Source organism: Hippocampus bargibanti, linkage group LG04, assembly GCF_051943395.1.
Source record: "Hippocampus bargibanti isolate YZ-2025 linkage group LG04, ASM5194339v1, whole genome shotgun sequence".
NCBI classification, from domain to species: domain Eukaryota; kingdom Metazoa; phylum Chordata; class Actinopteri; order Syngnathiformes; family Syngnathidae; genus Hippocampus; species Hippocampus bargibanti.
The window spans coordinates 31,919,538-32,048,542 of NC_142737.1; the positions used below are offsets into that span (position 1 = coordinate 31,919,538).

General features: G+C 42.0%; 5 protein-coding genes and 1 long non-coding RNA gene across 9 annotated transcripts; 1 reads left to right on the forward strand and 5 right to left on the reverse strand.

Annotated features, from left to right (window-relative positions):
* Positions 1–13,005: 13,005 nt before the first annotated feature.
* Positions 13,006–33,589, reverse strand: LOC148899726 (uncharacterized). 2 transcript variants are annotated; one of them, XR_016114793.1, is made up of 4 exons: positions 33,524–33,589; positions 33,078–33,130; positions 16,602–16,670; positions 13,006–16,216 (listed from the first exon to the last, which is right to left on the reverse strand). It is a non-coding gene; the product is annotated as an uncharacterized LOC148899726 (long non-coding RNA). The 2 variants fall into 2 exon arrangements; XR_016114795.1 differs by having other exon boundaries at positions 33,537–33,577.
* A 3,332-nt stretch (positions 33,590–36,921) lies between these two features.
* On the reverse strand, positions 36,922–63,439 carry snx2 (sorting nexin 2). Its single transcript, XM_088995194.1, has 15 exons — positions 63,227–63,439; positions 60,418–60,493; positions 59,182–59,342; positions 57,995–58,070; positions 56,752–56,912; positions 55,137–55,203; positions 54,863–55,069; positions 54,710–54,788; positions 52,623–52,698; positions 44,584–44,697; positions 44,208–44,507; positions 42,879–43,022; positions 39,975–40,055; positions 39,826–39,897; positions 36,922–38,144 (listed from the first exon to the last, which is right to left on the reverse strand). The coding sequence occupies exons 1-15, from the start codon at positions 63,302–63,304 to the stop codon at positions 38,094–38,096; spliced, it is 1,743 nt and encodes a 580-aa protein (XP_088851320.1). The 5' UTR covers positions 63,305–63,439; the 3' UTR covers positions 36,922–38,093.
* A 42-nt stretch (positions 63,440–63,481) lies between these two features.
* On the forward strand, positions 63,482–67,108 carry rnf214 (ring finger protein 214). Its single transcript, XM_088995195.1, has 6 exons — positions 63,482–63,716; positions 64,420–64,667; positions 64,807–64,940; positions 65,923–66,151; positions 66,243–66,440; positions 66,512–67,108. Exons 1-6 carry the CDS (start codon positions 63,656–63,658, stop codon positions 67,049–67,051), a joined length of 1,410 nt encoding a protein of 469 aa, XP_088851321.1. The 5' UTR covers positions 63,482–63,655; the 3' UTR covers positions 67,052–67,108.
* Positions 67,109–71,418: 4,310 nt separating this feature from the next.
* sncaip (synuclein, alpha interacting protein) lies at positions 71,419–87,503 on the reverse strand. The gene is made up of 13 exons (XM_088993721.1): positions 87,373–87,503; positions 85,035–85,114; positions 84,882–84,954; positions 84,538–84,810; positions 81,077–81,321; positions 80,798–80,993; positions 79,212–79,462; positions 76,734–76,913; positions 76,549–76,662; positions 76,354–76,479; positions 76,173–76,271; positions 73,198–73,502; positions 71,419–73,118 (listed from the first exon to the last, which is right to left on the reverse strand). Exons 2-13 carry the CDS (start codon positions 85,089–85,091, stop codon positions 72,383–72,385), a joined length of 2,655 nt encoding a protein of 884 aa, XP_088849847.1. The 5' UTR covers positions 85,092–85,114; positions 87,373–87,503; the 3' UTR covers positions 71,419–72,382.
* A 673-nt stretch (positions 87,504–88,176) lies between these two features.
* Positions 88,177–97,567, reverse strand: lox (lysyl oxidase). The gene is made up of 6 exons (XM_088995574.1): positions 97,088–97,567; positions 93,197–93,305; positions 91,433–91,564; positions 91,209–91,365; positions 91,029–91,124; positions 88,177–88,720 (listed from the first exon to the last, which is right to left on the reverse strand). The coding sequence occupies exons 1-6, from the start codon at positions 97,545–97,547 to the stop codon at positions 88,601–88,603; spliced, it is 1,074 nt and encodes a 357-aa protein (XP_088851700.1). The 5' UTR covers positions 97,548–97,567; the 3' UTR covers positions 88,177–88,600.
* Positions 97,568–103,259: 5,692 nt separating this feature from the next.
* ddr2l (discoidin domain receptor family, member 2, like) lies at positions 103,260–122,316 on the reverse strand. 3 transcript variants are annotated; one of them, XR_016114796.1, is made up of 19 exons: positions 122,079–122,316; positions 118,676–118,759; positions 118,416–118,518; positions 117,917–117,992; positions 116,537–116,686; positions 116,237–116,381; positions 116,062–116,167; positions 115,806–115,995; positions 114,901–115,150; positions 114,777–114,842; positions 114,565–114,707; positions 113,316–113,412; positions 113,057–113,173; positions 111,219–111,633; positions 109,487–109,684; positions 108,466–108,700; positions 108,156–108,305; positions 105,915–108,089; positions 103,260–105,744 (listed from the first exon to the last, which is right to left on the reverse strand). XR_016114796.1 is itself a non-coding variant. In XM_088995193.1 (18 exons), the coding sequence occupies exons 2-18, from the start codon at positions 118,734–118,736 to the stop codon at positions 107,955–107,957; spliced, it is 2,634 nt and encodes an 877-aa protein (XP_088851319.1). In that variant the 5' UTR covers positions 118,737–118,759; positions 122,079–122,316; the 3' UTR covers positions 103,260–107,954. The 3 variants fall into 3 exon arrangements, 2 of the variants coding, with proteins under 2 accessions (XP_088851319.1, XP_088851318.1); XM_088995193.1 differs by having other exon boundaries at positions 103,260–108,089; positions 114,904–115,150; XM_088995192.1 differs by having other exon boundaries at positions 103,260–108,089.
* Positions 122,317–129,005: the final 6,689 nt, after the last annotated feature.

Here is a 129,005-nt window from a genome sequence, read left to right on the forward strand (position 1 = left end):
CCCGTCACCAACTCAAGAATAAGACTTCCTGAATATTCAGAGCGAGTCTTAAAACGTAAAATATAACTATATGCGGTGGAATCTTATTAAAATACGCTCAGTAGAAGTCATTTGAAGCCATTTTACAAATTATGGACAAAACTTGTCCGGAGACGTCGGTTGTCCTTTAAATGCCATTCAGTACGAGGTAAAAACAGAACGTGACGCTAATGGCTAAGAGCTACCATGACAGTCAAACGTCAGTTTTTGAGTGTTTCATCCAATTCGGTTTGCAACCAAAAATTGTGGATTTTTTTTATGCCTCGGTTTACAACCGAAAATGGGTTTTCGAGCGCACTTGACTGCACCACTAAACTCCCATCTGCTTCCTTATACGTCACTTCCTGGTGTCGCATCTCATTGTCACCGAGGCATTATCTTCGTGTAGCCCTCCACTCTGAGTCCACATGTTTTTATTGTTAAATCACGATTAAAAAAAAAAATAATGCGAAATGTTTCCGTTTTCGACCAAATCTGTTTTCAAACAGTTTTCTCGAATGGATTATGGTCGAAAAGCCAGCTTGGACTGTACAAGCAATTTGGACACAACCGTCCGTTCTTACGCAAACTGCGATATCCACTCTGCGTGTAACGTTAGCAGCTACATCAGCAGCGAATGTACGGCATTTGGTAAACTTGCGCTAGCGATGCTAACAGCAACCAACAGAAATACTTTCACCGAGCAATCTTATCAGCGGATTGCAAAAGTCAGTCGCCTGCCAGCAATTACCGCAGTTCGCATCCACGGTGCTACAAACCGCACGTTGATAGCCCACGTCTCTTCGTTAGCAGCTACTTTAGCCGGCGTCGGTTTGCGTTTTTGCAAGCATCGTTTAACGCCGTCTTAACGACATACCATTAGCTTGCTAATTGTCTTTTCTTTTGCTCGGCGGAGGACTAATTTTTCTACATTTTGTGTCATCAGTCGAGCTCTGTTGGGCAACGAAGGGGGTTGGGGGGGGGGGGAGCGATGGGGGTTGGGGCTACTGGGGCGTTGGGGAAATCGTTAGTGCTCCTTCTCTTTAAATTGGGGAGGTGGACGGCAGGTGAACATCGCATTGATCGGCCTCTCAAGCCCCCCCCCCCCCCAATCCCTCACCGACAATTGCCTGCCCTTTACACACACGCGCGCACACCCCAACCGCTTCGCCGGCAATTGGCAAGGCGGCGGTGGGCCCCTCCAGCCCCCACCGCCTCCTCCTCTGCACATTTACAAGTGTTAGCGTCGTAGCTGTCCATCAGGTTAACAACCGGCATCATGGAGCACAAAACACAAATATTGAGGCGGTTGGGGGACGGTGGGCTGGGGGGTGGGGGTGAGGGCTCCGGGAGAGGGTGTGGGGGCGTAAACATGTTGATGATTTCCCTGGAGTTTGCTCAAAGAGGGCGAGAGACACCAGAAGTGGCGCGGGGGAAAGAGAGAAAGAGGGAGCAGATGCTGTCCTGTCACTGTCGGCAACCGTAACCGCGGTGACGCCTCCTCCGCCTCTTCACAACAACAGCGAGCGGGATGCGAGAGAAAAATCGAAAGTCTGACAACACGCACGCACGAACGTTATGTTCTCCGAGGGCCTCCTGGACGCCTCTCATCGTCCAATTAGAGTCCTGGCGGAGATGACAGCACTTCCTGTCTCGCTCGCACGGCGAATTGTATGCACTTTTTCATCGCGCTCATCCCGACGGAGGCCAAAATATCTCACTGCCTGTCTGTCTCTCATAATAATAATAATAATAATAATAATAATAATAATCCATTTCATTTATAAACACCTTTCAAAACTCTCAAGGTCACTTTACAGTCATAGAATACGTTTTTTTCTGTGGGTGAGGAGCGGCAGCCACACCCGCCAGCGTTCACTCAACCCGGAAGTAACTCAAATAGATAGAAAGCTTGCTCGCCAGCTAATAGATAGCTAATACATTATTTCAGTCTTCTCGGCCCTACTGCTTATCTTCGTGCCGGTCGCAGTGTTGTTGCTAGCCAATGCTAGCTATGCTAACAGATGTGGGAATCTGACCGGATTTCTTTCTTGGCCCCGACTGCGCATCTTCTTCGTCCCTCAGAAACTAATTAAAGGTTAAAAAAGAATAGAAGAAGAAGAAGATCGGAGCTTGACGTTTTAAGCCAACTTTGGTCCAAAACAAAAATGGCTGTCACGGGCACCCATTTTCAGCGGAAAGGTCAGTGCTGGATGGGGGCGTGTCTAAAGGAGCACCAGATGAGAAGAAGCATCCATGGGGACCGGTCGCGGCTCAGAATTGAAGCGGATTTAAATGGGACGGGAGATGTTAGACAGTCTCTTTTGGTCAATGGATGCGACAACTTCCTGTTTGTTTTCAAAACTTAGCTTGTAGTAGACGGATGCTACAGCTTTGTGTTTTGCTTTCAACATTTAGCTTGAGCACACGTGCACATTTTTTAGCATGATGTCCCTGATCGACTGGTGAAAGGGACGTTTTGATCACTCTCCTATTTCATCTACAACTGTTTTATACAACAAAGCAGAAAGATTGAACGACTGTGTCTTTGTGTTGTCATATTATCATTGTCATAAAGTGCGCTAAAACTCAATATTTTGTGGTCCTAGAATAGGAATGACAATGATAAAAACCCTGGCACTGGACCGGACACATTTTTTTGCACATTGTCTGCCAGTCAATGAGTTAAGAAAAGTGGTTTTACTATTAAAAAAATCATAGATAATAATTTTATAATAATTGCGTCTGTGTAAGCTCTCAGTTGGACAGGAGTGGTCGTTCATACAATAGCCTGTTTAGGCAACATAGGATTAGTAATGCTGATTCGTGATACCGGAGGAAGTGGGGCAATCAGGCCAGTCGTTAGTCAGGACAATAGGTACAATCATTGGAGCCGCAGGGAGTAGTCCTCTGCTCCTCCCAACCTGAGAGCAGGGACCTATCATAGCAATGTCCGGCACCGCCAGTAGGGATATATATATATATATATATATATATATATATATATATATATATATATATATATATATATATATATATATATATATATATATATATATATAGTAAAGTCTCGTTATATCGATATCGGTTATATCGATAGTACCGCTTATTACGATACTATTTCTATGAACGCAAGGAGAAAATTACATGTGCGCAGGGTCGGATATATCGATAGTCCCGGTTATATCGATATTTTTTTGGACTCCCGAGAATATCGATATAACGAGACTTTACTGTATATATATATATATATATATATATATATATATATATATATACATACAGTGAGACCACAAGTTACGAACTTAATTGGTTCCCAGACAGAGTGTGTAAGGCGAAAAGTGTGTATCTCAAAAACAACATTCCCATAGGAAACCATTAAAATGGGAATAATCTGTTCCCGGGTTTTCATAAAATATACTTTTCAACTAAATAAGCCTTAAAACTACACACAACCTACCTTATCCTATGTATAATAAATGTGCTATTGTATTGTAATGAAAGAAATACACTGCACTATATAATAAAGTCACTTTATTTACATTTGTGATGGTCATTGACGGCTCTTAATTGATACCTGTTGCTTTCTGACTTGTAAGGTCTTACGAAACTGAGGCATCACATTATCATTCATCATGTTGATGATTCTTATAGCCTTTTCTGAATGGAACTGTTCAATAAAAGCCTGCACATCAACTGTTGAATAGCCTGCTTCTGCTTGTCCTCTTGAAGGCAAATCAAATCCTCTGTGTTGAGGACCTCATTATGGTCAGCAACAAGCTCCTCGATGTCATCTGCATTCACTTCGAGTCCCGTAGGCGCTGGCAGAGATTTTATGACAACAAAAGGCGCGAGTCCGATGATTCCACGGACGCGGAATAAAACGCGACAAAAGAAGGCGGGCGGGGCGAATAAAATGGCACACTCGGGTCTAACAATCACCTCGTGCAAAGCAAACTTTTGGAGCACAAGACATAGCGATGCACTTTTGTCGTAATCATGTCACTGGTGAGGTGACAGTGACTCGTTGAAATGAAATGAAATTGAAGTGTCGCGAGCCAAGCTTGGCCAAAACAAACATGCGTATCATACCTCTGAAGATGGAGCTTACTGATTCGCTGTGGCGACCCCTTGAAGGGAAAAGCCGAAAGGAAAAGAAGAAGAAGAGGGCTGTTACTACCAGTAAGACTTTAGTTCGCTGAAGAAGCATCTTAGATAACAAGCGAAACGTCCGACACCTTCAAATTTTTAATCATAATTTATTATTTATTATCGTTTATAATAATTGATAGATAATGGCGGATCCAATGCTACTTGGGGGCATTCAATGGATGCCTCAGGGATCCACCTCGGGGCCCCTTGATCATGTCACGCCCAAATTTTCGGATTTTCTCTGTGAGGAGGATTTTTTTGGGGGGAAATGGAACCCGTTCAAGGGTTCAACCCGAATTGCTTCCATGGCAAAAGAGATTCGGGCTGATTCGATTGACATGGCGGCAAAACTCAAATAGATACTAATAAAATAATACAATAATATATAATAATATAATAATAATAATAGTGTTCTACATACTTGGCAATAAAGATGATTCTGATTCTGATTCTGATTCTGATTCTGATTCTGAATAGATAGAAAGCTATCTAGCTAGCTAATCGCTAGCTAATAGATAGCCAGCTAAATAGATAGCTAGATAGATAGCTAATAGATAATTAGCTAGATAGCCAGTTAGGCAGCCAGATAGCTAATAGACAGCAAATTGATAGCAAATAGCTAGCTAGCTAGGTAGCCAGCTTGGTAGCGACCTTGATAGCCATGTGACTGTAAAGTGAGTTTTGAAAGGCGCTTATAAATGAAATGTATAATAATAATTATTATTATTATTATTATTATTATTATTTATTGTTGTTGTTGTTATTATTACTGTATTATAAAAAAGAGGGTGAAGTAAAAAAAAAAATTCTCTGACCGCTCACCAATTTCGTGAGTGTGCGTGTGTGTGTGTGTTGGTTGCTACCTGTCAATCAACAAGTGATGAAGGTCAAGCACACATTCAGCGCTTTTTTTTCTTCTTCTTCTTTTGGCCCCGCCCTGCTCTGACTCTCCTCCGGCACCCTCTTTGGGCTGATGTCGGCGTGCGCGAGTGACTTTTGGGGGTTTGCTTGTGTTTGATGTTTAAAACGCTGGCAAATCGATACGTTCACACATGACGGGATGAGACGGACAACAAAACTAATGAACACGCCAACCAAAAGGGGTGAGCGAGAGAGTGCGAGGGAGAGAGAGAGAGAGAGAGAGAGAGAGAGAGAGAGAGAGAGAGAGAGAGAGAGAGAGAGAGAGAGAGAGAGAGAGAGAGAAGCCATGGGTCTCTTTTTCGCATCTCATTTTTTCTCCCGTGGCCTCTTTTTCTCCACTTTTCTTCTTTTCTTAACATCAGTCAGAAATGATCGATGAGAAATTAATAATAGTAATCATCCATTTAATTTATAAGCACCTTTCAAAACTCTCAAGGTCACAAGATAACTTTTTTTGTGGGTGAGCAGCGGTAGCCACACGCGCCAGCGTTCACTCAACCCGGAAGTAACTCAAGTAGATAGAAAGCTGGCTAGCTAGCTAATAGATAGCTACTACTACTACTACTACTACTACTACTACTACTACTACTACTACTAATAATAATAATAATAATAATAATACATTGTATTTATAAGCGCCGTTCAAAACTCTTAAGGACATAGCTAATAGAGGGCTACCGAACTAGATAGATAATAGCTTTACACTATACTACTTAGCACATTCAAGTAGCTAGCTAAGCTAAGCTACTAATAATTATAATACATTGTACAGTAAAGTCTCGTTATATCGATATCGGATATATCGATAGTCCCGGTTATATCGATACTATTTCTATGCACGCACAGAGAAAATTACATGCAAATAGGGTCGGATATATCGATAGTCCCGGTTATAGCGATATTTTGTCGGACTCCCTTGAATATCGATATAACGAGACTTTACTGTATTTATAATGGAGCTTTTTATGGTGCCAATAATCTAATCCCTTACAATAGCCAAATGGTGGTGGTGGTCCTGTGGTCTTTAGGTCAAAATGCCCCGAAACTGTGTTAAAAATGGCAGTTCGATTTGGGGGACTGAGCAGAGTGTACATGGCGACGGGGAAAATAAGCTGTTTAAATGTCTGCTGGATTTGGTACGCATGGCCTGCCTTAGGGGTAGTCGCTGGAAAGGGTGGTGGGCAGGGTGCGAAGGGTACAGCATGATTTTTTTCCACTGGAAAAAAGGTGTTGGGTAGGGTGTGGAGGGTCCAGTATGATTTTCCGCTGGAAAAAAAAAGTAGTGGGGAGGGTGTGAATGGTCCACTGTGGTTTTCCACTGGAAAAGGTGGTGGAGAGGGTTTCAAAGTCAAAGTCAGCTTTATTGTCAAATATGCTAATATGCATGACATACAGCACATATGAAATTACTGTCCTGTCGGACCCAGCATGCAAGGCACTTATAATCGGATGTTGGGTGGAAGTGAGTTCCAGAGTTTAGGAGCGGAGCGGCTGAAAGCTCTGCACCCCATCGTTGTGAGACGGGCAGAGGGCGTGTAGAGGTGGAGGGAGGAAGAGGATCTGAGGGCCCGAGTAGGAACGGAGATTTGAATTAGGTCAGACAGATAGGGGGGGGCAAGGTTATGGATGGCTTTAAATGTAAACAGAAGTATCTTGAATTCAATACGGAGTTTAACAGGGAGCCAGTGGAGCTGTTGGAGGACAGGAGTGATGTGGTGAAATGAGGGGGTTTTTGTGATGATCCGGGCTGAGGAATTTTGGACTAGTTGGAGTTTATGGAGACATTTTTGATTGACCCCGAAAAGAAGTGAATTACAATAATCGATACGGGAGGTGACGAGACTGTGGACGAGGATAGCAGTGGTGTGAGGGGTGAGAGAGGGACGGAGACGATTGATATTGCGGAGATGAAAATATGCAGACCGGGTTATGTTATTTATGTGGGAGTGAAAAGATAGTGTGCTATCACCCAGGCTCTTAACCTGAAGGGCGGGGGACACGGTAGAATTGTCAATGGTGAGAGAGAAACTGTTTGCTTTGTGAAGGGTGGATTTTGTACCGACAAGGAGAAGTTCAGTTTTTTCGCTGTTTAGTTTGAGAAAGTTATGAGAAAACCAGGATTTGATTTCTGAGAGGCAAAGTGTAAGGGATGCAGGTGGAAGAGAGGCGTCGGGTTTACTGGAGAGGTAGAGCTGGGTGTCATCCGCGAAGCAGTGAAAATGAATTCCAAATTTGCGGAAGATATCACCAAGGGGAAGAAGGTATATAATAAAGAGAAGGGGCCCCAGGACAGAACCTTGGGGCACACCAGAAGACACAGGGGAGGACCGTGAAGTGAATGAGGTAATTTGGATAAACTGTGAGCGGCCAGTGAGGTAGGAGTGAAACCAACTGAGTGGGGTGTGTGTCACGCCTAGAGTGGAGAGTCGGTTGAGCAGGATGGGGTGAAAATTACATGCAAACAGGGTCTGATATATCGATAGTCCCGGTTATATCGATATTTTGTCGGACTCCCTTGAATATCGATATAACGAGACTTTACTGTATTTATAATGGAGCTTTTTATGGTGCCAATAATCTAATCCCTTACAATAGCCAAATGGTGGTCCTGTGGTCTTTAGGTCAAAATGCCCCGAAACTGTGTTAAAAATGGCAGTTCGATTTGGGGGACTGAGCAGAGTGTACATGGCGACGGGGAAAATAAGCTGTTTAAATGTCTGCTGGATTTGGTACGCATGGCCTGCCTTAGGGGTAGTCGCTGGAAAGGGTGGTGGGCAGGGTGCGAAGGGTCCAGCATGATTTTTTTTTTCCGCTGGAAAAAAAGTGTTGGGTAGGGTGTGGAGGGTCCAGTATGATTTTCCGCTGGGAAAAAAAGTAGAGGGGAGGGTGTGAATGGTCCACTATGGTTTTCCGCTGGAAAAGGTGGTGGAGAGGGTTTCAAAGTCAAAGTCAGCTTTATTGTCAAATATGCTAATATGCATGACATACAGCACATGTGAAATTACTGTCCTGTCGGACCCAGCATGCAAGGCACTTATAATAATAATAATAATACATTTAATTTACAAGCGCCTTTCTGAACACTCAAGGACACTTTACAACAAAGACAACACACAAAACAGTAAAATCATGCATAAAGCAATAAATAATAAAACAGCATAATAAATTAGACCATGTAAGCAAGTTTAAAGAGGTGGGTTTTCAGGTGAGATTTGAAAGTAGGAAGGGAGTCAATGTTGCGGATGTTGGGTGGAAGTGAGTTCCAGAGTTTAGGAGCGGAGCGGCTGAAAGCTCTGCACCCCATCGTTGTGAGACGGGCAGAGGGCGTGTAGAGGTGGAGGGAGGAAGAGGATCTGAGGGCCCGAGTAGGAACGGAGATTTGAATTAGGTCAGACAGATAGGGGGGGGCAAGGTTATGGATGGCTTTAAATGTAAACAGAAGTATCTTGAATTCAATACGGAGTTTAACAGGGAGCCAGTGGAGCTGTTGGAGGACAGGAGTGATGTGGTGAAATGAGGGGGTTTTTGTGATGATCCGGGCTGAGGAATTTTGGACTAGTTGGAGTTTATGGAGACATTTTTGATTGACCCCGAAAAGAAGTGAATTACAATAATCGATACGGGAGGTGACGAGACTGTGGACGAGGATAGCAGTGGTGTGAGGGGTGAGAGAGGGACGGAGACGATTGATATTGCGGAGATGAAAATATGCAGACCGGGTTATGTTATTTATGTGGGAGTGAAAAGATAGTGTGCTATCACCCAGGCTCTTAACCTGAAGGGCGGGGGACACGGTAGAATTGTCAATGGTGAGAGAGAAACTGTTTGCTTTGTGAAGGGTGGATTTTGTACCGACAAGGAGAAGTTCAGTTTTTTCGCTGTTTAGTTTGAGAAAGTTATGAGAAAACCAGGATTTGATTTCTGAGAGGCAAAGTGTAAGGGATGCAGGTGGAAGAGAGGCGTCGGGTTTACTGGAGAGGTAGAGCTGGGTGTCATCCGCGAAGCAGTGAAAATGAATTCCAAATTTGCGGAAGATATCACCAAGGGGAAGAAGGTATATAATAAAGAGAAGGGGCCCCAGGACAGAACCTTGGGGCACACCAGAAGACACAGGGGAGGACCGTGAAGTGAATGAGGTAATTTGGATAAACTGTGAGCGGCCAGTGAGGTAGGAGTGAAACCAACTGAGTGGGGTGTGTGTCACGCCTAGAGTGGAGAGTCGGTTGAGCAGGATGGGGTGAGAAATTGTGTCAAAGGCCGCAGATAGATCAAGAAGGATGAGAATAGAGAGGGAGCCGGTATCTGCTGCTATGAGAAGGTCGTTCGTGATTTTTATGAGGGCTGATTCAGTGCTGTGGCGGGGACGGAAACCAGACTGGAATTGTTCGTAGAGGTTATTGTGAGTGAGGTGAGAGTGGAGTTGACAGGCGACGGTTTTTTCGAGAATTTTAGCGATAAATGGAAGATGCGAAATTGGACGTAGGTTATTGAAATCATTGGGATCTGAACCAAGTTTTTTCAGGATTGGCGTTACAGCTGCGGTTTTAAGAGGGACAGGAACAATTCCAGTGGACAGTGAGGAGTGAATAATAGCTGAAATAAAAGGGAGGAGAGCAGGTAGACAAGATTTGATGAGGACAGTAGGGAGGGGGTCAAGTTGACAGGTGGAATTCTTGGACTTGGTGATGAGGTCAGAAAGTAAGGAGGGATGAGGGAGTTCAAAAGACGACAGCAGTTGATAGGGAATAGGAAGGTTGGGGGAAGGGGGGATACAGAGGAGCCGAGGTGCTGGTGGATCTTGTTGATCTTTTCAGTGAAAAACAGAAGTAGTGCGTTGCAGGTGTCTGAGGAGTGAAAGTGTGGGGGGAGAGAGATAGGGGGTTGAATGATTTTGTTGTATAGGGAAAACAGAGTCCGTGAATTCCCACTGTTAGCATCAATCAGTCCAGAATAGTATTCCGATTTTGCGCGTGTGATAGAGTCCTTGTAGTGGGTGAGGTGAGCTGTGTACATGTCCTGGTGGGTGGTGAGGCCGGTCTTTCTGTAAAGTCTTTCCAGCTGCCGAGTTTTCGCCTTGGTGGAGCGGAGTTGGGCGGTGAACCAAGGGGCGGATCGAGTGAATTGGACTGACCGGGATTTAACAGGAGCAAGGGTGTTGAGCATGTGTGCAAGGTCCATGTTGTATTGGGAAACAAGTTCATCAGGGGGGGAGTTGTAGTCCGGTTTGAGGTTGGCAGCCATTGCAGTGAGGGTGACAGTGTCAATGTGTTGGATGTTCCGATAAGTGATGATGCGCGGTGGCTTGGGGAGAGAGAGTGTGATAATGACTTTAACAAACATAATAAACATGAAAAGGCCAATTTGCCGGGAGAGGGGAGCCGCTGTGTGTTGAGCCGCCATCTTGGGAAAAAATCTTGATGATTGTCGTGGCCAAAAATGCTGAAAAACAATCCGTATCCGTTCCACACGACGCACAACAACACAAAGTGACAAAAGAAAACACAATAACAAGACATAAACAACAAAAAAAGCAAGGCTCATGAGAGCACTATCTGATGGCTGCCTACTCAGGTGCCATCTTGGAAAAAAAAAAGTGTGAAGGGTCCAGTCGGATTTTCCACTGGAAAAGGTGGTGGGCAGGTTGCGAAGGGTCTAGTATGATTGTCCATGGGAAAAGGTGGTGGGCAGGGTACGAATAGTCCAGTAGGATTTTCTGCAGGAAAAGGTGGTGGGCAGGGTGCGGACGGTCCGGTAGGATTTTCCGCGCCCTTGTTTCGATTCTTGCCGTGTGCAAGTCCTCGAAAGTGGCTATGTCGGTGCCGTCGTCCTAACTGTCCGTTGAAGACAAATTTTGTCCATTTGTCTTTTAAAAGAAGTTTAAGTTTAGTCATTGAAATGGAAAAAAGTAGCGTCAGGTTGGTTATTGTCATTGGACATTTTGAAATCATTTCTCTGTGGTGATCATTCCTTGTTTTGCCATTTTCTGTCTCCGAGAGAAAAAAAATGTCTTTTTCCTCATTATTTTTTAACATTAACCACTTTTTTTTGTTACGAAAATTTCCCAACAGCACACACACACACACACACACACACACACACACACACACACACACACACACACACACACACACAGACACACACACACACACACACACGCACACACACGCACACACACACACACACACACACACACACACACACACAGACACACGTTTTACCCCGTATTGCAGGTGCGTGAGCGTGTGCACCCAGACAAAGGATGTGTCGTGGTCGTCGGGGCTTTTAATTTGGCGGGGTGGGAGGAAGGAAAGAAGATACAGAAATGAAAAATAGAAATGGAAGTGATGAACTCGTTGACAAATGAACCCAATCAGCTGAATCTATCACACACACACATACACACACACGCACACACACACACACACACACACACACACACACACACACACACACACACACACACACACACACACACACACACACACACACACGCACACACACACACACGCATACACACGCACACACGCACACGCACACACACATACACACACACACACACACACACGCACACACATTTACACACACACACATATACATGCACACACACACATACACAGTTATGGAAAATGATTGTATTGTGACAACGACAAAAAATGGCATCATTCAAGTAAAATCACTTCATTTTCTTGGAAAAAAATATTTTCATGTAAAAATGTGAGAGCATTGTTGAAGATTTATGAGAATTATGGATGGATACACACACACACGCACTCTCAAACACACACACAGGCAGAGTGCAGATAGGACACAGCACATCAAGAAGAAGAGGAATCAAATGAAGTCGAGCAGATAAAGCTCTGCGAACACACACACACACACACACATAAAGACACACACTAACACACACGTGCGCACGTACGGGGCAATGATGGATTCCAGTTATTAGCCAATGAAAAAGATGGATGGCGGTGTGCGCGCCAGCCAATCAGCATCATCATCGAGATGACTTGCTGATAGCATGCCGCCCGCTAATCAACTTATTAAACGTAGTGATAGCATCACCTAGCTTCGTCAGCGCTACAGCTAGCGAACAAGCCGGGGGAGGGAGGGTGGGTAACAAGTATGGCGGTCACGACAAGTCAAGACAGAATTCGCCAAACTCTGCGCTGCAGACCGGTACTGTCCGTGGGTCCTTTGGTACCAAAAGTACATTAACTCCTTCACTGCCAGACAAAAAAATAGGTTTCCACTGCAGTGCCAGGGTTTTTGTCATTATCACTCAAATTCCAGGACGATAGGACGATATAAACAATCAATGCAGCGTTAGAAACCTTAGACTCTCTTCTTTCATCAGAAAAAAAAAGAGTTAATTCCTAAGTTATACGGGTCTGGAGTTATCTGAGCTTGAAATGGGGGCGGATGTACAAAATACAATGCAATATAATCCATAATGGCTGAGATAGGGCTTTAACAACAGCTGAAGCTAGAACTAAGCGCTAACATGGACAAAAGGGAAATGCTGCCCCCTTGTGGAAAGGAAAAACACTGACAGAGGTCTGACCAACGCTTGATCGGCACCCATGCAAGAAATAAAACCAAAACCTGAACACATTATTTTAAATTCGGGAATAATAATAATAATAATAATAATTCATTTGATTTCAAAGCGCCTTTCAAAACTCTCAAGGTCACTTTTCAGTCACGGGAGAGGTTTTTCTGTGGGTGAGCAGCGGCAGCCACACGTGCCAACGTTCACTCAACCCAGAAGTAACTCAAATACATAGAAAGCTAGCTAGCTAATAGATAGCCAATAGATAGCCAGCTAGCCAGCTAGCTATATGACTAATAGATAGCCAGCCAGATAGCTAGCTAGGCAGCCAGTTAGCAAATAGATCACAAATAGATAGCTAATAGACAGCTAATAGATAGCAAATAGATAGCCAGCTAATTGAACTCTAGCATATAAAAAACAAACTTATTAAGAATGGCAGTGTTAATTCTCCGACAAACAAAAACTGTGAACAAGTAAAAATATATCCAAATACAGTGGAACCTCGGTTCTCGACCATAATCCGTTCCAGAACCCTGTTCGAAAAGCGATTAATTCGAACACTGAAATCATTTTTCCCATTACAAATAATGTAAATCGTTGTAATCCGTTCCGACACCCTGAATGTTTACCTTTTATACATTATTTTATGCATGAAATTGCACATTAAAATGCTGGCCAACACATAAAAAGCAATGTATATCTTAGAAAATGGCAAAGACACAAATAACAAACATAAATGTAACCCAGGCTAATCGTACGTTCGCGTTATCGTAATCTTCTGGACGAAAGATTACGCGAACATGAACGTGTAAAAAAAGGATAAAGAAAAGCATTATGAATAGGATTTCACAGCCTCCTTATTATTTAGTATCGTACTGATCGTAGATTTCACCATGCTGTATTCCCTAGCCAGATCAGACACTCGCACACTGTCACGTGCGAGTTGACAGCTGGGGCGGGGCCGCCGCTCCCGACCTTCGTCAGCTGCTGTCAATCCCCTAATCACGTACTCTGGGACATTTAAACTAGTCGCTGGCACTTCACCAGAGTTGGAGGATACGACGCCGCGCACCTCGCCCGTATTTTGGACTCTCTCAGTACGAGTTGTTGCTTCGCCCGAGGTGTTTTGTGGCCGCGATCGCGTAAGTCTATTGCTTGTCGGAATCGCGTGCTTTTGCACCCACATGTGCTTTTTTACGAGTTTGTCAGGCAGGAGAAGAATTCCCCCCGCCCACCTACTCGCTGTGCTCCTTTTTGTGGTTTTGTTCGTCACGTTCATTCGTCCGTGGTATTATCGGACCCACACCTTTTGTTATAATAAATTCTCTGCCAGCACCTACGTCTATGCCGCCTGGTTGGGGATCCTACACCTTCATTAACGTTCCGACGAGTCAGCTGTTCCTGTCACGCTGGGAACGTGACACACACCTCCTTCATATTTTGCTATAACAGTAAAGTCTCGTTATATCGATATCGGATATATCGATAGTCCCGGTTATATCGATACTATTTCTATACACGCACAGAGAAAATTACATGCAAACAGGGTCGGATATATCGATAGTCCCGGTTATATCGATATTTTTTCGGACTCCCTTGAATATCGATATAACGAGACTTTACTGTATTTCTTTCTTAAATGCAATAGTTGTACGCACTACTTTTCTTTTTTCACTTGTAGCAGCTTTGCTGCTTGCACTGACTTTCTTTGGAGGCATGATTAGGGGCTAAAACACTTCGTACAGCTATATTAAACGCGAGAGCAAAACGCAGCACGTCCGCACGCGACAACAGTTGGTCACGAAGAGAGCGATCTACACCCGTACGCCGCTCAGCATCCCACCCTCGCGTACGTACTCACACGTCGTACCGGCGTTTGAACTCCGATTTTTGTTCGAACAACGAAGCAAGAATTTCTCTAATTTTTTGTTCGGACTCCGATTTGTTCGAACTCCGAGTCGTTCGAAAACTGAGGTTCCACTGTACTTCAGTCCTTTAGCGACTCCTCGTAGAAAGAAGAACGAAGCATCATTCAGATCCTTTTCTCTGCTTGTAGCCTCGTAGCTTAGCATTGAAAGTTATGTAGGTTTTATCGTTGGGAGTTATTTTGAGTATTTTTCATGCTGTTTTTTGTATTGTTTTTTATTATGACTGTTTTAAATTTTGGGGAGCACTTTGTGGATTTACCTGTGAAAAGTGCTATATAAATAAAGCTTACTTACTTACTTATCAGGTTAGCATAATTGAGTCGAGATGCTGCAAGTTAGCAGAACAAAAGCAGGCATTGCTATATTTCGCTTTTGCTAACTTAGTCAGTCGATGAATTTTGATTGCACATGGTCGTATTTAGAACTTGCTATCGAGCTTTCTACGCTCAAATTGAGATATGTTAGCATTTCAAACTGTTTCTTTTTGAAATTTCAATTAGCACCATGTGCGTGAGTGCCCAAACATAAAAAAAAAAACACTTCACTTGATGAAACATTTCACAAATACAGGTAACATCCGACTTACGACCGCCCGTACTTACGACCATGACCTCCAGACCCTGTTTTTTAAATTTTAATGCTACGCCTGGCAGCCTGACGCGCTAGCAGGCCGATAACATGTATGACAATTTTGGCCAGCCAGCATCTCACTCTCGCACAGCAATCAACCGTATGATTGCACCAGAGGGAGGAGTTTGCATGTCATTTAGCCTCCGAGTTTCTATTCAACATTTTCAATGGATTTCGACTTACAACTATTTTGACTTACGACCGTTTGGTCGGAACGGAACTCGGTCATAAGTCGGATGTTACCTATATGCAGGTAACATCCGACTTTGACTAGCTCGACTTACGACCGCTCATACTTACGAACACAACCTCCAGACCCTATTTTCAAAATTTTAATTCTACGCCTGGCACCGCAACGCGCTAGTAGGCCGGTAACGTGTATGACAATTTTGGCCAGCCAGCTATCATCTCACTCTCGCACAGCAATCGACCGTGTGATGGCGCCAGAGGGGGGAGTTTGCTTGTCATTTAGCCTCCGAGTCTCTATTCAAAATTTTCAATGGATTTCGACTTACAACCATTTTGACTTACGACTGTTTGGTCGGAACGGAACTCGGTCGTAAGTTGGATGTTACCTGTACTTTTTGTGCCTTTTGTCTTTCTGCTGTGAAATGTCAATTTCTCCAGTGCGAGGCTAATGCAAACCAATCCAATGACATTTTAGTTTTACTCACCCACCGAACGACGAGCAGGTTGGCCGATGTGCGTCCAGCCTTTATGATGTCACGCAGCAGGAGGTCCCGACCGTCACGGAGGTCTGGGTAGGGGGTGGGAGGGCCTTTTGACGCAGGTGACAAGCCGCTTTATTGGAAAAAACAACAGGCGTCACGTCAGTTATGCAGTGCGCGTGCGCGACTTTGGTGACCCCTGGGCCAGGATCGATGAGAAAAGTGACAGATGGAAAAGCTGAGAGCGAATTTCTTCCGTTTGGAGACGTTGAGTGACAGCCATAGAAAAAAAAGAAGAAGACCACCCATCGTTGTGATATCAGAGTTTCGGTTTCAGTCATCTGAGCCTGAAAAAAAATGAATAATTAAAAAATAAAAAGGTTATTTCATCCAGACACAAAACCGACAACATACAGTAAATAGAAAATTAGTCCGTTTTGATTTAGATCAAGAGTATTTACACCCCCGCCCCCATAAACAATTACAGTAAAGTCTCGTTATATCGATATTTAAGGGAGTCCGAAAAAATATCGATATAACTGGGACTATCGATATATCCGACCCTGTTTGCATGTAATTTTCTCCGTGCGTGCATAGAAATAGTATCGATATAACCGGGACTATCGATATATCCGATATCGATATAACGAGACTTTACTGTAAAAAAAAAATCAACATTTGTTTTATTTTTCTCCTAATTTTTTTTTGAATGGCTGTAAAACAATAACTCACCTTGAAAAGTAGGAGCATATTTGTCTTTGATGATCCGTAATGTAGTCTTGTAAAATGATTATTTTGTTTCTGAAAAAAAATATTGCATGTGTCATAATTTAACAATTATTGATGAGTGACAACAATTTTGAAATCCCCCGCATAATGTTTTGACAACTCGATTGTGTTTTTGAGGATGATACTAGTGCAGCGTGTTCTACCGGAAACAAATTCCGTGTGTGTTCTACATACTTGGCAATAAAGATGATTCTGATTCTGATTAAAAATGAAAAAGGCTGTCAGAAAGTCATCAGAAACCAAGAAAATTCGCCAAGTCGGAGGAATGAGAGAAGACTTGCTTTGTCAACGTCTTTATGATATCACCATGTTCGTCTGCCGTGACGTCACCGCTGTTTTACGACCTGTCGCAACATTCTGTAGCAGTATGACATCTGCTGGTCAGGCAGCATCACCACCCGGGACAGGAAAAGACTGGAGCGCCTTGTCAAGAGGGCCAGTTCTGTCTTGGGCTACTCGCTGGACTCTCTGGAGGAGGTTGGCAACAGACGGACGCTAGCTAAACTAAAAGCTAGGATGAACAGCCCCTCCCACCCCATTGTGTTACACCCGCGCTGCAAGACGGAGAGGTACCGCCGCTCGTGCCTACCGCCTGCTGTCAGGCTTCGCAATTCTTCATAATCACATGTGAAAATAAATAAAGAAATAAAAAATTGACACTTGTACTGTAAATATGGGTTGATGCAATACAGCTACATATGCTTTTCTTGATACTTGCACTATGTACAGTTTTGATGAAACAGTTTTGCACATACATTTACAGTATATAGTTGACATTTCTATTTTACTATGCTTAGAATATCTTGTTTTTCTATCCTTTCACCCTCCACCCCATCCCCTTTCAAATCGCTGCTGTGGACTGAAAATTTCCCCATTGTGGGACGAATAAAACTTTTCTGATTCTGATTCTGATATGCTACAACACGTTTTCCCTCATTCTTCCGACGCACCATAAATGTGGCACCGTTTTGGCGTAGGGTTCGCCTTCAGGTGGCGCTGCCTCAATTGTACAACTTTTGAAGAAAGTTTGAAGACAGACGAAACACGAATACTTTATTACAAATGCAAACTGCAAACTTCAGGTTCTCAACCTTCTCACAAAAAGTACAATAGGTCATTTTTCGTTTCTGGTGCCTTATTGGTGTCATGATCTGGTTGGCGACAAACGGAGGGCGCTGTCGGCCCCGCCTGCACCTGCACAGGTGCTGGTCGTCCCGATCAGATTGGCGACCAACGGGTAGCGACGTCAGCCCTGCCTGCAGCCTCGCAGGTGTTGGTCGTTTAATCATTGACACTTAAAAGGACACCCGGCACGACCATCCGGGCCGGTTCATTGTTTGTTTGCTGCTTGGTTGCGGCATGCATTGTGTACGTGTTTGTTTAACCTTGGCGGACTTTTACTTTTGGTCTTCTTTTGCTACTTTGTATTTTTTCCATTCAGATGATTTTGATGTTTTACATTTTGTTCCTGCTGACTTTATTTTAATACAATTTGTCAAACAACCTCCTGCTCCCTCCTGCCTGCTTTTTGGGATCCGCACCCGCCATCACCACCTTGCAAACCGTGACAATTGGAATTTACGGAAATTCAACAGTTGTAGTGTGAATATGCCATACATATCAGCATTTAAAATTTATGCTGGGGAGCCTTTTACTCAGTATCTTCATCTTTATTAAGTTCATAGAGTTCCTTTTCACTCACTGAATTAAATCCTAGTTTACCCATAACTTCCTCACATTTAACAGCGAAAAAAACTGAAATTCTCCTTGTTTCTCCCTCCCATCAGGTGAAAAGCCTAGGTGTCATTCTTACAGCACACTATCTTTCCACTCCCATATAAATAACTTAACCCGGTCTGCGTACTTCCACCTACGCAATACCAATCGTCTTCGCCCGTCTCTCACTCCTCACACCACCACCGCTATCCTCGTTCATAGTCTTGTCACCTCCCGGCAATTCATTCTCCTTGGTGTCCCTCAGAAACTTTTCCACAAACTTCACCTCGAACAGAATTCTTCAGCTTGGATCATCACCAGAACCTCATCCTTTCACCACATCACCCCCGTCCTCCAAGAGCTCCACTGGCTCCCGGTCAAATATAAAACCAACTTTTCAATTCTTCTTTATACATTTAAAGCTATCCATAATCTTGCCCCCCCCCCCACACCCATCTGACCTTCTTCAAATTTCTATTCCCTCTCGTTGCCTCAGATCCTCTTCCTCCCTCCACCTCTGTGTAGCCCCCCCTGCCCGTCTAAGCACGACGGTGGACAGAGCCTTCAGCTGCTCTGCCCCCAAACTCTGGAACTCACTTTTTTTTCCACAAGAAAAGCACAGATAAAACATTCCAATGTTCTTAAAATCTTTATTTTTAACACAAAATAAATGAATTAAATGAATAAACGGAAAAATGAATAAAACATAAATTAACCAGTCTGTTCTGATGGTCATTTTGTGTTTGGGAGCCTTTTACTGAGCGAGTTGCTTGTTCTGTAGCCACAAAGGGACATAAGTCTTCTTGTACCGGTCACAAGCCTGGATAAATACAGAAGGTTGTGTCAGGAAGGGCATCCGACGTAAAAGCTTGGCCAAAACAAACATGCGGATCAAACCTCTACAGATGGAGGACACTGATTTGCTGTGGTGACCGCTTGAAGGGAAAAGCCGATGTCTGTGTAAGCTGACCTGGCAGCGCTTCTTTTCACAAAGCCGAGCCACATTTGGCTTGAGGGAGGAGGCAGAGGAGACTCTGAGTAGGGCTTGGAGATGCTCATCAGTAAGTCTGGACCTGTACTTGGACTTATTGAAGTTCAAGGTGGAGAAGAGCTTCTCACATAAGTATGTGCTCCCAAAAAGACACATGGTCCGCTTGAACATTCGGGAAAGTTCAGGGAAGCTGGGGGTTAACTCTCTCAAAAATTGCCCAAGCTTGTCTGCTTGTCCATTTGAGCGCAGAGTGGCACTGTAGGTCACAGAGCTCCATTTGGAACACAGGAGGGGCATCTTGCACATCAAAAGAGAATGGGTGGGCAAAAATTTGAAATGTGGCTTTTTGCGTCTTGAAGTCTCCAAATCTGTGATTAAATTCCCTCTGTAGCTCCAAAATGGTGCTTTGTTCCATGGTTTGTTCAGCTCCACGCACAAGTTTCATTCATATCAATCATGCGGGCCGCACTAACATTAATCTTTCATGCCAAGGCGGGCCGCAAAATATTCTTCCGGGCCGCAGTTGGCCCGCGGGTTTGAGACCCCTGGTCTACCGAAACATCTGTGTGGAGTATGGACTGGAAACCCCAAGGTCAAAATGGGAAACACCTCCCAAGGTAGTAGAGAATGACCGAGCAAAGATCCTGTGGGACTTCCAGATACCGACTGACAAGATGGTAATGGCCAACCAACCAGATATCGTGGTCTTAGATAAAGGGCAAAGGAAAGCCGTTGTCGTGGATGTAGCGGTCCCGAGTGATGCAAACATCAGAAAGAAGGAACATGAGAAAATCAAGAAATACCAAGGGCTCAGAGAGGACCTGGAGAGAGCCTGGAAGGTAAAGGTGACCTGTGGTGGTCGGAGCACTCGGGGCAGTGACCCCCAAACTCGACGAGTGGTTGCAACAGATCCCGGGAACAACATCGGATATCTCGGTCCAGAAAAGCGCAGTGCTGGGAACAGCACGGATACTGCGCAGAACCCTCAAGCTTCCTGGCCTCTGGTAGAGGACCCGAGCTGAAATGGGGGACAGACACCACCCGTGGTGGGTGAGACGAGGATATATATATATATATATATATATATATATATATATATATATATATATATATATATATATATATATATATATATATATATATATATATTGTGATATCATGAGAGGCTTGCTCTCAGCGGGACGGGACAAGAAGTGCAATGGACGACAGGTTTGGATGCAAAGAAAAAGGTTTTAATCAAGGGTTCCAGGGGGAATTCACAAGCAACAAAAGGTTTGAATAGTGTCTCTTCCAATACCTATCAAAATAAAGTCTCTTCTGATGCTTAAATCCAAATAAAGTCTCTTCTGAGGTACAACTGAAGACGGAGTTCTTTACAAGAGTCTCTAGGCCTCACCCCTCTTGACGTCCTCGTCATGTAGCCTAGCCACCTTAGCTAGGTTCAAATCCAGTGTCCAGTCGTGTGGTCCCAACTGGCAATGAGTTCCACGCAGCAGTCAACTTCTCCACAGAGCACAGCAATCGAGCTTGTCTTCCCCCAAGCTCTACACTCAGAGGCTCTCTGCCTTAAGAGCCTTGCTTGCCAATCAAGCCCTAATCAGCTGCAGGTGTGCATCTTAGGGGGATGTATTTGCCCTCCAGGACACAGCCTCTCGTAACATCACAATATATATATATATATATATATATATATATATATATATATGAAAAAATATTGCATGCGTTATGATTGTAAAATTATTAACATAAGTGACAAATTTACTTTTGACATTTTTCCCCAAAATGTTTTGATGACTCGCTAGTGTTAAAAAATAAAAAGTTTATCACAAAATAGTAAACAGAAATAGTTTCTATTTCATGCAGAAAATAAAGTCCAAATCAAGAAAACATTGGCATAAACGCATAAATCTGTCATGTCAACTCATTGATGGATAGACCCCGCCCCCAAACTCCCTGAAAAGTGCTAATGATCCCGCCCGCGCCTGGCTGACAGTTCAAAGGTGAAAGGTCAACATCTCAGACAGAGACGAATGGCAGCTTATGACACGGGCGCTACAAACGTTAGCCAAAATGGCCGTGTGCTTCCATTCCAAACAGAGGTTCTTTGTACTGATGGTTAATTCTTTAATGTGATTTCACTTGCATGCTGAATCACCAACGACACCACCACCACCACCACTGTAGAACTACAAACAAGTATAAAAATATAGCTATTATTTACACAAACATTTGGACTTTACATCAATGAAATAAAACGCATGCAATAAAATCGCACAAATCCCTTTGCCCGCTTTCTGTCTGAAATGTTTGTCTTTGTCTTTTCCTTGCTAAACAGTAAAATGAAACTTAAATAACGAAGCGCGGAAAGCAAAACGTGACAACGCAACGTCAAGAAAATAAAGCAGAGCCATCTGCTGGTCAACTACGGGATAGCAGTTATAAACAATGCGTCAGCTGCATTTACAGGCAGGAGTTGAGCGTCCATCTCATCGCTTTTCAGAAAAATACGTCATGTCAGAAGAAGAGTGAAGACTGAATGTTTTTTTTTTTGTCTGAAGACGTCGGGTAGAGGATTCGCCTGCTAGAAGATGTCCGTGGGTTTAACACGTTTGAACTGGGAAGAAGGAGCAGTGTCTCAGCCCGCCATTAATTCCACCTCAGCTGAAGTTTGGGAGAAACGCTGGATAAAATGACGACGGACGGCGAGGGGCCGTAAAAGTACATTTTTGGAGCACGGCGAGATGGCGAGCCATTTATTGACGAGCCGTCAGCTGGCGGCATCCGGCGCAAAGTGCGCCTGATGTTTGGTGACATCTCCACATGAAGAAGCGTGCACGCGGACGCCTTAACCTTTTCTCCTGATGCCTTGAATCAAAATGTAAATGCGTCCCCGCTCGCATCGACCGCCGCCACCGAATTACCCAGGGTTCACCTCTCCCGCTAACGGCCCGCGCGACGTTAATGACTTTTAAGTTGTCACTAAATGATAAAATGGTGGTTGTCGACGGGGGTGCGATGAAACGAAACAAATGCGAAAAACAACATGGCGTCAACGCCGCCGCGACCATTATGCTAGTGACCATGTTCGCCGGCGCTGATGAACGTCAAGAAAACGCATTTGTGTTTTTGGAAATCGAGACGCCATCTTGCAATAGATCAATGAAATTGGAAGCTCACCCGGGCGCTAGCTAGCCCAGTCGCTAGTTAGCCCGGTCACTAGCTAGCTCGATAAATGAGGATGCAGTTTTCACACGCTAGCTTTGCTTTGGCGGGCCAAATAAAATGATGTGGTGACCCAGATTTGGGCTCTAGGCGTGCTCTTGGATACCTGTGATGTCAGGGATTAGCCAGCTAGCTGAATAGAAACAGCGCTAGCTCACCTGGTCGCTAGCTCCCCTGTCGCTAGCTCGCCCTGTTGCTGGCTCGCCCTGTCGCTAGCCTGCCCGGTCGCTAGTTAGCCCAATCGCTAGCTAGCCTGGTCGCTAGCTAGCTCGATATCTGAGCATAGAATTTCACATGCTAGATTAGCTGTGGCGGGCCGAATAAAATGATGTGGTGGCCCAGATTTGGCACCTGTGATGTTACGGATTAGCCAGCTAGTTGAATAGAAAAGAGCTAGCTAGCTCGGCCGTGAGCTCGCCCGGTCGCTAACTTGCCAGGTCGCTAGTAAGCTCAGTCGCAAGCTAGCCAGGATGCTAGCTAGCTCAATAGATGCGCATGGAATTTCATCAGTTTGATTTGCTTTGGCGGGCCGAATAAAATTATGTGGTGGCCCAGATTTGGCCCACGGACCTTGATTTTAACACCAGTGATGTAAGGGATTAGCCAGCTAGCTGAATAGAAAAAGAGCTAGTTAGCTTGGTCGCTAGCTTGGTCGCCAGCTCGGTCGCCAGCTTGCCCGGTCACTAGCTAGCTTGCTCGGTCGCTAGCTAGCTCAATAGATGAGCATGAAATTTCACATGCTAGATTTGCTTTGATTCCCCCTCACCCAATTACTTTTTTTTTTAAAGCAACAACAAAAAAATAATAATTGAAAATATGTTTTCAAAAATGAACCAACTGCACGACGATTGAAACCCAACAAGGTCCCAAAGTCATTCAAGAGGCCACGGTGTCAGCTGACGCTATGTTTTTTTTTTTTTTTAAGGGAGCGGATGTCAGACTTGATGAAAGCACCATCAGCCTCGACGGCGAACAAGCGCCGGGGCGGCGCTATTGGCACGTGTCAGGGCGCCTCCATGGATTTCTCCATGCAAATGAGCACACTCGATCGTCGCGCCGACAGCGCCGCTGATCTATGAGCCGTCGCTCGCCGAGGCCAAGGAGACCCACCAGAGGACGGGTGAAGGCCCCATTTGAGGCCTGCAGGCTTCACGTATACAGGCCCCAAATGGGGGGGTGTGGCCTATAACCGTGCAAGACGACTTTGGGCCAGAGTGCCACCGTCCACACTAACGTGGCCCATTTGAGGACTTAAAGTCCAGGGTTCAAAAGGTCAAAGCGGCCATCTTTCAACTCACTCGGGCCGTCAACGGACAGCGACGGGCAACCATGAGCGATGAAGCGAGAAGTTTGTTTTTTTTCATATGCTAGAGTTCATTTCGCTGGCTATCTATTGGCAATTTATTAGCTTTCTATTTTCTATCTATTAGCTTGCTATTAGCCATCTATTTGCTATCTACTAGCTAACTGGCTAGCTATCTGGCTGGCTTATTTTAGTTATATAGCTAGTTGTCTAGCTGTCAAGCTGGCTATCTATTGGCTATCTATTAGCTATCTATTTGCTATCTATTAGCTTGCTATTAGCCATCTATTTGCTATCTACTAGCTAACTGGCTAGCTATCTGGCTGGCTTACTTTTAGTTATATAGCTAGTTGTCTAGCTGTCAAGCTGGCTATCTATTAGCTATCTATTTGCTATCTATTAGCTTGCTATTAGCCATCTATTTGCTATCTACTAGCTAACTGGCTAGCTATCTGGCTGGCTTACTTTTAGTTATATAGCTAGTTGTCTAGCTGTCAAGCTGGCTATCTATTGGCTATCTATTAGCTATCTATTTGCTACCTATTAGCTTGCTATTAGCCATCTATTTGCTATCTACTAGCTAACTGGCCGACTGGCTAGCTATCTGGCTGGCTTACTTTTAGTTATATAGCTAGTTGTCTAGCTGTCAAGCTGGCTATCTATTAGCTATCTATTTGCTATCTATTAGCTTGCTATTAGCCATCTATTTGCTATCTACTAGCTAACTGGCTAGCTATCTGGCTGGCTTACTTTTAGTTATATAGCTAGTTGTCTAGCTGTCAAGCTGGCTATCTATTGGCTATCTATTAGCTATCTATTTGCTATCTATTAGCTTGCTATTAGCCATCTATTTGCTATCTACTAGCTAACTGGCCGACTGGCTAGCTATCTGGCTGGCTTACTTTTAGTTATATAGCTAGTTGTCTAGCTGTCAAGCTGGCTATCTATTAGCTATCTATTTGCTACCTATTAGCTTGCTATTAGCCATCTATTTGCTATCTACTAGCTAACTGGCTAGCTATCTGGCTGGCTTACTTTTAGTTATATAGCTAGTTGTCTAGCTGTCAAGCTGGCTATCTATTGGCTATCTATTAGCTATCTATTTGCTATCTATTAGCTTGCTATTAGCCATCTATTTGCTATCTACTAGCTAACTGGCTAGCTATCTGGCTGGCTTACTTTTAGTTATATAGCTAGTTGTCTAGCTGTCAAGCTGGCTATCTATTGGCTATCTATTAGCTATCTATTTGCTATCTATTAGCTTGCTATTAGCCATCTATTTGCTATCTACTAGCTAACTGGCTAGCTATCTGGCTGGCTTACTTTTAGTTATATAGCTAGTTGTCTAGCTGTCAAGCTGGCCATCTATTGGCTATCTATTAACTATCTATTTGCTATCTATTAGCTAACTGGCTGGCTAGCTAGCTAGCTATCTGACTGGCTATCTTTTAGCAGTGTCTGAAACTCATGACAAAAAGTTAGGGGACACCAGGGCAGACAACTCTGAAAAGTTGCCTGCCCGATTTTTCACAACTTGAAACACAAAAAAAACTATTGTTGCAAAGTATTAATAATATCATAACAACACTTTAAAATTAAGTAATTGATGTACTTACCACAGGTTGCACAGTGCAATATATTTGCGTTGCGTCATCTGCTGCAAGCCACGTTAACTTCTCTTTCCACGATGCTCTCAATGTACGTTTACGTTTTGGAGCATCATAAATGTTATTCGCTTCTTTTGAGTCTCTCTTCTGGGGATGAGGCACGAAGCACGAAGTTATTCGATGCAGGCTTCTGATTGGCTGCCGAGTATGTCAATTGCCAAACGAAGCGAAATTCTGAAATTTCAAAACGAATGAATATTTCGAAATCGGAATAAAGCAAACGTTTGATTTGAGAAAAATAAAATTTGGAGGGAAAAAGTTGTCGGCCACCCGGGCAGAGACTTTCTGGAAGTTGTATGCCCGGCGTAAAGTTCACACCTCGGGCATCCGGGCAGACGTTATTTCAAACGCTGCTTTTTGTTATATAGCTAGTTGTCTAGCTGGCTATCTAATGGCTATCTATTATCTTTCTATTAGCTATCTATTTGCTATCTATTAGCTAACTGGCTATCTATTGGCAATTTATTAGCTTTCTATTTGCTATCTAGTAGCTTGCTATTGGCCATCTATTTGCTATCTACTAGCTAACTGGCCGGTTACGATAATCTATTAGTTATATAGCTAGTTGTCTAGCTGGCTATCTAATGGCTATCTATTATCTTTCTATTAGCTATCTATTTGCTATCTATTAGCTAACTGGCTATCTATTGGCAATTTATTAGCTTTCTATTTGCTATCTATTAGCTTGCTATTAGCCATCTATTTGCTATCTACTAGCTAACTGGCCGGTTATGATAATCTATTAGTTATATAGCTAGTTGTCTAGCTGGCTATCTAATGGCTATCTATTATCTTTCTATTAGCTATCTATTTGCTATCTATTAGCTAACTGGCTATCTATTGGCAATGTATTAGCTTTCTATTTGCTATCTATTGGCTTGCTATTAGCCATCTATTTGCTATCTACTAGCTAACTGGCCGGTTACGATAATCTATTAGTTATATAGCTAGTTGTCTAGCTGGCTATCTAATGGCTATCTATTATCTTTCTATTAGCTATCTATTTGCTATCTATTAGCTAACTGGCTATCTATTGGCAATTTATTAGCTTTCTATTTGCTATCTTTTAGCTTGCTATTAGCCATCTATTTGCTATCTACTAGCTAACTGGCCGGTTACGATAATCTATTAGTTAGATAGCCAGTTGTCTAGCTGGCTATCTAATGGCTATCTATTATCTTTCTATTAGCTATCTATTTGCTATCTATTAGCTAACTGGCTATCTATTGGCAATTTATTAGCTTTCTATTTGCTATCTATTAGCTTGCTATTAGCCATCTATTTGCTATCTACTAGCTAACTGGCCGGTTACGATAATCTATTAGTTAGATAGCTAGTTGTCTAGCTGGCTATCTAATGGCTATCTATTATCTTTCTATTAGCTATCTATTTGCTATCTATTAGCTAACTGGCTATCTATTGGCAATGTATTAGCTTTCTATTTGCTATCTATTAGCTTGCTATTAGCCATCTATTTGCTATCTACTAGCTAACTGGCCGGTTACGATAATCTATTAGTTAGATAGCCAGTTGTCTAGCTGGCTATCTAATGGCTATCTATTATCTTTCTATTAGCTATCTATTTGCTATCTATTAGCTAACTGGCTATCTATTGGCAATTTATTAGCTTTCTATTTGCTATCTATTAGCTTGCTATTAGCCATCTATTTGCTATCTACTAGCTAACTGGCCGGTTACGATAATCTATTAGTTAGATAGCTAGTTGTCTAGCTGGCTATCTATCTATTGGCTATCTATTCACTTTCTATTAGCTATCTATTTGCTATCTATTAGCTAACTGCTAGCTAGCTAACTGACTGGCTATCTTGTAGTTATATAGCTAGTTGTCTACATGGCTATCTATTAGCTTTCTATTAGCTATCTATTTGCTATATATTAGCTAACTGGCCGGCTAGCTAGCTATCTGGCTGGCTATTTTTTAGTTATATAGCTAGTTGTCTAGCTGGCTATCTATTGGCTAGCTAGCTTTCTATCTATTTACTTTGGGGTTGAGTGAACGCTGGCGCGTGTGGCTGCCGCTGCTCACCCAGAGAAAAACTTCTCCCGTGACTGAAAAGTGACCTTGAGAGTTTTGAAAGGCGCTTAGAAATAAAATGTATTATTATTATTATTATTATGAAGCGTCCAAGCGAAAAATTGGCGAGCTTTTCTGTTGTGATCATTGCGAGCGAGCGTTCATCCGTCAACGAGGTTTCGCCACGCTAGCGATTTACACAAAGTGATCGTCGACGTCACGAAATGGCTGCCAAAGCCACGCGGGAGCCTGTCGCGTCGGGGGAGGGTGAGGGTGAGGGTGAGGGTGGGGGGGGGGCGACCCTGACACCGGTGTCACTTGGCCCTCGCCCGCCCGTCAAACGGAAAAGGTTGCGACCACTCTGCATAATCGTTACCGCGGCGACAGGAAGTCGTTGCGGAGACAATCAATGTTGTTTTAAGAGATTACAAAAAAAAAAAACAACGAGGTTGAATGACAGCCTCGCTGACGATGACGGACGGTCATTTTTGCCGCATCAGCATTAACGGCAAATCTTTGGTTGTGACTTTTTATTTGGGGATTGGATTGGATGAGCCTTTTGTCACGCCATGGAGAAAATGACATTTCGCAGCAGCAAAGTGATGAAACGAAGAAGAAGAAAAACAGAACTAATTCAAGCAGTCTTTCTAACGACAGTCGCACATTGGATTGGATGAGCTTTTTTTATAGTCACGCCGTGGAAAAATTGCCATTTCGCAGCAGCAAAGTGATGAAACGAAGAAGAAAGGAAAAGAAGAAGTAGAAAAAAACAATTAATTAAGCCAGTCTTTCTAACGACAGTCGCACATTGGATTGGATGAGCTTTTTTTTTTGTCACGCGGTGGCGAAATTGACATTTTGCAGAAGCAAAGTGACGAAAGAAAGAGGAAAGGAAGAAGTAGAAAAACAATTAAAGGACAACCGACATCACTTTTTTGTTTCCTAGCTGACATCTGAACGTTTTATAGCCTCTAAAATACCCAAAACACGCAGTATATTTTTATTCACATGCAAAACACCAATAAAAATGTGTCCAAAATCTGCAAAAAAATGAGCTACGAATTGGGCATTTTCAGAAAGTCCCGCCCCCAGTTCGTGACGTGACAAAAAGCAGGCAGGAGGGAGCAGGAGGTTGTTTGACAAATTGTATTAAAATGAAGTCAGCAGGAACAAAATGTAAAACATCAAAATCATCTGAATGGAAAAAATACAAAGTAGCAAAAGAAGACCAAAAGTAAAAGTCCGCCAAGGTTAAACAAACACATACACAATGCATGCCGCAACCAAGCAGCAAACAAACAATGAACCGGCCCGGATGGTCCTGCCGGGTGTCCTTTTAAGTGTCAGTGATTAAAACGACCAGCACCTGCGAGGCTGCAGGCAGGGCTGACGTCGCTACCCGCTGGTCGCCAATCTGATCGGGACGACCAGCACCTGTGCAGGTGTAGGCGGGGCCGACAGCGCCCCCCCGTTGGTCGCCAACCAGATCATGACAAACAATGCCTTCAAATTCAGAGAATATGCTTTCTTGTTACACATCCAGTTATGAATATGATTCAAATAGTTCTGAAGAGGAAAGCATACATGTTTGCAATCGATTAAAGAATTCATATGTAATACGTGTCATTTTAAGGCAATAGGGGGGGGGGATGTCGCACCCAACGAAACAGGCAAAAGATGGCGACAAAGCTCCGAGTGTAATAATAATACATGGGCTCAATGGGCTCAAAATGTTTGTCACAACACACAAGGATTCACCATCGCGTTATTTATGTGTTCTCCTTCTAGTTTCGCCATCAACATGGATCAACACGAAGTTTTCAGACCAAACAAAGTACCGCAAAATGCATTGAGGTGATTCAAGGTATGTCCTTTCTCAGTCAGGGGCGTTCCTTCAGTGACGTGACGTGAGGACTCGTCACCAACTCAAAAACAAGACATACAAAATACAGGAGCTGCTGTAAAGACAGCTACTCTCGCGGCACCATTTTGAAATTAAAACAACAAAATCACAAATAATGTGATAAGACACAAATAGTCATTCAATTTTTAGCACTTTCTGCACTGTATTTGGTAGATGAAATAGAAGAGGATCAAAGCGTCCTTTTCACCAGTGCATCAGGGACGTCATGCTGAAAAATGTTCACGTCTGCTACAAGCTAAACGTTGAAAGCAAAACATGACGCTGTAGCATTCAATGATGAAAGAGCAAAGGCAACAAAGGGTATGGAAGGAAGAAGAAAGGAAAAGAAGAAGTAGAAAAAGAAAATACAGGAGCTGCTGTGAAGTCAGCCAGTCTTGCGGAAGCCATTTTGAAATCAAAAGAACAACAAAAAAACATAATAACAAATCATGTGACACAGACAGTCATTCTATTTTAAGCACCATCTTTGTTGTATGAAGCAGTTGTAGATGAAAGAGAAGAGGATCAAAGCGTTTCGCCAGTGGACTTGACTTTGACACATGTGATGTAAGGGATTAGCCAGCTAGCTGAATAGAAAGAGAGCTAGCTGGCTCACTCGCTAGCTAGGTTGTTATATGAGCACGGCGCTTGACATGCTTGATTTGCTATGGCAGCCCGAATAAAATGAAGTGGCGGGCCACATTTGGCCCCTGGGCCTCGACTTGGACACCGGTGGCGAAGGACGATGACACAGGTAGTAAAAATCTCCCAAAGCGTAAAAGTAATTCCTCACATGGGGAGGAAAGAGAGCATCTGTTTCAGGAGGAGGATAAGTCGGGAAAAGGGATGATTGTTATTGGGCGCTTATCTCCCCGCCTCCCCCAACATCCCCCTCCCACTTTTCACTGAAATTTGCTCCAGACGACAGCGGTCACTTGTTTGGGTGCCACGTTTCCTGTCCCCCTTTCACACACACTTGTTGTGATGGTGGGATCGAGCAGATCCTTTCAACCAAAAACGGAGAAACCTGGAAGTCAAAGTCCAGTGATGCCTCAGCTCACGAACCTAATTGCTTCCCAGAAAGTGTGTGTAAGGCGAAAAGTTCGTCTGACAAACGTGTATTTCCCATAGGAAACCATTAAAATGAGAATAATCAGTTCCCAGGTCCCCATAAAACGTCATTTCTACTAAATAAGCCTTAAAACGAGAAAAAAATATACCTTATTTTATGTATAATAAATGTGCTATTGTATTGTAAAGAAAGAAATAAACTGTACTGTATAATAAAGTCGTTTTATTGACCTTTGTGATGGCCGTTGAACCTTGGAATAGTCGAAGCGCTTGTTCACAACGCAAAAGCATTCGATGGCTTCTGGTTCCAAGTCAAAATCAAGACGAACACTCCAGAACCTCAAGGGCACCCAAAGACCAGTGTGGCGGGGAAAAAACAAATAACAAAGAGTCCCGAGGGCTCTCAAAGATCCGAGAACCAAAGAAACACCAAAAAGAGACTTTTTTTTTACACAAGTAGACCGGAAGGTGGCACCTCAGAACGGAACTTTGGAACCCGTGCAAGGCTGAAGGGCAAAAAACAGCTTGACCTTGCAGGCCCATCAACAACTGGCGCACAGAACCTCAAGTCACAAAACAAAATAAAAGAAAAGACAAAGACAAATAAGATTTAAATCAAAAAATAAATAATAAACAACTAATAAAAAATAGTCTACAAATAATAAACAACTGGTTAAGAAATAAAACAAATAAAAAATAATACAAATAAGAATAAAACTCAATAAATGAATAAACCAATAACAAACAATAAATGAATAAACAAACAATAAACCAATTAATGATTAAACAAATAATAAAAAAACTACTAAATAATAGAAAAATAAACTAATAATAAACTAATAAACAAACAACACACGAAAAAATGAATAAACAAATAATAAATGAAAAAATACTATAATGAACTATAAAATAATATATAATATATACAGTATATATAATATAATAAGAATATATAAATATAAAATATAACATAACAAAAAAATAAATAAGCAATAAAAGAATTAACTAATGATGAACAAATAAACAAATAAACAAACGAATAAACAAACAAACAAACAAACAAACTAATAAATGATTAAACAAATAATAATAAACAAAAAAATTAACTAATCATAAACTAATAAACAATACACAAATAAATTAATAGATACAAAATAAATGAACAAATAATCTAAACTATAAAATATATAAATATGTAATACGAATAAGAATATATAATATAATAAGAATATATAAATATAAAATATAATACATAATAAACAAATACATAAACAATAAAATAATTAACAAATAATAAAGAGATAAACACATGAATAAACAAATACTAAATGAATAAACAAACTAATAAATGATTAAACGAATACTAATAAACAGACAAAAAATAATAAACTAATAATAAACTAACGAACAAACAATACACAAATATATGAATACATACATAATAAATGAATAAATAAACAATAAAATATATAAATATTTAATAATAATAATAATAATATATAAATATAAAATATAACACATAAACATAAATAAACAATAAAAGAATTAACAAATAATAAACAAATAAATAAATGAATAAACAAACAAACAAACTAATAAATGATTAAAAAATAATAATAAAATAAAAAAAATAACTAATTATAAATTAACGAACAAAAAATACACAAATAAATGAATAAATAAATAATAAATGAACATATAATATACATTCTAAAATATATAAAGTATATAAATATTTAATAAGAAGAAGAATATATAAATATAAAATATAATAACACAAAATAAACAAATAAATAAACAATCAAATAACAAACAAATAATAAACAGATAAACGAATGAATGAATGAATGAATGACAAAGTGGGGATACAATTTCAACACAGAGCCCGCAGAGAAACTTGAAGCCGCCATTATGAGAACCACAAAAAAAAAGGAGTTCGGGGGACCAGGACGGACGGCGAAGCGGTCTTTGAGGCAGAAAAAGTTGAAAAGCCAATTAAAGCTTTGATGTGGCAACGCTGTCTCACTCGTGCATGACAAACTGCTCCAATTTCATCGCCATGCTCTTCTCACATTTTTCTAACCCCCCCCCCCACACCGTTTTTTTTTTCTTTTTTAGTCTCTGTCAGATGTGGATCGAGTGGGGAAGGGCCAGACTGTACAACGCGCGCGCGTGTGTGTGTGCGTGTGTGCGCGCGTGTGCGTGTGCGTGCAGCGAAGTGGTTAGGGGGGTTGGGTTCCACCCCCTCAGTGACAGAGCAGAAATAATTAAAGTTTTTTCTGTTGTTTCTTATCAGCTGCTGTAGGCTGTTGATCATTGAGGGGGTGGGGGGGGGTCTCGAGTTGTGCTACATCAGCTGATATGATAAACAAAGCCAACAAGGTCACAACAACACCATCATCATCGTCATCATCGTCATCTTCATCATGTTGGGCATTATCTGGCGCCGCCCCGCTTACTCAACAGAGACATGAAAACGGCGGCAAAACGACACGATAGCGGCGGACTTACCAGATGTTAGCGGCGGGAGGGAGGAGGCAGCAACGTGGTCCTAGTTTTGGTTTCTGGGAAAATAAAAAAATCACAGAACAAAAATACAGGTAATATCCGAGTTAAATCGAAAATCATTCAAAATGGCTGACGTGAGGATCACGTGATCATAACAAATGACGACATTGGCTTGCATTTCCTATACGACAGGATAGTATATGATGTCAATCTTTTGTTTTTAAGCAACGTTTTCAATGGAATACTATTATATCCCAAAATGTTGACAGTTTATTCATAAATCTTGTAACTTTTAGTGTCATTTTAATCATTTTCTATATCGTATTATCGATCTTTATTACTGTGTCGGCACACACGCTTTCTGCTAACGCAAATACGCACGGCTTCCCACGCATGCGAGCTTCCCAAAAATCGCTCTCCCTGCTAACGGAGAAGCCAGAAGAGGTCACCTGTCTCACCGACCGTGATCTCGACGCGGCGTTTGCGTCGCAACGATCCCACCCGCTCGGTCTCGGTGGACACCCCTCCCACCCTCCGTTTGTCACATTCGGATTGACAGCTAGGGGGCGAGGCCACGCCTCCATGCTTCCAACACTTCCTTCTTCAGGACAGAGGGTACGAAAACGGAACGCTGTCAACTTGTATTTGTACTTTGTATTACCCTGGACTTTCTATATCTTCGTCCGGACACCCCCCACCACCCCTCGTTATTATTCCGTTTCTGTACCACCGTTTGCGAGTTGCTTCTCGCCATTTTCGGGTTTCCCATTGCCCCCCTCTCTACCCCACTCGCCGTTTTTTGCTATTCTTTATTTTTGATTATTCCCCTATGCCAGCGCTTTGTGTTGTATCTTAATAAATCATCCTGCACGGACCTCTGTCTCTGTCGCGATGCTGTAGCGGTGGTAGCCGCAGAATTTTTTTTAAAAAAAAGGTCTGGCGGTGTGGTCGTAAGTACGGGTGGTCGGATCAGATGTTACCTGTAGTTCCAATTTCTTCGGGTCTTGGTTTTTCATACTTGGGTTCAATCCTCTGGCAATATTTTTACCTTACACAAGGGGGCAGCATTTTCCTTTTGTCCACATTAGCGCTTTGTTCCAGCTTCAGCTGTTGTTCAAGAATATAAAGTTTATATAGTTCTTATATTTCTAATTTTAATTTTTTAACATTTTTTATTTATTAATTTCTCCACTGTGAGACTAATAAAGGCCAATCCAATCCAATATATTGGTTTATATTATAAACCAATATGGATGGACAGTGATACATCAGCTTACGAACTTATCGCCTTACGAACATTAAAATCACGAGTGTTAAGACGCAGAGGACAAAAAAAGCTACATATTCGCTAGCTATCTAGCTTTCTATCTATTTGAGTTACTTCCAGGTTGAGTGAACGCTGGCGCGTGTGGCTGCCGCTGCTCACCCACAGGAAAAAAAAACCTATGCTGTGACTGTAAAGTGACCATGAGAGTTTTGAAAGGCACCTAGAAATGACATGTATTATTATTATAATGTTAATGTTAAAAATGACGGTCGAGGAGAAGATCGTCGAAAAAACACTAACGAGGTGTGTTTGTGTGACTTAGCGTCCCAGTACCAGTACGATAAGTCGGCCATTGCTACGTGTGGTTAAGGGTGTTTGTGTTGTCTAAGCAATGGTCTCAGGCTATCGAAGAGGTTGAAAAACTTCTGTTGATTTGGATGAACGAAAAGCAGCTAGCAAGGGACAGTGTGAGTGAGGGTATTATCGCCGAGAAAGCACGGCAACTTCACACGGACATCATCAAGAGGCAATGATATCAATGACCATCACAAAGGTCAATAAAACCACATTATTATACAGTATTTTATTTCTTTAATGACAATACAACATCACATTTATTATACATAAAATAAGGTATATTTTTGTGGAGTTTTAAAGGACAACCGACGTCACTTTTTTGTTTTTTTTAACTGACATCAATAAAATCGTTTTACAGCACAGGTGTCAAAGTCAAGGCCCGCGGGCCAAATCCGGCCCACCACATCATTTTCTTCGGCCCGCGAAAGCAAATCAAACATCTGAGCCAAAATGTCATATTTTTGGATGTCAAAACATGCAGTATGATATTTTTATTCAAATGCAAAACACCAATAAAAATGACTTAGTGTCCAAAATCTGCAAAAAATTGAGCTGTGAACTGGCCATTTTGAGAAAGTCCCGCCCCCAGTTCGTGACATCACGCCAAGACGTCTTGCATTGCTGAAGAATCAAACCAATGGCTTCAGATTCGGAGAATATGCTTTCTTGTTACACATCCAGTTATGAATATGATTCAAATAGTTCTGAAGACGAAAGCATACATGTTTGCAATCGATTAAAGAATTTATTTCGTGCCATTTTGAGGCAACATTGGGGGAAAATCTCTCACCCAAAAAAAGAGGCACAAAATGGCGACTGACGGGTTTATTTTGATCGTTCGCCTTTGGTTCAATGCTTCTACGAGTGTTGATGGAAGAGAATGGTTAAATCATCAGGAAGCCAGGTGTAGAACAGAAAGTTGGTTTAATCTTGAAGAGAGCGGAGACGTCGCGGTGTCGGTGAAGGAGGAAGCATGGCGAGAGAGAGAGAGAGAGAGAGAGAGAGAGAGAACGAACTGCGGGAGTATTTATGCGGCGCACAGTGTGTGACGCGATAGGATGTGACGTAATGTAAATGCGACATCATGTAAAGGAAGGCAGGATATGACGTCTCAGGAAGTCCAAAATGTAAACAAAGATTAGGAAGCGATGTTTAGAGATGTTTGTATCGCGAATTACCCCAACAGCGACCTCCTGTGGCCACCTCCGTTTCCACAGGCCGATAAATTCCTTGTATGGAGCTGGGACGCCCTCTTCTGGTGGCTTTTGGGTGCAACACGAGGTCCCCAGACCAAACAAGTACAGCAAAATACATCGACGTGATGGAAGGACCGCTACAATACGTCTTTTTTCGGTCAGGGCCGTTCCTTTAGTGACGTCACGTACGGACTCGTCACCAACTCAAAACAAGACTTCCTGAATATTCAGCGCGAGTCTTAAAACGTAAAATATAGCTATATGCGGTGGAATCTTATTAAAATACGCTCAGTAGACGTCATTTGAAGCCATTTTACAAATTACGGACACAACTTGTCCGAAGACGTCGGTTGTCCTTTAAGGCTTATTTAGTAGAAAATTATGTTTTATGGGGACCTGGGAATGGATTATTCACATTTTTAATTTTTTTCTATGGGAAATTAATGTTTGGAAGACTCACTTTTCGCTTTACACACACTTTCTGGGAACCAATTACGTTCGTAAACTGAGGTATCGCTGTATTGTATTGCCTTTTGTACATCTCATGTCGAGCTCATATAACTCCAGATCCATATAACATTCTTTTTTTCTGATGAAAGAAGGCAGTCTACGGTTTCTAACCGTAATCTGTAATCTGTACTTCATTGAAGTAGATGACGGCTGAAGAAACCTTTTCATCGATGGACCACTCCTGTACGACTGAGAGCTTACACAGACGCCGCATTGAATGTTGATGTCGTCCTAAAATTCAATATTCTGTGGGTTCTGGAATTGGAGTGACAATGACAAAAACACGACATGACATCAGTTATGTTAAAAGTAAAACGCGACGTGAGCAGCGGATTGGTCGACCGATCTTCAGTCGGTGATGTCATCGCATTGCATGACGGATGCGGCGACATTTTGCCGTCACTTGAATAAAAGCGACGAACAAACAGGGTTAGCAGGCATCGGGCTCGCCGCATGAGTACTCGTGGAGGCAAAGTATCCAAAAAATATAAATATTAGATGTTGTACTGCGTTCAAATGAAGTCATGAGGTACATTCTTTATTTTTCATGACGTGTCATTTCACAGAAAAAGTTACAAAACATGAAAACAAAAATTCATCATTGGCAAAAAAATAAAATGTTTAAATGAAATCAAATTAAAATTAAGACAAAAAAGTGGAAAAAGTGTGAACAGTATATTTCATTCAAGTGTGCTCTTCAATCATCACATTGAGTCGCTCATTAGCGTAGCTTTCCAGTGGTTAGCAAATAAAAAAACAAACAAAAATCTTCCAAGTTTGAAGCTCCGTTTTGGTCATATGACAAAAATAATGCACCGCTACGAACGATTTGGCAAAACAAGATTTCTTTTTTTCACATTTCATCGGCAATAAATAAGCAACTAGTTTACCTGCGAACAAAAAAATAAAACTAAAAAAAAGACAACGGCACTATGGCGTTCAAACTTGATTAGCGTGGGACGCTAACTCAAAGAGAACAGAAAAACGTTAGCGGCAAGGACTGCTCCGTGGCAAATGAGCAACTTTCCACCCAAATGCCCCCCGCCGCAAGCTAGTTAGCGCTTAGCATGAAACGGGATTTATCATGGCGGTATTGATTCCTCGGCAATATCTCAAGTGTTTTCAAATCATAAGGCCTCACGATATCTAGTTGTGCGCTAGCGTAGCAAACGACTGACTAGTTGCAAAAGTGAAATGCTAACTAGGATTAGCATGTGAAGCTAAATCAAAGAGATCAGAGAGGAGGCTAGTTGACCTTGCAATGGAAATGACCTTTGCTCGACAATCTTTTTGGCCACAAGGGGGATCGGGTTCCTTTACTTTGAAGGAATTTTTAATGTTATTCATGAATTTATTTTGGCGGGGGTTAAAGGGAAGTTTGAGGTGAGTGTGCTCATTTTAGTCACGAGACGGACAATTCGTAACCTTTGACACGCTTGCCACTCAAGAGATGATCAATATTTGGATTTGACCCCCCCCCCCAAAAAAAAAAAAAAAAAAAACGAAGTTGCTTTTTGGTCTTGTGACGGGGTCAAGGGTCGCCGAGGGGAAAAAAAGGCACCCCTGTCAGGTGACCAAGACACGGGAAAAAAAAAGGACGAGAGTCCAACAGTGTCCGCTGAGCACGTTAACGCGTCCTTGTTTCCGCTTAGTGCGGAAACAAAGGAGGCATGGTGCATTGTGGGTACTCTATGAGATGGCTTTGGCCTCTGGTAAAAACGCTTCCCAGTACTTTATCAGCTGTTCGCACGTGAGCACACACACACACACATACACACACACACACACACAGACACACACACACGCACACGCACACACACACACACACACACACACACGTATAAATAAATATCACTGTTGCAAGGAGGTAGGCGATATTGCTCGGCGATAAAAATCTTAAAATAAATAAACAATTAGTAAACAAATAATAATAAATGTAAAAAAAAAAAGACATAATAAACAGATAAAAGAATAAGTAAAGAAATGAATACATGACCAACTAATAAATAAATACATAAATAACAAAATAATACACAAATATGCATATGCACAAATATAAACAAACAATCAACTAATAAACTAATAAATAAATGAATAAATAAATATTTCAATTATACACAAATAAATGAATAAAAAACAAAAACTAACAAATAATAAATAACTACATAAAATAATACACAATGATGAATAAAACAAAAAATAAACTAACATAATAATCAAATAATAAACAAGTCATAAATTAATAAATAATAAAATAATAAACGAATGAACGACTAAAAATAATAATACACAACTAATAAAAGAATAAACAAATAAATGAATACACAAATAAACTAATAAACAACAAATAAATAAATAATAAAATAATACACAAATAATAAATGAATAAACAAACAATAAATTAATAACAAATAAATAATACACAAATAATAAATGAATAAACAAACAATAAACTACAATAATAAACAAACAATAAACTAACAAACACATAATAAATAAATAATAAAATAATACACAAATAATAAATGAATAACAACCATAAATTAAAAGAATAAACAAATAATTAACTAATAATAATCAAATAAACAAAAAAATGACTAAGCATTTGAAAATATGGCATTTATATGTTATACTATTTTTGGAAAACTTTTGTAAATTTATATATAACATTTAGAAAACTTTTTTCTTTCATTGAAAGTGCGCCTTATCGTCCGGTGCACCTTATATATGGAAAACGTTTGAAAATACACCATTCATTCGGGTGCGCCTTCTACACCACAAAATACAGTATATATTTATTATATTTATGTATTATATTTTTCATTCATTGAAAGTGCACCTTATCGTTCGGTGCGCCTCATATATGGACTAAGTTTGAAAATACACCATTCATTGCGGGTGCACTTTATACACTGGTGCGCGTTATACATCAGAAAATACGGTATATAATCTATATATTACATTTTTCATTTATTGAAGGTGCACCTTATATATGGAAAAATTTGAAAATACACCATTCATTGGGGGTGCGACTTGTACTCCGGTGCGTCTTATACATCGGAAAATACGGTAGTCATGAAGTTAAAGCACGATATAGGTCAATATGTACTGTATTGTATTGTATTGTATTGTATTGTATTGTATGAAAAAAACTATTCATAGCATTTTTGTTCCACTGATAAAAAGCGTTTCGACACTTGGGAGACAAAAGTGCAATTGTATTCATTTTTCACTTGGCAACAAGTTTAAATCTACATTTGTATTATAATTAGTATTATTATTTGGAAAGCTATAAAAAGGCCTCTCAAAAAGAAAGGAAAAAAAAAAGTTTCAATGTGTTTTGATGTAAATGGCTGTCATTAAAATCAATATGTCCCAAAATATAAGAAAGCGGTGAAAAGGAGGCCTTTGTTTGCCTTACTTGTTGTTGCGTGAGTGCCAGCGCTTCCAAGTAGTTGGTGATGAGGATCTTGAAGTCCTTGACACGTTCCCTCTGCGGCGATTTAGGATGACAGACGAGGGTTTTGGTTAAGCGGTGGCCAACGCCCGCGTCGGCTCCCGCCCACTTACTTCGAAGCGAGCCACTTCTCGCCGGATGACTCTGGAAATGTGTTCAAAGTCGCGCTCGCCTTGCTGGACTTTGCCCTCCAACTGAAACAGAGGAAACACCAAGCGCCGTGATAGGCCACAAAGCCTGCTAGCTATTCGCAACGAGCGCCACAAAATAATAATAATTTTTAAAAAAAGATGAACATTGGAGAGAATGAGACAGGGCATGAAAAATGACAGGTGGAGAAAAAGTATGTGGGAGCAACAAACCAAAATGGAGACGGGCGCTAAATGTCATTGATGATGGGCGGAGCACATAGTCCTACCTCTTCAATTTCCTGGCGTAGCGATGTAGCATGAGAGGGGTGGGCAGGGGAGCAGGGACAAAATCAAATCAAGCAATAATATTATTCATAATAAATCATTATCGGTTCCTCGCTGTCAGGGTAGCAATGAAAACCAAAGCTGACACTGTACATCTTTTACACATGTAAATAAATGAATAAACATTTTAAAAAGGCTGCCAGCAGTCCAGACCCGTCTGCTATTGAAAAAGTGTCAAATACGACAACGGTTGAAGTTCAACGGCATTTTTTTAATGAACTCATTCGCTGACATTCCTGAATTTTATTCAGGAATTGAAAACATGACGTCAAGCGCCATTCCTGAATTTGTTTGGGTTTTGTTGTTCCATGCTTGGGTGCCGATAAAGCGCTGGCCGAACCACTGTTTTTTCCCCTCCACGAGGGAGCAGCATTTGGCTTTTCTCCATGTGAGCGCTTTGTTCCAGCTTCAGCTGTTGTTAAGGCGCTATATTAATCAATATGTACGTATTGCATTTTGTACAGCTGCCCCCATTTTCCCATAACTCCAGACCCATATCATTTAGGAATTAACTCTTTTTTCCAATGAAAGAACAGAGTCCAAGGTTTCTAATGCGGCATTGAATGTTGACGAAGTCCGAAAAGCACCTGCGTGTTGACGGCCCGCGGCAACTGGAACCAACACACAGGAAGGTTGATCTTATTGTCAAATATTTTCAGACCAGATTTTTTTGGGGTTTTGTTTTGGATTATTCCACAGATTGATCGCGACTTGGAATTGAAGCGGATTGACGTGGGACAGGAGATGGGAGGCAATCTCTTTTTGTCAATGAATGCGACAGCTTCAGGTTTGCTTTCAAAACTTAGCTTGTAGCAGACGTGCACATTTCACCATGACATCCCCCATCCACTGGTGAAAAGGACGCTTTGATCACTCTCTTTCCATCTACAACTGCTTCATACAACGAAAAGAGTGCAGAAAGTGCTTAATGACAGTCTCTGACTTTTGTGTTGTTCACATGACTTGTTTGTTTTTTTGTTTTGACTTCAAGATGGCGCCGCAAGAGTGGCTGCCTTTACAGCAGCTCCTGTATTTTGTTTTTCTATTTCTTCCTTTCCATTTTGTACACCTGCCCCCCATTTGAAGCTCAGATAACTCCAGACCTATATAATTTAGAAATGCAATCTTTTTTTCCTGATGAAAGAAGAGAGTCTAAGGTTTCAGGGGAAAATTTAATGTTTATGTCATCCTAAAACTCAACATACTGTGGGTCCTGGAATTCAATGACAAAAACCCTGGCACTGGAGTGGACACATTTTTGCACATCGTCCGGCAGTGAAGAAGACAATAGATCCAAATACAGTGGGACCTTGGCTTACGAACTTAATTGGTTCCCAGACAGAGTAAGGCGAAAAGTGTGTACCCCAAAAATTAATTTCCCTTGAGAAACCATTAGAATGAGAATAATCCGTTCCCAGGTCCCCATAAAACATAATTTTCGACTTTCTTTTTCTAAGCCTTAAAACTACACAAAATATACCTTATTTTATGTATAATAAATGTGCTATAGTATTATGATTAAAGATATAAACTGTACTGTACAATAAAGTCATTTTATTTACCTTTGTGATGGTCGTTAATGGCTTGATGGAATGGAGTGTCCGGTTTCCTCAGCATTAAACACTTGATGAGGAACATAGGCTTCTTTCACCATCTTGAGGAATGATTCTTGTACTTGTGCTTTCTCTGTGATAATTGTATCTAGTTCATCAATTGTGATCTGTTTAGCTGGGTTAATAGCTTTTTGCATCAAGTGTACAGATGACTTGTGCGGGTTATTTGTGGAGCCTGACTGATGAGATATTTAACCTTCCAGTCTACACTCTGCTTTTGAACTATCAAAGTTGAAATGGGTCTAAATTTCACTGTTTTCTATCCATTTTATCACCAGTTTACTTGTTTTTTTCCCCTTTTCTTTTTTTGGTTTCAAGCTCTGTCCTCTTCCTTTCGTGTGTGGGTGATTTCTCTCTCTCTCTGTCTGCCTGTCTCTTTAATGTTTAACCTTAAAAACTGACTGGGGTGGGGAATATAGGGGAAAAAAAGTCCGCTGCCATTGAAAAACGACACATCTGGTCACGGTCGGCGATTTCAACTTTTTCGTAAACCAAGGTAAAATTTTCGATTTAAGCAAAGGGGTTTTTTGTTTTTTTTCAAAGTGGATCCGTCGACAGTGGTACAAATTTAATTTTGGTTGCTATTCTTCCGCGCGTCATACAGAAGAGCTTGTTGTAACTCTCTCTTACTGGAAAACGTTGACTTGCCCCTCACCCCCCTCCACTAACAGCAGACCCCCAACGGCGCACGCGTCCATTTTTCTGACAGACGGCTCTGCCGGCTGAATTTACGGGCTGACGGGCTAATAAAAGTCCTCCTTTTTCTTGTTCTTCTTGGCTTGCTAAAATTCCTCCGGCGCAAAAAAAACCACACTATTCACTTGAGTGAGAAGCAAAGGTTAGTTTGTTTCACTCCACCGGACGTGCCGGGAGGGGCGGGGTTAGCGTGGCTAGCGCTGCCGTCATGTCCGAAACACGGACTTTGTACCTCTTTGATGTCATCTTTGGCCTGCTGCAACTTGTCGGCTTTGTTGGCAAAGTACAGCTTGACTTCGGCCTCTCGTTTCCGCTGCAGGAGCAGCTGTGCGTCCTGCCACTTTTGCCAGGCCTTCACGCGCTGCTCGAACACGCCCTGTGCAACGATACAGAATAGAAGTGATCCTATTTCAAAAGTTTCATGATGTTGTATGGTTAGTAGGCCGAACACAAGGCCCACAATGGAAGCACAGAAAAATCTGGGGTCAATCTGAGGTGAACGGGCAAAGCCTGTTAAACTGTCATCTTCATGTAGGAGATCTGGCCTTGGACTAATTTAGGATTTGGTAAATTCCTTCAAAGGAAGAGCTCATTAGCCAGGTTACAAATCTATCAGTTAAATGTCTACATTCTGTTGGTTTACGGATGTCGGTGCTTGGGACGTCCAGGGGCGTCAATTTGCATATACAGTTATACCTCAGCTTACAAACTTAATTGGTTCCCAAAAAGTGTGTGTAAGGCGAAAAGTTCGTCTTCCAAACATTTATTTCCCATAAGAAAATATTAAAATGAGAATAATCCATTTCCACGTCCCCATAAAACGTAATTTTCTACTAAATAAGCCTTAAAACTGCACAAAATATACCTTATTTTATGTATAATAAATGTGCTATTGCATTGTAATGAAATAAATAAACTGTACTGTATAATAAAGTCGTTTTATTGACCTTTGTAATGGTCGTTGATGTAGTTGCCTCTTGATGATATCCGAGTGAAGTTGCCGTGCTTTCTCGGCGATAATACCCTCACTCACACTGTCCCTTGCTTGCTGCTTTTCGTTACTCAAAATCAACAGAGGTTTTTCAACCTCTTCTATTGCCTGAAACCGTTCCTGAGACAACACTGAAACACCCTTAGCCACACGTAGAAATGGTCGACTTAGCATACTGGGACAGGGATGCTAAGTCAAACAAACGCACACCTCTGTGTTTTTTGATGATCTTCTTCTGCTCGACCGTCATTTTCTTTTGTGTCCTCGTCGGCTTATCAGTCGCCTGTGGTAGGGTCTTTTCGCTGCCATAATAGTAAAAGTACTCCACTTGATACCAAACCACGTCTGCACTCAAAGAAAGTCGGTGTGGAAAACGAGTCCGCCAGCCACCGTGGCGCTGTGTGGTTTGGTTCGTCCGCCGAAAACAAGTTCGTATGCCAAGACTATATTCTTTAACGTTCGTGAGGCGAAAAGTTCATGAGCTAAAGCGTTCGTAAGCCAAGGTATCACTGTACTCTCAAGAAATTTGCTTCACAGAGCGCTGCGGCGGTTGGACGTCGTCTGACGCACCTTGACAGCGGCCAGCAGGCGCACGTAGTCGCCGACGAGCTCGGCCAGCAGGAAGAAGTCGGCGTTAGCCTGCTGCTGGTACTGCTGCTCCATCTTCTCCTCCACTTCGGCCAGCTGCGACAAAGCTCGCGACAGCGCCGTGTGGTCCTCGCTGTTGCCCAGCATGGCCGCCGACTTGGCGAACTGCGCCGTGTTCTGTGATAATTCTCTCCGGTGACACACCAGCGACTCCACGCTGGCGTGAACTTTGCGCAGTTGCGCGTCCAGATTCTCAAAATGTTGTTGCTTCTCTTCAAACCACTTCCACAAACCGTCCATCAAGGTAACAAGGTTAGCATCTCCCCCACTACTCCGACGACCCCCACGGGCAACTCACGGCGTCTGACTCGTTCATCTTGATGGTCATCTTGTTGACGGCGTCGGCGGCCTTGTTGACGATCCTGAGCAGGCCGGCGCCGCTCAGCGCCTGTGTGTTGATGGCCCGCGGCAACTGGAACGGAGGCACAAGAAGGTTGCTCTCGTTGTCAAATATTTTGGGACCGGATTTTTTTTGTTTTTGGGTTATTCCACACACATCGATCGCAGCTTGGAAATGAAGCGGATTGACATGGGACAGGAGATGGGAGACAATCTTTTTTGGTCAATGGATGCTAGTTTGGTGTTTGCTTTCATCATTTAGCTTGTAGCCGATGTGCTCATTCCACCAGGACGTCCCTGATCCACTGGTGAAATGGACATTCTTTCATCTAGAACTGCTTCAAGCAACAAAGAGGGTTCGGAAAAGTGCTTAAAGGACAACCGACAAGATTTTTTTGGGTTCCTAACTCACATCAGAAAAACGTTTTATAGCATCTAAAATACCCAATATATTATAAATAATACATAAAAAAATAATAAAAAAATATTATAAATACCCTGATATTTTCAGTCAAATGAAAAAAAAAACAATAAAGATGACTTAAAGTGTCCAAAAACTTCAAAATGACCTGAAAAAGTTTCAGTTTCAGAAGGTCCTGCCCCCTTGTTCGTGACATCACGCCAAGACGTCTTTTGCCATGCTCGAGAATCAAAATAATGGCTTCGGATTCGGAGAAGATGCTTTCTTGTTACTCATCCAGTCCTTCCATATTAATTTGAGCCGTCAGGACTCCAATGTAGCGTCCCAGAAAATGCACAAAATGGCCCCCAAGCTCCGTTGGAAATCGGCTGATTTGTCTGCTGGGAATTTGTGTCAACTAGTATCAGATAGTTGTCTTGGTGCAACACACAACGATTCACCATCGCGTTATTTATGTTGTCCTTCTAATTTCGCCATCAACACGAAGTTTTCAGACCAAACAAAGTACCCAAAATGCATTGTGTGTCGCTTTCTCAGTCAGGGGCGTTCCTAATGTGACATCACGTCAGGAATCGTCACCAACTCGAAAACAAGACTTCCTGAATATTCAGCGCAAGTCTTAAAACGTAAAATATAGCTATATGCGGTGGAATCTTTGTAAAATACGCTCACTAGAAGTCATTTGAAGTGATTTTACAAATTATGGACACAACTTGTCCGGAGACGTCAGTTGTCACGCCTCCAGTCGGGCTGAAGCGATAGCAAATAATGCCGGATGCCGACTACAGGCGGGCTGTGAATAGATGTTAACCCTTTATGGACGATTGTGCTTCTAGATCGAGAAAATGAAAGGTAGAAGTTCAAGTGCCGATGCAGCACAAGTTACATGCGTCAGTGACATCATCTCCTTCATGCACAACACAATGTGCTCTCCTCCATCTTCAAAGCGCCTTCTATTTTTCATCATGGATGAAATACCACGTAAGTATATGTTGTGTGACGATTTTATGAGCTATTCAGAAGAGGTTTACCTTGATACTGAAATGCATAAACTAACGCTAACTTGTTTATTTACCGAGAAATATTAAAAATAAGGAGTGTCCTGAATTTGGAACATTCCGCATGCTAACGCTATTTTCATGATGATATTGTTGATCCTGACTTGGTACCCGATGCGAATAATTGTAAGCGAATGGTGCGTTTTCCACTAATAGCTGTACCTCATAGCTTTGCATTCTCAATATCATTATTGAAACGGAGGTCCATATGTTGTTTTTTTTTCCTAAAATACCCATGTACTGTATATCTTTCCAGATCCTGATGAGAATCAAATCGATGACCATGTTGATGAAGACATTTTGGCATCTGACACAGTCGTGACTGTTGCATTGAAGAACTTCTATCACCATTCAACGATGAGAAGGTTTCTTCAGCCGTCATCTGTACAAAAGTGAAGGTTTCGGACGTTTCGCCTACTATCCAAGAGGCTTCGTCAGCGAACTAAAGTCTGACTGGTCGTATCGGCCCTATTTATATATCCCTAATGTCCAGGCATGGCGGCGCCGGACACAGCTATGATAGGTCACTACTCTCAGGTTGGGGGGGCAGAGGACCCGTCCCTGTGGCCCCACTGATTGTTCCTACATTCCTGACTAACGACTGGCCTATTACCCCCACTCCCACCGGTATCACCTCATCAGCATAACGACCCTCATCAGCATTACGAAAGTTGCCTAACCTGTTTTGCCTAAGCAGGCTATTGTATGAACGATCCAAATTAAACCTCACCCCACCAGACCGGTTTAATGAAGGATTTTGTTGTTTTATAAGAATCACTTCTTTTACCCCCCTTTCAAACCATCTATGTTCTTTCGCTAAGATTTTAACCTCATTGTCGTCAAATGAATGGTTGCTAGCTTTTAGGTGCAAATGTACTGCCGATTGAGGCCCACTTGTATTATCCCTGCGATGTTGATAAAGTCTTTTTTGAGAATTTGTTGAGTCTCCCCAATGTACTGCTCTTTACAATTTTCATTCTTACAATGTATGGAATAAACTACATTACTTTGTTTTTCATTTGGCAGCCGATCTTTGGGATGCACTAATTTTTGCCTTAAAGTGCGGTTTGAAATACGCAAGTAGGAATTTTGTGTTGCCAAAGGACTCTTTGTAGTTTTTCAGAAACGCCTGCAATGTACGGTACTGCTACTCCTCTCCTTTTTGTATCTTGAGAATTTTTGGTTTCATTCCCTATTCTTTCTTTCTGACATTTGTTACCACTGAGGGTACCCACAGTTAGTGGGTGCTCTCCTGATATGTTTAGACTCCTTTTCTCTACCTTCAATGCTAGTTGGTATTAATTTAGCCCTATGCTGGAGGGTTCTGATAACTCCTAGTTTGTGCTGTAAAGGATGGTTAGAGTAAAAAAGTAAGTATTGGTCAGTGTGCGTAGCCTTCCTAAAGACTTCTGTTTTTAGCGCTCTGTCCTCTTTTATAATTACTTTACAATCCAAGAAGGCGAGTTGGTTCTCTTTAATGTCCTCACGAGTTAATTTAATGTTGATGTCTACAGAGTTGAGGTGATCTGTGAAGGATTGAATTTCTTGTTTTTTAATTATGACAAACGTATCGTAAGGAGAATGACACTGTTGCCCTCCTTCATTGGCCAGTGAATTGAATAAAAAGAGAACATGTAAAGAGTGTGCAAAGAAGAAAATTTGTCGCGAGCCAAGAACAGGTTGTAAGCAATGCATTCCATGTTTGAAACCATACCACAAATAAAAACATCCTGAATTATTTTAAATGCATTCTAGGATTATTTCATGCATATGTGACTTGTTGTGAATGCATTTTGTTGTAATTTGCAGGTTTTGGAAAAAAAAATCTTCATTAACATTGCAATAATTTTCTAAAACTTCAATCAATTTCACAAAAAAAGTGTATTGAAAGTTTCATAAAGATTGAACAACAAATAAAGAAGTTATAACAGTTTATTTGAAGACACATGTTAGTTCCACACACACGTTAGTGGCTGAGTTAGCCACTCAGGGAGCACACTAATAATAATACATACATATAAGCGGTGTCTGAAACTCCTGACAAAAAGTTAGCGGACACCCAGGCAGACAACTCTGAAAAGTTGCCTGCCCCATTTTTCACAACTTGAAACACAATAAGAGGACCAATCGCAAAAAAAAACCCTTGTTACGAAGTATAAAGGATTTTTTTCGTTTGTTTGTCAATTTGCATGCTCGGCACGGCAGCCAATCAGAAGCCTGTTTAGTGCTTCCGACTATACCGTGACTGAAAAGTGTACTTGAAAGTTTTGAAAGCTTAGAAAGAGGAGTCCACATGGCTTGTAGCGGTTTGCTTGTAGCTTTTGCTTTATTGAATAAAACAAACATTTGATTTGAAAATAATCATTTTTCTTTTTTCTTGAAGTTGTCGGCCACCGAGATGTTTTGAAAGTTGTACCCCGACGTAAAAGTTGTGCGCACGCCTCTGGGCAGACGTTATTTCAAACACTCATAAGACGAACTAGGTTTCGGGAGACGAACCAAACCAAACGGCGCCACAGTGGCTGGCAGACACATTTTCGTCACCCCCTTTCTTTGAGTGCGGACGTGGTTTGTTAGCGAGTGGAGTACTTTTGCTATTATGGGACCGAAAAAGACCCTACCACAGGCTAGCGTTAAAGGACAACCGACGCCTCCGGATAAGTTGTGTCCATAATTTGTAAAATCCCTTCAAATGACTTCTACTGAGCGTATTTTACAAAGATTCCACCGCATATAGCTATATTTTACGTTTTAAGGCTCGCGCTGAATATTCAGGAAGTCTTGTTTTCGAGTTGATGACGATGCCTGACGTGACGTCACGTCTGGAACGCCCCTGACCGAGAAAGCGACACACAATGCATTTTGGGTACTTTGTTTGGTCTGAAAACTTCATGTTGATCCGTGTTGATTGCGAAATTAGCAGGAAAAAACATAAATAACGGGATGGTGAATCACTGTGTGTTACACCAAGACTACTATTTGATACTAGTTGACATACATTCCCAGCAGACAAATCAGCCCATTCCAATGGAGCTTGGGCACCATCTTGTGCATTTTCGCTACATTGGAGTCCAGACGCCTCAAAATGAGATGGAAGGACTTCTTTAATCGATTGCAAACATTTATGCTTTCCTCTTCTGAACTATTTGAATCATATTCATAACTGGATGGGTAACAAGAAAGCATCTTGTCCGAATCTGAAGCCATTGTTTTGATTCTGGAACAAGGCAAGACGTCCTGGCGTGACATCACGAACAAGGGGGCGGGACCTTCTGAAACTGAAACTTTCTGAGGTCATTTTGAAGTAGTTTTGGGATATTTTAAGTCATTTTTAATTGTGTTTTGCATTTGACTAAAAATATCAGCCAGTCTGTTTTGGGTATTTTATATGCTATAAAACGTTTTTCTGATGTCAGTTAGGAAACAAAAAAATGGTGTCGGTTGTCCTTTAAGCCAAAGCGGACACAAAAGAAAAGCTTCTGTTGATTTGGATTAACGAAAAGCAGCAAGCAGGGGGCCGTGTGACTGAGAGTATTATCGCCGAGAAAGCACGGCAACTGCACTTGGATATCGTCAAGACGCAACTACATCAACGCCCATTACAAAAGAAAATAAAACCGCTTTATTATAAAGTATAGTATTCCTTTCATTACAATCCAATAGCACATTTATTATACATAAAATAAGGTATATTTTGTGTAGTTTTAAGGCTTATTTAGTAGAAAATTATGTTTTATGGGGACGTGGGAACGGATTATTCTCACTTTAATGGTTTCTTATGGGAAATAAATGTTCTGAAGACGAACTTTTCGCCTTACACACACTTTTTGGGAACCAATTAAGTTTGTAAGCTGAGGTATAGGCCGTAGTTTTCCCATGCAAACTACGGCCCGCGGGCCACATGCGGCCCGTTAGGCTTTGTAATCCGGCCCACCGAACGTGTCCAAATTATAGTAAAAACAGTGTCTGAAAGTCATGATAAAAAGTTAGCGGACAACAGGGCAAACGACTCTGAAAAGTTCCCTGACCTATTTTTCACAATTTGAAACGTAATAAGACGAATAATCGCAAAAAAAAAAAAAAAACATTGTAGCAAAGTATAAAGCTTTTGTTTTTTAAATTAAGGCTGTACCTAGCGCAAATGCTATCTTGCTTAATTTACGGTAAATATCCGTAGCTGAAGATGTTGCTCCAGTTGCTCCAGTTTGGTCCAGTTGTCGTTTGTCGTCATGGTGCACAATGCAATGTGTGCATTCCTTGTTACAAGCCACTAAGCGCCTTTCATAACTCTCAAGTACACTTTACAGTCACGGTATGATGTAAGTTTACGTCACAAATGTTGTTAGCATCTTTTGAATCTTTTTTCTGGGCTGAGGTTCTGTGCATCTATTTTGGAAAATGATTTGCAAATGCACGACCTTATAACGCTTGGGAAAGTCCGAAGCACAAAGCAGGCTTCTGATTGGCTGCCGTGCCGTGTATGCAAATTTCAATTGTAGATAGCCTATGTGTCTGTGTGCTTGGCAACGATTCACGTGTACTGTGTGCGCGTCAAGGCGAGGGCGTCGGTGGCGAGTTTGTAGAGCGCACGGTCAGGACAATCCATCCATGATTTTGCGGAGTTTAACACAAGTACATATTATTGTGCTTGAGTATTTTGTTGTGTAATAATATGTTTTGAATGTTGAAAGTGATTTCATTTTTCAATAAATGTTGATTTCTTTAACTTTACACCTTCGATTGAAACTTATTAAAAACAGACGCAATCTTCATAAATCACAGTGCGTATGTTATTTTAATCTATTTACATTTCCTCTTCCCAGTACAGTAAAGTCTCGTTATATCGATATTCAAGGGAGTCCGAAAAAATATCGATATAACCGGGACTATCGATATATCCGACCCTGTTTGCATGTAATTTTCTCCGTGCGTGCATAGAAATAGTATCGATATAACCGGGACTATCGATATATCCGATATCGATATAACGAGACTTTACTGTATTTGCGAAATACAGTAAAGTCTCGTTATATCGATATTCAAGGGAGTCCGAAAAAATATCGATATAACCAGGACTATCGATATATCCGACCCTGTTTGCATGTAATTTTCTCAGTGCGTGCATAGAAATAGTATCGATATAACCGGGACTATCGATATATCCGATATCGATATAACGAGACTTTACTGTATTTGCGAAATAGTATGTATATGCCATATCTTGCATATTCTTCGAGACAAATTCATGAACTGATAAGGGCTATTTTTCACATTTGAAAGACAGTTAATAAATTGGGTTGTAGTGTTCTTACTGTGCTATGAGGTTTGCACACACTACATTTAATGCTTTAGGTTTAGTATATCCGTCCCAAACGCGCCCTCCAAATGCTCTGTCAAATTTTAGAACCCATTGTGGCCCGCGAGTCAAAAAGTTTGCCCACCCCTGTTTTATGGGGACCTGGGAACACATTATTCTCATTTTAATGGTTTCTTATGGGAACTAAATGTTTGGAAGACAAACTATTATTATTATTATTATTATTATTATTATTTGCCTTACACACTTTCTAGGAACCAATTAAGTGCGTAAACTGAGTTATCACTGTATTTGACAGATGTCATCTGATGAGTCCCAGCGATAGCTCAACTTGTTTGAAAGACGCAAACAGATCAATTCCAGTTGGTTGGGGCTCATTCTGAAATTTTTTGTGTGTGTGTGTGCGTTTGCGCGGCGCGAGGGAGACATATTTGTTTGTTTACTGAACAAATCAAGAGCAAAGAGAAATTTGGCAGGAAGTGTAAAAGAAAAATTACAAGAAATGAACCCCCCTTTTTATATTGCTGACGCTAAGCTAAGGCAGTAGCATGACAGCGCCTCCCGATGGACGAAGCTAGCGGGTGTGGCGTCGGTCTTTGATGACACAAAATGACTTGTGACGTTTGTTTCTGGCAATTTAATTAGCCGGCGCCGCCTTGGCTTTTGGACACAATCGCTTTGTCGCCATCTCAAATAGCCGCCCTCGCCCTTCCCAGCTCCCCCCCCCTCTTTAATTCGCATCATTCCGCGCACCCCCTAAAAGCGATTGGAACGTCGTCGGCACTCCAGATTAAATCCACGCGTCGGCGTGAGAGCTCATTTTTCTTCATTTCGGAAAAGTTTACTTTCGCGCCGGGTGGTCCCCCCCCCCCCCTTAATGCCATTTAAGCGGAGGCGGGGTCTCGGGGGTCCTCGTTGATAGAGGCCAAATGAAAGGGGGGGGGGGGCACGGGGTGCTTTTCATTTAAAGCCGCCTCCTGCTTGTGTTTCATTAAGTGGGCCGGACGGACCGCCGCACTCGCTCAAGCGTCCCACAATTCATCTGTTAAGTCGCAGACAGACCGCCATTTATTTCCGAGGCCACGCGCCCCTGAAAGCTCCCCCCACACACCACCAGCTAAGTCCCTGAAGGAACCGCAATTGGGGGCGAGGGGGGTCGCATCGTCAATATGCGCGATGTGGTTTGAGTTTTATTTGTTTACCTCGGAACTCTCCAGAAACTGGACCAGGTCGGGATCCTTGAGCAGGACGGGATGCTGCACCGTGCGCGTCAGGTACCTGCGCCACAAACGCCACAAAGAGACGCGTCAAACGGGCCATGCCAAAGGGGGAGTGTGGGACTTGCGTTGTCTCAAGATAGACATGTTCGAAGTCCGGGCCGGGGGCCCAAATGTGGCCCCTGGTTCATTTTATTCCGACTCGCGGCCTCCCGTCATCAAATGAATAAGGTCTGTCCCGCACATAGAATGAAGACATTGGGAGGTAGCGCTGATAGCTATGTGTGCTAAGTGCTGCCATCTACAGGCTCAATTAGAAACAGCAAATTACAATGTGAGTCATTGAATGAGACCCACAATTTTCGAAAATGGCTAATAGCTATTTAAAAAAAAACATAGTTATTTCTAAATTAACAAAAACAATTCTAAAATGGTGATTTTCTAAATTTTTAAGTATTTTCAAAAATGGCGATTTTCTAAATGTTTCATTTTTTTGCCTGAAATGGTGATTTTCAATTTTTTTACATTTCCTAAAAAGGCGATTTTCTAAATTTAAAAAAAATCTAAAATTGTGATTTCTAAATATTAAAAAAATCTTGAATTGTGATTTTCAATGTTTTTTTTTACATTTTCTAAAAAGGCGATTTTTTTTACATTTAAAGAAAATTCTAATATGTTGATTTTCTATTTTTTTTTCTAAAATGGCAATTTTCAAAATGTTTTTATATTTTCTAAAAGGTTTGTGTAAGCACTCGGCCGTACAGATGACGGCTGAAGAAACCTTTTCATTTTCTAAAAGGGTGATTTTCTAAATTTAAAACAATTCTGAAATGGCAATTTTCTACATTGTAAAAAAAATATATAAAATGGTGATTTTCTACATTTTTATAAATTTTCTAAAATGGTGATTTTCTACATTTTTAAATATTTTCTAAAATGGCGATTTTCTAAATATTTTAATTATTTCTAAATGGTGATTTTCAATGTTTGAAATTTTCTAAAAAGGCAATTTTCTAAATTTAAAAACAGTCTAAAATGGTGATTTTCTAAATTTGTAAAAATTTTCTAAAATTGTGATTTTCTAATTTTTTAAATATTTTCTAAATTGCCAATTTTCTATTTTTTTCCACATTTTCTAAAAAGGCGATTCTCTAAATTTAAAAAAATCTAAAATGGTGATTTTAACTTTTTTTAATTCTAAAATGGTGATTTTCAAAATGTTTAAATATTTTCTAAAATTCGTTTTTTTCTGAAATAGTGATTTTCTAAATTTTTAATTTCATTTCAAAAAGATTATAAAATGGCGATTTTCTACATTGAAAACAAAATTATAAAATGGCGATTTTTTTTTTTTTAAATAGCTACTTTCTAATTAAGAAAATTGCTAAAATGGCAATTTCAATTATTTATTTATAAAATGACAACAATCAAAGAAATGAAAACTACCTCTGTTCTATTGCAAAAAAAGTGAATTAAAATGTTTTCGAAAGTTAGGTTACGTGAAATGTGCCGATTTTCAATGTTTTTTTTTTTTAATTCTAGAATGGCGACAATCCATAAAATAACAATTACTTTTGTTCAACTGTTACAAAAAAAAGTTAATTGAAGTATTAAAAAAAGTCAAGTGAATATTCAATGAGTTTTTTCAATGTCAATTAAATTTTGAGCTGCATGTTTCAAATGAACCAAAACACATGCTTAATATAGCTGAAAATTAAAATAAAAAAGCACATGTGAAAGAGAATGATGAGCTGAAATGTCCTTCAATGAATAGCTGTTATATGAAAATAACGTCCACCAACTTGCGCCCCCTCACCGCCCTCCATTTTGAACACACCAAATCTAGCCCCCTTTACACAAAGGTTTGAACACAACTGACTTAAAATGGCGGCCCAGATGAACGACGCTGGAAATCGACGCGTCATGTTCAGAATGCGCGATCGCCACCAAAAGGGCTCGGACGCACTCGTCACGTTAACAACATGTGACGTCATCCAGGCGACGACGGGGGGCGTGACGTCAACCAGGCGACGCCTTGTGAAAATTCAAGAATCAAAAGAAAGTGTGCGTACCTCTCCAAGGCCAACCTCCTCTTCTCCACAAAGTCGTTGGACGATGGGTCCTCCTTCCCCACCTTCACCTTGGTCATCCCTAGACGAGCCACGGACGTGTAAGACGCACATGCAAGCAGGCGTGTCAGCGCCGCCACCGCCGCCACTACGTACCCACGAGGCTCTTCTCCGGCGCGGGGGGCACGATGTAGCCCACGTGCGTGTACTTGGACGCCAGCTTCCCGTGAAGGCCCAGGAAGTCGCTGAAGCGTCGCCGGACCGAGAACTCGGGAAGCCGGAACAGCGCCGCCGCCGACGACGACTTGGGCGGAGCCGCTTTGGTGGTCACCTTGTAGGCCATGTAGGCGTTCATGCCCTCGCCTGGAAACGATTTTGCTGGCATCAAAAAGGGAAGGACGCCCGCCGCCGCGCAGGAGGAGGAACTCACCGACTTTCTCGGGGTCCGACACCGAGACCACAATGTCCGACGCCTCGCTGGACTCTTCTTCCTCAATCTGAACAAATGCGACGTTCGGCAAGTGACCCCAAAAGTAGAGTGGCGTCGTGTGCGTGTAAAGCACTGGACTCAAACTCAAGGCAGGGGGCCAAATGTTGCGTCATTTGATTCGGGCCGCAAAAGCAAATCAAACTTGTGAAATTCTAGGCTCATCTATTGAGCTAGCGAGCAAGCGAGCTAGCTAGCGCTCTTTCTATTTAGCTAGCTGGCTAATCCCTTACATCGCAGGTGTCCAAGTCAAGGCCCATAGCCCAAATGTGGCCCGCCATCTCCTCTTTCATCTAGAACTGCTTTGTGTAACAAAGATGGTACACACAGTGCTTAAGAATGAATGATTGGATTGGTTTGGATTTGCCTTTATTAGTCTCACAGTGGAGAAATTTACATTTCATGACTCTGTGTCTTTGTGTTGTCATATTATTTGTTTAGTTTTTTTTTTGGGTTCTTTTGACTTCAAGATGGTGCCGCGAAAGTGGCTGCTTTTCCAGCAGCTCCTGTATTTTGTTTTTCTACTTTCATTCATTTCATAACTTTGCTGCTGTGAAATGTAAATTTCTCCACTGCGAGACTAATAAAGGCAAATCCAATCCAATCCAATCCATATCATTTTATTAGGCCCGCGAAAGCAAATCAAACTTGTGAAATTCCATGCTCATATATCGAGCTAGCTAACTCTCTCAGCTAGCCGGTTAATCCTTTTCATCACAGGTGTCCAAGACAAGGCCTGGGGGACGAATCTGGCCCGCCATATCATCTTATACGGCCCGCAAATCAAACTTGTGAAATTCTATGCTTATATGACTATTAGTTATCTAGCTGGGAAGATGGCTATCTAGCTATCTATCTATTAGCTGTCTAGCTAGCTGGCTACCTAGCTGGCCATTTATTTACTATCTATTTGCTGACTATTAGCTATATAGCTGGCTATCTTGCTATCTATTTGCTGACTATTAGTTATCTAGCTGGCTATCTAGCTGGCAAGATGGCTATTTAGCTGGCTATCTATTTGCTGACTATTAGATATTTAGCTGGCTATGTAGCTGGCAAGATGGCTGTCTAGCTAGCAATCTATTTGCTGACTATCTCGCTGGCAAGATGGCTCTCGCTGGCTACCGAGCTGACTACCTCGCTGGCTATCTATTTGCTGCCTATTAGCTATCTAGCTGACAAGATGGCTACCTAGCTAGCTATCTATTTGCTGACTATTAGCTATCTAGCTGGCTATCTAACTAGCTAGCTATTAGCTCTCTAGCTGGCTATCAATTAGCTAGCTATTAGTTAGCTAGCAAGCTTTCTATCTATTTGAGCTATTCCGGGTTGAGTGAACGCTGGCGCGTGTGGCTGCCACTGCTCACACACAAAAAAAACCCTATCCTGTGACTGTAAAGTGACCTTGAGAGTTTTGAAAGGCGCTTATACACCCCCCCTCCCCTCTCACCCTGAGGAAACCAGAACGACAACGTGGCCCGGGGCAAAAAATGACTTGGACACACTTGATGTAAAGGCGCCTCAAGTGTCAAAATGTCTGACGGCGGGGGGGCCTCACCTCGTCAAAGGAGGAGTGCGTAAACATGTCGTCGCGGGCGTGGGCCAAGCGCGGCATGAGGACGGAGATCGGCGGGGTGACGGGGGTGATGGCGGGCGACGGGCCGTCCGACAGCAGCATCTCTCTCTCCGGGCTGTCCAGCGACACTTCCTCCGTGGCCTCTACCACAAACAAAATCATCAATAAGACAAATAAAGTTATACCTCAGCTTATGAACGCGTTAACTCACCAACTTTTATACATCAAATTCACAAGCATATAATCTTGGCAGACAAACTAGTTTTCGGTGTGCGAACCAAACCACACGGTCAAACAGCGCCACGGTGGCTGGCGGACTAGTTTTCCACACACACTTTCTTTGACTGGAGACGTGGTTTGTTATCGAGTGGAGTACTTTTGCAATTATGGGAGCGAAAAAGACCTCACCACAGGTAAGTGTTAAGCCGAAGAGGACATAAAGGGAAAGGCCGGCCCGGCAGAAGAAGGAGATCATCAAAAAACACCAACGAGGTGTGCGCTTGTGTGACTTAGCGTCCCAGCACCAGGACGCTAAGTCGGTCATTGCTACGTGTGGCGAAGGGTGTTTCTGTGTTTCAGAGCAATAGAAGTATTAGGCAATAGAAGAGGTTGAAAACTTCTGTTGATTTGGATGAATGAAAAGCAGATAGCAGGGGACAGTGTGAGTGAGGGTATTATCGCCAAGAAAGCACGGCAACTTCACTGAGATATCATCAAGAGGCAACTACATCCATCACAAAGGTTAATAAAACGACTTTATGATACAGTAAAGTTTATTTCTTTAATTACAATACAATAGTACATTTATTATACATAAAATAACCTCTATTGTGTGTAATTTTAAGGCTTATTTCGTGTAAAATTATGTTTTATGGGAACCTAGGAACGGATTATTCTGATTTTAATGGTTTCTATTGGGAAATAAATGTTTGGTCAATGAAATAACTTTATTATAGAGTACAGTTTATTTGTTTAATTACAATACAATAGCACATTTATTATACATAAAATAATGTATATTTTGTGTAGTTTTAAGGCTTATTTAGTAGAAATTTATGTTTTATGGGAACTGATTGTTCTCATTTTAATGATTTCTTATGGGAAAAAAATGTTTGGAAGACGAACGTTTGGCCTTAGACACACTTTCTGGAAAAAAATACGTTCGTAATCACTGTAATTATAAATGGGGACCTCCCCGTATGACATCACGTTGCGAGCGACTTACCTGCAAACAGGTCGTCGGCGTCATCGTCAAAGTCAAGCTTGGGCCCATTGGACCTCCCGTCGCTCGGGTCTGCTTCCTGGGGGCGGGACAAACGGATATGAAGTGACGGCGAGACGAGAACTAAGCACCCGAGGCGTAACTGACAGCACGTGAAAGTGTCGCATCGTTAGCGCCTTTCAATATTGACACAAGTCAAGACTTTTAACACACAAAGACTTTTGGATGTCACTTTGATAGGCGGGGAAGGTGCCACAATCCAACAATAGTCCAACAATGATTGTAGGGGGAGTAAAATGGCGACTATTTTCCAAAATCTGACTCAAATAAATATAAAAAGCTCTTTTTTAAATATGACTGACAGTATGTGCTCAGTAAATAAATAAGTCAGTACTCAAGTACAGAGTAATTGGTGGTTGACATACAGGTAACATCCGAATTACGACCGCCGTGAGTTACGTACTTACACCCGTACTCACAACCCCGACCGCCAGATCCTTTTTTTTTAATTCTACGTCTGGGACAGCAACGCGCAAGCAGCCGGCAACGCGTACTAAAATTTTGGCCAGCCAGGATGTCACACACTCGCACAGCAATCTACTGCGTGACTACACACAATACAGTAGTTATACAGTGCAGATACCGTTTCGGCAACATCTCCTGTAGTACTGTACACTGCTTTTTTCCTTCGGTGTCCGCCTGAGTCCGAGCTATCTATTTGCTGACTATCTCGCTGGCAAGATGGCTCTCGCTGGCTACCAAGCTGACTACCTCGCTGGCTATCTATTTGCTGCCTATTAGCTATCTAGCTGACAAGATGGCTACCTAGCTAGCTATCTATTTGCTGACTATTAGCTATCTAGCTGGCTATCTAGCTAGCTATCTATTAGCTCTCTAGCTGGCTATCAATTAGCTAGCTATTAGTTAGCTAGCTAGCTTTCTATCTATTTGAGCTATTCCGGGTTGAGTGAACGCTGGCGCGTGTGGCTGCCACTGCTCACACACAAAAAAACCCTATCCTGTGACTGTAAAGTGACCTTGAGAGTTTTGAAAGGCGCTTATACACCCCCCCTCCCCTCTCACCCTGAGGAAACCAGAACGACAACGTGGCCCGGGGCAAAAAATGACTTGGACACACTTGATGTAAAGGCGCCTCATGTGTCAAAATGTCTGACGGCGGGGGGCCTCACCTCGTCAAAGGAGGAGTGCGTAAACATGTCGTCGCGGGCATGGGCCAAGCGCGGCATGAGGACGGAGATCGGCGGGGTGACGGGGGTGATGGCGGGCGACGGGCCGTCCGACAGCAGCATCTCTCTCTCCGGGCTGTCCAGCGACACTTCCTCCGTGGCCTCTACCACAAACAAAATCATCAATAAGACAAATAAAGTTATACCTCAGCTTATGAACGCGTTAACTCACCAACTTTTATACATCAAATTCACAAGCATATAATCTTGGCAGACAAACTAGTTTTCGGTGTGCGAACCAAACCACACGGTCAAACAGCGGCTGGCGGACTAGTTTTCCACACACACTTTCTTTGACTGGAGACGTGGTTTGTTATCGAGTGGAGTACTTTTGCAATTATGGGAGCGAAACAGACCTCACCACAGGTAAGTGTTAAGCCGAAGAGGACATAAAGGGAAAGGCCGGCCCGGCAGAAGAAGGAGATCATCAAAAAACACCAACGAGGTGTGCGCTTGTGTGACTTAGCGTCCCAGCACCAGGACGCTAAGTCGGCCATTGCTACGTGTGCCGAAGGGTGTTTCTGTGTTTCAGAGCAATAGAAGTATTAGGCAATAGAAGAGGTTGAAAACTTCTGTTGATTTGGATGAATGAAAAGCAGATAGCAGGGGACAGTGTGAGTGAGGGTATTATCACCGAGAAAGCACGGCAACTTCACTGAGATATCATCAAGAGGCAACTACATCCATCACAAAGGTTAATAAAACGACTTTATGATACAGTAAAGTTTATTTCTTTAATTACAATACAATAGTACATTTATTATACATAAAATAACCTCTATTGTGTGTAATTTTAAGGCTTATTTCGTGTAAAATTATGTTTTATGGGAACCTAGGAACGGATTATTCTGATTTTAATGGTTTCTATTGGGAAATAAATGTTTGGTCAATGAAATAACTTTATTATAGAGTACAGTTTATTTGTTTAATTACAATACAATAGCACATTTATTATACATAAAATAATGTATATTTTGTGTAGTTTTAAGGCTTATTTAGTAGAAATTTATGTTTTATGGGAACTGATTGTTCTCATTTTAATGATTTCTTATGGGGAAAAAAATGTTTGGAAGACGAACGTTTGGCCTTAGACACACTTTCTGGAAAAAAATACGTTCGTAATCACTGTAATTATAAATGGGGACCTCCCCGTATGACATCACGTTGCGAGCGACTTACCTGCAAACAGGTCGTCGGCGTCATCGTCAAAGTCAAGCTTGGGCCCATTGGACCTCCCGTCGCTCGGGTCTGCTTCCTGGGGGCGGGACAAACGGATATGAAGTGACGGCGAGACGAGAACTAAGCACCCGAGGCGTAACTGACAGCACGTGAAAGTGTCGCATCGTTAGCGCCTTTCAATATTGACACAAGTCAAGACTTTTAACACACAAAGACTTTTGGATGTCACTTTGATAGGCGGGGAAAATGCCACAATCCAACAATAGTCCAACAATGATTGTAGGGGGAGTAAAATGGCGACTATTTTCCAAAATCTGACTCAAATAAATATAAAAAGCTCTTTTTTAAATATGACTGACAGTATGTGCTCAGTAAATAAATAAGTTAGTACTCAAGTACAGAGTGGTTGACATACAGGTAACATCCGAATTACGACCGGCGTGAGTTACGTACTTACACCCGTACTCACAACCCCGACCGCCAGATCCTTTTTTTTTAATTCTACGTCTGGCACAGCAACGCGCAAGCAGCCGGCAACGCGTACTACAATTTTGGCCAGCCAGGATGTCACACACTCGCACAGCAATCTACTGCGTGACTACACACAATACAGTAGTTATACAGTGCAGATACCGTTTCGGCAACATCTCCTGTAGTACTGTACACTGCTTTTTTCCTTCGGTGTCCGCCTGAGTCCGAGCGTGTGTGTCGGGCGACCTCTTCTGGCCGTTAGCAGGGAGAGCAGGTTAAGTATAAGATTTATAAATGAACTGTACAGTAAACAGTTTGGTATACATTACAGCAGGGGTGTCAAAGTCATTTTTTGCCGCGGGCCACATTGTAGTTATGGTTTCCTCTCGAGGGCCGTTATGAATTTGGGGAACCCATAAGAATGTTTAAATCCCTTCAAATATTACATATAGAGCACATATCAAATTAATGAATAACTCGTTTTGGTTGACATCCAAAAATATGAAATTTTGGCTCAGATTTTAGCAATCATCGTGGAATTTAACAAGTTTGATTTGCTTTCGCGGGCCGAAAAAAATGATGTGGCGGGCCGGATTTGGCCCGCGGGCCTTGACTTTGACACCTGTGCATTACAGGTACAGTTACACAGTAATAAAAATCAATAATATGAAATATAAAACGATAAAAACGAGACTAAAAGGTAAGTATAACATTTATAAATGAACTCTAGAGTAAACAGTTTTGTATACGTTATAGGTACAGTTATACAGTAATAAAAATCGATAATACGAAATATAAAATGATAAAACCAACACTAGAAGGTAAGTACAACATTTATAAATAAAGTGTACAGTTAACAGTTTTGTATACATTACAGGTATAGTTGTACAGTAATAAAAATTGATAATATGAAGTATAAAATGATAAAAACGACACTAAAAGTAATACCATTTATAAATGAACTGTAAACAGTTTGGTATGTAATAGTATTCAATAGAAAATGTTGCTTAAAAACAACAGATTGACATCATATACTATCCTGTCATGTCAACGTTACGTCGGCCATTTTCAATGGATTTCGATTTATGACCGTTTTGTCGGAACGGAACCCGGTCGTAACTGGGATGTTCATTGCGAGCAGATATTTTTTGAAAAATTGCTCAGAACAAAAGCGGTGAGCGAAACATAGCCAAATATAACTTGTTTATTTTTTCTGAACATCAAGATTCAAGTCAAACGTATCTCAACTCCTACTTTGCACCACCTGCTCTGTGAGAAGTAGAAACATTAGTTGTTTGGGACCTTCTCTGCCTCTTCTTCTCACTCTACTTACGCCCCATCTCGGCTTCGAGAGCTGCATAACGACAGTAGCATGTGCACTCCTGGCGTGTAACTCTTAATTTGGACTTTCCTGAATAAGTCACAAACCTGTTGAAATAACATGTTTCAAAGTCGGCGATCTTCCCTGCGCGAACGACGCATTTCATTTGAACGTAGCGTTGACTGGCCGAGAGGAGGAAACGACAAACAGGAGCTTCTTTCATCCTGACTCAGCAGAAAACCCCAAAACAGGAAGACTCACAGCAGCGGGGAAAGTATTCCAAAGTGCTGAGCGAGCAAAAAAAAACTGAGACAAAGGAGCAAAGTGTCAATCCGAACAAGTCAAGTGTTTTGCCACATTCATTGACTGAACAAAAAGGGTCACAAAAAGTGGAGAAAATGGTTCTTTGTGAACTTTGGAAAAGGATCCGACTAATGAGGTGAAATGGAGTCTTTTCCTGTGGGACTCCTGATGACCACAAAAGACACAATTATGACTGATAAGCAAACTAATACACAGTAATAAACAAACAGGAAATTTTGCTAAACCTTCATGACACTATTATGGGTTGCTTGATTTATTACTAATTGCCATAGGGGCGATATTGACAGAAAAAAAACAGACTTAAGAGTCATGTAGCCATTTTTCCCGTTGTGCTCGTCCTCGCCTGCGTGACTGTCACCTGACTCCATTCACCGGCTCATCCGGCTTTTGCCCGAAAAAAATGTAAAAAAAAAAACGGGACAACCTCAGCGGCTTCTAGACCCATCTTAATAATAACAAGATTAATAATAAGTATAATTTATTATAAGTGGCGCTCAAATGTGTCAATGACGACTTTCTTAATTTCTTCTTAATATTTTTTGGGGAAACTAGCGGCGTTAACTAGCAAGCCTTGATTTGAATCACTTGCTCACATGGCTGTTTCTCCGTCCGCTGCTAGCTTGACATCTCGTCCCACCACCACCACCACCACCACCACCCCACGCCCCCAAACCCTCTCTCATCCCGGCTCACCTCGCGAGGGCCGCCCGTCAGTTCCGCGAACAGGTCCTCGGCGTTTTCCACCTCCTGGAAGTCGCTGTGGTTCGCCATTGCCGTGGTATGCTGATTTCGCGAACTTTGCTCAAAGCTAACAGCGTGCCTGTGAGAATGACGGCTAACGGGGAGCGAGCGGGGAAGCTAACCTCCACGACCGGGCGGCTGACTAGCGAGCGGGGCGGCGGTGCTCCGTGCGGTCATGTGACCGGAAATGACTTGGCTAACGAGGAAGAGCGAGAAACGAAAGGATTTGTTGACTTTGTTTCCCAGTGCGAATTAATCGTAGCTCGAAAGTGTACGATGTCACGTTATTTCACAGGACAAATCAGCAGGACTGGTAGCCGTTAAGTACTCACGCATAGAAAACGACCCCGACTGGGAAAACAAAGGCTATATTTTGTAAGCATGGATGCTAACCTGGAAACTATCGAAAAGTCGGTGTCGTTTGAGAATGAAACCGCGCAAGGTAATGTGTGCACACTATTCACGTAAATGTCCTCGTTATCGCGATAAAACGTCCCAATTTTGACTTCCGCAATCGGCAAAACAATAACAAACTGGCGTAGCCTCAATTCGGTCTGCGTGTCTGACTTTTGGGAGGGTAGTAATAATAATAATACATTTTATTCATAAGCGACTTTCAAAACGCTCAAGAACACTTTACAGTCACAGGATTAGAACAAAAATGTTTTTTTGCCAGTGGGCAGCGCGAGTCGGGCCGGCGTTCACTCAACCCGGAAGTAATCAAACGCACGACTACTCAAATATAAAATGGTCATCGGCACAGTGACATTCAAATAAAGTAAAACTACTCACCATTAGTAACTTTACATTCCCATAAAAACGACCGAAAATGAAAATTAAACCTGTATTTTAACTGTTAAATGTAAACATTTTCACAAAACGTTAACATGTTTATTTCTTTGTCCTTTTCACAACTGATCACGTTAAAATGTACAATGAAGCATGTGATATTTTTTTTAATGAAACAGCAATTGAGCATTTAAGGTGATGATTGCTACAAAGCAAGGGGACATTTCGGGTTTTTAACCTGCAGGAAGAACTCATATGTGGCTCATAGGGCAAATGTAATATGCAAATTACCACTCAACTACTCACACAGGCTAATCGTTGGCAGGCGCAATGCTAAGACGCTCTTCTCAAAACAGGCATCATCAAGCTTGAGAAATCAGTGCAGACAGACGGCGTGACATCGGATGGCATCGCGATGTCCGACGCCGGCGTCAACATGGCAGCTGACTGGGAGGAGCAAATGGCGCTCATGTTGAAGTCTGGTGACAAGCTAGCGGAAGATTACGCCATCATGGACAAGGAGTGGCAACGCGAGGATGCTGAGCGGCAAAAGAAGACGGCGCAGCTGCTAAAAAAGAGAGCCGACACCACCCGGCAGCATCAGGTCAGTGGTTAAGTGTGACACGCTCACGTTCGGGTGTCAGCAGCTAAAATGCAATATGCTAACTCGACGTAAACAAAAGGAGCTCAACACTTGTCAGGAGCTGAATGCTAACAAAAGCTGATTTTTTTTGTTGGTGCAGGTTCAGCTGGAGAAGCTGGACACGCTACGAGTGAAGCTACAGCTCAATAACTCCAAAAGCACACGCAAGAACTACATGTGTAAGAAGCAGGAAGCCTGTGCGGAGAAGAACCGTGCAGAGGATGACAGGAACAGGTATGGATTGACATTCTGTGCTTGTTAGCTTGTCTGCTAAAAACAGAGGATCACCGACGAGATGTTGAATGCTAAACATCAACTCAATACTGTGAATGAATGGTTAGATAATTACAGCGATACCTCAGCTTACGAATGTAATTGGTTCCCAGAAAGTGTGTGTAAGGTGAAAAGTTCGTCTTCCAAACATTTTTTTCCCATAAGAAACCATTAAAATCAGAATAATCCGTTCCTAGGTCCCCATAAAACATAATTTTACACAAAATAAGCCTTAAAATTACACAAAATAGAGGTTATTTTATGTATAATAAATGTGCTATTGTATTGTAATTAAACAAATAAACTGTACTCTATAATAGTTATTTCATTGACCTTTGTGATGGTCGTTGATGTAGTTGCCTCTTGATGATATCCAAGTGAAGTTGCCGTGCTTTCTCGGCGATAATACCCTCACTCACACTGTCCCTTGCTATCTGATTTTCGTTAATCCAAATCAACAGAAGTTTTTCAACCTCTTCTATTGCCTGAGACCGTTGCTTAGGCAACACAAAAACACCCTTAGCCACACGTAGCAACTTAGCGTACTGGTACTGAGACGCTAAGTCACACAAACGCACACCTCGTTGGTGTTTTTCGATGATCTCCTTCTTCTGCTCGACCGTCATTTTCTTTTGTGTCCAAAATAGCAAAAGTACTCCACTTGATAACAAACCACGTCTGCACTCAAAGAAAGTGGGTGATGGAAACTAGTCCGCCAGCCACCGTGGCGCTGTTCGACTGTGTGCTTTGGTGTTCATCTGCCGAAAACTAGTCGGTCTGCCACCGTGTGGTTTGGTTTGTACGCCGAAAACTAGTTCGTCAGCCAAGACTATATTCTCGCAAATTTAATGTCGTAAGGCGAAAAGTTCCTGAGCTAAAGCATTTGTAAGCTGAGGTATCATTGTAGCTGCTTGTCACTAAAACGGCTAGCTGTTTGCCGCAGGCTCTCCAAGGAACTGCAGGAGAGCGCCGCCAAGCTATCTGCGCTAATGCGGGAGCAGGATGAGGAACAGCGATGCTGGCAGGAGGAGCTGGATCATCTCAAGAAGGAAACCGAGAAAATAAGGCAGGAAGCCCACGACGCCGAAAGTCGCGCTTTGCAAGACCAGGTCAGCGCCGTGGAGGCGCAACGAGACGTTGCCGTGGAGCGCATACAGGCCTGGCTAACAGAGGTAGCGGCTTCCGGGAGACCGCTATCATGTGCAAGGCACTAGCAGTCATTAGCCAAATGCTAATCAGCGGCGACATGCTAACGTTTTACAGCTGTCCCAGTACGTGTCGTCGCTGGGACCGGCCCATCGCCAGGAGAAGGCGAGCTGGGCGACTAAGGAGGCGGTGGTGCGAAAGCGCCAAGCGGACTTTGAGAAGCCATTCCAGGAGGTTCTGGCGCGCTTGCAGGAAGGACGCGAGTTGGAATCCCTCCCGCGCATCGACCTGCCGGCACTGCCGCACATTCCCATGGTAACCGCCACGCCCTTCTAGTTTGTACTTGACGTCAACGCCTTTGATATTTTCTCTTGGTCCCGCCCCAGGCCGAGCTGAATTTCAGACAGATGATAGCGTCCCACAATCTCGGGGCGCTATCCCACCTAGCGCCTCAGTACGACACGCCCCCTGAGCCCCACCTGCTTGGCTATGCTCCGCCCCCACTCCACCCGCAGTACGCCAGTTCGATCCCGGCACCGCCCGCATACTCGGTTCCATCCACCCCGACCACCGCCTGTCCCACTGCCCTGGACGAGGTGCTGGACAAGCTGGGCGCTCGCTTCCCACAATGCACCAGGACGCAGCTGACGCATCTGCTGCAGCAGGTGAAAAGCGCCCGTGGGACACTGGTGGGCATTTCGGTGGCGCAGTTGGGCGATGAGGTAGCCCTGGCGCTAGCACGGGGTCTCGCGCACAGGGCGCCGTCGCCCCCCAAATTGTGCCTGATGTGCCAGAAGGTCTTGGACCCCGAAAACCGGCATCCGTTCACTTGCCCCCACGCCATTCACGGGGACTGCGTCCGCCAATGGATCCAGTCCAGCGGGAAGAACTCGTGCCCTTTCTGTCCCGCTCGGTCAACGCGCTAATGCTTGTTAGCTTAGCATTGAAATATTAATTGGCGGGCATGTTTTTTTTCCTGAAGATCATTTTGATTTTTTTTTCCATTAAAATTATTTTAAAGAATGTCTTTGTGTTGGTTTCGTAGCTAAGCTAGCATTAGCTAGTTTTTGGATTATTCCATGGATCGATCGCAGCTTGGAATTGAAGCGGATTGACATGGGACAGGAGATGTGAGACTATCTGTTTTGGTCAATGCATGCTACAGCTTGGTGTTTGCTTTTAACATTTAGCTTGTAGCAGTCGTGCATATTTCACCATGACGACTGGTGAAAAGGACGTATTGATCTCTCCTACCATCTAGAACTTCTTACTTTCATCACTTTGCTGCTGTGAAATGTAAATTTCCCCACTGCGCGACTAAAAGGCTAATCCATTTAATGCTAAGATTGTTAGCATTGAGCTAGCACAGATGGCTCTATCGTGGCGGCAAATTTCATTGAGCTATTTGATTTTTTGATCTTCTCTGGCTACTAAATGTTTGGCTAATGTCTTTAGCTTGTGGCTCCCCATTGTGAAGTTTACGTATAATTTTGGGGGGAAAGTTACTCTTCAGCTGATAATAATACATTTCATTTCTAAACTCTCAAGGTCACTTTTCAGTCACAGGATAAGTTTTTCTGTGGGTGAGCAGCGGCAGCCACACGTGCCAGCGTTCACTCAACCCAGAAGTAACTCAAATGGATAGAAAGCTAGCTAGCTAATAGCTAGCCAATACATAGCTAATAGATAGACAGCTAGATAGCTGTATAACTAATAGATAGCCAGCGAGCCAGCCAGATAGCAAATAGATAGCAAGCTAGGTAGATAGCCAGCTAGGTAGCTAGCCATATAGCCAGCTAGGTAGCTAACTGATGCAATCACTCAAATTTGGGGTTGAGAATGACATTTAAAAACATTTTCCATATCTAAAGTGCACCGCATTATAAGGGGCACCTTCAATGGATGACATATTTGAAAATGTTATGTTAAACCTTATGTTAGCATTCACCTGCTATCTTGGCGTTTAGCTAGGGATTCAAACTCATTAACGTGTCACATTAAGCTTGCCACTACCAGTATTTACACTACATTAACATGTTAACAAATGATGTGACGTTTGATTAGCATTAGTCAGCGCTAGCATCAAACGTAGGACATGGGAAGAATAAAAAGCTAGCCGTTGTCCTGCCATTCTTCCACCCGCTTAACAGCGTCTCAGAGTCGCAGCGGTCGATCTGGCGGCAATGGGGGTATCTCGCCGTAGTTTAGCAGCGTCCAGCGGGAGTAGCGGAAATAACGCTAACAAGGTGTTCTCATGCTCGCCGTCAACCGCAATCGACCGCGTGACGCGACAGCCGACAAACCGCATCCCTAAAGGCCTTTAGCCAGGAACAAAATGGCGGTTGGACGCTGCCCCCTGCTGGAACTTGGCGGCTTTTTTTTGCGTTTCCTTAACGACTTTTTCTGAAAGGTTGTTTTGATGAGCATCCATCATGGCCCGGGTTACATCAATTAATGCTGTTGACGGCAGAGGAAGAGGGGGCACTCGGTTCATTGTACCCCTCCCCCCCTACCCCCACCCGACATTAAAGTCCCGTCATCCCAGGTCGGCCCCCCCAGCCCAGAGCTGTCAATTAAATGTGATTGACTGGCTAACAGTAGCACATAAATACAAAAAAAACAGACGGGAAAATCTATATGCCCCCCCCCCGCCTTCGCCCCCCGCGCCTCACCAGACCTTCAAACAAAGTACCGCCCTTGCTGAACGTAAAACCAATCAAATCATCCGAAAATAAGCTGCAATTTTGCACTTGTTAAGACCTGTTGGCATTTAGCATACGTGGTTAGCAACAATTAGCGCAGGGATTTTTTCCATGTACAGGTAACGACTGTAAAGTGTACTTGAGAGCTTTGAAAGGCGCTTAAAAATGAAATGTATTATTTTTATTATAACATCCGACTTACGACCAGCTCGACTTACGACCACTCATACTTACGACCACGACCTCCATTTTTAAAAATATAATAATAATAATAAAACATTTCATTTCTAAGCGCCTTTCAAAACTCTCAAAGTCACTTTCCAGTCACAGGATAAGTTTTTTTTCCAACGGTGAGCAGCGGCAGCCACACGCGCCAGTGTTCACTCAACCCGGAATAACTCAAATAGATAGAAAGCTAGCCAGCTAGCTAATAGCTATCTAACAGATATCTAGCTAACCAGAGAGCTAATAGATAGCTAGCTAGATAGCCAGTTGGCCCGCCAGATAGCTAACAGACAGAAAACAGATCGCAAATACATAACTAGCTAGGTAGCCAGACAGATAGCTAATAGATAGCTAGCTAGGTAGCCAGCTAGATAGCTAATAGATTTTAGGAGCAACATTTTAACATGTATCCAGTTTAGCAGCTAGCCACATTAGCATTGGTATGAGAGGCTTTATTGACTTTGCGGTCATGTGGTGATGAGTCGTCGTCATCATCCGTTCGCGGCTAGCCAACGATTAGCAAACTCGGCCCTGCTGCCGGATCATAAAGTGAAAACTGAACTCCAATCTTTTTGCACTCAGAGTGAAAAATGTTTTCACCGACACAAATCTTTGAAAAGTCCACCGAGAGTTTTGCTAAGCCACTAAATGCCGGAGATGGATGCGCCGATCAGCTTGAGCTCTGCGCTCGTTTAAAAGGCGTCAAAAAGATCCACTTACGAGGCTCGATTGATGATGTCTGCCTGGCAAATTGGCCTTTGATGCCACCCCCTGACTGACCCTCCCCATTCCCACGGGGGGGTCTAATGGGTGCTGGCCTAATGGCGAATATGAAACGTGACAATTAGCCAAACGAGCTTTAGCGAGAGGGGACAAAAAAGAGCATGCTAGTTTTCGACATCGACACCGGGGGTCCGGGGGGGGGGGGCTGTTGCGCACACGTCAAAGTGATAAATTCAACCTCATCGATTGAACATCACTTAAGAGACCACGTACAGTGATACCTCGGCTTACAAACGCTTTAGCTTACGAACTTTTCACTTTACTAACATTAAATTCGCGAGAATATAATCTTGGCATACAAACTAGTTTTCGAGAAACACATGGAGCGCCACAATGGCTGGCCGAGTAGTTTTCGGCGGAAGAATGCCAAACCACACGGTCAAACAGCGCCACGGTGGCGGGCAGACTAGTTTTCCACACCCACTTTCTTTGAGTGCAGACGTGGTTTGTTATCGAGTAGAGTACTTTTGCTATTATGGGAGCGAAAAAGACCCCACCACAGGCTAGTGTTAAGCCGAAGAGGACACAAAAGAAAATGACGGTCGAGCAGAAGAAGATCAGCGAAAAACACCAATGAGGTGTGCGTTTGTGTGACTTAGCATCCCAGTACCAATACGCTAAGTTGCTACGTGTGGCTAAAGGTGTTTCTGTGTTGCCTAAGCAACGGTCTCAGGCAATAGAAGAGGTTGAAAAACTTCTGTTGATTTGGATTAACGAAAATCAGATAGCAAGGGACAGTGTGAGTGAGGGTATTATCGCCGAGAAAGCACGGCAACTTCACTTGGATATCATCAAGAGGCAATTACATCAACGACCATCACAAAGGTCAATGAAATAACTTTATTATAGAGTACAGTTTATTTGTTTAATTACAATACAATAGCACATTTATTATACATAAAATAACCTCTATTTTGTGTAATTTTAAGGCTTATTTCGTGTAAAATTATGTTTTATGGGGACCTAGGTACGGATTATTCTGATTTTAATGGTTTCTTATGGGAAAAAAATGTTTGGAAGCCGAACTTTTCACCTTACACACACTTTCTGGGAACCAATTAAATTCGTAAGCTGAGGTATCATTGTAACAAGTTAAAGGCTGCATGCTAATCGGCACTAACAATAACAAGTTGCAAAGGTTGAATGCTAACCTAAACAGAACTACACAAATTCAATGCTTTATGTTAATATATTAGTAAATATTAAGAGTGACTCATACTAGCTAAATGTTGACAAGCTAAACCCAATTGGAAAATGGTGTCACAGAGTGTAAGATATGCTAGTATATAATATAATATATAATAATATAAATAAATATGTATAATAATATATGGACGCTTATATGGAAATATATATTAAATAGTTACTTTATGATTACTGAAACATGAGTTTGTCATACAAACTAAAAGCTAATAGGTCGACCCTTACTTGAGGGCGCTCTTGGGGCCGGTGGCGGCCATCTTGGGGGGGGCATCGGGGTCACCCAAGTGAAATGTCAACAAATTACTTACCGGCATGATACCAACAAGATAACGTGACAAACAGCCAGCCTGATAGCGTCAAACAGTCTGTAATAAATTAAGTAATGACAAATCAAAATAAACCTTTAATATGTTTTGGGTATATAAAAAAGGTGCAAGATTTCACCTCATTTGCTTCATTTTGAGGACTTGAAAACACCTGCGTCAGTGACGTCATTTCATTTTGTTATACAACAAAAAAAAAACATCTGCGATACTCAGTTGGGCTCAACGCTGCCCCCTAGCGGAAAACATGTACAGTAGTGAGTACGATGGGCTCTACCAGGTGGCACACGATGGAGACAGGGAAGTTATGTAGAAAAATATATAAGCAATGGGGACTTTAAGAATTAAGTGTTGTTGCTATGGCAATATATCAAGCAGGAAATGACTTCAATACCAAAACGGGTCATATGAAAGAAATCCATTTTGCTGCAATAATGACGTAATATGATGATGCGTTCTTTTTGTTGAGACAGGATGCGGAACAAAAAGTCACGATAATCTGATTGAAAATGAAATTAAAAATAAGTGACGTCAAACTGTCATGAAAACGATGTTGCCATAGAGACAGGTCACATGATTGCTTGTTGCTAAAATATTTCGAAAGGAAAATGACCACACCCCCCACCCAAATCGTATTGTCACAGAAACAGATTTAAATAAAGTTGTGTTTAAAAAAAAAAAGTAACATCATGAAACAAGTGTGTGATGATTAACTCATTCGCAAATTTATTCGAGAATTGAAAATATGACGTAGAGCGCCGAGATAGCGCGTCAGACCTCTAGCAATGTTTTCCACAAGGGGGCGGCATTTGCCTTTTTTCCATGTTAGCGCTTTGTTACAGTTCCGTCGCTATATAAATCAATGTGTGTATTGTATTTTGTACAGTTGCCCCAACTTCAAGTTCAGATAACTCCAGACGCATATAACTTGGGAATTGATTGATTTTTGGCACATCGTCTGGCAGTGAAAGAGTTAAAAAAGAAAACCAAAAAGTGTTTAGGCGTCGGTGACAAAACGTGTTCACGCATTGGTGCTTTTGTTCTTGTTCTTGTGCTGTTGCTGTGTCGTGTTGTGTGCGTTGTTGTTGTTGTTTGTGTTTCCGCTGAGGGTCTCCAAGATGGACCTGAGCGCCACGAAAGGTCTCTTGACCTCCGAGTTTCCGGCGGCCACGGGCAGCGCCTTGTTAGGCTCCGCCTTGCTAGGCTCCGCCTTACCAGGCTCCGCCTCCTGGTGCAGCTGCTCATTGAAGGTCACCCTTAGCTTGAGGCTGTGCGCCGTTTTCCTGCGAGACGACGGCGACTTGAGGGCACTCTTGGGGCTGGTGGCGGCCATCTTGGGAAGGGCATCGGGGTCGCCGTCGCCGGCTTCGCCGCCATTGAGCGGCTTGGCGATGCACTTCTTGTCGGGCGAAGGGAGGTGCTTCCTCATGATGAGGTGGAGGTGCTTGGAGGCGGGCTCGTCGTCGTTGACGGGCAGGTGCGTGGGCCTATCGGCTTTGGTGGGGGCATCGGAATCCGATTCGCTCAGCGAGCGTTGCATCATCTGCTTCAAGCGCGCCAGCTTCTGCTCGCGTTTCTCCGTCGACGCCGGGCCAGCGCTTCGACGCGCGGCGTCCCGGGCGGTGGCCCCGCCCTTGGACGCATCGCAAGTGTCTTTCCGCAGCCCCGCCTCCTGACGCACCAGCCAATCGCCGTCCGTGGACGTCCCCTCCGCGCTCAGCATCATCTCGGGCCAGCCCTCCGCGCCCGATGGCAAACTGATGGGGGGGCGACGCGTTGGATGGATACACAACGCTTTTGTGTGTTTGTGTGCATGTGCGTGTGTTCAAGAGATACCTGGTGTCAAGTTTGAGTAGTTGTTTCTGCAGTGTTGCCTTCTCAGCTGCTTGTCTGCAACACACACAAATATACAAACATACACACACAGACATATAATACACAAAGAAACACAAACAAGCAAACAAACACAAATATACAAACAAATAAACAAACAAAGACACACAAAAACAACACACAATCAAACAAACACACAAATACACAAACAAACACACACAAACAAAGAAACAAACACACACACAAACAATCAAAAAAAAACACAAATATACAAACACACACACAAACAAATAAACAAACACACACACAAACAATCAAACAAACACACAAATATACAAACACACACAAACCCACAAACAAATAAACAAAGCACACAAAAACAAACACACAAACAAAAACAACAACATCCACACAAAACAAACACAAAACAATACAAAAACAACACACAAACACCCACACACAAAACAAACACACAAAGACACACAAAAACAACACACAAACAAAACACACACAAACACACACACACAAACCACAAACCAACAAACACACACAAACAAACACAAAAACACAAAAAACACAAAAACAAACACACACAAACAAACAAACAAACAAAAAAACAAATACACAAATACAACACACAAACAAACACACACAAGCAAACACAAAAACAAACAAACAAACAACAAACACACAAAACACACAAAACACACACACAAAAGAAACACACACACACAAACAAAAAAAAACAAACAAAACATACAAACACACACACAAACAAAGAAACAAACCCACACACAAACAATCAAACAAACACACACAAACAAATACACAAACCCAGAAACAAATAAAGGCGCACAAAAACGACACACAAACAAACAAACAATCCAACAAACACACAAATATACAAATGCACATAAACAAATACATAAACCCACAAACAAATAAACAAATACACACAAAAACAAACACACAAACATACAAACAGACACACATTAACAAACCAACAAACAAAGAAACAAACACAAAAACAACACACAAAGACTCACACATTAACAAACCAGCAAACAAAGAAACAGACAAATACAACACACAAACAAACACACAAATATACAAACAAACATGCCAACAAACACACAAATACACAAACACACACAAACAAACACACACACAAACAATAAAAAAAAACACAAATATACAAACACACACACAAACAAAGAAACAAACCCACACACAAACAATCAAACAAACACACACAAACAAATACACAAACCCAGAAACAAATAAAGGCGCACAAAAACGACACACAAACAAACAAACAATCCAACAAACACACAAATATACAAACTCACACAAACCCACAAACAAATAAACAAAGACACACAAAAACAAACACACAAATATACAAACAGACACACATTAACAAACCAACAAACAAAGAAACAAACACACAAAAACAACACACAAACACGCACACATTAACAAACCAGCAAACCAAGAAACAGACAAATACAACACACAAACAAACACACACAATCAAACAAACACACAAATATACAAACAAACATGCCAACAAACAAAGAAACAAACACACAAATAGACGAACACACACAAACAAACAAAGAAACAAACACACACACAAACAATCAAACAAACACACAAATATACAAACACACACAAACCCAGAAACAAATAAAGGCGCACAAAAACGACACACAAACAAACAAACAATCCAACAAACACACAAATATACAAACTCACATAAACCCACAAACAAATAAACAAAGACACACAAAAACAAACACACAAATATATAAACAGACACACATTAACAAACCAAGAAACAAACACAAAAACAACACACAAAGACTCACACATTAACAAACCAGCAAACAAAGAAACAGACAAATACAACACACAAACAAACACACACAATCAAACAAACACACAAATATACAAACAAACACACACAAACAAAGAAACAAACACACAAATATACAAACACACACACACACAAACAATCAAACAAACACACAAATATACAAACAGACACACATTAACAAACCAACAAACCAAGAAACAAACACAAAAACAACACACAAAGACTCACACATTAACAAACCAGCAAACAAAGAAACAGACAAATACAACACACAAACAAACACACACAATCAAACAAACACACAAATATACAAACAAACATGCCAACAAACACACAAATATACAAACAAACACACACAAACAAAGAAACAAACACACAAATATACAAACACACAAACAAACAAACAATCAAACAAACACACAAATATACAAACACACACAAACAAATACACAAACCCAGAAACAAATAAAGGCACACAAAAACGACACACAAACAAACAATCCAACAAACACACAAATATACAAACGCACATAAACAAATACATAAACCCACAACCAAATAAACAAAGACACACGAAAACAAACACACAAACAGACACACATTAACAAACCAACAAACAAAGAAACAAACACACAAAAACAACACACAAACACGCGCACACACACATTAACAAACCAGCAAACCAAGAAACAGACAAATACAACACACAAACAAACACACACAATCAAACAAACACATATACAAACAAACCACAAAAAACAAAAAAACACACACACAAACATACACAGTTAAAAACACAAATATACAAACACACACACACACACAAATACATAAACAAACACAAATATACAAACACACACACACGAACCAACAAACAAAGACACACACACACACACACACACACACACACACACACACACATACACACAAATACAAACACACACACAAACAAATAAACAAACACACACACACACACACACACACAAATACATAAACACACACAAATATACAAACACACACACACGAACCAACAAACAAAGACACACACACACACACACACACACACACAAGTCCAAACAAACACACACAAACACCAGACACACGCGCACGGGCCGTGACCTTGGCGTTCGGCCAGCTGCGACGGCCGCTCGCCCTGCTGGTTGGACACCGTCACGTTGGAGCCGTACTCCACCAGCGTCTATCCGCACAAAACCCGTTCAAAATTCAGCTCAGTCCGACTTTAGCTTATCCGCTATGTGCGAGCTAGCGCGCGCGAGTACCTGTATACAGGTAAGATGTCCGTAGTGCGCGGCTACGTGGACCCCCGTGTTGCCGTTGTGGTCCACCTCATCCAGAGAGATGGCCTGCTCCTGCATAAAGTGAAGCAGCCACAGCAACACCTTCTCCTGCACGCATAAAAGCCGCCACATCGGGAGGAATCGCAAGAAGCTAGCGATCGCAAGCACGCTAGCTACCTGCCCGTAGCGAGCGGCGTAGTGGATCAAGCTGGGGTGTTCCCTGGTGCAGCTAAGCTCGGCGATGGCCTCCGTCTCGCTCACCATCCAGCGCACGCACTCCAGGTGGCCGTTCTACACCCGCAAAAATGTCCACGGGTGCATCAAAAGCAAAAATAAACAATAATCGGGCGAGGCGCACGGACCTTGACAGCGAGGCCGGCGGGCGTGAGCTGCACGCTGTTGCGCTCGTTCAGGCCGTCTTCGCCCATCAGCGAGGTGAGATGCTGAAGGCACTCGGCGTGGCCCTGCGACGCCGACACGTGCAGGAGGTTGTTGCCCGACTCGTCGCGGATTAGCGAAAGGTTGTCCGCCGCCAGGTGGGGCTGACGGGAACCAAACAAAATTGACCGTCAGCATAAATAAAAATAATTACATTAAAAAAAAAAGACAAATAAATAAAAAACTAGGTAAATAAATGGATTAATATATCAATAAAAATAATTAGATACAAATAAATACCTCATTCGATAAATAAATGGATAAATACAAATAATTATATAATAAATAAATAAATACATAACTAGATAAATAAATGCATGAATAACGAAAAAAATTAGATAAAAAATATAGATACATAAATAGATAGATATATCAATAAAAACTGAATAACTACAGAAATAAATAGATAAATGCAAATAAGTAAATAAATAAGATACAAAATATAGATAGATAAATATATCAATAAAATAAATAAATGGACAAATAGATAAATACAAATAATTAGATGAACATAAGCAAATAAATAAATACATAACTGGATAAATAAATGGATAGATAAATACAAATAATAAATAAATACATATATTAGATACAAAATGGATAAATAAATAGATAAATATCAATAAAAATAAATAACTACATACATAAATGGCTAAATAGATTAATACAAATAATTACATAAAAATAAATAAATGAATAAATAAATAATTACATAACTGGATTAAATTGATAAGTATAGATAAATATAAATAAATGAATGAATAAATAAATAAATAAATAAATAAATAAATAAATAAATAAATAAAATGCACAATATAGGTAAATAAATAGATTAATATATCAATAACTACATAAATAAATGGGCAAATAAATACAAATAATTGGATAAACATAAGTAAATAAATAAATAAATACATAACTGGATAAATAAATAAATAAATAAATACATAAATAAATACATACATTAGATACAAAATATAGGTAAATAGATTAATATATCAATAAAAATAATTAGATACAAATAAATACATAAATAAATACCTCATTCGATAAATAAATGGATAAATACAAATAATTATATAATAAATAAATAAATACACACATAAATACATAATTAGATAAATAAATGGATGAAAAAAAAAATTAGATAAAAAATATAGATACATAAATAGATAGATACATAAATAGATAGATATATCAATAAAAACTGAATAACTACAGAAATAAATGGATAAATAGATAAATGCAAATAAGTAAATAAATAAGATACAAAATATAGATAGATAAATATATCAATAAAATAAATAAATGGACAAATAGATAAATACAAATAATTAGATAAACATAAGCAAATAAATAAATACATAACTGGATAAATAAATGGATAGATAAATACAAATAATAAATAAATACATAAATACATACATAAGATACAAAATAGATAAATGGACAAATATCAATAAAAATAAATAACTACATGAATAAATGGCTAAATAGATTAATACAAATAATTACATAAAAATAAATAAATGAATAAATAAATAAATAATTACATAACTGGATTAATAAATTGATAAGTATAGATAAATATAAATAAATGAATAAATGAATAAATAAATAAATAAATAAATAAATACATAACTAAATAAATAAATAAATAAATAAATAAATACATACATACATAACTAAATAAATAAATAAATAAATAAATAAAATGCTAAATATAGGTAAATAAATAGTTTAATATATCAATAAAATGAATAACTACATAAATAAATGGGCAAATAAATACAAATAATTGGATAAACATAAGTAAATAAATAAATACATAACTGGATAAATAAATAAATAAATAAATAAATAAATAAATAAATAAATAAATAAATAAATACATACATTAGATACAAAATATAGGTAAATAGATAAATATATCAATAAAAATGAATTACTTTATAAATAAATGGACAAATAGTTGAATACAGATAATAAGATAAACAAGTAAATTAATAAATACATAACTGGATAAATAGATACATACAAATACAAATAAGTAAATACATAAATAACTAAAAATAATTAGATAAAAATAGATAACTAAAATAGATAAATATCAATAAAAATAAATAACTACATAAATAAATGTCTAAATAGATTAATACAAATAATGACATGAGTAAATAAATAAATACATAACTGGATAAATAAATGGATACATAGCTAGATAAACACAAATAATTATATAATGAATACATAAATCAATAAATAAATACATCAATAAATCCATGGATAAATACATAAATACATAAAGACAGAAATACAGAAAGAAAGAAATACAGAGAGACAGACAGACGGACAGACGGACAGAGAGACAGACAGACAGACAGACAGAAAAAGTGTCTCACCAGAAGCGAGATTTGACCTTCCCTGACGATGTTGATGATGTTGTTCTTCTTCTTGACTTCCTCGTCCACCTCGGACCCCCCAACCCGTCCTGCCCGTCCTGCCGGGGGGCTCCACAGCTTAGCGGCGTCCTTGGCCAGGAGGGGAAACAACATGGCGGCGGCGCCCCCCGCTGGAGGCTCCAGAACCGGCCTCTGGTCCTGGTTGGGACTGGTCTGGGCTTCGGGATAGGCCCTGGCCGGCAGCAGCTTGTCTAAGTCAAACGAGCACATTTGGATCACGCCATTCATTTTTAGTGGGTCAGGATGTATGGCAGTTGAAAACAAGACGGAATACAGTGATACCTCCATTTAGGAACGCTTTGGTTTACGAACTTTTCAGTTTATGAACGTTAAATTTATGACAATTTTACCTTGGCATACAAACTATTTTTCGGGATGCACACGGAGCTGCCACAATGAGTAATGTTTCGAGTCCGTTCTCCTAACAAGAAAATGGCAGCCGGCTTGTTTTGGTCCTCTATTCCTCGCCCCCAGTCTTGGGTTAAAGCCACGTGATTGGTCAAGAACGCATCGGTGAGGGGATGTGGGGGGGTTACAGACAGAGAGAGAGTGAAGCCATTCTCCAAAAAAGAAAATGGCCACCGACATTTTTTTTTGTCCTTTATTGCCCGCCCCCAGTCTTGGGTTAAAGCCACGTGATTGGTCAAGATCGCAGCAGTGAGGGGAGGTGGTTTAAACATTAAAGAGACAGGAAGACGACAGAGAGAGAGCGACAAAATGGATAGAAAACAGTGAAATTTGGACTCGTTTCAACTTGATGGTTCAAAGGCAGCGTGGAGACTGCAAGGTTAAAATATCCCATTAATCAAGCTCCACAAATAACCATCTGTACACTTGATGCAAAAAGCTATCAACCCAGCTAAACAGAACATAATTGATGAGGAACAAGGTAAAATTATCGCACCTACAAGGGATCATTCCTCAAGATGGTGAAAGAAGGAGGCTACGTTCCTCATCAAGTGTTTAATGTTGAGGAAACCGGACACTCCATTCCATCAAGCCATCAAAGACCAGCACAAAGGTAAATAAAACGACTTTATTATACAGTACACATCTGTGTAAGCTCTCAGTCGTACAGGAGTGGTGTTTATAAAATCTTTTACTGGTAAAAGATTTTAGTTTGCTGACGAAGTTTCTTGGATAAGAAGCGAAACGTCCGACACCTTCAAAGAAGTACAGATGACGGCTGAAGAAACCTTTTCATCGATTATACAGTACAGTTTATTTCTTTATAATACCGTAGCACATTTATTATACATAAAAATAAGGTATAGTTTGAGTAGTTTTAAGGCTTAGAAAATTAGAAAGTAGAAAATGATGTGTTACGGCGACCTGGGAACGGATTATTCTCATTTTAATGGTCTCCTATGGGAAATTATTTTTTGGGATAAACACTTTTCGCCTTACACACTCTGTCTGGGAACTAATTAAGTTCGGAAGCCAAGGTATCACTGTAGTTTCCAAATCCTGTTCACGTTGAAAACGCTCCAAAGACCCTCCACGATTGGACGCGATTCGGTTCTGACCTCCTTCGGGGAAGGAAGACAGTGAGGAGGAGCAGCTGAGCAGCGAAGACGAAGAGGACAGCACCGCCTCCTGATGATGATGAAGATGATGATGGAAGCCTCCGGAGGACTGAGAGCGAGCCAGGGGCTGCGGATCCGGATCCAGGGACTTGGACCTCCTCAAGTCCGACCACTTCAAGGGGGACAGGACGCACATCTGAAAGAGGACAGGGACAAAAAACTAGACCAGTTGACTTTGAGTTCCTGCTTGGTGTCACATGATCGTGCACGGGCGTCCACCTGCGCCGGCGTGTTCTTGCCCCCGTCGTCGTCCATGTTGTTGTTCCTGTTTTGCCTTTGTTGCCTCTCCAGCGTGGCTCCGCCCACGTTGGCCACGCCCACCGGACGTTTGTCGGGCGCCCTGGGCATCGTCGACATCTGCTGGCCGGAGGACTTGATGAACGGTACGTCCAGGATCTCGTCCATGTCCAAGTCGTAGTGCTCCAGCTCCCCCAGGACACCCCCGTTGACCCCCTGGTTAGCGCCTGCGGCGGAAACAAGCACGTCTATGGCATTTGGCATCACACATTAGCACTGAGCTAGCATCCTTTTGCGGTTTCTGCGTGTCAAAAATGACACCGTAACCGGGACGCTCACAATATTGACAATTTTTAGAATTCGCACACGATTTACGCTAATTTCTGTTAGCATGTCTATGGCATTTGGCATCACACGTTAGCATTAAGCTAGCAACATTTAGCGTGCCAAAAATGGCACTGCAACATGGACGCTCAAAATGTTGACAATTTTTAGAATTTGCGCACAATTTACGCTCATTTCTGTTAGCACGTCTAGGGCATTTGGCATCACACGTTAGCATTCAGCTAGCAACATTTAGCAGTTTCTGCATCTCAAAAATGACACAGCAACCTGGATGCTCAAAATGTTGACAATTTTTAGAATTCGCGCACAATTTACGCTCATTTCTGTTAGCACGTCTATGGCATTTGGCATTACAGGTTAGCATTAAGCTAGCAACATTTTGCAGTTTCTGCACGTCAAAAATGACATAGCAACATGGATGCTCAAAATGTTCACAATTTTTAGAATTTGCTTAGGATTCACGCTAATTTCTGTTAGCATGTCTATGGCATTATACGTTAGCATTAAGCTAGCAACATTTAGCGTGTCAAAAATGGCACTGCAACATGGACGCTCAAAATGTTGACAATTTTTAGAATTCGCACACGATTTACGCTAATTTCTGTTAGTATGTCTATGGCATTTGGCATCACACGTTAGCATTCAGCTAGCAACATTTAGCAGTTTCTGCATCTCAAAATGACACAGCAACCTGGACGCTCGAAATGTTGACAATTTTTAGAATTCACGGAAAATTTACGTTCATTTCTGTTAGCACGTCTATGGCATTTGGCATTACACGTTAGCATTAAGCTAGCAACATTTTGCAGTTTCTGCACGTCAAAAATGACAGCAACATGGATGCTCAAAATGTTCACAATTTTTAGAATTTGCTTAGGATTCACGCTAATTTCTGTTAGCATGTCTATGGCATTATACGTTAGCATTAAGCTAGCAACATTTAGCGTGTCAAAAATGGCACTGCAACATGGACGCTCAAAATGTTGACAATTTTTAGAATTCGCACACGATTTACGCTAATTTCTGTTAGTATGTCTATGACATTTGGCATCACACGTTAGCATTCAGCTAGCAACATTTAGCAGTTTCTGCATCTCAAAAATGACACAGCAACCTGGACGCTCGAAATGTTGACAATTTTTAGAATTCGCGGAAAATTTACGTTCATTTCTGTTAGCACGTCTATGGCATTTGGCATTACACGTTAGCATTAAGCTAGCAACATTTTGCAGTTTCTGCATGTCAAAAATGACAGCAACATGGATGCTCAAAATGTTCACAATTTTTAGAATTTGCTTAGGATTCACGCTAATTTCTGTTAGCATGTCTATGGCATTACACGTTAGAATTAAACTCGCAACATTTAGCGTGTCAAAAATGGCACTGCAACATGGACGCTCAAAATGTTGCCAATTTTTAGAATTCGCACACGATTTACGCTAATTTCTGTTAGCATGTCTATGGCATTTGGCATCACACGTTAGCATTCAGCTAGCAACATTTAGTAGTTTCTGCATCTCAAAATGACACAGCAACCTGGACGCTCGAAATGTTGACAATTTTTAGAATTCACGGAAAATTTACGTTCATTTCTGTTAGCACGTCTATGGCATTTGGCATTACACGTTAGCATTAAGCTAGCAACATTTTGCAGTTTCTGCACGTCAAAAATGACAGCAACATGGATGCTCAAAATGTTCACAATTTTTAGAATTTGCTTAGGATTCACGCTAATTTCTGTTAGCATGTCTATGGCATTATACGTTAGCATTAAGCTAGCAACATTTAGCGTGTCAAAAATGGCACTGCAACATGGACGCTCAAAATGTTGACAATTTTTAGAATTCGCACACGATTTACGCTAATTTCTGTTAGTATGTCTATGGCATTTGGCATCACACGTTAGCATTCAGCTAGCAACATTTAGCAGTTTCTGCATCTCAAAAATGACACAGCAACCTGGACGCTCGAAATGTTGACAATTTTTAGAATTCGCGGAAAATTTACGTTCATTTCTGTTAGCACGTCTATGGCATTTGGCATTACACGTTAGCATTAAGCTAGCAACATTTTGCAGTTTCTGCATGTCAAAAATGACAGCAACATGGATGCTCAAAATGTTCACAATTTTTAGAATTTGCTTAGGATTCACGCTAATTTCTGTTAGCATGTCTATGGCATTACTCGTTAGAATTAAACTCGCAACATTTAGCGTGTCAAAAATGGCACTGCAACATGGACGCTCAAAATGTTGCCAATTTTTAGAATTCGCACACGATTTACGCTAATTTCTGTTAGCATGTCTATGGCATTTGGCATCACACGTTAGCATTCAGCTAGCAACATTTAGTAGTTTCTGCATCTCAAAATGACACAGCAACCTGGACGCTCGAAATGTTGACAATTTTTAGAATTCACGGAAAATTTACGTTCATTTCTGTTAGCACGTCTATGGCATTTGGCATTACACGTTAGCATTAAGCTAGCAACATTTTGCAGTTTCTGCACGTCAAAAATGACAGCAACATGGATGCTCAAAATGTTCACAATTTTTAGAATTTGCTTAGGATTCACGCTAATTTCTGTTAGCATGTCTATGGCATTATACGTTAGCATTAAGCTAGCAACATTTAGCGTGTCAAAAATGGCACTGCAACATGGACGCTCAAAATGTTGACAATTTTTAGAATTCGCACACGATTTACGCTAATTTCTGTTAGTATGTCTATGGCATTTGGCATCACACGTTAGCATTAAGCTAGCAACATTTAGCAGTTTCTGCATCTCAAAAATGACACAGCAACCTGGACGCTCAAAATGTTGACAATTTTTAGAATTCGCGCACAATTTACGCTCATTTCCGTTAGCACGTCTATGGCATTTGGCATTACACGTTAGCATTAAGCTAGCAACATTTTGCAGTTTCTGCATGTCAAAAATGACATAGCAACCTGGACGCTCAAAATGTTGACAATTTTTAGAATTCACGCACAATTTACGCTCATTTCTGTTAGCACGTCTATGGCATTTGGCATTACACGTTAGCATTAAGCTAGCAACATTTTGCAGTTTCAACGTTAAGTTCTCGCTTGACTTACACAAACCCAGGACGGCTTTGTCCACCATTTTGCCTCCCGTCACATGACAAGGCGGTCTGCGGTCCTTGGCGGGGGGCCCGGTGCGACCCGCTCCTCGCTCCTCCTGGTCTTGGTCCTTGACGTCCCATCCCGTCGGTTCCTCCCTGGTCTCGGGATGATGTTTGAGAGGAGAAACCCGCTTCACGGGACGGAACTTACTGGGTGCCTCATTCACGCCCGTGGGTTTGATTCCCACGTGGGATGCCGCACCGCGACTCCAATTGATCGGCGGCGCTGCGGGAAAGGGAGGAATAACGTTAATGCTAGCGTTAGCTTAGCCTTGGACGCTCAACCATGTTACCTACCGGCTCTATCCTCCGCTTGAGTGTCGTTCCGTCTGGACAATTCCGGAATGTTCTTCAGGGATGAAACGGAATACTGAAATAACACAAGCAGGTGATGAAATCTTGAGACCAACCGAAAATCCAGAAAAGCGCTTGGGCGTGCGTGAAACTGACCACGGCGTCATCCGAGAAGTCGATCTCGTCCAAGTCCAAATACTCAGGAACCTCCATCTTGGCATGTCATCACCTCCACCCTGGACACAACATCTTCGGAATTCATCACGAAAATACGAGAGAGGGGAGGGGTAACGCAGTAACGCAGTTCAGAGGAGGCTCGAAGGAACAAAACAAAATGGAGACTTTGCCGACCGTTATCATCTACATCGTCAAAAAGAAAAATTAGAAAAAACAATGCCAGCGAGTCCTCGTTTCTCCACCTCCTGAATGCTAATCGCTATTAGCAAGCACCTCCCCCACCTAATCACTTGGGAGTACACGACTACCATCGCAAGCTAATCACTTGCAACATTATGCTAATCCCCTGGCGAGCAAAAGTCACAAGTTATGTGGCGTTTAGGTTTTTGTGTTTTATGTCCTGGACTGGGACCAGGAAACCAACACTTAGCTCAATCAAGTACAGGTAACATCCGACTTACAAGCAGATCGACTTACGACCACCCATACTTACGACCATGACCTCCAGACCCTATTTACTTACTTGCGTACTTACGTACTTACCTTACAAATTTACGACCATACGTATGTTACGTACTTACGACCTTACGTACTGACGAACCTCAGTAGGTACCTTACGTACTTACGACCACTTACGTACTAATGACCACTCGTACTTACAACCAACCATGACCTCCAGAGCCTATTTTTATGCTAATCCCGGGCGCGATGCTAATCCCCTGGTGAGCAAAAGTCACAAGTCATGTGGCGTTCAGGTTTTTGTCTTTTAGGTCCTGGACTGGGACCAGGAAACCAACAGTTAGCTCAAATCAAGTACAGGTAACATCCGACTTACAAGCAGATCGACTTACGACCACCCATACTTACGACCATGACCTCCAGACCCTATTTACTTACTTGCGTACTTACCTTACAAATTTACGACCATACGTATGTTACGTACTTACGACCTTACGTACTCTGCACCTCAGTAGGTACCTTACGTACTTACGACCACTTACGTACTTATGACCACCCGTACTTACAACCAACCATGACCTCCAGACCCTATTTTTATGCTAATCCCGGGCGTGATGCTAATCCCCTGGTGAGCAAAAGTCACAAGTCATGTGGCGTTCAGGTTTTTGTCTTTTAGGTCCTGGACTGGGACCAGGAAACCAACAGTTAGCTCAAATCAAGTACAGGTAACATCCGACTTACGACCAGCCGTACTTACGACCATGACCTCCAGACCCTATTTTTTTATTTGTTTCTTCTACGCCTGGCACCGCAACGCCCTAGCAGGCCGGCAACGCGTAGGACAAGTTTGGCCAGCCAGCCGGCATCTCACTCTCGCAAAGCAAATCGAGGGGCGTGGGTTGGCATGTATTTAGCGTCTGAGTCGCTATTCAACATTTTGAATGGATTTCGATTTATGACCGTTTGGTCGGAACGGAACTGGGTCGTAAGTCGGATGTTACCTGTATATTTAAGGCGCGATTTAAAATCCAAAGTATGGGACACAAACAGCAAAGTCAACAAATCAAATTTGGTATCATAGATCTAAAGAAGAAACAGGCACTGTTTTCCTCTATTTTGCGCGCACATTAAAACAACAAATAGGCAAATATTAAAACGAAATCTCGAAAGAAAAGTATTGCTTCGATGAAAGGGTTTCTTCAGCCGTCATCTGTACTTCTTTGAAGGTGTTGGACGTTTCGCTTCTTCTCCAAGATGCTTCGTCAGCGAGAAGCATCGTGGAAAGCAAAACGTCCGACACCTTCAAAGAAGTACAGATGACGGCTGAAGAAACCTTTTCATCAATGGACCACTCCTGTACGACTGAGAGCTTACACGCAAAGTATTGCAGCAGTATTTTCTTTTCATTTTGTCCTTGAAAGCAACACCCGGCTTGACGTGATGCCTTCAGGAACAATCAGAAAGCATCACACTTCATATAAAACAGACAGAAATCTTAAATTTGACTTTTAAAAATATATTTTCCAAAATGCACATAAATGATCAGAATCAGAGATCGATCTAAAACTACGCTGTTATTTGAATATGTATTAGCATGACTTTGGATCTTCATGGCGTATTAACGTGATTACAAAGCTAGTTTGTTGTGTTTTTTTCATCGGCTCAACCGAGGTTAATTAGCAGAGCGAGCAGGCTAATTAACATCCATTGACGCTAACCGAGAACCCCCTCAGCTAGCCTGCTAACTATCAAGCTAGCCGGACAGCTGGAAAAAGAGGCGACGGGAGAAAGTGAACGTAGAGGGGGGTGGAAAGTAACATTTTTTAAACACGCGCAGACGCTAAAGTGTAGACATTACCTGGTCGGAGCGAAAGGTCGGAAGTAAAGAAGCTGACGAGAAGCTTGAAATGCAAATGTTGTGTTTTTCCTCCTTTATTCTCTCCACCCCCAGTTCTCTCTTTTTTCTGGGCGACGAGAGCAGCACAAAGACTTTGACATCTGTCCTCATAGAGAAACTCGGAAGAGAGCAATCACTCTTCAATTTTAATCCCCGCCGTTTACGTTCACTTGGCAATCGCCGATTTAAGAGTTTACGTTTAGAAAATGCATTTCTTTTCACCGTAAAGCATGTTTAGGAGGTGTCCAAAGCCAAATTGGCTGCCATTTGACACGACAACGGGACTCTTGGTTTTTCGTTATGGATGTCCACTGTAAAACAGGCACGATAAAATAATAAAGAAATGTAAAATCATATTTTTGGATCAATTGATGTTTAAAACCAATGAAATAATAATATAATAAAGTACTTTAAGTTGATTTTAAAAATATATATGTTCACTAGTTTTCGAGCTGCATTCGCCTTCACAGATTTGGCCGAGCACAGCCCCTATTTGAATAGACGATCTTTGAAGAGGGATTCCGTTAGATGGGTTTAGTCTTGTTAGAAATAAAACTAAAACTGTTCCGATTCTAATTTTGAAAATCGTGACTCATTTATTTAATTGTTTATGTTTATAGTTGTGTCGGTCAATGAATGTAATAGTTTAATGTGAGTGATTTTAATAGAACGCGTTTGATGAGACATGCCAGCGGGCTTCGTGTCGTGCTATAAAATGGCATCATTATAATGATACGTTTAGCTTTATACAAGTACAATCAAGTTTCCGAAACTATAATTAAACTACATAATGACAGACAGTCTGCGGGAAAGGCCCAGTAGTCTTATTTCACACAAAAAAACGCAGCAGCAGCGCCACCTGGGAATCCACGAGGAAAACAATGCCACGAGGAGCAAAATCACATTGCTTGGGTGACGCCATCACAACCGAAGATTCCAAACAAGTTTATTTTATGGTGACGTTAAAGTTAAATACGTTGTTCAGATGAAATTTGTAAGTCCATTGTTGATGTTTGAAAAAAGAAATCATCCAAATGTTCAATCTTAGCTTCTGAAAGAGCAAAAATAGGGAGGTTAGCTGCTTTTTACATGCTAGCAGATGTTTCCAACCGCACAAAGAAACGGAACCACGGCTCAATTGAAATGGACCATATTTTTAAAAATGCATTGATGACGCGTGGCTCCTCCCTCACGCAGAGGTCTCGCATGCCGACGTGTGGACGGCGTTTCCCGTGTAGTGGACATCACAGCGGACCACGTTGTTGGCAAAGTTGGATTCCTGGACTTTCCGTTTGGGATTGACGGTCACCTGACAACCCCGCCAAAAAAAAGAAAGGAAGAAAAACGTCAACACATTCAACCATAATGGCCGATCGCTAATGTCAGTAGCTAAACTAACTCATATGGGGCTGTTGTTGTTTTTTGTGTATTGACTTCCCTTATAGGTGTGATGCCTGAATAAATATCAGTTTATCTTTAAAGTACAGTCTAACCTGGGTTTTCCAATGTCTCCGTTCTCGACCAATTCCGTTTTCGACCCAAAATCTTGTTTTTTATGCTTTAGTTTTCAAGGGAAAATGGGTTTAAAAAAACTGAGCGCAGCTGAATGCACCACTCGACTCCCCGCCGCTTCCTCATACGTCACTTCCTTGTATCATGTCCAATTGTCATCGCCGCATTATCCTTGTGTAGCGTTCCATTGTGAGCAGCCGTGTTTGTATTGTAACTCAGAGGCGTGCCGTCAGGGCCTGCAAAGCCTTCTCTGCTGGCCTAAAAATATCTGAATCACAGACTAATTTTATTTAATTTATGGCCAAAAACTATATACAGGGATACCTTGGCTTACGAACTTAATTGCTTCCCAGACAGAGTGGGTAAGGCGAAAAGTGTGTATCCCAAAAAATAATTTCTCACAGGAAACCATTAAAATGAGAATAATCCGTTCCCAGGTCCCCATAAAACATAATTTTCTACTTTATATTTTCTAAGCCTTAAAACTACACAAAATATACATTATTTTATATATAATAAATGTGCTATGGTATTATAATTAAAGAAATAAACTGTACTATATAATAAAGTTGTTTTATTTACCTTTGTGATGGTCGTTGATGGCTTGATGGAATGGAGTGGCCTCAACAATAAACACTTGATGAGGAACATAGGCTTCTTCTTTCACATCTTGAGGAACGATCCCTTGTAGGTGCTTTCTCTGCGATAATTTTATCTAGTTCTTCATCAATTGTGTTCTGTTTAGCTGGGTTAATAGCTTTTTGCATCAAGTGTACAGATGACTTGTGCGGGTTATTTGTGGAGCCTGATTGATAGGATATTTAACCTTCCAGTCTACACTCTGCTTTTGAACTATCAAAGTTTAAACTCTCTCACTGTCGTCTGCCTGTCTCTTTAATGTATATTAAAATGAATCCAATCCAAAGAGAAGCCAATCACGTGGCTTTAACCGAAGACGCGGGGCGCGGAATAGAGGACAAAACAAGTCAGCAGCCATTTTCTTTTTGGAGAACGGCTTCACTCTCTCTCTGTCTGTAACCCCCACCCCCTCACTGCTGCGTTCTTGACCAATCACGTGGCTTTAATCGACGACTGGGGGCGGGGAATAGAGGACCAGAACTAGCTGGCTGCCATTTTCTTGTTAGGAGAACGGGCCCGTTCGCGAACAACACATCACTCATTGTGGTAGCTCCGTGTGTATCCCGAAAATAGTTTGTATGCCAAGGTAAAATTTTCATAAATTTAACGTTCGTAAACTGAAAAGTTCGTAAGCCAAGGGGTTCGTAAACCGAGGTATCACTGTATTTTGTCCATAAATTTTTATAAAAAAATTCCAAATTGTTTCATTTTATTACTTTTCCCCTCTTAATAATAATAATAATAATAATAATAATAATAATAATAATAATAATAATAATAATAATAATAATAATAATAATAATAATCCATTTCCTTTCTAAGCACCTTTCAAAACTCTCAAGGTCACTTTACAGTCACAGGATAAATTTTTCTCTGTGGGTGAGCAGCGGCAGCCACACACGCCAGCATTCATTCAACCCGGAAATAACTCAATAGACAGAAAGCTAGCTAGATAACTAATAGATAGCTAATAGATAGCTAGCTAGCCAGCCAGAGACCTAGATAGCTAGATAGATAGCCAGCCAGCTAGCTAGATAGCTAATAATAATAATAATAATAATAATAATAATAATAATAATAATAATAATAATAATCCATTTCCTTTCTAAGCACCTTTCAAAACTCTCAAGGTCACTTTACAGTCACAGGATAAATTTTTCTCTGTGGGTGAGCAGCGGCAGCCACACGCGCCAGCATTCATTCAACCCGGAAATAACTCAATAGACAGAAAGCTAGCTAGATAACTAATAGATAGCTAATAGATAGCTAGCTAGCCAGCCAGAGACCTAGATAGCTAATAGATAGCTAGATAGATAGCCAGCCAGCTAGCTAGATAGCTAATAATAATAATAATAATAATAATAATAATAATAATAATAATAATAATAATAATAATACATTTAATTTCTAAGCGCCTTTCAAAACTCTCAAGGACACTTTACAGTCACTGGATTTTTTTGTGCGACCTGAAGTTTGTATTTCCCCGGAGCCACGTCGGTGATGTCGATCCACTGACAGTCGATGTCGGCGTTGTACGTGTCATAGCAGCCCGGACTCAAACCCTAAAGAGGATGCGGGGCGGATCAGGCAAAGGGAGGGCGGCACTGCGGTGGGTGCTGGCGGGAGACGGCGACGGGGGTGTCGACCTGCGCGTGGGAGGTGCAGGCGTATCTGCGGTAGTAGCCGCCATCGCAGGACGTGTCCTCCAGACAGAAGCTGACCTTGTGACCTTCCGCCACCGCCTTGCCACTGTCGGCGTCCAGCAGCTCGTACACACTGAAATCGTCCATGCTGTGAAAGTGACTGACAATCGCAACGTTAATCAAACGCCGAGGACCAGATCAGCCGACGCCAACCCTCGCCGCCTTACTTGTGACAGCTGTGCCATTCCCACGAGTGCGAAGCTCTGCTGGGCAGGAAGTCGGCGCTTCCTTGGTTCTTGACCCGCTGGGGGAACCTCAGCAGAACTCTGAGATCGTAATCTCCGGCCGAGAGCGCCGAACTCAACGCGGACAAAAACAAGAACAAAACCAGATCAACGTTAGCTTCTGGACTAAAGTCGATTGGAACTGGAGCGGGATGCGTTCAAAACGGATCCGAACCCCATTCGAGTCCAGCGAGGTGAAGGAAAGGGAATTTTCATTTGGACAGAGACCGTATTGACACCGGATCAAAGCGATTTACAAATGAATTCGCGTCGATTCACATCAGGTGAGACTGATTTGGAATACAGACAATATGGCCGAAATTGAATGTTGCTTTTCGCAGTTTTATTTGATGGGTTGATGCGAGTATCAGTAGATTTGGATTGAAAGTACAGTCAAAGCTGCGTTTTCGACCATAATCCGTTCCAGAAACCTGTTTGAAAACCGATTTGGTTGAAAACCGAAAAAAATTCCCATTACGATCAATGTCATCAATATCTGCTTTTTTTTATCTTTCATCGATATTGAACAACGCTAATGCGTCGGTCTTAATGAGACGCGACACCAGGAAGTGACATATAAGAAAGTGGAGCGAAGTCGAGTGGTGCGCTCAGTTAGGCAGGGAACTCATTTTCGGTTGTAGACCGAGGCATAAAAAAACTGACATTTTTGGTCGAAAACCGAATTGATCAAGAACCAAGAAAACCGAGTCCAGTCCAACCTGGGTTTTCGATCATAATCTGTTCCAGAATTTTTTTCAAAACCCGATTTGGTTGATTTGGTTAAATTACAATCAATGGAATCAATATCTGCTTTTTTTGTGTTAATCGATATTGAACTATTATTATTATTATTATTATTATTATTATTATTAGTAGTAGTAGTAGTAGTAGTAGTAGTAGTAGTAGTAGTAGTAGTATTAATACAAACATGTCAGTCACAATGAGACGCGAAACCAGGAAATGAGGAAGCGGAAGGGAGTCCAGTGGTGCGTTCAGGTGCACTCAGTTAGGCAGAGAACTCATTTTCGGTTGTAAACCGAAGCATAAAAAAACAGAAATTTTTGGTTGAAAACCGAATTGATCAAGAACCAAGATGTTCGAAAACCGAGTCCAGTCCAACCTGGGTTTTCGATCATAATCTGTTCCAGATTTTTTTTCAAAAACCGATTTGGTTGATTTGGTTAAATTACAATCAATGGAATCAATATCTGCTTTTTTTGTGTTAATCGATATTGAACTATTATTATTATTAGTAGTAGTAGTAGTAGCAGTAGTAGTAGTAGTAGTAGTAGTAGTAGTAGTAGTAGTAGTAGTAGTACTAGTAGTAGTAGTAGTAGTAGTAGTAGTAGTAGTAGTAGTAGTAGTATTAGTATTAATACAAACATGTCAGTCACAATGAGACGCGAAACCAGGAAATGACCTCGAAAGGAAGCGGAAGGGAGTCCAGTGGTGCGTTCAGGTGCACTCAGTTAGGCAGAGAACTCATTTTCGGTTGTAAACCGAAGCATAAAAAAACTGAAAACCAAATTGATCAAGAACCAAGACATTGGACAACGGAGCTTTGATTACCCTTTCAAGATTTATTTCTTCTGAGTGAATTTCAAATAAATTAGAATCAAAAGTAGATCGAGTGGGTTTGAAGTGTGGATGGAAGTGGATTGAAACCGGTTTGTGTGTGGACGGAGGTGCTGGGTGTGGGGGTCTTACGAGGCCAAGCAGTTCTCCTCGGCGGCGCAGCGTAAACTGTACATGGGAATTCTGTGGATGTACGAGCCCACTTGGATGTGGTACGCGTCGGGAACCAGATCGGGAAGACCTTAACGTGGGAGGTCACATGGTCACAAGTACTCCATTTTGATATTCACGTACAGCAAAGTCTCGTTATATCGATATCGGTTATATCGATAGTACTTCTTATTACGATACTATTTTCATTTCCTGGCAAATTTCTAGTCTTTTCGTGACCATAATTAGTTCCGGGTAGTACGATACCCGGATATTACGATCATCCGGTTACTACGATACCCTTTTCATCTCCCGCCAGCCATTTTGGTCTGCTTATATCGATACAAAAGCAACTTCAAGCTGAATCGATATTTGCTTAAGGATTTCAATACAGTACCACCATTAGCAAAATCTGTATCTGTTACGTTGGTCACATGACCAGCGTTCGTGTAGCGAAGCTCACATCTTTCATTACTAGCATCTGAAACATACTGTAGTATTTTTATATACAGTTGTTCAACACCAATTTCAGCCATGCGTAAGAATTGTGATATCGGAACGAAGTACGAGGCAATAGTGGCTGTGGAGGACAATCCAACAAGAGGCAAATCCTCCATTGCAAAAGAGTTTGACGTGGCGCAGAATACTTTAACAACGCAAGTAATGTAAACGTTGCAGTTTGTGTTTTCCATACATGTACAGTAAAGTCTCGTTATATCGATATTCAAGGGAGTCCGAAAAAATATCGATATAACCGGGACTATCGATATATCCGACCCTGTTTGCATGTAATTTTCTCCGTGCGTGCATAGAAATAGTATCGATATAACAGGGACTATCGATATATCCGATATCGATATAACGAGACTTTACTGTATTTAATTGTGTTGTATTCAGATATGTTTTTATCGCTTGCAATAATCACTGTTTTTCATATGTACATGCTGGCATTCGTGGTTTCTCTCATGTATATAGAACGACGTGAGGATTTTGTATTGGTTGAATTTTAGAAAGGAAATAGTTATTAAAAAAGTGTAAAGATGTTTTTATTTAATGCATAAGTTTATTTTTCACTTCACTACAGTACAAAAGCATGCTAGATACGCAATCCATGAACTCAAGGAGAAAATTACATGCCAACGATCCACCTTTTTTTAATGAAGTTCGGCGCAGGATCGGATATATCGATAATCTGGTTATATCGATATTTTTTCCGACTCCAGAGAATATCGATATAACGAGACTTTACTGAACAACACACGCGTGCGTGATCAACACTAAATATTACGAGAAAAAGAATCATCATCACAGTCTAGTACAGCCATTTTTTTGCGGCAGCCATTTTGTCGTTTCCTCTCGAGGGTTGTTATGAATTTGGGGAAGCAGTTTTCTGTTTCATCCCATCCACATGTTTCATGTAGAGTGCACAACAAATGAATCAAGTACTAATTTTCACATCTGAAGTCAAGAACAAAGATGGTTATTGTAGTTTACATGCGACAATTTAAGATTTTGGTTCGGACATATGCTTTCGCGGGCCGAATTAAATGATGTGACAGGCCAAACTTCGCCCCCGGGCTTTCGCTTGGACACCAGTGATGTCAGGGATTAGCCCGATAGCTGAATAGAAAGAAAGCTAGGTCGTTCACTAGCTAGCTCGCTAGATGAGGTTTGATGGTTTGCTTTCGCGGGCTGAATAAAATTATGACTGGCCAGATTTGGCTCCTGGGCCTTCACTTGGACACTTGTGATGTAAAGGATTAGCTAGCTGAATGGAAAGAGAGCTAGCTAGCTGGCTTGCTCGCTAGCTCGATCACTAGCTAGCTGGATCGACAGCAGCTCGATAGATAGCTCAATAAATGAGCATGGAATTTTACAAGCTAGCTAGCTCGATTGCTAGCTAGCAAGCTCAATCACTAGCTACCTCGCTAGTTCAATAGTTGAGCATGGAATTTCAGAAGCTAGCTAGCTTGATTGCTAGCTAGCCCGATCGCTAGATAGCTGGATGGGTAGCCAGCTCACTAGCTAGCTCGATAGATGAGCATGGAATTTCACAAGCTAGTTAGCTCGATTGCTAATTGGCTTGATCGCTAGGTAGCTGGATCGATAGCTAGCTCGCTAGCTAGCTCGATAAATGAGCATGGAATTTTACAAGCTAGCTAGATTGATTGCAGGCTCGCTAGGTCAATCACTACCTATCTCGCTACTTCAATAGTTGAGCATGGAATTTTATGAGCTAGCTGGCTTGATTTCTAGCTAGCTTGATCGTTAGCTAGCTGGATCAATAGCTAGCTTGCTACCTAGCTCAATAGATGAGCATGGAATTTCACAAGCTAGCTAGCTTGATTGCTAGCTAGCCCGATCGCTAGATAGCTGGATGGGTAGCCAGCTCACTAGCTAGCTCGATAGATGAGCATGGAATTTCACAAGCTAGTTAGCTCGATTGCTATCTAGCTTGATCGCTAGGTAGCTGGATCGATAGCTAGCTCGCTAGCTAGCTCGATAAATGAGCATGGAATTTTACAAGCTAGCTAGATTGATTGCAGGCTCGCTAGGTCAAGCACTACCTATCTCGCTACTTCAATAGTTGAGCATGGAATTTTATGAGCTAGCTGGCTTGATTTCTAGCTAGCTTGATCGTTAGCTAGCTGGATCAATAGCTTGCTACCTAGCTCAATAGATGAGCATGGAATTTCACAAGCTAGCTAGCTTAATCGCTAGCTAGATCAATCGCTAGCTATCTTGCTAGTTCAATAGATGAGCTGGAAGGAGCTGGATGAGATTGGAATTTCACAAGTTTGATTTGCTTTCTCGGGCCGATGAAATGATGTGATGGGCCAGATTTGGCCCCCGTGCCTTGACTTTGACACCTATGATGGAAGGGATTAGCCAGCAAGGTGAAGTGAAAGAGAGCTAGCTACTCGTTCGCTTATTAGATTGCTTTATGGATGAGCATGGCACTTGATGTCCTTGATTCGCTTTCGTGGGCCGAATTGAATGATGTGGCGGGCCAGATTTGGCTCCTGGGCCTTCACTTTGACACCTGTGCTCTCGTTGAATTCAGGCCGTTTTAGTTTGGCTTGGTTCATTCCAATTTTCTTTATTTGGATCAGTTTCATCTGGTTTGTTTCATTGTTCAGTCCAATTGAGTTCACTCTTGTTCATTTCGGTCACTGATGTCCAAGTGAAGGCCCGGGGTCAAATCTGGACCACCACATAATTTTATTAGGCCCACGAAAGCAAACCATCAAACCTCATCTAGCGAGCTAGCTAGTTAACGAGCTAGCTTTCTTTCTATTCAGCTATCGGGCTAATCCCTTGCATCACCGGTGTCCAAGCAAAAGCCCGGGGGCCAAGTTTGGCCTGCCACATCATTTTATTCGTCCCGCGAAAGCATATCAAACTGAAATTCCATGCTCATCTATCTAACTAGCAAGCTAGCTAGCGATCCAGCTATCCAATGATTCGATCTAGCTAGCTATCAAGCTAGGTAGCAAGTGAGCTAGCTAGCGAAATTCCATTCTCATATATTGAGCCAGCAAGCTAGCTAGCAATCAATCTAGCTAGTGATCTAGCTAGCTAGCTAGCAAGCAAGATAGCTCGCTTGTGAAATGTCATGCTCATCTAGTGAGCTAGCTAGCAAGCGAGTTACCTCTCTTTCTATTCAGCTATCTGGCTAAACCCTTACATCACAGGTGTCCAAGCAAAGGTCCGGGGGCCAAATCTGACCCTCCACGTCAGGTATGGGGGGTCAATTTTCTGATATGAACTGAACCGTCCGGAATGGACCTGAACCAAACTAAACCAACGGACGGAAACAAGACTTTAGCAAGATAGACCCCCTTCCCTTTACCCCCTCCCACTGTTCCTCACCGTTCTGGTGGTACCTGGTCCCGTAGCTGCGCCAGTGTCGGGTCCACGCTGAGGGTCTGTAGTAGTTGTAGTAGTTGTAGTACGGGTAGTAGTTGCTCGCCTTGTACGGGTTATGTGGGTCATCACCAGCCATCCCGTCCTCTCCTGGACCTGGTCTCGGTTCTCCGCCCATCGGTGGTCCTCGCCGGGTGTCTACCAGCGGCGCCACCGGGATGGCGGCGGCGGAGGTCTCGTTCGCCGGGCCGCTACCGGATGGGCCCCGGCTCCGTCCCGGAGGCCGGAAGCGGGACCCCCGACTCAGGATCCCGAAGAGGCGCCCGTTGTGGCGCCAAGTCAAGCCTTGCGTTAGCGTCGCCGCCGCCGTTCGTGCCACATGCTGCTTCTGCTGAGCGCCGCTTGCACTTCCTGTCAGGAGGGAACAGCAGAAGAAGACAAAGACATCGACGGGAAGCTTCTTCATCTTGGTTTCCTGCTCCGGTGCCGCAGTATGTGGCTCGCGTGAGGTCTGAGGAGCGTGTGGCTGCACACGCACGCGTACGTGCGTGTGCGCTCGCCGTGGGGGGAGGAGTTACTGCACTGTACCTCAACCTCCATCAAAACGTTCACAATCACATAAAACCGAGGTATGCCACATATGCGCGACTTTAAAAGCCGCTGTTAAGTCAACGCAAATGTTTTGAATTTTGATACGCAACAATGACAAATTTCAGTGATTAAAAAATATTATAATAATAAGCCAAATCATATCAAGTGAACCACAAGAAAAAAAAACAAGTTTTGATAGCGGGAAAATGAACAACGCAATGTGGAATGGCAATAATACAGCGATACCTCATCTTACAAACCTAATTGGTTCCCAGAAAGTGTGTCTAAGGCGAAAAGTTTGTCTGCCAAACATTAATTTCCCATAATAAACCATTAAAATGAGAATAATCCGTTCCCAGGTCCCCATAAATAATAATAATAATAATAATAATAATAATAATAATACATTTTAAGCGCCTTTCAAATCTCTCAAGGACACTACAGTCACAGACAAGCATCGGTATATCGATGAAAAGGTTTCTTCAGCCGTCATCTGTACTTTTTTGAAGGTGTCGGACGTTTCGCTTCTTATCCAAGACACTTCGTCGCTAATTGCTAGACGCGCTACACTCTCTACTCAACTCAAGACTACTTCAAAACTTTATAATTAAATATGTCATTCTTACGTGTAAAGATGGAAATATGCTACTCAATTCTGTGTATTTATTATAATAATACAGTAAAGTCTCGTTATATTGATATCGGATATATCGATAGTCCCGGTTATATCGATATTTTTTTTTACTCCCTTGAATATCGATATAACGAGACTTTACTGTAATACATTTCATTTATAAGCGCCTTTCAAAACTCTCAAGGTCACTTCACAGTCACAGGATACATTTTTCAGTGGGTGAGCAGCGGCAGCCACACGTGCCAGCGTTCACTCAACCCGGAATAACTCAAATCGATAGAAAACTAGCTATCTATTTAATTAGTGACATTCAGCGCGTCAGCTAACTAGCTATCTAGCAAGCTATCTATGAGCTATATAGCTATCTAGGTGGCTTGCTATCTAGCTGGCTATCTAGCTAGCTATCTATGAGCTATATAGCTATCTAGGTGGCTTGCTATCTAGCTGGCTATCTAGCTAGCTATCTATGAGCTATATAGCTATCTAGGTGGCTTGCTATCTAGCTGGCTATCTAGCTAGCTATCTATGAGCTATATAGCTATCTAGGTGGCTTGCTATCTAGCTGGCTATCTAGCTAGCTATCTATGAGCTATATAGCTATCTAGGTGGCTTGCTATCTAGCTGGCTATCTAGCTAGCTATCTATGAGCTATATAGCTATCTAGGTGGCTTGCTATCTAGCTGGCTATCTATGAGCTATATAGCTATCTAGGTGGCTTGCTATCTAACTAGCTATCTAGCTAGCTATCTATGAGCTATATAGCTATCTAGGTGGCTTGCTATCTAGCTGGCTATCTAGCTAGCTATCTATTAACTGGCTATTAGCTAGCTGGGTAGGTTGTCTCTCAATTTGATTTATTCCGGGTTGTTGGCTATGTATTAGCGATCTACTAGCTGGCTAGCTAGCTTTGTGTCTATTGACCTCCGGGTTGAGTGAATGTTGGCTCATGTGGCTGCCGCTGCTCACCCTCAGTAAAATTCATCTGTGACTGTTTCATCTGTGAGAGTTTTGAAAGGCGCTTATAAATGAAATGCATTATTATTATTATTATTTTATGTATAATAAATGTGCTATTGTGTTGTAATGAATTGTATGAATGTAATTGTAATGCGTTGTATCTTGTACTGTCGGTGATGTTGGTATTTTATTGAATGAGTGCCTTATTCACTGTGGCGACCCCTTGACGGGAAAAGCCGAAAGGAAAAGAAGAAGAGAAGAAATGCCTATTTTAGTGGTCAGTTGGCTTTGAAAACAAACTACATAGGGGATTGTTCTGGGACCAAGATGGAACCGGGATCAAATCATCCCCCCCCCCCCCTCCCCCCCCTCGCCCCCACACCCCGCTCTAACAAAACACCCCAGTGTTGTGATGATGACGATGCATTGTTCCCCAAAGTGCTAATCGTACTTTTTTCCTCCCCTTCACTGCGCTGCAACGCGGGTGCACACGTTGCAGGCGCCACCATGCAAGTCAAGGCGGCAGTAAAATCACAGCTGGTGTAAATGGTGTGAGGGAGGGGCTCTCATTCCTAATTTTACACACACTGTGCAGGACTGTATTTTCCCGTGTATAAGGCGCAGCGGAGTATAAGGCGCACCCCCAATGAATGGTGTATTTTCAAAATTTTTCCATATACAGTGAGACCTCAACTTACGAACTTAATTGGTTCCCAGACAGAGTGTGTAAGGCGAAAAGTGTGTATCTCAAAAAAAAAATCCCATAGGAAACCATTTAAATGGGAATAATCCGTTCCCGGGTTTCCATAAAATATAGTTTTTTACTAAATAAGCCTTAAAACTACACACAACATACCTTATTCTATGTATAATAAATGTGCTATTGTATTGTAATGAAAGAAATACACTGCATTGTATCATAATGTCACAAAGAGAGGCACATTACATGAGGACTGTAATTAAACAAATAAACTGTGCTGTAAAATAAAGTTTTTTTCAGCTTCTTCGACCGTCGCTTTGAGAGCACGGAAACACCTTTTGCAACAGACGCACCTTTGATGGCTTCTGTGTTCCGGAGAATGGGAGCAATGGTTGACTTAGCATAGCCGTGCTCGGCCACTAAATCACACAAATGCACACCTTGTTCGTGTTTTTCAATTATCTCCTTCTTCTCAGCGACGGTGATTTTATTTTGTGTCTTCCTGGGCTGAACACGAGCCTGTGGTGTTTTTTTTTTTCGGTCCCATCATAGTAAAAATCAGCAAAAAGCTCCAAGTATGCATTCAATGAGAGGGGGTGTACAAAGTAGCGCCGGCTGGAGCGCTGTTCGGTCGTGTGCTTCCGCCGAAGATCACTCCACCAGCCGTGGTGGGTGTGTATTATGGAAATAGTGCTTATTATAATGTTTAATTTTCATAAATTAATGGTTCTTAAGACGAAAAGTTTGTAAGATAAGGTGTTTATAAGTTGAGGTCTCACTGTATAAGGCACACCGGACGATAAAAAATATAATACATAAATACTGTATAATAAATATATACAGCATTTTCTGTGTATAAGGCGCACCGGGGTATAAGGCGCACCCCCAATGAATGGTGTATTTTCAAACTTGTTCCATCTATGAGGCACATCGGACGATAAGGCGCACCTTCAATGAATGAAAAAAAGTTTTTAAAACATAATATATAAATATCGTATTTTCCGGAGTATAAGACACACCCCCAATGAATGTTGTATTTTCAAACTTTTTCCATATATAAATAAGGCGCACCGGACTATAAGGCAATGAATAACCATGACATGTTTTTTTTTATTATCACTGCTATTATTATTATTATTATTATTATTATTATTATTATTATTATTATTATTATTATAAATAAATAAATAAATAAGAGTATTGTCCGGCATATAAGGCGCACCCCCAATGAATGGGATATTTTCAAACTTTTTCCATATATAAATAAGGCGCACCGGACTATAAGGCAATGAATAACCATGACATGTTTTTTTATTATTACTGCTATTATAATAATAATAATAATAATAATAATAATAATAATAATAATAATAATAATAATAATAATAATAATTATTATTATAAATAAATAAATAAGAGTATTGTCCGGCATATAAGGCGCACCCCCAATGAATGGGATATTTTCAAACTTTTTCCATATATAAGGCGCACTGGACGATAAGGCGCAACTTCAACGAATGAAAAGTATAATACATAAATATAATAAATATATACCGTGTTTTCTGGTGTATAAGGCACACCAGAGTATAAAGCGCACCCCCAATGAATGGCATATTTTCAAACTGTTTCCATATATAAGGCGCACCAGACGATAAGGCGCACCTTCAATGAATGAAAAAAGTTTTAAAAACATAATATATAAATATATAAACAAAATTAAAATACAAGCACATCGCATTATAAGGAACTACAGTAGAGGCTGTGGTTACGCAATACTTCTTCTACAGGGTAAAATGGAGTCGGTAGCTGCTGACGGGACTTTCGAGACCTTTTGTGGCTCAATAAAACTTCATATATAAGGCGCACCGACCGGCGTATAAGATGCAAGGTCATCTTTAAAAAAAAGACTTTTGGGTGGGAAATACGGTAATCATCCGTTCCTCACTGGACGACAACAAGAAGGGGGTTGAAAGCAACCCCCCCACCCTGTTTTTTTTATAGGGGTGCGCATAGACAAACAAACCCGAAGAATGACATCACCTCCGGGGGAAGTGTCATCGTGTCATCCATGTTGTCATCCATTTTGTCCACAGGTATATCGCCAAATCATTTTCCAAGCTAAGGTTCCTTTTTTTACGGGCGGGGGTGGAGATCTGTGACACCCCCCCCCCCTCCCTCCACAAACAAAATGGCTCCCCTTAACTGTTCCCGCAGGAACCTTTAAAAGCAAAGATGAAATTGAAGCACTTTTTTTCCACCCGCTGGCACACCGTAAAACACAATTGGGGGCGCACGTGCGCACGCACATACTTTGTGGTGTTAGCAATAAAAATATATAGACAACATTTTTGGACACCAACACACACACACACACACACACACACACACACACACACACACACACACACACACACACACACAGCTGTCTTAAACACATTTTCCAGTTGACAGGGTGTATTTGCGAGTTAGCGTTAGCCGGCAAGTTTAACAAGCGTCTGGTGAACATGAAAGGCTAACTAGCTTGTCCAATAAGAAGCAGGTGTGCAGTGCCATAATGAGAGAGGGGTGGGAGGGGGCGACACCACCCCCATTGTGCCAGGGACACTAACATCAAACAATAGCTGCGCCGTCGACGTCGTTTCGCTACGTGATGGAAAACTTGTTACGAAACGCGACGGACGATGAAATTAGCTCATTGGCTGCCATTCCCGATTTTATTCGGGAATTGAAAATGTTTTTCTTGTTTGGGTGCCGATAAAGCGCTGGTCCGACCCCTGGCAATGTTTTTTTCACGTCCACAAGAGGGCAGCGTTTGCCTTCTTTCCATGTTAGCGCTTTGTTCCAGCTTAAGCTGTTGTTAAAGATCTATAAAAACCAATATGGATGTATTGTATTTTGTCCATTCACCCCCATTTCAAGCTCATATAACTCCAGAACCATATAACTTAGGAATTAACTTTTTTTCTGATGAAGGAAGAGCTTTTTTCCATGTTAGCTCTTTGTTACAGATTCAGCTGAAGCGCTATATAAATCAATGTGTTTATTGTATTACTGTACATCCGCCCCATTTCAAGCTCATATAACCCCAGACCCATATAACTTAGGAATTAACTCTTTGTTTTGAATGACAGAAGAGGGTCTATGGTTTCTAACGCTGTATTGAACGTTTATGTCGTCCTAAAACTGAATATTCTGTGGGTCCTGCAATTCGAATAAGAATGACAAAAACCCTGGCACTGGAGAGGACACTGTTTGGCACAGCGTCCGGCAGTGAAGGAGTTAACGAAGCCAATGGGCGAGGGGGGGCACTCGTTTATTTCAAAATAAAACAAAGAGGGCGGATTACAAAGCTTGTGGTGATATTTGAAGTCTTCTATGTACAAAAAAGGTGGACCATGTGACAGGAAATAACGTAAATAGTCATAAAAACAATTGAAAAATAGTCTGTTGACAGGCCATCTATCAGCATTTCAGGATGGCGTTCACTCAGTGACACACGCTGGAAACAGCAAAGTATTGTGGGAAATGAGTGGTTTGCGTGTTTCTCGGCATTTAGCGCGTAGCTTAAAACGTAGCCTGTTTTTTTTTTGCGAACAGTGGCATCTCAAAATTGTGGTTGCAAACACACACATACACGTCAAAATAACACAAAAGCATGAAGAAACTACAAAATAAAACACAAAATCAAACAATGTGATCTTTTTTTCGGAATTCTGGATGAATGTGACGATTAAATGTTAAATAAATGAGTGAACGTAGTTAGCCCACAATGACATCAACATATGAAAAAGGGCGACCAAAAAGGCTGAAATGTCAAAACCTGGACGCCGTTTAGCCACAATAGCTCATGCTACTAAGAACTTTTTTGGGGGGGTCAAAAGATTGACCATCATCTGAGCTCCAGTGTGCTAAAAACACAAACAGGAAGTACGACAAAAATGGGAGAATAGCGTACACACACACACACACACACATGCACAAATGCGCACACCCACACCTCACAAAAAGTCTTACAAACACACACTCTTGCACACAGTGGTCCCCACAAGAATAGTCAAACACACACACACACACTAAAACACTTTCACATAGACATATTGTCATCTCACACACAAACACACACACACACACGCACAAATGTGCACACCCACGCCTCACAAGTATAGTCATACAAACACACACTTACACACAGTGGTCCCCACAAAAATAGTCAAACACACACACACACTAAAACACTTTCACATAGACATATTGTCATCTCACACACAAATACACACACACATGCACAAATGCGCACACCCACACCTCACAAAAAGAGTCTTACAAACACACAGTCTTGCACACAGTGGTCCCCACAAGAATAGTCAAACACACACACACACACACACACACACACACACACACACACTAAAACACTTTCACATAGACATATTGTCATCTCACACACAAATACACACACACACACGCACAAATATGCACACCCACGCCTCACAAGTATAGTCATACAAACACACACTTACACACAGTGGTCCCCACAAAAATAGTCAAACACACACACACACATACACTAAAACACTTTCACATAGACATATTGTCATCTCACACACAAACACACACACACACACGCACAAATGTGCACACCCACGCCTCACAAGTATAGTCATACAAACACACACTTACACACAGTGGTCCCCACAAAAATAGTCAAACACACACACACACTAAAACACTTTCACATAGACATATTGTCATCTCACACACAAATACACACACACACATGCACAAATGCGCACACCCACACCTCACAAAAAGAGTCTTACAAACACACAGTCTTGCACACAGTGGTCCCCACAAGAATAGTCAAACACACACACACACACACTAAAACACTTTCACATAGACATATTGTCATCTCACACACAAATACACACACACACACATGCACAAATGCGCACACCCACACCTCACAAAAAGAGTCTTACAAACACACACTCTTGCACACAGTGGTCCCCACAAGAATAGTCAAACACACACACACACACACACACATACACTAAAACACTTTCACATAGACATATTGTCATCTCACACACAAATACACACACACACACGCACAAATATGCACACCCACGCCTCACAAGTATAGTCATACAAGCACACACTTACACACAGTGGTCCCCACAAAAATAGTCAAACACACACACACACACACACACACTAAAACACTTTCACATAGACATATTGTCATCTCACACACAAATACACACACATGCACAAATGCGCACACCCACACCTCACAAAAAGAGTCTTACAAACACACACTCTTGCACACAGTGGTCCCCACAAGAATAGTCAAACACACACACACACACACACACTAAAACACTTTCACATAGACATATTGTCATCTCACACACAAATACACACACACACACGCACAAATATGCACACCCACGCCGCACAAGTATAGTCATACAAGCACACACTTACACACAGTGGTCCCCACAAAAATAGTCAAACACACACACACACACACACACACACACACTAAAACACTTTCACATAGACATATTGTCATCTCACACACAAATACACACACACACACGCACAAATATGCACACCCACGCCTCACAAGTATAGTCATACAAACATACACTTACACACAGTGGTCCCCACAAAAATAGTCAAACACACACACACACTAAAACACTTTCACATAGACATATTGTCATCTCACACACAAATACACACACACACATGCACAAATGCGCACACCCACACCTCACAAAAAGAGTCTTACAAACACACAGTCTTGCACACAGTGGTCCCCACAAGAATAGTCAAACACACACACACACACACACACACACTAAAACACTTTCACATAGACATATTGTCATCTCACACACAAATACACACACACACACATGCACAAATGCGCACACCCACACCTCACAAAAAGAGTCTTACAAACACACACTCTTGCACACAGTGGTCCCCACAAGAATAGTCAAACACACACACACACACACACACATACACTAAAACACTTTCACATAGACATATTGTCATCTCACACACAAATACACACACACACACGCACAAATATGCACACCCACGCCTCACAAGTATAGTCATACAAGCACACACTTACACACAGTGGTCCCCACAAAAATAGTCAAACACACACACACACACACACACTAAAACACTTTCACATAGACATATTGTCATCTCACACACAAATACACACACATGCACAAATGCGCACACCCACACCTCACAAAAAGAGTCTTACAAACACACACTCTTGCACACAGTGGTCCCCACAAGAATAGTCAAACACACACACACACACACACACTAAAACACTTTCACATAGACATATTGTCATCTCACACACAAACACACACACACACACGCACAAATATGCACACCCACGCCTCACAAGTATAGTCATACAAACACACACTTACACACAGTGGTCCCCACAAAAATAGTCAAACACACACACACACTAAAACACTTTCACATAGACATATTGTCATCTCACACACAAATACACACACACACATGCACAAATGCGCACACCCACACCTCACAAAAAGAGTCTTACAAACACACACTCTTGCACACAGTGGTCCCCACAAGAATAGTCAAACACACACACACACACACACTAAAACACTTTCACATAGACATATTGTCATCTCACACACAAATACACACACACACACGCACAAATATGCACACCCACGCCTCACAAGTATAGTCATACAAACACACACTTACACACAGTGGTCCCCACAAAAATAGTCAAACACACACACACACTAAAACACTTTCACATAGACATATTGTCATCTCACACACAAATACACACACACACATGCACAAATGCGCACACCCACACCTCACAAAAAGAGTCTTACAAACACACACTCTTGCACACAGTGGTCCCCACAAGAATAGTCAAACACACACACACACTAAAACACTTTCACATAGACATATTGTCATCTCACACACAAACACACACACACACACACACACACGCACAAATGTGCACAGCCACGCCTCACAAGTATAGTCATACACACACTTACACACAGTGGTCCCCACAAAAATAGTCAAACACACACACACACACACACACACTAAAACACTTTCACATAGACATATTGTCATGTCACACACAAATATACACACACACACATGCACAAATGTGCACATCCACACCTCACAAAAAGAGTCTTACAAACACACACTCTTGCACACAGTGGTCCCCACAAGAATAGTCAAACACAAACACACTAAAACACTTTCACATAGACATATTGTCATCTCACACACAAACACACACACACACACACACACACGCACAAATGTGCACAGCCACGCCTCACAAGTATAGTCATACAAACACACACTTACACACAGTGGTCCCCACAAGAATAGTCAAACACACACACACACACTAAAACACTTTCACATAGACATATTGTCATCTCACACACACACACACACACAAATGTGCGCACCCACACCTCATAAGAATAGTCATACAAACAGACTCACACTCTCACAGGGTGGTCACCACAATAGTCACACAACACACATGCACATCCAAAACACTCTCACACAGACATATTGTCATCTCACACACACACACACACGCACGAATGCCCACACCCACACCTCTCAAGAATAGTCATACAAACACACACTCGCACTCAATGGTCCCCACAAGAATAGTCAAACAAACACACACACACAAATACACACAAGCGCACAGTGCTTTCTTTAAATGAAAAAAATACCACAGGGATGGTTTTTGAAGGCCAAATATGTAAAACAAATTAAAAAAATGAAATAAAAATTCCATTAAAAATAAAAAAGCGATGAGAGAAATGAAAGGAATTTTGAATGAAAGTAAATTGCAATGGCGTCCTCTCGCCTTGGGAGGGGGGTCCTCGCGGTCCCGATGAGGATCACGGCCTGACGTGGGGCCTGAGGGCCTGGTAGAGTCCCTCGAAAGAGGGTCGGTCGTGGATATCGCGCCTCCAGCAACGCATCATCAGCTCGAAGAGGGAGGGGGGGCAGAGAGGAGGCGCATACAGGAACACCTACAGCGAAAGTGGGGGGGGGGGTTAGGTCGGGGGTGGTCCCGAGACTGTGGATGGCGTGCTGACCTGTCTGCCCTGGTTCCTGAAGAACTCTCCAGTGTTGGCTATGACCTGTTGGTCCGTCAGCAGGCTGTAAGGTTGCTCTTTGCACAGCGTGAAGATCTCCCACAAGGTCACCCCGAAGGCCCACACGTCGCTGGAGGTCGTGAACTTGCCCTGGGTCCAGGTCACAAGGTCACAGGGGGAGTCGCGGGGGTTTTGCATTATTATTGCGCAATCGCTTTGTTGCGCAATCGCTTTGTTGTGAGATGATAACAGGCTGCGAAGGTGAAGCGGGGGGGGGGGGGGGGGGGGGCAGAGGGGGCGACCGACTTACCAGCAGGATGCTCTCCCAGGCCATCCAGCGGATGGGCAGCACGGCGCGGCCTTGGATGCGGTAGTAGTCGCTGGCGTAGAGGTTGCGGCTCATCCCAAAGTCAGCGATCTTGATGGTAAGGCGGCGGTCCAGCAGGCAGTTTCTGGTGGCCAGGTCGCGGTGCACAAAGTTCAGCGAGGCCAAGTAGCGCATGCCCGACGAGATCTGCGCCGACATGTGCAGCAGGTCCGCCAGGCTGGGCAGGGGGCGAGGTGGGGGGCAGAAGAATCCATTACGTACACATTGTAAACATGGTTTCATTCTTCTTCTTGAGCCCTGTAGGCTGTTTCAACCATGTCACATCCGCCATCTTGGTGGGGGCTTGAGCCCTGTAGCTAATACGCTCTTTCAACCACATCACATCCGCCATATTGGTGGGGGCTTGAGCCCTGTCGCAAATAGGCTGTTCCAACCACATCACATCCGCCATCTTGATGGGGGCTTGAGCCCTGTCGTGAATACGCTCTTTCAACTACAGTAAAGTCTCGTTATATCGATATTCAAGGGAGTCCGAAAAAATATCGATATAACCGGGACTATTGATATATCCGACCCTGTTTGCATGTAATTTTCTCCGTGCGTGCATAGAAATAGTATCGATATAACCGGGACTATCGATATATCCGATATCGATATAACGAGACTTTACTGTACATTACATCCGCCATCTTGGTGGGTGCGTGAGCCCTGTTGCGAATAGGCTCTTTCAACCACATCACATCCGCCATCTTGGTGGGGGCTTGAGCCCTGTAACAAATAGGCTCTTTCAGCCACATCACATCCGCCATCTTGGTGGGGGCTTGAGCCCTGTCGCGAATAGGCTCTTTCAACCACATCACATCCGCCATCTTGGTGGGTGCTTGAGCCGTGTAACTAATAGGCTCTTTCAGCCACATCATATCCGCCATCTTGGCAGGGGCTTGGCAGGTTAACCCGCTTCAAAACACGAAAAGGAATTCTGACAGTGGTCAAAAAGGCCCACCTGACGGAGGGGATGTTGTTGGCGTGCGTGAGCGTGCTCTCCATCTCACGTTGCGACAGGAACATGTTGAGATCTCCGTTCTCCATGTACTCCGTCACCATGCAGAGGGGGTCAGAGGTCACACACACGCACAGCAGACGGATGATGTTGGGGTCGTTCAGCCTCGACATGATCTTGATCTCCTTCAGGAAATCGTTCCTGTCCAAACCACAGAATGGTGGAAAATGTTTCACGCGTATTTCTTGCTGGTCAGGGTGATCGGCACACAAACTGATGTTATTTTTGTTGACAAATGTATTGTTTTTGACTTCGAGATGGCGCTGTGAGAGCGGCTGCCTTTACAGCAGCTCCTAGTTTTTGTTTTACTTCTTTTTTGGTTGGGACTTTAGCAAGCATCATGGCAATTGACGTGCTTGATTTGCCTTCGTGGGCCAAATAAAACGGTGTGGCAGGCCAGATTTGGCCCCCGGGCCTTGGCTTGGACACCATGATGTAAGAAATTAGCAAGCTAGCTGAATAGAAATAGAGATAGCTAGCTGGTTAGCTGGCTCATTAGATGAGCCTGGAATTTCACAAGTTTGATTTGCTTTAGTGGGCTGAATAAATCGATGTGGCGGGCCAGATTTGCCCCCCTGGTCCTTGACTTGGACACCTGTGATGTAAGGAATTAGTCAGCTAGCTGGAAAAAAAGAGAGAGATAGCTAGCTTTCTAGCTAGCTTGATAGATGAGCCTGGAATTTCTCTGGTTTGATTTGCTTGAGCAGCCCGAATAAAAGCATGTGGAGGGCCATATGTAGGCCCCAAACCTCGACTTGGACACCTTTGATGTAAGGAATTAGCCAGCTCGCTGAATAGAAAGCGAGCGAGCTAGCTAGCTCGCTAGCTTGATAGATGAGCCTCTAATTTCTCAAGTTTGATTTGCTTTGGCGGGCCGAATAAAAATGATGTGGCGGGCCACATTTGGCCCCCAGGCCAAGATTGACTTGGACACCTGTGATGTAAGGAATTAGCCAGCTAGCTGAATAGAAAGAGAGATAGCTAGCTTACTAGGTAGCTTGATAGATGAGCCTGGAATTTCACAAGTTTGATTTGCTTTTGCAGGCCGAATAAAGTGATATGGCGGTCTAGATGTGGCCCCAAAACCTCGACTTGGACACCTTTGATGAAAGGAATTAGCCAGCTGGCTGAATAGAAAGAAAGCTAGCTAGCTAGCTCGCTAGCTTGATAGATGAGCCTCTAATTTCTCAAGTTTGATTTGCTTGAGCAGCCCGAATAAAATGATGTGGCGGGCCAGATGTAGCCCCCAAACCTTGACTTGGACACCTGTGATGTAAGGAATTAGCCAGCTAGCTAAATAGAAAGCGAGCGAGCTAGCTTGATAGCTATCTTGATAGATGAACCTGGAATTTCACACGTTTGATTTGCTTTTGCAGGCCGAATAAAGTGATATGGCGGTCGAGATGTGGCCCCAAAACCTCGACTTGGACACCTTTGATGTAAGGAATTAGCCAGCTAGCTGAATAGAAAGAAAGCTAGCTAGCTCGCTAGCTTGATAGATGAGCCTGGAATTTCTCAAGTTTGATTTGCTTTGGCGGGCCGAATAAAATGATGTGGCGGGCCAGATTTGGCCCCCGGGCCTTGACTTGGACACCTGTGATGCTAGCTAGCTGAATAGATGATAGCTTGGATAGTAAGAACATGTGAAGAAACATATTTTTATCAAAAAGCGTACCTGGCCTGGCTGGTGGCATCGGCCCGCAGTTGCTTGACGGCCACCAAGACGGCCCGTCCGTCGCGGTCCCGCCCGGCCGGGTCACTTTCTTCCTGGTCATCATCCTGGTCGTGGCGGTCGCGGCGTTCGCCCAGGAAGGCGGCCAAGCCGCGGGCCTCGCACAGGTGCACCTCGCCAAACTGACCCTCGCCGAGCTTCTCGCGGAAAAGCAGCCGCTGGCGCGGGAACTCCGAAGCGGAGATGTCCTTGCGCGTCAGCGAGTCGACAGTGAGCGCCGGCACGGCGTACATGTTGCTGCCCGTCACGCCCTGCAGCCGCACCACGTCCGTCTCGGCGTAGTGCGGCGCGTTGCTATGGAAACCCTGGTGCGGCGTGCATTGCGTCACGTCGGGTTCGGCGTAGCCGCCGCCGCACGCTGCCGCAACAAAACAAAGGACAAAGGCCGTTGGTGTTTTGGGATCGCGCGCCTATGACGCCGCTTTGACAACGGGGTCACCTGCGGGCGTGGCGGCCGGAGGTCATGTGACAGGAAGTCAGCGTTAGGAGACTGGAGAGGAAAAGGCGGGAAAAAAAGAAGAAGAAGAGAGAAGAAGGCGGCCATGTTGGGAATCGATCACTGCTAACGCTAATAATAATAATGCTCGTGAAATAAATCTGCCCGCTTTGGTTCATAACTGGAACGACAAAATGTCTCCTGTTTTATTTTTTAATTATATTTAATAAGTATTTTTTGGGGGTGCTGCTGGTGTTTGTTTCGTTTACACGATCCTTAGGGATGTTCATTGTTTGGTCCGCCATTTTGTTTCACGTCTCAAGCACTAATAGCTAGCTATTAGCTAACTATTGGATTGGATAGGATATGCCTTTATTAGTCTCACAGTGGAGAAATTTACATTTCACAGCACATTACATTACATTACATTACATTTCACTAGCTAATAGATATCTGTTCGCTAGCTATTAGCTATCTATTCGCTAGCTGTTAGCTATCTATTCGCTAGCTATTAGTTATCTATTTTCCAGCTGTTACCTATCTATTTGCTAGCTGTTACCTATCTATTCACTAGCTATTAGCTATCTATTCGCTAGCTATTAGCTATCTATTCACTAGCTAATAGATATCTGTTCGCTAGCTATTAGCTATCTATTCGCTAGCTGTTAGCTATCTATTCGCTAGCTATTAGTTATCTATTTGCTAGCTGTTACCTATCTATTTGCTAGCTGTTACCTATATATTCACTAGCTATTAGCTATCTATTCGCTAGCTATTAGCTATCTATTCGCTAGTTTTTAGCTAGCTATTCACTAGCTAATAGCTATGTATTCGCTAGCTAGCTAGCTTTCTTTCTATTTGAGTTACTTCCGGGTTGAATGAACTCTGGCGCGTGTGGCTGCCACTGCTCACCCACAGAAAAAACTTATCCTGTGACTGTAAAGTCACCTTGAGAGTTTTGAAAGGCGCTTATAAATGAAATGGATTATTATAATAAATAATAGCGCCGCTCCCCCCTGATGACCCGACGCAAAGTTTACCGCGACCGTCATCAATTCCACTCGCCCGCCCCGCCGTCGATGGCGTTTTTTTTATAGCCTCAAGCGGCGGAATTTTGATGTTAAAATACATCCCTCGTGTTTCATGTTTTTGCGTTTGGGTCAACGTCGACAAGTCAATAGCTTGAAGATTTTTACACGATTGGAAAAATTGAACCCCCCTGTTTAAGCGCCATTTTTGTTTTGTTTTTTGATGGAAAAACAAGAAGATAAACGACTTCAAAACCGCGAGTTGTCAAGCGAGGAGGGGGCAGGGCTTGGGGTTGGGGGCGGGGCATGCAGCTGACCTGAGGCTTCGGCGCTCTGCGACAGTTCCGGCAGTTTGTTCCGAAGCGTCTCGGGGTTCTGGTACTGAGGATCCAACAAGAAGACTCGTTCGTAGTGGGGGTCCGATTGGACCACTCCTGGGGGGGACGAGACGGATACATGGAAGAACGGCTCGACTTGATTCACCAAACCGCTAAACTCCCCCGAAGCAATCAAGGGGCCAATCACATCTCAGGGGCGGGGTTAAACGCAGCAGACCGTTGACTCCAATTGGCTTACCGGAACGGGGGGGCACTGGCGGGGTCTGCAGGATGATGGTGTCGCTAGTTGACGACAGCCGTACCGTCACCTCCTCGCCCAGGATCCTGCGGGGACCCTGCAAGAGGGAGGATTGATCCGAAATATTAATTATTAACTTATTGACTGGCAGACGATTTGCAAAAAGTGTGTCCACTCCAGTGCCAGGGTTTTTGTCATTGTCACTTGACTTCCAGGACCCACAAAATATTGAGTTTTAGGACGACATCAACATTTTATGCGGTACAAGAAACCTTAGACGCTCTTCTCTCATCAGAAAAAAGAGTTAATTCCTAAATGATATGGATCTGGAGTTATCTGAGCTTGAAATCGGGGCGGATGTCCAAAATACAATGCAATACATCCATATTGGTTTACATAGCGCTTTAACAACAGCTAGCTATCTATTAGTTATCTATTATCTAGCGAGCTTTCTATCTATTTGAGTTACTTCCGGGTTGAGTGAACGCTGGCGCATGTGGCTGCCGCTGCTCAGCCACAGAAAAACTGATCCTGTGACTGTAAAGTGACCTTGAGAGTTTTGAAAGGCGCTTAGGAATGAAATGGATTATTATTATTATTATTTAAAAAAGGCGCTAACTTGTGAAAATGGCAAATGCTGCCCCCTCTTGGTTTGGAAAAACATTGCCAGGGGTCTAACCAGCGCTTTATCGGCACCCAAGCATGAAAAAACAAAACCAAATCAACCAAACCAAATTTAATTCGGGAAAGGCGCTCGATGTCATATTTTCAATTCCCGAATAAATATGTGAATGAGTTAAAAAAAGAAAGAAAATGAAAACACACACACAGGAATAATAATAATAATAATAAAGTGCTAGATAAATAAAATAATAATAAACACAAAAGAAATAAAAGAAAAAAGAGAAAGAAAAATAAAAAAGAAAAAAGAAAGAAAGAAAAAATTAAAAAGAAAGAAATGAGGAGGATCCAGGTTTTTCAAAATAAAAGTGTTACTTCACACAGAAAAGAAAAACGCAAATGTTGCCCCCTTGTGGAAGAAGAAAAAAACCCAACAGATGGACAGAGGTCTGGCCAGCGCTTTATCAGCACCCAAGCATGAAAAACACAAACAAACCCCGAATAATTCAGGAATGTCGCTCTACGTCACATTTTTAATTCCTGAATAAATTTGTGAATGGCAGTGTATGAGTTAATATGTCGCTGGGAAATTTCCATATTGGGTGTGTGAATTTGTTGTGGCGCTCACCTTCTCCAGAACTTTACAGACGTACTGACACCAGAGGATGAGGAAAATGACGATGAGCAGCAGCAAGATGATGGTCACCAGGCAGCCAATCAGGACGGGCGCTTTGCTGTCGTCGGGCGCCGCACTGGCGGACGGCGAGGCGGCTGCCAAAGAAGATGGCCGGTATGTGAAAAACGACGGCCATCTTGGAGGAAAAGCCGACGGGGTCATACCTGAGGCGGACGGCGGCGTGCTGGAACCGGCGGCGGGTGGCGGCGTCGCCGACGTCGAGGCGTCTTCTGGCGTGGGGACGCGAAATGAGCAAGACGGGCGGAATTGCGGGCGGCCTTCGCCAACTACCTGACTGGAAGGACACCTCGCTGAACATCATCCAGGTGTCGGCGAAGGCGAAGCGGCAGCGCAGCTCTGAGGCGGCCCGGCGCTCCAGCGGCACCGTCACGTAGCGAGCGCTCGGGTTGCGGTCGTCCAGGACCGTGTGGAAGACCACCGGCTCCGCCTCCCACGCCGATGAGGGGCGGGGCTTGAACCAGCACGACACCGACGAGAAGATCTTCACCCCTCGGGAAAACATGTTGTTGCTGTGGACCTGGCGGGAAGCGAAGGGGCAGACTTTCAAAATAAGAGAGGGGATCCTGATGCCCGCTGTCACCGTTTGGTGAAAGGTAACAAGACGGCTTTTAATCAAGGAAGGCAACTGTGGCACCCGTGACGTTTTACCAAAATAAGAGTGATGGCGCAAAAAGGAAGTCAAAGAGTTGTATCCAAAAAACATGAGATCACATCGCACAAGAAATTGTTCACGTGAGTGACATTCAGAAATGAAGAATAACATAAAGGACCCTTTTCTTTTTAAAGAAATGCAGCGCACATAACAGACTATTTGGTGCACGTGGAGGGTTTCAAAATAGGAGAGTTGCTTCAAACAGGAAGTCATTGATCAGGTTCATGCTTACTTTCAAAATAGAGGCGATGTAAACAGAATTAGGTGCTTTTTTGTCACCCTTTGGGGTCAAGGTTTTGAAAAATATGTGAGGCCCCGACACAAATAATAATAATAATAATAATAATAATGTTATAAAATAAATCATTAAATAAAGAAAAAATTAACAAAAGAAAGAAAAAATAAAGAAAGACAAAAAAACAGTCGCTCATGAGGTCATTGGGTGAATGACGATTTTTCAAAGTAAAGCACGGGACATCAGCACGCGGTCCATCCGTCTTTGGAATTTACGAGGACGTACCTTCATGGAGGTGAAGTTCCTTTGCCGGTCAAAGACAAAGTCCATCTCCACGCCGTGCTCGCCCCCCGCCGAGACGTTCCTCCAACCCAGGTAGTCATAGCCCGGCTGCGCCGGGTACTGGCGCGTCAGCAGGAAGTCGTCCAGGCCCACCACGCCGTCCGTCAGCTGGCCCAGACCGCCCCACAACTTCCTGTTTGGGGATAGGGGGCGCTTGGTCACATCTGTGGGTGGAGGGGCCAAAAAAAAGCGGGCAGACCTCATCTGGCGAGCGCCGTCGTAGGTGGAGTCGTTGAGGATGGCAGTGGGAAGGCCAGGTTGCGCCATCAGCTGCCCCTCGGGGGCACTGTAGGAAATCAGACCGTCTGCGGGCGACAATGGCGACCGCCGTCAGCCAAGAGTTGGGGGTGCGGGGCTGCGGGGGCGTGGCCTACCTTCCCAGTGGCATCCGTACAGCTCCACCCGCATGCAAACGGTGGACAGCTCGGTGACGGGAATCAAGCGCACCCAGCGCGTCACCACCGGAGGGTGAAGGTCGTTGATGACGGGCGCGTACGCGTTCTTGTTGCCTTCCATGACCTGCGAAGGGGAGGGGGGGGGGGGGGGGCACATAAGCATCAGGCTCCGCCCACCAGCGCCCGCGTGATTTCCCGCGCTCGACGTTGTGATTGTTTCTGATTCCTTCCTGGCGTCTATCGCGCCGGCGCACACTTCCTGTTTGGGTCTTTGCCCACCATGCTTCCAAGTCGGTTCTTCCACGACTTCCAAACGACGCCATCCCGGCTGTAGTTGAGGCTGTACGCTCGTGCAAACTCGATGCCGTTGCGGGCGTAGCGTCCCTGAGTGGCCACCACCGTCAGGAAGGTCAGACGACGCAAGTCCACCTGAACGCGTACGAGTCATGAGGGAGTGTGGACACGTTAGCGTAGTAGCGGCTAAGCAGGAGGCACGGTAGCGGGTTAGCAACTTAGCATGAGGCACGTGAGCATAGGAGTAGCAATCACCATGTTAGCATCAAGCATGTTATCAAAGGAGTAGAAAGCCCAGTGTTAGCACCTAGCATGTTAACAGATTCGCAAATTAGCATGAATCATGTTAGCATTGGAGTAGAAAGAACTGTTAGCGTTTACCATGCTAAGTGTCCTTGAGAGCTTTGAAAGGCGCTTGAAATGAAATGTATTATTATTATTATTATTATTATTATTATTAAATATATTATTATTAAGAGATTTGCAAATTAGCATGACACACATTTGCATAGGAGTAGAAAGAACCGTGTTAGCATGTTAAGAGATTCACAAATTAGCATGAAGCACATCAGGATAGGAGTAGAAAGAATCGTGTTAGCATCTAGCATGTTAACAGATTCGCAAATTAGGATGAAGCACTTTAGCATAGGAGTAGAAAACCCCATGTTAGCATCTAGCATGTTATCAGATTCGCAAATTAGCATGAAACACATTAGCATACGTGTAGAAAGCACCATGTTAGCATCTAGCATGTTAACAGATTTGTAAATTAGCATCAAGCACGTTAGCATAGGAGTAGAAAGAACCATGTTATCATTTATCACGTTAACTTATTCGCAAATTAGCATGAATCATGTTAGCATAGGAGTAGAAAGAACCGTGTTAGCATCTAGCATGCTAACAGATTTGCAAATTAGAATGTAGCACATTTGCATAGGAGTAAAAACAACCGTGTTAGCATGTGAACAGATTCACAAATTAGCATGAAGCACATTAGCATAGGAGTAGAAAGAACCGTGTTAGCATGTGAACAGATTCACAAATTAGCATGAAGCACATTAGCATAGGAGTAGAAAGAACCGTGTTAGCATCTAGCATTTTAACAGATTCGCAAATTAGCATGAAGCATGTTAGTATAGGAGTATAAAGAACTATGTTAGCATCTAGCATGCTAACAGATTCACAAATAAGCATTAAGCACATTTGCATAGGAGTAGAAAGAACCGTGTTAGCATCTAGCATGCTAACAGATTCGCAAATTAGTGTGAAGCATGGCTGCCATGAGGTGTCAGCTTCCGACGCCATCTGTCTTATTTCCCAGCGCTCCCGAACGCAGCACCCAGCAAAAAAAAAATGGAGACCAACCTGAAGGAACTGCAAATCCGAAGGTTCCAGTTGGCCTCCGGGGCACCAGGCGCCGTCGCCGTCCTCGCGGTTCAACCTGCAAACGCCACGGCAACTTTATAGTGTGTGCAACGGTCGCGGCTTGGAATTGAAGCGGATTGACATGGGACAGGAGATATTAGACAATCTCTTTTCGCCAATGGGCGCTCCAACTTCCTGTTTTGCTTTCACATTTAACATTTAGCTTGTAGCAGACATGCACATTTCACTGTGACGTCCCTGATCCACTGGTAAAAAGGAAAGGACGTTTTGAGTCTGTGTCTTTGTGTTGCCATATTTTTGTTGTTTTCTGACTTCAAGATGGCGTCGCGAGAGTGTCTGCCTTTACAGCAGCTCTGGTATTTTGTTTTTCTACTTCTTCCTTTCATCATTTTGCTGCTGTGAAATGTCCATTTCCCCACTACGAGACTAATGAAGGCTCATCCAATTTGATCCAATCAGCGGTGAGAAGAATCCTCACCTGGCGTACTGCGGTCCAGTGGTCTCGTGCCATTTGCTGGAGGCTGTGATGTCATCATCCTTGATCCGCCCATCCTCCATGCCCAGGGCATAGCGACAATGTGCTGAAAGCACAAAAGGTCGCATACAAGCTGTCAGTCTCCTTTCGTCCTTGCACTTTACGCCCGCCCCCTTTTTCTTTTCGTTCATTCACTTCTCATTTTTTCCTCATTGCCCCTCCCACTTCCCCCTTGGCCTTTCCTCCCTCCCCTGCGTTCGTACCTGGGTCGACTTGCGCGACGGCTGCTGCGGCGTGAAGGATGAGCAGCAGGAACAGGTGCATGATGGGCCACACACACTACATCTCTAGAAACGCACACAAACGCACTGGTCACTTGATAATTAGAAACGCTTATGCAATGTAAAAAAAAAACATAGCTAAGTTAACTCAAAAGCTTTTACTGTCACATGCTAACGTCGCTAATTGCTAGATGCGCTATACTCTCAACTAAACTGGATTCATAGAGTACTTCAAAACTTTAGCATTAAATATGTCATTCTTACGTGTATGTAAGATGGAAATATGCTACTCAATTCTGTGTATTTAATTAGTGACATTCAGTGTATCAGCTAATTAGCTATCTAGCAAGCTATCTATTAGCTATATAGCTATCTAAGTGGCTTGCTATCTAGATATCAATCTATTCACTGGCTATTAGCTAGCTAGCTAGCTAGCTTTTCTCTCCATTTGAGTTATTCCGGGTTGTTGGCTATCTATTAGCTATCTACTAGCTGGCTAGCTAGCTTTCTGTCTATTGACTGCTAGGTTAAGTGAACGCTGGCGCGTGTGGCGGCCGCTGCTCACCCATAGAAAAACATCATCCTGTGACTGTAAAGTGACCTTAAGAGTTTTGAATAAATGAAATGTATTATTATTATTATTATTATTATTATTATTAACTTTTTTGTGCGCAAAAAAAGCCTCCACAAGTAGCAAAAACTCATGGTCATCATCCATGTGGAATTTCATGCAGGAGGAATGTAGCAGGCGTGTAGCAACAAGCGTGTTGTGGCGTGTTTTGTCGGCGCGAGAGGAATGAGAGGAGCGCCTGATTTGACATGTCGGAGACACACACGCGTGACACGCAACCAACAGTGGGAAAGTAGCGAGCGACTTACACGTTACTGTCGCTATGTAGTTTTTTTTTTTTGCTGCTGCCGCCATGTGTGCTCCGATGAATTTATTCTCTGTCAGCCATCTTCAAAGCAGAGTTCCGCCATATTTATTTTTTTTTTCGAGCGACACAACTACAGTGATACCTCAGCTCAAGAACTTAATTGGTTCCCAGAAAGTGTGTATAAGGCAAAAAGTTCATCTGCCAAACATTTATTTCCCATAAGACACCATTAAAATGAGAATAATCCGTTCCCAGGTCCCCATAAAACGTAATTTTCTACAAAATAAGCCTTAAAAACACAAAATATACCTTATTTTCTGTATAATAAATGTGCAATTGTATTGTAATTAAAGATATAAACTGCACTGCATAATAAAATCGTTTTATTGACCTTTGTGATGGTCGTTGATGTAGTTGCCTCTTGATGATATCCGACTGAAGTTGCGGTGCTTTCTGAGCGATAATACCCTCACTCACACTGTCCCCTGCGAGCTGCTTTTCATTAATCCAGTTTTTCTACCTCTTCTATTTCCTGAGACCGTTGCTTAGACAACACAGAAACACCCTTAGCCACACATAGCAATGGGCGACTTAGCGTCCGAGTACCGGGACGCTAAGTCACACAAACGCACACCTCGTTCATGTTTTTTGATGATCTCCTTCTTCTGCTCGGCCGTCATTTTCTTTTGTGTCCTCTTTGCCTTAACACTAGCCTGCGGTGGGGTCTTTTTCGCTCCCATAATAGCAAAAGTACTCCACTCGATAACAAATCATGTCTGCACTCAAAGGGGGAAAAAGTGGGTGTGGAAAAGTCGTCCGCCAGCCATTGTGGCGCTCCGTGTGTTTCCCGAAAACTAGTTTGTATGCCAAGATTATATTCTCGCGAATTTAATGCTCGTAAAGCGAGAAGTTTGTGAGCCAAAGTGTTCGTAAGCCAAGGTATCACCATAGTTTGTTGTTGTTTTTAAGCGTTCATGGTGCTTTGCATTCACTCCAAGATGGTGAGCTCCAGCGCATGAAAATTACGTTCACAATAAAAAAAAAATTATGCTGGACATATTTTTACTTCCTTCGTCTGAAAACAAGACTAAATCGAAGGGCAAAGTGACATTTTGATTGAGGGATAGAAATGTACATGGCAAGGGGAGAAAAAAAAGATAGTAAATAAAGACTTGGGGTACTTTTGTAACTTAAGTAGAAAACGCAACTCAAAAGTAACCCCCGAGTATGTCATTTCTTTTCATTGCAACTGCGTTCAATCTCAAAAGTGGAATTTTGCCAAACTGCCTCCAAGGTAAAATGCAAAAAAAGTGTTCACGGTAGACATATGTCAGATAATATTAATAATAATTATTATTATTCCTATTATTATTATAAATGCCAGCACGAAAATAATGTTGAACCACAATGAATTTAGAAATAGGACATGAGGAAGAAGGCTAAATGCTAACACTACTGTGTGATTCTTACAATATGGCGCAAACAATATAACACTAGCAATGAAAATGACAATACAGTCAGACCTCAACTTACAAACTTTTTGTCTTACAAACGTCAAATTTATGAAAATTAAACCTTATAATAAGCACTATTTTCATAATACACACCCACCACAGCTGGCGGAGTGATCTTCAGCGGAAGCACACGACCGAACAGCACCAGAGGTTAAGTTACCAACAGTCCTTATGGAAGGTGACTCTCCTTCCATAAGCCATCAACGACCATCAAAAAGGTCAATAAAACTTTATTTTACGGCACAGTTTATTTCTTTAATTACAGTCGTCATGTAATGCGCCTCTCTTCCCAAACAGCAATTCCCTTTGTCCTTCGACCTCCAACGCCATTCCATCAAGCCATAAATGACCATCACAAATGTAAATAAAGTGACTTCATGATACAATGCAGTGTATTTCTTTCATTACAATACAATAGCACATTTATTATACATAGAATAAGGTATGTTGTGTGTAGTTTTAAGGCTTATTTAGTTGAAAAGTATATTTTATGGAAACCCGGGAACGGATTATTCTCATTTTAATGGTTTCATATGGGAATTTTTTTTTTAGATACACACTTTTCGCCTTACACACTCTGTCTGGGAACCAATTAAGTTCGTAAGTTGAGGTCTCACTGTAAACCACGAAAAGCATAGATGGAAGGGTGGATGATTGATGGATGGGTGGATGGATCAATCAACTGATCGACAGCTATTATGGTAGCAAGTGGGACAAAAAAGGGAGCGATGAGTTCACGATGTTGATAATGACGACACGCTTGATGACAAAAATTACATTAATTGGATGCTCCAACTTGTAACACCGCTCGACTACGTCATCTGTCAATCACGCGGGCACGCGCGTGGTTCTTCGCCAACTTGTGACACTCGCGCGTGCCGTGAAAGAATGAAAAACTGCCATGCGGAGTCAACTTTAAGTTTGACGGAATCACTTTTGTTGTTGTTTGCGTGCGTGTGTTGTTTTCTGTTTGTTTGGGTTTTTTTTTTTTACCTGTCCGCTCTCGCCTCGCGCTGTTCGACGTGCGCGTACCCACCGCGGCCGCTGGCGTGCGCGTCGTCGTCGTCGTCGAGGACGTGGCGGCAGCCAAGTTGGACAGAATTGAAGGAAAGTTGTTGTGTTCAACTTTTAGGATCGTTCGCTTGATGTTTCTTTCCAAAGTATCATGGAGGACGAACGAGTCGAGGAGAGAAGAGAGAAAAAAAACACACAGAAACCTCACTTCCTTTTTCCGAGGAAGAGGCGGAATAATAAGGAAAAAAAGTAGAAGAAGAAGAAGATTGATACCGCTGTGACGTCACGCTATCACATGACCCAGATGTCGCCATGGACACAATTTACAACGATTTTAATCAATTTCAATCTCAAACGAACGTTTTATTTAGTGGTGTACTCGTTTTGTAGTTCAAAATATTCACTTTTTCCGAAGAAAAACTTTGAATGTCAAATTAGCTTTTAGACACCAGGTGGCACTAGAGAGCTACGTTCGATCATTCTTGAATTGGGCGTTCAGACTGAAAACGGCTCACATAGATCAGTCTAACGTGGTCCTTGTCGCTGTGGAACAACTCACATCACATGTACTGGTTTCACATTGACATGTTGACGACACAATCTAATGTTTTACATGCTAGCAAAAAAAAAAAAAAAAAAAAAAAACAGCGACGATGCAAGAGCAACTAAAATGCAGGACACGTGATTTGAGATTGTTTGGATCTCGTCGGCTGCTACGCTTGTACACATTTTCTTATGAAATGTCTACTTCGTAATTTTGTGGGGGGTTGGAGGGGGACACCCTGAACCGGTTGACAATCGCAGGCCACTCGTAGACTACTGGACCACCCGTCCGCCCTGATAATAATAATAATAATAATAATAATAATAATAATAATAATAATAATAAATGATATTCACGTTGTATTGTTATCATATAAATGATAACAATACAACTACTACTACTACTAATAATGATGATAGTACTAATAATAATAATAATAATAATAATAATAATAATAATAATAATAATAATAATAATAATAATACATTTGATTTCTAAGAGCCTTTCAAAACTTATAATTGTAATAATAATAGTAATACTAATAATCATAATAATAATGATAATAGTAATACTAATTATAATCATAATTGTAATAATATTAATAATAATTATAATAACTATAACCGTAACAATAATAATAATAATTATAACACTACTACTCATAATAATCATAATGGTAAGAATGAAAATAATAATGATAATAATGATAATAATGATAGTAATGATGATGATGATAGAATTACAAATAATAATTATATTCATAATCATAATAATGAAAATGATGACGATAGTAATACTAATAAAAATGATCATCATAATCATAAATATAATAATAATAATAATTTTGATGACGATGATGATCATGACAGAAATACGAATAAAATAATAATAATAATAATAATAGTTATTATTATTACTATTATTATTATTATTATTATTATTATTATATATATATAAATAATAATAATAATAATAATAATAATAATAATAATAATAATAATAATAATAATAATAATTATTATTATTATTATTATTATTATTATTATTATTATTATTATTGATGAGAAGGTTTCTTCAGCCATCATCTGTACAAATTGAGAGAAGGGACCTATCATAGCTGTGTCCGGCGCCGCCATGGCTGGACATTAGGGATATATAAATAGGGCCGATACGACCAGTCAGACTTTAGTTCGCTGACGAAGCCTCTTGGATAGGAGGCGAAACGTCCGAAACCTTCAAATTTGTACAGATGACGGCTGAAGAAACCTTCTCATCGATGGACCACTCCTGTACGACTGAGAGCTTACACAGACGTATTATTATTATTATTATTATTATTATTATTATTATTATTATTATTATTATTATTATTATTATTATTAGACTAATAATGGTTATAATGATATGATAATCAGAATAATACGAATGATAATAATAATGATGATGATGATAGTAATACTAATAATTATAATAATAATTTTAATAACAATTATAATACTAATAGTAATACTAATACTAATAATCATGATAATTGTATTCATAATAATGATAATAATAATTTTGTTTTTCTACTTCTTTCCTCTTTCTTTCATAACTTTGCTGCTGTGAAATGTCAATGTCGCCACTGCCAGACGAATAAAGGCACATCTAATCCAATAATATACTAATTATTATTATTATTATCATAATAATAATAATAATGATGATGATAGTAATACTACTAATAATTATCATCCTAATCGTAATAATAATAATGATAATAATAATAGCGAAATCTGACATGCAACTTTTGTATTGGGTTGACACGTTTTTTTTTTCAATCGGATAATTTGTATTAGCCATTCTCGAAATATATGATGGAAAGTGCTTCAAAGATTATTTCAAATGTTAATAAATCATATGAGAAATACATACACGGAACGTTGAGTGTTTTCATCATTTTTTCCCTTTTTCCGCTCATCCTGCTTGTCAGACAAAACAAGGTGGAAAAAGCAATATTTTGGCAAGCTTGAGCATGTTTTGGTGTGCGTGAATGTTGTTGGCGAGGCAGAGGGGGTGTGCGCGCTCACACACACACACACACACACACACACACACGCGCGTACACGAACGATACACGAAGGTGAGTCATGTCGCTGGCTAAGCGCTCTTTGTATGGCATCATGCAAAGCCCCGCCCCTTTTTCTTTGTCTTTTTTTATCACTTCCTGTTTCCTGCCAGGTGGCAGCAGGAACTTTCTTTCTTTCATCATTTCAAAAGAACCACGAAAAAAATGACAAAGGGAAGAAAGGAAAAAAAAAAGGGATTCCTGTGCGCTTGCTCGCGGGGCGCGTCTGAGGGTGCGTTTCATTTCCTCACCTGAAACACTCATTGACTCAATGTTGCGCAACAATAACACCTCACAGGTGGCCGTTAATTCCTTTGATTGGCAGCCATTTACTTGATCATTTTTCATCATCGGATGAACGATAAGCTCATCGTCATATTTCTGATCTGAAGTCATGTGGGCCGATTGGTCGCCGCGACGCTGCGACCTTTCTGCGATTGACATAGCGAGACTTTCGCTGGGAGTTCCCGGGACTCTTCCACATTCCTCACATGCCCCTCAGATCTTCGGAATTCCAAACACGCGTGTGAAAAGTCCCATCACGCATACGTGGCCTAAAATCAACAAGACTCACATAGCCATCAAGTATTTTGTGTTAGCATGATTTGACGCAACCATATCGATACTAAAGTATCTCGTGTGTTAGCATTTGCTAAAAGAGTGAGGTTGCCCCAGGTGTATTAGCATTCGCTCTAACCTGTTAGCATGCTAGACAGCAAAAAAAAAACATTTGCACTCACACCTGGGGACAATTTGGAGTGTCCAATCAGCCGGCCATGCATGTCATTGGACGATGGAAGGAAACCAGAGCACTCGGAGAAAACCCACGAGGGCTCGGGGAGAACATGCAAAGTCCACACAGGGAGGCCGGACCCGATCTTGAACTCGCGACCTTTGCAATGTGAAGCCGGCGTGCTAACCACTCGACGACCGGAAATTTTTTTGTTTATTTTTGTTTACAGTGATACCTCAGCTTACAAACTTAATTGGTTCCCAGAAAGTGTGCGTAAGGCAAAAGGTTCGTCTGCCAAACATTTATTTCCCATAAGAAACCATTAAAATGAGAAAGATCCGTTCCCAGGTCCCCATAAAACGTAATTTTCGACAAAATAAGCCTTAAAACGACACAAAATATACCTTATTTTATGTATAATAAATGTGCCATTGTATTGTCATGAAAGAAATAAACTGTACAGTATAATCAAGTGTTGTTATTGATCTTTGTGACGTCGTTGATGTTGTTGCCTCTTGATGATATCCCAGTGAAGTATATATGCCCTGCTTTCTCGGCGATAATACCCTCACTCATACTGTTCCCCGCTAGCTGCTTTTCATTAATCCAAATCAACATAAGTTTTTCTACTTGTTCTATTGCCTGAGATTGTTGCTTAGACAACACAGAAACACCCATAGACACACATAGCAATGGTCGACTTAGCGTACTGGTACCGGGACGCTAAGTCACACAAACGCACACTTGATGTTTTTCAATGATCTCCTTCTTCTGCTCAACCGTCATTTTCTTTTGTGTCCTCTTCGGCTTAACACGAGCCTGTGGTGGGGTCTTTTTCAGTCCCATAATAGCAATTCACTCAATAACAAACCACGTCTGAAAGGGGGTGAGGAAAACTCGTCCGCCATCCACCGTGGCGCAGTTTCGTTTGATTCGCCCGCCGAAAAGTAGTTTGGATGCCTAGATTATATTCTCGCGAATGTAATGTTCGTAAAGTGAAATGTTTGTGAGCTAAAGCTAATGCTATATTTAGCGGTATTTTAAATGTCAGATGTTTGCAAGCCCATCTAGTTGTTGGTGCCGCTTTCATGTCAAGTTATCTGGATGAGACCTCCGGTGTCACCGCAACTTGTTCCGCTCTGTTGCAGCTGAGGAATTTACCCCCCACCCCCCACTCCACTCCCGACCTTTTCCTCTCTCCCACGATGGCAATGACTCACGGTCCTGGAACGACGATGGGGCGTAGGAGGTGAACGTCAAATTGACACTACAGAGAAAAAAAGTATTTACCTCAACGCTTCATTAAAACAACTTTTTTACTTCAAAACAAGAAGTTTAGCAACATTAACTCATTGTCTGCCAGATGATGTGCAAAAAAGTGTCCATTCCTGTGCCAGGGTTTTTGTCATTGTCACTCAAATTCCAGGACCCACAGAATATTGAGTTTTAGGACTACATCAACATTCATTACAGCGTTAGAAACCTTAGAGCAGGGGTGTCAAAGTCATTTTTTGCCGCGGGCCGCATTGTAGTTATGGTTTCCTCTCGAGGGCCGTTATGAATTTGGGGAACCCATTAGAATGTTTAAATCCCTTCAAATATTACATATAGAGCACACAGCAAATTAATGAATAACTCGTTTTCAAATCTGAAGTCAAGAATAATGACTTTTATTGTGGTTGACATCCAAAAATATGAAATTTTGGCTCAGATTTTAGCAATCATCAATTTCACAAGTTTGATTTGCTTTCGCGGGCCGAAAAAAATGATGTGGCGGGCCGTATTTGGCCCGCGGGCCTTGACTTTGACACCTGTGCCTTAGACTCTCTTCTTTTAAATATAAAAAAGGTTAATTCCTAAATGATATGGGTCTGGAGTTATATGAGCTTGAAATGGGGGTGGCGGTCCAAAATACAATACAACACATATACATTGCCGCTTTGCAATTTCTGATTCTGATTCAATACAGCGTTAGAAACCTTAGACTGTCTTCTTTTATTATAAAAAATGGTTAATTCCTAAATTATATGGGTCTTGAGTTATATCAGAATCAGAATCATCTTTATTGCCAAGTATGTAGAACACACAAGGAATTTGTTACCGGTAGAACACGCTGCACTAGTATCATCATCAAAAAATTGCAAAGTGGCACTATACAGTTCCATTTGGGCTACTGTTCAAAGAGTTGAAAGAGTTAATGACTTGGGGGAAGAAGCTGTTTAAATGTCTGCTGGATTTGGTGCGCATGGATCGGTAGCGCCTGCCTGAGCGGAGTCGCTGGAAAAGGTGGTGGGCAGGGTGCGGAGGGTCCAGTTGGATTTTCCGCGCCCTAGTTTGCATACATATACATATACATTGACTACATAAACATTTAATACGGCGTTAGAAACCTTCGACTCTCTTCTTTTATTAAAAAAAAAGTTATTTCCTAAATTACATGGGTCTGGAGTTATCTGAGCTTGAAATGGGGATGGCTGTTCAAAATACAATGCAATACTGTACATATTGGTTTCTATAGCGCTTTAATAACAGCTGACGCTGGAACAAAGCGCTAACATGGAAAAAAGAGAAATGCTTTGTGGAAAGGAAAAAAACATTGACAGCGCTTTATCGGCACCCAAGCATGAAGTCACTTGACTCTGAGTTTGTGATATTTTTCTGGGATGTCATGTGATGTGAACGCATCCATCCATTTGCCGTTCCGACGAACAACATAAACACAAAGCATTGACGCACACGCTGGAATAGAAAAAAAACATACGGGGATGAAAGGTCACCTGCTTTTCCCAGGAAACCAGAAGAAGGCCAACCACATGTTCTGCAAATGTCAACACACACACACACACCTACACACACTGCTTCTTTTGTCACCCATTATTCACAAGCGGCGGCCATTGTCCTGCAAAGTAGCCAACATACAAAACGATCGTCAATGTTGACATATTTGGGATGGCACCAGGTTAATTCAACACGGATTGGCTTTTGAAGTGGTGCGGGCAGCAAATATGAGATGGCGGTTCATACTGCTGGTTTCCCGTCACGATCAAGCTAGGTTCACCCCACCCGGTTTCACTCCACCCGACTTCAATTGTCATCCCTTGCCATGACAACTGCAGCACATGTTTTGACAATAGAATAAATCTGCGGGCACCCACGGCAATCACCACCTCGTGTACATCGTGTGAGTGCAAGTTGCCACGTCAGTATGAAAGTGGTCAAATGGTTGCCCAACAAAGATGTTTCCGGGCTGGAAAACAAACGAAGCAAAGAATGTCTGCCGAGACAATTGAGCGATGGCGTCATCAATGTGCGACGCTACATTTAACCTACTCCCAAAAAAGAGCCAGGCGCTCCTTTTTTTTCGGGTAAGGTTATATCACAGGCGCCGCATCGCATATTTTGGCTATGATCACATTATCTTGAGTCCTTTCAAAATATTTTTTTAAACGCTTGCATTGAGTCAGCGGAATGTCAATAAAGTGAGCGTTGCTATATGAAATATGTCATGTTTTAGCAATTAAA

What these genes read in the sequence shown, in the direction of transcription:
- snx2 (XM_088995194.1), bottom strand. Translation starts at nt 63,304, where the DNA reads ATGGCGAACCACAGCGACTTCCAGGAGGTGGAAAACGCCGAGGACCTG. An exon ending in CGCCGACGACCTGTTTGCAG is followed by an intron (nt 56,913 to 57,994) that starts GTAAGTCGCTCG and finishes TGTTTGTGGTAG; the next exon opens with AGGCCACGGAGGAAGTGTCG. An exon ending in GAGAAGTGGCTCGCTTCGAA is followed by an intron (nt 39,898 to 39,974) that starts GTAAGTGGGCGG and finishes AAATCGCCGCAG; the next exon opens with AGGGAACGTGTCAAGGACTT.
- rnf214 (XM_088995195.1), top strand. Translation starts at nt 63,656, where the DNA reads ATGGATGCTAACCTGGAAACTATCGAAAAGTCGGTGTCGTTTGAGAAT. An exon ending in TGAGAATGAAACCGCGCAAG is followed by an intron (nt 63,717 to 64,419) that starts GTAATGTGTGCA and finishes TTCTCAAAACAG; the next exon opens with GCATCATCAAGCTTGAGAAA. An exon ending in GCAGAGGATGACAGGAACAG is followed by an intron (nt 64,941 to 65,922) that starts GTATGGATTGAC and finishes TGTTTGCCGCAG; the next exon opens with GCTCTCCAAGGAACTGCAGG.
- sncaip (XM_088993721.1), bottom strand. Translation starts at nt 85,091, where the DNA reads ATGGAGGTTCCTGAGTATTTGGACTTGGACGAGATCGACTTCTCGGAT. An exon ending in TCAAGCGGAGGATAGAGCCG is followed by an intron (nt 84,811 to 84,881) that starts GTAGGTAACATG and finishes CCTTTCCCGCAG; the next exon opens with CGCCGCCGATCAATTGGAGT. An exon ending in CTACTCAAACTTGACACCAG is followed by an intron (nt 73,119 to 73,197) that starts GTATCTCTTGAA and finishes CCCCCCCATCAG; the next exon opens with TTTGCCATCGGGCGCGGAGG.
- lox (XM_088995574.1), bottom strand. Translation starts at nt 97,547, where the DNA reads ATGAAGAAGCTTCCCGTCGATGTCTTTGTCTTCTTCTGCTGTTCCCTC. An exon ending in GAATGGCACAGCTGTCACAA is followed by an intron (nt 91,366 to 91,432) that starts GTAAGGCGGCGA and finishes TGCGATTGTCAG; the next exon opens with TCACTTTCACAGCATGGACG. An exon ending in CCTGCACCTCCCACGCGCAG is followed by an intron (nt 91,125 to 91,208) that starts GTCGACACCCCC and finishes CATCCTCTTTAG; the next exon opens with GGTTTGAGTCCGGGCTGCTA.
- ddr2l (XM_088995192.1), bottom strand. Translation starts at nt 118,736, where the DNA reads ATGCACCTGTTCCTGCTGCTCATCCTTCACGCCGCAGCAGCCGTCGCG. An exon ending in CGTCGCGCAAGTCGACCCAG is followed by an intron (nt 118,519 to 118,675) that starts GTACGAACGCAG and finishes TTGTGCTTTCAG; the next exon opens with CACATTGTCGCTATGCCCTG. An exon ending in GTACGGATGCCACTGGGAAG is followed by an intron (nt 116,168 to 116,236) that starts GTAGGCCACGCC and finishes TGTCGCCCGCAG; the next exon opens with ACGGTCTGATTTCCTACAGT.